The 144,179-nt window shown below is 36.7% G+C and overlaps 1 long non-coding RNA gene and 1 pseudogene across 2 annotated transcripts; both read left to right on the top strand.

Annotated features, from left to right (window-relative positions):
• Nucleotides 1-2,262: 2,262 nt before the first annotated feature.
• LOC107500319 lies at nt 2,263-83,899 on the top strand. 2 transcript variants are annotated; one of them, XR_001594503.2, is made up of 7 exons: nt 2,263-2,366; nt 12,121-12,204; nt 28,523-29,607; nt 31,093-31,150; nt 39,686-39,795; nt 76,095-76,139; nt 83,492-83,899. It is a non-coding gene; the product is annotated as an uncharacterized LOC107500319 (long non-coding RNA). The 2 variants fall into 2 exon arrangements; XR_001594504.2 differs by lacking the exons at nt 2,263-2,366; nt 12,121-12,204 and adding an exon at nt 27,636-27,773.
• Nucleotides 83,900-91,236: 7,337 nt separating this feature from the next.
• LOC118612345 lies at nt 91,237-91,355 on the top strand (annotated as a pseudogene).
• The last annotated feature ends 52,824 nt before the right edge of the window (nt 91,356-144,179 follow it).

Here is a 144,179-nt window from a genome sequence, read left to right on the forward strand (position 1 = left end):
ATGCCGGAGCCTGCCAGCAGAGATCGAACAGCACCTAAAAGAGGGGAGTAAAGCCTCAGAAAAAAGAAGACAGGAAAGCGCTTCGGGAGGTCATACAGTCAATGCTGCAGCCTCGAGTTTATTTAGCACAGCCTTTATATAAGTTTTTGGATACAATAGCAAAGCACAGTGTACAATGCCATAGGAATGCTGGCATTTACATAAGTTCCTAAATATTCTTCCCTCAGGGTACAAACATTCTTCTTTTCTGGACTGTAAAACATTCCACTGTCTTAAAAGGATTTCTTTAGGAGGCAAACCTCCCCTCCAGGGTCAGTAATGTTTAACTCCTCACCCTGCTTCCTAGAACCATTGTTTAAGCAGTCTCAGCAGTTGCTTCATGGCTATCAGCTTTGTGACTTCTTCAGTGTCTCTTAATGGCTCCAGACAAGGTTAGGGAAATTTTCTGTCATTATTTCTTCAAATATATCCTTAATCCCTTGCTCTCTCTCCTATGATCCGGATATTGTTATGCTTAATGTTGTCCCAGAGGTCTCTTCAACTATTCTCATTTTTTAAAAAATCTTTTTCTTTTTGTCATTCTGATTGGGTGTATTCTGCTACCTTGTCTTCCAGTTTGCTGATTCAATCTTCTGTTTTGTCTAATCTACTATTGAATCCTTCTAGTGTATTTTTCATTCCATTATTGTATTCTTCACTTCTGTTGGGTTGGTTCTTTTTTATGGGCTCTATGTCCTTCTTTATGCTTACTATTTCTCTGTTGAAGTTCTTATTGTGTTCATCCATTCTCCCCCTAAGTTCATTGAGAATCTTTATAAGCATTATTTTGAACTTTGTCTCAAATAGAGGTTGCTTGTCTCCATTTCATTTAGCTTATTTTCTGGAGTTTTCTCTTTTGTTTTATTTGTGGCATGTTTATTTGTTTTCTCATTTTATTAGCGTGAGTCCCAGGCCTGGCACATCATAGGTCTGGCTATGATCCAGGCTCGTGCCTAGGAATAGGACACTGGATTTAGATTGTTACATTAGTGTACTAGGGCGCCTGTGCCTAAAATATGTAAGCATAATTCAGCTTATTGTATCACGCATGTGTGGCTGAATGCCACTATTGTACTCCGATATGTGTGGAGCCATGCAGTCCCCTGGGGAGCAGAAGAGGAGCACAAGAAGGGGAGCAGAAGAAGAGCAGAAGTAGAAGCACACTCCCTGCAATAGAACTGCACTCCCTGCATTAGAACTGCACTCCCCACAATAAAGTTGGTGCTTGTGATTTCATTTTCATGTTGGCCTCTTGTGCATTCTTCCAACTGGGTGTCTCCCTGATCCCCTATGCCGGAGGCTCTGGATGTGAACTTTGTATGGGTTGCATGTGATCTTCTGTCACCAAGACTTTATTGTTATTAGTACATCAGTGGATGGTATTAATGCTCAGGCTGACTAATTGTGGGAACTGACTGCACCCACAGGGTAAGTATTGCTGTGTGGAGACTGATCTCACTGAGTGGGATTTGCCCTAGCAGGCTTGTGTACTTGTTGCAACCACCCTTTTTGTGTACTGCTAGTGGGAATAGTCAGGAGTTGCTCTACTGTGGTCTGGCGCCAGACCCCTGTGAAGGACTCCCCAGTAGGCCAAAGTCAGTCGCTGCCTTTGATTGCTCAGGGCTATCAAGTGGGAGCTACAAAGTGATCTGCAGATGGTTGTAGTCTATGCTAGATCTACAAGTAAGTAGAAGAGACAACACTGTAGGCAGCAGGCTGGTTATCCCCTGTCTCTGACCTAGGGCAGTTTAGCAGAGTGACTAGTGCTCCTCCAGGTCTGACACTGCCTATCAGATGCCTATAAGTCTCTGAAACTGGAAAAACTTCTGAGTGATATGTTTGTTGGGTGGCGCAGAGACTCCAGGAGACTTCTGGGTCTATTGAGTAAATTTCCCTGCCACTGCAGTGTCAGTTTACATGCCAACACTGTCTCTGTGGCTCTCTATAAAAGTTCCCAATTGTAACAAGGTCAGTTGCTACGCGCCTCAGGACTGTAGACCTCTAAGATTTGATCAAGAAATACTGAAGCCTGGGCTGGAATTTGTTGCCTGCCATCAGAAGTGTATCCTGAGTTTCAAGAGCAGAGACCTGTTGTTTGCTGTTGAAAAAGCACCCTGTTGAGAAGGGTGAGGCTGGTTTCCCAGCAATGAAATTTCCACTGGCAATTTGTGAGTTGGATGGGGTGGAGTCTCAGCCAGTCACTAGGGTGAAGCCAGCAGATCTCACCAGGCCAGTGCAGATTCAGAATTGGCTGCAAAAGATCAACACATGCAAGATGGCACCCACCTGTGGGCTGCATACAAGAAAAGCGCAATAAAAGGACAAAGGTGATTGTCTCTCAAGTCTTCACCCTGAAGCCGCATAACTCAGTCTTTCCCTGTATGTCTCTGGTGCCTCTCTAGCTGCTGTCCTTCTGCCAGAGCCCAGGGTGAGTGCCTGTGAGTGAGCGAGTTTGTGCATGGGTTGTTTAAGGGATTATCTGGGTTTCTTGCAGCCTTTTATCTCATCTGAATGGTTGAAATCCCCACTGATATTCACAGCCAGATTTTTGAGGGGACTTTTCTTCTCAGCACTGGAAACCTGAGGGGAAGTCCCTGTGCAGGGCTAGGGCACCTTGCTCCTCCAGGGGGACCTCCACAGCCTAGATATCCCTCCCAATGCTCAACCACCACACACAGGTCCAGGCAAGATTATTTTGTGTCTTTGCCCCTCCTATTAGCTTCAATGTGGCCTCTTCTTTATTCTTCATCATAGGAGTTATATTCAGCTAGTCTTTCGGTAGTTTTCCAGCATGATTGTTCTATAATTTAGTTATAATTTTAATATAGTCATAGGAAGAGGCAAGCACAGCATTTACCTACTCTGTGATCTTGACTGGGCCACAATATTGTATATTGTAGCACCTAGACCTGGCTTCACAGTTCTCATCACACTTTCTAGGCAGCGACTATGAAATAAAAACACTTGGCATACAGAAGGATACTTATTTGCCCTAGCAGATATAGTTGAAATCCTTCATTTTTCAGAGATCCTTTGCTCAGTAAAGAAAGAAATTGGTTTTTCTGACATGTAGCTGGTGATAAACTTGGGAAAGTGAGCAACATACTGTCTGCCACATACAAGGCACATTAAAAGTTAGCTTTCTTCTTTAAAACCCACATCTCTATACTATTTGTTATGTAAACCTGCATTTAATAAAATCAAGTTTATTAACTCCTTTCTCTTTTGATTTCTTTAGAAAAAGAGAATGCTATTACACATAAAGATAAAAAACTGTTTTACATATTCAAGCATTTCTCACTTTCTGTGCAGTTCCATTGAGATTTCTCTCTTTATTATGTCCCAAGTCTCTCTGAAGACTGTGAAGTGAGCTAACTTGTATAAACTAGATTGGTGAATGTTCTTTGTGAATAAACTCAGTCTGGGAGAAAGTACAGCAATCACTTCTTGGACGAATATTAATCTGCCAAAAAAATTTCTTTACTGCCTAATATGTCTAATGTTTAAATGTGGGAACACCAGTGCATAAATCATAGTTCATAAATTGCTTTTCCTATTATCTATTCCAAAAAGTTTTACGAATTTTGAAATTAATGACAAAGACTTTTCAAGTGTAAGACCTGAATGTGTAACTTTCATTTTGTTCATTGGAACCTTTAATGGACGATGAAGAGTTTGTGGATGACACCTTTCCCATGGAACAGGTATTTCTCCACTCATTCTGTAGAACACTAACAAAAACACTCTAAAAAAAAACTATTCAGATCACAGAGCAGAGATGCAATGACCTGTGTGTAAGGTTTGGGGTCAAAAAACTTGTAAATACATTTGCATAAGCTGGTCCCAAACTATTACTATATTTTGAGCTAACTTGTTTAACTAGAATGACGTAGACAGTTACAAAGCAATAGAAACTGAGTTCTATCCTGCTTGCTGAAAAACACATCCAGGCCCAGCTCTACCCTATATCTAATATCAGAAAGGAGTATGCATCATATTGTTATTAAATTTCTGAACACCTCTTGAAGTCATATAATAGGCACACAAGAACTCTCTGTTTCACAATGCAAGTTCCTGTTAGACCTTCACTAAGAAACTATGTCATAATCCTCATGATTTGTAACAATATTTTTAGTCAGAAAATAAAGCAGATAGATAACATCATCAAAAGAGGAGGGGCAAATGAAGCACTAAAGAGTAAATGAACACTTACACTTTGAACTTGGAAAATGACAGGTACAAGATCCTAGATTTTTAATCTAGTGCCTGAGACTTGCTGCTCAATGAATGAAATATATCAACCATGTCTTACAATAATAATGGCTATGAATTGTTTTCAGTAATTGCTTTTAAAAAGTACCAAAGTTATCATTATTTGACATAAGATAATTTAGGGACAAGCCAACCATCCATCCACTTTCAATTTAGACAACACTTATTTTTGTAATTTCTCATTCTTGTTTCTCTGTACATAAGGAGTTTTTTCCCAGCTCTGGTTGCCTTTAAGATTTCCTCTTCGTCTTTGGTTTTTAGCAGTTTATCTAAGTGTGTCTATGTGCATATGTGTTTGGTATTTATTCTGCTTTGTGTTCTCTGAGTTTCTTGGATATGTTGTTCGGTAGTTCTTACTAATTTCAGAAAATTTTGAGCCATTCTTCCAATAGTTCTCTTCTGTTCTTTTCTTCCTTTTGCTATCTTAGTTATGCATATGTTACACCATTTGATTTAGATTCACTGTTCCTGGATATTCTATTCTGTTTTTTTTTTTTTAATTCTTTATTTTCTTGGAATTTCAGCTTAGGTGATTTCTATTGACCTATTTTTAAGTTCACTGATCCTTTCCTTGGCCAAACTGAGTATACTGATGAGCCCATCAAATACATTTTTTTTTTATTTTTGTTACATGCATACCTCATTTTATTGCATTTCACTTTGTTGTAATTCTTAGACATGTTTTTTAAAAAAATTGAAAGCAAAACCTTCAACAAGTAAAAACATTATGATTTACTTTATTGTGATACTTGCTTTATTGTGGTGGCGTGAAACCAAACTTACAATACCTCCAGGGTATGCCTATACTTACAGATTTCTAGCATTTCCTTTTGATTCTTTCTTATAGTTTCCCTATCTCTGCTGACATTACCAGTATGGTCTTGCATGTTGCCTATTTCTTCCATTGGAGCTTTTAACGTATGTTTTTTAATTAAGTTTACTGTGGCAATATTGGTTAATACAATTATATAATTTTCAGTTGTACATTATAATTTGATATCTGTATATTCTATTGTGTGTTTACCACCCAAAGTCTAGTTTCCTTCAGCTACCATATATTTGATCCCCAGTACTCACTTCACCCTCCCCCTATCCCACTATATTTGACCTCCTTTAACTGTCTACCTCCCCCCTCCTCTCCAGCCCCTACCCTCTAGTAACCACTAGTCTATAGTCCATGTCCATGAGTCTCTTTGTCCTGTTTATTTGTTGCTTTTAGGTTTATATCTTATATATAAGTGATATTGTGTGATTTTCAACTTTTTCTGTCTGGCTTATTTCGCTTAGCATGATTATCTCAAGGTCCATCCATGTTGCTGCAAATGGCAATATTTCATCTCTTCTTATGGCTGAGTAAGATTCCATTGTATATATGTACCACAGCTTCTTTAGCCAATCATCTATCATAGGACACTTCAGTTGCTTCTATGTCCTGGCCACTGTGAATAATGCTGCTATGAACATCGGTGTGCAAGTATCTTTTTGGATATGGGTTTTCAAGTCTTTGGGGTAAATACCCAGTAGAGGGATTGCTGGATCATATGGTAGATCAATTCTTAGTTTTTTGAGGAAACTCCATACTGTTTTCCATAGTGGTTGTACCAATTTACAGTCCCATCAGCAGTGTATGAGGGTCCCTTTTTCTCTGCAACCTCTCCAACACTTATTATTACTTGTCCTGTTGATTATAACTATTCTAACCAGTGTGAGATGGTATCTCACTGTGGTTTTGATTTGCACTTCCCTAATAGCTAGTGATGTTGAGCATCGTTTCAAATATTTGTTGGCTATTTGTATCTCCTCTAGGGAGAAGTGTCCGTTCAGGTCCTCTGCCCATTGTTTAATTGGTTCATTTGCTTTTTTGTTGTTATTAAGTTATATGAATTCTTTGTATATTTTGGATATTGGGCCCTTATCAGAAACATTGCTTGCAAATATATTTTCCCATTCAATTGATTGTCTCTTTATCTTGTTGATGATTTCTTTTGCTAAGCAGAAGCTTTTTACTTTGATGTAGTCCCATTTATTTATTTTATCTTTTAATTCCCTTGCTTTTGAGGTTAAATTCATAAAATCCTCTTTAAGTCCAAGGTCCTTGAGTTTAGTTCCTATGTTTTCTTCTATGCATTATATTGTTTCAGGTCTTATATTTAGGTCCTTAATCCATCTCGAGTTAATTTTGGTGTATGATAATAGACAACAGTCTAGTTTCATTCTTTTGCAGGTGGCTTTCCAGTTTTCCGAGCACCATTTATTGAACAGGCTTTCTTTTCTCCGCTGTACGTTTTTGGCTTTTTTGTCAAAAATTATTTTCCCATTTAAATATGGGTTTACTTCTGGACTCTCAATTCTGTACCACTGGTCAGTTTGTGTTTTTCTGCCAATGCCATGCAATTTTAATTGCTGTCTCTTTGTAGTACAATTTGACATCAGGCAGAGTGATGCCTCCAGCCTCGTTCTTTTTCCTCAGGATGGCTTTGGCAACTTGGGGTCTTTTGCGCTTTGATACAAATCTGATTTTTTTTTCTCTTTCTTAAAAAAAAAAGGATTGGATTTTGATGGGGATTGCATTAAAGCTGTATAATGCTTTAGGTAATATGGTCATTTTAACTATGTTGATTCTTCCAATCCAAGAACCTGGAATATCTTTCCATTTTTTGTATCTTCTTCGATTTCTTTTAATAGAGACTTGTAGTTTTTATTATACATGTCCTTCACATGTTTCGTTAAATTTATTCCTAGGTTTTTAATTCTTTTTGTTGCAATTGTAAAAGGAATTATTTTTTCCACTTCTTTTACTGATGCTTCATTATTAGCATATAGGAATGCTATGGATTTTTGAATATTGATTTTGTATCCAGAAACTTTACTGTACTTGCTTATTGTTTCTAGTAGTGTTCTTGGTGAGTCTTTAGGGTTTTCCATATAGAGAATCATGTCATGCATAAATAGTAAATTTGACTTCTTTATTTTCTATTTGGATGCCTTTTATATCTTTCTCTTGTATGATTGCGCTCACTAGGAATTCCAATGTTATATTGAATAACACTGGCAATAGTGGACAGCCTTGCCTTATTCCTTATCTTAGAGGGAAGGTTTTTACTTTTTCATCATTAAGCATAATGTTGGCTGAGGATTTTTCATATATGGCCTTTATTATGTTAAGATACTTCCCTTCTATACCCAGACAGGGCTGTTCAGGGAAGTTGCCGTACCTCCTCCCCTCCCCCTTCCTCTACAGGGAGCTCCAGTTGCTGCAAGAGGCAGCTTCTTTATTTCTCTCAGTCCATCACCTGACACCCTGGGGTGTTGACCTGTGGTAGCTCTTATGCGCAGATCCCATGCTTAGATGTGCCGGTGCACAGTTTGGGTGTTTGTTGTTGAGTTTTAGATGTTCAGCTTACTGTTGTTTCAAGGAGAGAGATCCGAGGACGTCTCTCACTCTGCCATATTTCCTTTCCACACCGCTTTTAACATATTAATTATAGTTATTTTAAATTCCCTGTCTGACAATTCCAAGAACTGTGTCATATCTGAGTCTGGTTCTATTAATTGCTTTGTCTGTTTAAACCGTGTGCTCAACATGCCTTATACTTTTATTGTTGATAGTTGAACATATTGTATAGGACAATAGATCATAGGTAAAGAGGTCTTTAATGTGAGGATTTATGTTAAGCTGACCAGGATTTGAGCTGTTTGATGTTTGTGGTATGCATGGATGCCAGTGGATTCAAATTCCTTTAGAGACCTTATTTTGTTTCACTTCTTAGCTTTGGAGTTTCCATTTGTGCTCTTCCTTAGAAAGAATTTGTCTCCTGCAGCTCTCTCAGCTATAATCTACTGCTATTGTTACTAAAGGTCTATTTTTGTAGTAGGGTGTGTGTATGCATTGGGGGCATTCTCTAATCTTCTGAGTCTCCATCAGTGGAGTCCACAGTGGACCTGTGTCTCAGAGGCATGGCCTTTGCAGGTGTTTTTGTCCCTCCTCTAGGGATAAGATTTCTTTCTGTTGCCCCTAATGTCTTCCAAACAAAAACAGATATTCTCCAGTCTTTCCAATCTATGTCCTTGAAGAATTCTCTCTGTAGATTATGGATTTGTTAGCATTACTCAACCCTAGATGAGATGTAATTTTACTGCTGCCTTCTAGAAATGTCCTCCCTGGAGAGGAAGCCTAAGAAAGAAGGGTCTTGGTGGATTTCTCCATGAATACTCTTTCTCTCTCCCTGCCACGGTCCCAAGGAAATCTTTTTATGGATTCTTCCTGACCCACCCTATGAGAGCCTTGTGGGATTCCTGGAAGAAAAGGCTGCTTATGTATAAAGGCCCCCAGGAGCTTCTCACTCTGATGCTATCCTTTACTTGGCTTTCAGCAGTTCATCAACATTTCTTGTTTATATTCCAGAGGCATCTGCTTCAGATAAGCAAATTCACTGGGCCTCTGTCTCACTGGAGTTACTTATCCCTCCAGAGATTGGGAGATACTTAGCTCGGTGATCTCAGTTTTCTGATGGATCTAAAAAAAAATCACTTTTGCTCCAGCTTTTTCTTATTATAAAGTTGGGAGTGATGACTTTTAAGCTCTTTCTATATCTAAAGTTAAACTGGAAGTCTGCCTGCACTTTTATGTTTAATTTCTGTTTTGATCTAATTTTAGTGATTTCATTGGGTTTAAGTTCAGATGCAGGTGACACAAAACTCAAAATAACAATAGCTTGGAAAACATAAAAGTTAATTTCTTTTTCAATGAAAGGTCATCTATGGAAGCTCTAGTATCCATGGCTCGGGGGCTCAGACTCCCCTTGTTTGTTGCCCCACTAACTTTAATAAATGAAATATACTTTATGTTCAAAATAGCGCTAACCTCTAGTCATCACACCTGCATTCAAACCAGCAGAAAGCCAGAACAGGTCAAAGAAGGTGCTCCTTTTAAGAACACTTTCTGGATGCAAGTAATATGATTGCTCACTCCCCAATGGTTAGAACTTATTCACACAGCCATAACTAGCTACTCAGGAAACTTGGAAGTGCAGTCTTTATTCTCAGTGGCTTCTATGCCCAGATAAATAGTAGGAGTTTTCTTACTAATGAAGAAGGGGAGAATGGATATTTACAATTATCAGTTTGAGTGAATGTTTGTGTGTGCGTGCGTGCATGCGTGTGTGTGTGTGTGGATAGAGAGAGAGAGAGAGAGAGGTGGGGGGATGTTAACTTGGAACAAACTTCGATCTTGGGCATATTTCTAATAACTGAATTCTCAATTTGCTTTTTTACCTCCCATGTTTGACCAAGTTTGTCTATGCATTTCTGCCTTTTTGGAATGCAGAGGCTGGGTTTTCATATCTGAGACATGATGTTTCTGATAAATGGTGTGCAGTAGCTTATCAATTAAACTTAAAATAAGAGTTCTAGTGACAAATGCAGGTAAGCAAGGGGACAAAGCAAGTAGTTTATGGACTAGAAAGTATAAAACCATGAGCCAGGTTATGACTTCTTGGGGAACTCGGCTTATTGGTTGCTTCTACATCAACTTTTCTTAGACTCAATCAAGTCAAATGACGAATGGGAAGTTAATTGTAAATTTACTGAGTTTTCATTTAAGAGCTGGGGATAGATAAAAAAAAAAAGGCATTGTCTCAAGTAACAAAGACTAACAGATGAAATAATTTGATGAAGTAAATAGCATTTTTCTGTGTCTATGGATGATAAATATTATAGTAGTTGTGAAAATGGGGCAATCAGGGCAGGCGAGCTAGTTGGAAATGAGCGACTTGCTCCACCCCTTGGCCGGCAATGATTGATTTGTGATGTTAGAATGAATATACTTTCACTCTCTATCTGACAGGATAAAATAAAACATAATCCAAGGCATAGAATAGTTTTATAAAATGCAAAATAAAACTAAATTACCTAAAAGCCATGAAGGCCATTGATTGCTTATTCTAATTGTAGAACCAATAAGGAGTTAAGCCACATGGAAATTAATGGAATGTGTAAAAATAGTTACTCATTATAATAGGCTTTTATTGAGAAAAGAAAAAATATCAAGGCAATCAGTCACAGAAGGAAAATTATTATCTTAGTTTCCATTAAGTATTTTTCCCCCCAGAGTATACTTACGGTTGGGTCATGGGCTTCCTGCCTTTGTAGGCTCCACTTCTTTGAGCTACTTTGCTGTTTCTAATATCTCTAACTAATCATAGTCACAGAAATGGCAGGTCCAAACTAAACAGCCGTTTCTTGAAAATAAAATGTCTAAGAGCAAAAACTATTGGCCTTGCTAATGAAAAAGCAAAGGCATCTGTATTTCTCAACTAAAAGGGGCTGTTTCTTGGTTTTTCGGTTCCTTTATAGTTTTAGGCCACATTTAGATGAATCTAGTTTGCTAAAATACAAATTTTTCAGTGAAATTGGTTAGGTTTTAACCTATTGTCAGGCACAACAAAATCACAACATGTTTAAAGCTCCAAGATGCTTAGTGTAACGGTAATGTAGTTTTATTCATTTTCTTTAAATTCTGAGAGAAACAAGGTGCTGAAGCCTGATTGTTTGGAAAAACTTTGGAGCTAAAAAAGAACCTTCATTATTTCTTGTTTGTTTTCATAGTGAAGTTTGACGTGTTTCAGTAGATATGATTGTGCAAAAAAACCTCAACTGGAGTAGCCAAATACCATGGTAGAGAACACACCCATGAGCAATAAAAGGGCCACATATGTAAAGAGCAATGTGATTTCAGTTTTATAAAAGAGAAAACTTAGACTATTCTATCTTGAAATTAAGATTGGGAAACGTACAAATCTGAAAGTACTATACATCATCATCATCACAATGGACCAGTTTTTTCATTTGAGGACAAAAAATGCTGATAGCAAGAAAGAGAAAGTGGAAACAAGGTATGAAAGTTGAAGATGAAAGAAACATCACCAAAAAAACCCTATTAATGCAGGTCCAAGGAAACAAACACTTTCAGGAAGTAATTGTCCCAAGATGTGGGACAATTTTTAAAATACTCGTTGTTAAAGACTCATAACTCCATGTGTTTTTCATTACTATTATTTCAATGACAGCAGTACTATTATTCTATTTGTTTCTTCTCAAAGAAGTACTTTGAGGGCCTGATTTAAGCCATCAGAAATTCCTCATACTGGCCTGCAGTTTTTAGTACAGTCTGTCTTACAAATTGCTTCAAAGTACGTGAAATAGTGTAAAGGTTTTTGGGCTATTATAGAAATGTCTTTTTGCCCTTAAAGTCTACCAAACACATCAAAGAAACTAAAAAATAAAGCAAGCAAAACTAGATAAATGATAATAGTGTTTTAAAGGTGATGGGCTTCAATGGCATTCAAGTGCAACACTTTATACAGATGAAAACATCAGATCCCCCCAAATTGAAATTACTCATTCAAGCATCATAAAGGTAAGTGGTGGTATGAAACTCAAGTCATGGCTTTTATTTCTATTTTTCCACCTTACGTAGATATTGAAGCTATTGCTTATAGATACCTCTATAGAATTTCCCATTACATTCCACATTCTGCGCAAAAGGCACCTTAAACAACTGAAATAGATGGCAAAATTATACTTGCTTTGCCTAAAACATCTGCATTAAAGATATCAATGACACTTGGATACAGTCTCTTTTTAAATGTCTAGTAATAACTGGAATTTCTCCTCATTTTTCCAATGCAATATAAAATTGGAATTTATCTGTTCAATAAAACCTTTCAAATTCTAAATAATTGAATAAGTGAGGAAAATTAATATGTCACTGGAATAAAACTAACAACTTCTCCTTTTCCTTTTTTTCAGGACCTGTAACAATAATTTACATCTAGGCCGCCACTAGCATGAAGGAATGACTGTCAAATAGCTGAAACTCACAAGTCAACCCTGGTATGATGCCTATACCACAGCCAAATATTTTTAATCCAGTTGCAAACATTCTCTTATGGAACACTCAGAACACATAATCAAAAATGCCATTTTCCAATGAGCATTCTTCCAGTTAGCTGAAAAATCTATTTCTAAATTTGATACTGGATAGTTGTAGGACTCATAACAAAATGTTTTAGCACTGTATTATTCCTCATCAATGTTGGATATGACATGATGGTGGAACAACCAATGAATGACGAATTAAATGCTTTGGACATCTCAGTCCATGTTAAAGTAACATGCTAAATATTATTACAAATTGAGGTATGAGCCACTTTTTAGCTCATTAAATTCTAATTCCATTAAGGCCATTTAAATTGAATACTGAAGCTTCCTCTAAACTGAATCACATGTTGTCATTTATGTACAATTGATACAATATTAAAAGGTAAATTTATAAATAAATATCCTTGTACACAGTCCCATGTTATCAGTCTCAAGTAGTTAAGAGATAAAATGTCTACAAGAATTTATAAAAAATTTCCCATTTAAATTTATTATTTAATGAGTTTATTAGATTATACAAACTTTAGAAAATCAGAGGATCAAGTAAAACAACATATGAAATCACTTTAAGTTAATATTAAACATTGTGAAATGCATTTTGAAGAATGATCTGCAATATCATTGATGTGGCAGGACATTGACCATCACAGTCAGAATGCCCTTGGTCTCCATTTTGACTTTTTTTTCCAAAAAAAGAAGTTAGAATTGACCCATGAAAGGAAATATTACAAAGTATTTTCAATCTGCAGAACTATCATGGCATGGAAAATTAAAACCCTAAATTTCTAATTGTGAGCAACCCCAAAAGTTTGACAGGAACTCTTTCTGTCTAGCTTTCAACCAAAGGTATTCAAATTTGCTTATGAAGTGACATTTCTACTGCACATTTTAGACCTTTGCATTGTTTATTTAAATATGCATTAGAAATTTTTCTAGTAAGCAAAAATAAATTTAGAGTTAACAAGTATAGAGGTTAGCACAATCAATTTAGGCCAACTAGATAATTCAGTTTCCAAAGTGATGTTCTGGTTTGATTTGTAGAATTATTGACATACATGAAATAAAACTACGCTTCTTCTTCTTCCTTTTTTTTTTTTTTTTTTTGGCTTTAAGGACATAATTTTGATACATCCACCTAGGTGAAAATGTAGGACTTATTAAAGGTGCACATATCTAAAATATAAAGTCATGTTTGATTAAATTCACTTGATAATGTATCAAATTATATATTCCACCAAAACATGTTGGGATAGTAAAAGTAGAGGCTATAAGAAAGAAAAATCTGAAATTTTATTTAAGTCTACTAAATATTAAAATAGAAAGATATTTCTTTATATTTATATTCTGCCTTTAATACGGAGTGAATAAAAAACATCAACTCTAATATTATACAATGTCTCTTCAGGAATTCAATTATTATTCTCTCCATTAATTTATCTAGCCATATATTCCATACTGTATTTGAAAGATCTGCACTTGCCACATTGAAACTTGCACAAGTTCACCTCTGAGAAATTTTAATTCTTAGAGACAATATACCCTAAACAAATAGGAAGAGAAAAAGTTTTCTAAATGGTTTAAAATTTACAAGTGTGTCTGTCGGTAATGGAGATAATGTTCCATGTTATTATGAAAAACAATGCTATTTCATTTCCTTTATTCTCACACCCTCCCAATTTTAAAGTTCATTTCTACCCCTTCTTACTTTTAAATGTACTTCTGGGTCTTACACTTGTAAGCATAGTTCCCCTGCTGAGTCTGTCAACTATTGTTAGATAATTCTTTAGTTACTCAAAGATCTGAAAAGCTTTAAGATGATCAATTCTAGCGATTCTATGGAGTTTTAGCCAAGAACTGGCTCCACTCAGTTGGGGGTTGGATAGGGTTAAGGGCATAAAATGGCAAAACAAAGTAATGGTTTTATTCTTCTACTTTCTAATAGTTCATTTAATGAATATTTACTGATTGCCTAGTATGTGTCCAAAACCATTCAAGGACTCAACGGTCATCTCTACTGGCTCCTCCTCATCGACTAAGCCCTTAAAAAATGACTCTTTCCTCCAGAGTTCTGTTTTGGTTCCTTTTTCTCACTAGATGTGAATTCTCTCAACTTTCTTGCTAGTTCTAATGATATCATTTTTCTCTCTCACGATACATAATCAACTGGTTCATAATTTTTAAAGTTCAAATAAATAATTACTATTAAAAAGTTACTAGCTGAAAGAGTTTAATGCATTTCTCTCCTGGAAGCATGAGAAGTTTTAACAAAAAATATATGTATGTACGTTATATATATATATAATGGTGTAATTTCAGGTCCTAGTGTAGTGGAGGGAGAGAATTTTCTGCAGCAAGGGGCTTCTCATCCCTGCAACATAGACCACTTAGTCCATTATCTCTAGCAGGGTGAAGTGGGACCATTTCCCCAAACCAAGATTGTAATGGGGTTTACTTCTGGAGAAAGAGTACTTTGGAAAGAGATGGATTCTTTTTTACAGGAAAACAGTCCCACCAGCCTCTGAACAGAAGCTCTACTACTGTCTAGAAACATTAATAATCTATTTAAGAAAGTCACAGCAAGGATTCTTATTTATAACAATATCTTCCCATTGCTTAAGCCATTCTCCATGCCATTTCCTGGGGTAAATATGTTGTTGGGTTACATAAAAGGAATAACTTGAGAGAAACTAAGTTTTCTAGATAAGCTCGGAAAAGTCATATTCAATCTCTGAGAAGAAAATGGCTCTTTATGGCAGAGAGGAGGAAATTGGCCCAATTTGTAAAGGATCCTGGCCCATAGGGAAGGCATGCTGCCTTATTGGGGTCAGGTCAGTGCCAGTTGTCTCCTCTGGCACCTTGAAGTTCAGGCCTCCTGAGGCTGCAGGTGGATGTCAGTGGCCGACGATGTGACTCAGAAGTGGTAGCCAAGATTCCATGGATTTGTTCTCTCTGGCAGGTGGAAGAGGTATTGAAAGGGCTAGTCCCTGACAACAGGAGAACCTGGGCCAAAACTTGAGGGAATCTTAGCATGGAAAAGCTGACATTTGGCCTAGAAATCAAATTCCAGGCACATGTGGCAATGTGGTTGCTGTTTTACAAGAATGCTCAGGAAAAAGTCTCAGAAGCTGCCAGGCCCAGGTCATATGCATCCTGACCTGGCTCAGCCAAGGGTCACAGGCTGTCCCCTCCCACCCCCCAAAATAATTAGTGCCTTCCTCTGGCAGAATTCACCCTGCTTTAGTCCCTCTGCTGTCCATCCCCCCACTACCTGAGTCCCTTTAATGCTAGAGTTCATTTTGTGCCATGGACCTCCTTCTGCAGTTGCTAAAGTCCAAAGACTTCTTAAAATATTTTTAGATACAATAAATATAATATATAAAATTATAAAGGAAACCAATTTTATTGAAATTGAATTATCAAAACATTTTAAAATTTCTAAGAGATAAAAACATAGAAAATTTACAAGATAGAAATGTATGTGTGCACTTCTCTATCAATTCATTACAAAAGAGGTTTAATGAATCTTGTACCTAATAACTAATGTAATTCGAAGTAGTCATAAGTATAAAAAATTTTCAATGTATTCATGGTAAGCAAAATGTGGTATGAAAATATTTGATTTCTACTGGTGGCCAGAGGCATAGATACTCTTGATACCACTTATGTTTGTTGACTATGTTCAAAATTGAAGCACATGATAAATTTCAGTTAGTGGTTAGTAAAAACCAAGATATGATTTTCCCCCCCAAGCTTGTGGAACCCATGTTTGGAAGCCCTGTTCTAGTTTCTAGTGTTGGTTCTCTATGTTTCTCATTAGAAATCATGGGTTCACTTCATAAATTCTGAAATGTCATGCAGTTGGAATGTCTACTTCACTATGGCCTTGCTATTTGACAAAGGACAAAAAAAGAGACCAAACAATTTTGAGGGTCTTCCACATGCTGAAAGCTGTACAAACATCTTCTCATGTAATTAAATCTTCACAACTAATCAAAGTAGAGATGGCTTCCTCTGTTATATAGATGAGGAAACAGGGCCTGAGAGGTCTGGGGTTCCTTAGCTAAGGCTGTAGCTAATAAGCATCAGAATCAGGATTTGAACCATGAGTTCCACTTTATGCTTTCTCTTTAAATTTATCTGGTCTCCTTTGGTGAATTAGATGCACCTAAGGTAGATTTATGCAAGGCTTATTAGAGGTTTACTACAGAGGGGACAGTATATGCCTTATCGTATAGTGGTTAAGTATACGGTCTCTGGAGACAGATTTGCTGAATTCAAATCCCATCTTGGAAACTTACTGTATAACTTTGGGCTGGTTATTTAACCTTTGTGAATCTCAGTTCCCTTGGTACTAAGTATTTTACTAGGTTATTGTGCAAATATCATGAGTTAATTCAGGTAAATGTTAGCTATCATTATTTGAACAGTCACCTGGGAAATATTATTTTATAGCCATGCTTTTCATTTCTTTATGTTCTCCTCTTATCAATCTTGTCCCATCTGTTCATTCTTTATAATAAAATCATGGTTATTTCAAAATTAAAAATCTGACTGTGTTCTTTTCCTGCTTAAAATAGTTCAATGTTCTATGGCTCCCCATTGCCTGTAGGAAGAAGTCTAAACTCTAATATGATCTAGCCTGTTCCTGCTTTTCCACTTACCTCATTCCTGACTTTGCCCTTTGTATTCTAATTATACTAAAATATTTTAATTTTCTGAGTGTCTCAGGCTTTCAGTAGAAAACATGATAGAGCATAGTAGCCATTCTATTATTCCTTGCTAAAGAACCCTAAATGTATTTACTAGTCCTATTAAAGCTAAATATTTTGAGGATGCTGGGCCTCCCCTGTGTTCTTAGGGCTAAATCTTAATTGTTTTAAGAAATAGTAGTCAAACCAGCCTGCCAAAATCACCTGGTACACACAGTCTACACAGAGGTCACTTTTATACAAGGCCAGTTTTTCAAGATTGAGAGACATAGCTATTTCATCTAATTCATAGAAACAAACAGAGGAAGTCAAACAAAACGAGAAAGCAGAAGAAAATATTCCAAATGAAGGAACAAGAAAAATATCCCACTTCAAAACTTTAATGAAATGGAAATAGTTTGCTTGATAAATAATTTCAACTAATGCTCATAAGGATGCTCACCAAACTTGAGAAGAGAGTAGAATAGAGGAACTCAGAGAAAACTTTAGTAAAGACTTAGAAAATATAATAAAAAAAAACCATCGGAGATGAAGAATACAATAATCAAAATGAAAAACACACTAGAAAGAGTTAATAGATTAGATAATACAGAAGAATAGATTGATGGCCTAGAAGGCAAGATAGTGGAAATCATCCAATCACAACAGCAAAAAGAAGGAAACGATTTTTAAAAGAGAAGACAGTTTCATGGCTTCCTGGTACAGTATCAAGCACACTAACATTTGCATTATAGGAATCCCAAAAGGTGAAGAGAAAGAGAAAGGGGAAGAGAGTTTACATGAAAAAACAATAACTGAAAACTTTCTTAACCTGGAGAAAGAAAAGAACATCCAGGTCCACAAAGCACAGAGAGTTTCAAACAAGATGAACTCAAAGAGGCCCACACCAAGACACATTGAAATTAAAATGGCAAAATTTAAAGATAAAGCAGTAATCTTGAAAGGAATAAGAAACAAACAACTAGTTATATGCAAGGAAAACCCCGTAAAGCTATCAGCTGATTTCTCACAAGAATTTTTACAGGGCAGAAGGGTGTGGCAGAATATATTTAAAGCACTGAAAGAAAGGAACATACAACCTAGAATACTCTGCTCAGCAAGGCAATCATTCAGAGTAGAAGGAGAGATAAAGTGTCTTTCAGACAAGCAAAATTAAGGAGTTTATCACCACTAAACCGGTTTTAGAAGAAATGTTAAAAGTTCTTCTTTAAGTGGAAAAGAAAAAGATATTACCAGAAATAAGAAAATATATGAAAGAAAAATTCTCACTGGTAAAGGCGAAGATATAACAAACATAGTGAATCACACACTTAAAAAGCTAGTAGAAATGTTAAAAAGACAAAAATTTCAAAATCAACTATAATTACAATAAGTAGTCAGGTGATACACAAAACAAAAAGATCTAAAATATGAGGTCAAAAATACAAAATGCAGAAGGAGGAGTAATAATGTAGTGCTTTTATAATGCATTTGAACTTAAATACCTGTCAGTTTAAACCAAATTATTATAGATATAGAGTGATATATAAGTTTCATGGGAACCACAAAACAAAAAACCTACAAAATACACAAAAAAGAGAGATAAATGAACCCAAACAAAACATTTAGCAAAACCAGCAAATGATATGGGAAAAGATCAAGAGAAGAAAGAAACAGAGAAGAATTATGAAAACCATTGAAAAAAATGAAAAAAGCATCATAAAGTATATAAATATGAATAATAAAATGGCAATAACTAGATGTCTATAAATAATTAATTTAAGTGTAAATGGACTAAATGCTCCAATCGAATAACATAGGGAGGCTGAATAAATTAAAAAAGACTCATCTATATACTACTGACAAGAACCTCATTTCACATTGGAAGACACACACAGATTGAAAGAGAAGGGATGGAGAAAGATAATCCATGCTAACAGAAATGAAAAGAAAGCTGTGGTAACAATACTCAGACAAAATAGACTTTAAAACAAAGATTTCAAAAAGAGACAAAGAAAAGAATTAATTGTGATAAAAGGATCAATAATGAAGAAAATAAAACAACTGTAAATATTTATGGACCCAATATACTAACACTTAATATATATATAAAACAAATACTGAAAGATATAAAGAGAGAAGTTGATGGTATTACAATTATAGTAAGGGACTTTAATAGTCATTTATCAATTGATATATCATCCAGAAAGAAAATACATAAAGAAACAATGGCTTTAAACATCACATTAGACTAGATAAACTTAAAGAACATTTCATCTCCTAACTGCAGAATACACATTATTTTCAAGTGAACAAGGAACATTCTCCAAGATAGCTCACATATTAGGCCTTAAAATGAATCTTAACAAATTCAACCATATTAAAGTCACATCAAGCATCTTTTCTTGTCTTTGTAGATTAAAACTAGAAATCAATTACAAGAAAAAAACTGGGATGACACAAACACATAGAGACTAAACAACATGCTCAATGGTTTAAGATCAGGAATAAGACAAGGGTGCCCACTCTTATCATTTTCATTCAACATTATATTGGAAGGCCTAGCCACAACAATCAGAAAGAGAAAGATAGAAAAAGCATTCATATTGGTAAGGAAGAATAAAACTCTCAAAACTTGCAGATGATGTGCTACTATATGTAGAAACCCTAAAGACTCCACCAAAAAACTATTTGACTAATAAATAAATGAAGTATAGTAGCAGGATACAAAACTAATATTCAGAAATACATTGCGTTTCTACGCACTAATAATGAACCATTAGAAGAAGAATTTTTCAAAAAAACCTCATTTACAATTGCATCAAAAAGTAGAGAATACCTAGGAATATATTTAACCAAGGACATGAAAGACCTGTACTCTGGAAACTATAAGATGTGGAAGAAAGAAATTAAAGAAAACACAAATAAATGGAAGTGTATACAGTGCTCATGGATTAAAAGGATTAATATCATTAAAATGTCCATACTACACAAGGCAATCTACGAATTCAATACAATCCCTATCAAAACACCAATGGCATTCTTCTCAGAACTATATCAATTCTAAAATTTATATGGAACCACAAAAAACCCTTAATAGTCACAGTAATCTTGAGAAAGAAGAATAAATTTGGAGTTATCACACTACCTGACACTAAATGCTATAGTAATCAAAATAGCATGGTACTGGAAAAAAAAAACCCGGATACATAAATTAATGAAACAGAATAGAGAACCTAGAAATAAACTGCCACTTATATAGTCAATTAATCTATGACAAAGGATCCAAGAATATACAATGGGGAAATGACAGTCTCTTCAATAAATGGTGTTAGGAAAACTGGACAGATAACATGCAAAAAACAAAACAAAACAAAACAACTGACCTCTCTCTTACACCACATACAAAAATAAGCTCAAGTTGATTAGTGTTGAAAGTAAGACCTGAAACCATAAAATTCCTGTAAGAAAACATAGGTAATAAACTCTTTTGCATCAGTCTCAGCAACTTTTTGGATATGTCTCCTCAGGCAAGGGCAACCAAAACAAAAATAAACAAATAGGACTACATCAAAGTAAAAAAAAAAATTCTGCACAGTACAGTAAACCATGAACAAAACAACAACAAAAAACATTCTGAATGAGGGAAGATATTTGCCTATGATACATCTGACAAGGGCGTAACATTTAAAATGTATTAGAACTCATACAACTTGGCAGTAAATAAACAAATTACAATTGGGGAGGATACCTAATCGACATTTATCCAAAGAAGACATACATTTGGCCAACAGACATATGAAAAGATGCTTAACATCACTAATCATCAAGGAAATGGAAACCAAAACCAAAATGAGATATCATCTCATACCTGTCAGAATGATCATTATCAGAAAGTCAACAAATAACAAGTACTGGCAAGGATATGGAGGTAAAGAAACCCTTATCACTGTTGGTGGAATTGTAAATTTGTGCAGCCACTATGGAAAGCAGAATGGACAACACGGATGGACCAGGAGATCATTATTCTAAGTGGAATAAGTAAAACAGAAAAACATAAATACTATATGATTTCATTTATATCTGAAATTTAAACAAACAAATAAACAAAAAGATACACTCAGAGATACAGAGATAAAACTCATGGCTGTCATAGCTGAGAAGGATAAAGGAATGCGTGAAAAAGGTGAAGGAAAATAAGAAGTATAAATGTCCAGTTATAAAATAAATAAGGCATGGAAATGTAGAGTACAGCACATAAAATATATTTAATAATATCATAAGAATATTGCATGATGACAGATGGTTAACAGATTTATTGTGGTGGCCACATAGTAAAGTATATAAATGTTAAATCACTATGTTGCACACCTGAAACTGTAACAGTGTAAAAGTGCATTTCAATAATATCTTCCTTGTTCACATCCCCCCTCTTTATTCTGGCTGTGACTACTTTGGAAAATATGTTGTTATGGTTATTGGTATCGATTCCTCAGTAAGTCAGCTCCAGGGACAAGGCAGAGAGTGATATCTCCAGGCGCCAGCTGCCTAGGAGAAAATAGCTCCCAAGGCTTCCAAGAAGAACAATAAAACAATATTGCCACTGGAGTATAGATAACAAAACTAACAGCTTCTGTAATCTGCTTGCTTGCATAATCAAGGCCCACCAGGATGTGGGTTAAGGCTTTATAAGCTGCCTTCTCTGGAGGCTCGCAGCTGATAATCTAGTGCAGAGAAAAAGAAATAGTTATCAACTCATTACCTTTTTAAAAATGGTTATTTTGGAATTAACCCTGGGGCTGACTAACTGTGAGAACTGGCTATGCCCAGGGTATGAGTTGCTATGTAGCGGCTGACCCCCTGAGTGGGATTTGCCCTAGCAGGCTTTTGTACTTGAGACCACCCTTTGTACCACTTATGGGACTAGTCAGGAGTTTCTCTGTTGTAGTCTAGTGCCAGCCTCTGAGTGCATTCGTTTTGTGGTCCCATGGGAGGGGTTCCCCAGTAGGCTAAAGTCAGCCACTGCCTTTGGTTGCTCAGGGCTACCTGATGAAAGCTACAAAGTGATCCGCAGATGGTTCCTGCCTATGCTGAATCTATAGGTAAGTGGAAAAGACAACACTGTAGGCCACAGTCCAGTTACCCCCCATACTGGGCCTGGGGCAGCTGAGCAGGATTGATACAAGGCAGGGCAAATTTCTCCAAGTGATGGGGAGACCAAGCCCTGTATTGAGAGAAGAGGGTCCTTTGGCAAAGAGTAAAGAAAGAATTCAATGCACACCAAATATACCAAAGTTAGAGTCAAAAGGAAAGTTTATTAGAAAAAGGATAACACTCCACAGACAGAGAGAGTGTGGTCTCCTTTCAGAGACAGAGAGTGAAAGGGACCAAGAGGACTTGGACAGACAATGCGTAGAGACTGGCCATTTTTAGGGTATTCAGTTTATATATCATTCTTCAGTTCCTGTGAGTTATTGTTTAAAAGACTTTGTTAACCCATTTCCTTTGATATGGACATACAGCAAGGAAGCGGGAGGGAATATAGCATGAAAGGTAAGAATGTGTAGAGTGAAAGGCCTGCTGGCACTTCCCATATTTTAATCCATAGGTTCCCCATGGTTTTAGCCATAGGGAATGACTCTTGATTCCTGTTTCCCCTTCACAAGTGTAAGGAATGGGTTGTTAACAATCCCAGCAGAAATCTTTCTTTGTTCTGAAGGTGTCCTCCTGGCCTGGCTGCAGGGCTGATCAGCATTTTAATTCTCTTGCCTCCTCCCTACATTAAGATCAGAGCTCCTCAAGGCCTGAGACTGTCTCTGGGCAGTGCTCATGTTGGGTGGTGCAGGGATCCTAAGTCACCCAGATCTATTGAGCAGATTTCCCCCTGCCACTGCAATGTCGGTTTACATGCCAGTGTTGTCTTTTCGGCTCCCTGTACAAGTTTAAGATCATAACGAGGCCAGCTGATTCCATCCACTGATGTACTAACACCAATAAAGACTTAGCTACAACAGATCACACACAATCTACGCAAATATCACATCCAGTGCCCCTGGTACAGGAGATCAGGGAGGGTATGCCACTGGGCCACACCAGACACCTTCTGCATAAGGCCATCTGGCCAAGGCTGAGAAATGAAACAAATCTTCCTAACACATAGAAATGAACCCAGAGAGGCTAATAAAATGAGAAGACAAAGAAACATGCCACAAATGAAACAACAGGAGGAAACTCCAGAAAACAAGTCCAGGGTCCCAGCTGAGGGAGAAGAATATCCAAAAACTCTGACTGTAAAAACCAGAGGGGATTCCAGCCATTTGGGTGAGACCAAAGGAGACTGAAACCCTAGACACCCCTTTGAAGGGCCCACACGCAGGCTCTCTCACCTGCAGACACTCACATGGGGCAATAGCAGTGCGTCAGAGGCTCATGCAAGATTCATATGGATAAAGACTGCATTTCCTGGCACCATAATGAGGGCTGGACAGGCAGCTGCCATTGTGCCATAGTCGGGCCCCACTATTGGGCAATCTACAAACCTCCCCAGCTTGCCTCTGGAGACTCCTCCCACAGGACCATTTGGAAGTGCTGACCTGAGGAGATCAGCCTGTCCCCACTCAACCTGCAGATTGCCCAGGGTTTTTGTTGCTGGGTAGCTGCCATGCCCTGCACCGATTCAGGGCCAAATATTCACAGCTGGGAGCCAGTGATGTGAGTGCACATTTAGGAAACAGTTTCAGGCAGATCACTGCTGCCAACATGAACTTGGGTGGGACTCAGGGATCTGTGGGCCTGTCTCAGACAGCAGCTGGTCTTTCTGTGATCTGTGACTTGTGTGGGAATGTGCAAATGGTTACCAAAGTTGCAGCAAGACTCAGGCTGAATTGATCTGATAGCCATTGTCTCCCTGAGTTCCCACTCTACCCAACCCACAAATTTCTCCAAGTGGCCCATTTCAACCTCCACAGCCCTGCCCCTCCCTGATGAGTCTTCCAATCCACACAGGCAACAAACTTTGGCTAGCACAGGGCAGGCACTGCAGGGGAAATAAGTTGCAGGCAGACCTCTGCTGCCAGTAAGAGCTGCAATATCGCATTGAGAGGATACAGGAGTCTTTAGGACTGCCCAGATGACAGCCAGTCTCACTGTGATCTGTGACTACAGTGGAACATCATGGCACAGAAGTTGCAGCAAAACTGAGGCTGTATTGGCTTGACGGCCCTTGTGTCCCTGCCATCCCACTTCACCCAAGCCACAAAGTGCCTGCAGCCCATTGACAGGCAGCTTCCGTTGCCCTGGTTGGCTCTGGGGTTGTGCAGCCTGTGCAGGTAACAGACTTTGTGCAGTGAGCGGGGAAAACATTTGTGGGCACACCACTGCTGCCCGTATGAGCTGCAGTATCTCTTGATGAGATCACAGGGGTCTGTGGGATCGGCCCAGACAGCAGCTTGTCTCCCTGTAATCTTTGACTGTTGCAGCAGTGTTGCAAAACAAGACTGGTGAGAATCCAAGCACCACTCAGAGAGTTGGAGAACTCAGGTTTATTATATCAGCGGTCCCAGAAGAGTTAGCACTCTAAAGATCTGGGCCTTAAGCTCAGGAGCAATTTGGTTTTATATACCCATGGTGTTATAGTTGGCATGAGCTGATAGGTTGATTTATTCTAAGACATTTACAGATCATGAGAGTTGCTATGAGCTATAGGCAGTTACAGAGCATGAGATTTTCGAAAAGGAATTTAGGTAATACATCTGTTATTGAGAAAGAACAATCAAAGGGGAGGGTGATCTTCAGTTGATCTCAAGATAACTGCCCTTTGGCCTATGCAGCGAGCATGTCCACAAAAGCAGAACAAAGAGCAGGTTACGAGGTTAGCCATTTGAGTGAAAAATTGCTCTTCACAACTACTGTGAGAATGTGAAGACACAGAAATCGCAGAAAACTGAGGCTATTGACCTGACTGCACTTGACTCCCTGAGATCCTGCCCCATCTAATACACAAGTGTCCGCCACACATTGATAAGCAGCTGCTCTGCTCTGGGGTGGCATGTTCTTCACAGTCAACAAATCTCAGCCAGGAAAGTGAGCAAAGTTCAAGGAATACAGTGATGGGAAGACCACTGCTGCCAGCATGAGATGCAGAATTGCTTGGGCAGATCTCAGGGGTTTTGTGGGCCCATCACAGATGACTTTAGGTTGCACAGTGATATCTGACTTTGGTGGGAGCCCATAGTCCCAGAGCTGTCAGCAAATCTGGTGCCGTGTAGGCCTGATGGCCCTGTGCCATCTTGAAGTTTTTTCACATGTGTCATTTCTTGAGCTCTGGGGCTATGCAAAAAGCTATAAACTAAGCCAAAGCATTCTAAAATACAGAATAAAATCTCATATGGTCTTTCAGAGTTTAGACGATAAAGAATCTCCCTCAAGATGAGATCTACTTTAAGTATGCGCCTGGTCTTTCCTTTAGAAACTTACAAGATTTGGAGGCTTATCAAGATAAGAGGTTGAAGAGCTAGGATTGAAAACTTCGAGGGGCCATAGCTGAAACTCCTGCAGTCATCTCAATCTGAGGAAATGGACACCTAGGTTCTCAATCAAAAGCCTGGGAGGGCTACTCCATAAAACCAAAGGCAAGCCAGAGGATAATAGAATCTTACCAAAATCTCAGACCTATTTAGCTTATGCTTTTAACCTTATCTGCCTGATAGAGGAAAGGGAAACCCATTTCTTATGGAATATAATATTATCTGGATCCTCGAAAATTACACAATGTCCAGAATAAAATAAACATCACTAATCAGGGAAGAGACAAGAAAATATGATTAATAATTAAAAAATAAAAGAAACAATACGAACTATATATAGTATGTAAAATATTTTTACATATATGGTATATATGGTATATAAAATATATATAGGTATATAAGTAAATATTGACTGTAAGAAACAGTTATTTTGATGTTTTCTGAGTTTCAAATATGTATAAACAACTAAAATATGTGATAACAATAAGGACAAGGGAGGAGAGGAGAAAAATTGAGTTTAAAATGTTTAAGTATATTCAGGAAGTGACAAAGTTTACAGTTGTATTAGAATTTAATATATAAATTCAACATACAGATATTAAACATATATAAAGCAAATTAATGACAGAAATAAAGGGATCTATGGACAAGACCACAATCACAGGGTAACTGTGATGGATACAGGTGTATATTGTAAGCCCTGAAGTAGAGAGGACACAAATTTTCTATTAGCGGCCAGACAGAAATATTTTTGTTTTTGTAGGCCATATGATTTTTTTCACAACTATTAAATTCTGCTGTTATGGTGTAAAAGCAGCCATAGGCATAAATGAATGGGTGGATATGGCTGTATTTCAATAAAACTTTATTTACAGAAACAGGCAGTGGAATCTATTTGGGCTGCAGGCCTTTGTCCTAATGTAACCACTTGAACTAATTTAAAAAAATACAAGAATTTTAATAGGTAGATGGTAGACATATAATGGAAACATAAGGACTCTCAACTGATCCAAAAGAAGACAGAAAAAAAAAGAAGATAAAACACTTGTGACACAAAACAAAATAAAACAAAGTACAACTGGCTTCTCACAAATGAAAGTAATATTTTTGAGCTACATTTTCATGTCTCTTATTTCTATCCCTTAATAATTTCTGATACTTAATGAGGAAAAGAGAAGCATTATTTATTGACTTAAATAAATAAAGTGACAGGACTTATCAACCTTTAAATTGAACTCATCCTTGGGTAGTCTCTCTCTCTCTCTCTCTCTCTCTCTCTCTCTCTCTCTCTCTCTCTCTCTCTCACACACACACACACACACACACACACACACACATCCTACTCACAGAAGCCTCTGTATGTACACAAGAATTGACAGAACAATTGGATAAATAAAGAGATTTTATATCACAGCTACTCGAGAAATTCAAATTGCATATTAGACACGTTTATTCTTAAAAGTCCTCTGGCAGAGTTCTCCGTCTACCTAGGATGAACTAGGTCTTACAGGTTGCATATCTCATTGAAGAACTAGGAATATTGAATAAATTACAATGATTATAAATTTGAGGGATCAGCAAACTATAGCCTGTGGGCCAAATCTGGCCATCCTTATTTTTGAGTAGTGTTTTGTGCTATAACAGCATACTTAAATAATAGTGGCAAAGACCATATGACCTGTAAAGCCAACAATATTTATTATCTACTCCTTACAGGAAAGTTTGCTGGCTCATGATATATTTAAAATCTTCAGAAGTGTTAAAAACAAAAAAGAGAATAATTGATGAGTTAAGAAATCACAGCTGTACTTGGGGGCATCGTTGATTCTTAGTGAATGCTGGAGTCTGAGAACTTAGGTTTGACTTGGGTACAGGGCCATGGATAGGGGACCAAAAAAAGCCAACAGAGATTTTGGTGGTATTGTGAGACAGAAGTGACAAAATTGGAGATTTGAGAGGACGTTTTCATGAATTCCAAAGCTACATGGGGCAGAAGGCTAAAGACTAAGCCAAAACCTTGGCAAAGCAGTTTTCTATTGCATGGAATAAAAGACCCAACTGAGAGAGGGAACCTGCTAACAACTGGTGAAATTCTGAAGCCCTAGATTAATTAACTGTCCATTGATATGAATGATCCACAGCCCTTTTACCCTATGCTAGGAAAACTTGCTCACCAGAGACATCAAAAGTGGAGAATCCAGGCTGGAATCTAAGTGGAGGGTAGTTGCTATGGGACAGAGAAACAAGACCTTCGACAGTCAATAGCTCCCTTCATGGGGTAAATGACCAGAAGAAGACAAAATAGGGGGTAGGTGTTTATGTTTTTTTTCCATGGTCTAAGCATGTTCATTTTCTAAAACATTGAATTGCACACTTTGGATTTGCACACTTTAGTGTATGTTATTTTTCAATTGAATTTTTCAAAAAATTAAATTCTTAGGCTAACCATCTTTAGTTCTTCCTCAATTCATAAATTCTGTTTTATTTTTCCCCAAGGTAGGGCAGTTTAATCTTTTGCTTACTTGATTCCCACTAACCTAGGCCTTCAAGGTCTCACCTTCTACCTCAAGCTACTTACTAGTTGAATTGCCTAAATGCAGCTTCTTCCTTAAAAATAATTCTGATTTAGTTATTAAAATGATTTATTTTCACCCCTCTTCAGAAATAATGGCCACATTGAATTCAGTATGGGTCAGAATAGCAGAGTATTGCATTTAAAGAACACAGACAAACTAGAACATGCCAAGAGGAGGACAAATAAGATGATAACATATATGTAAATTATGTTGTATGTGGAATATTCGAAGGGACTGGAGGTTTTCAAACTGAGAAATAGCATGCTAGAGTCAGAGGGATAGTGTAATTCCTGCTTTCAAACTCATATTTTGTGGTAGAAAGATGTGTTTTATTCTAAGAATTTTGAATAAAGAACAGTAATTAAGTGTTCACCTTTAGGTAAAGTGAGATTCCTTTGAATGCTCAATTACTTATTCATGAAAAAATGGCCGTGTCTTCACTAATTCATTTAAAAAACATTTATTGCTAAATATTTTACAGGCTCTGCTGCCAAGGAGTACATAGTCAAGTGCTGAAGTAAGGTATATACAAGTATAAAATGAGATGAAGATCCAAATCATGGCATCACAAGGTAATGTTGAGGCTCAAAGTGGAGAGGTTTGGGTGAGGAGCAGGAAGTAAAGAGGTAAGTTGCAAAGCAGAACTTAGTCTTCTTACTCCAGCTCTCCATCCCATAGTCTTCATGTAAATTAACAGCACCATCACCCAATCAGTTAAAAAAGCTGGTGGCCTGAAAGCCCACCATGACCTCACCTTCTCCCTCACCCTTACACCTAACTCAGTCAGCCTCTTTATTCTATCTTATCACAAAACATATCTCAAAGAGATCTCTTCATTCTTATTACCACAGCTACGTTTAGGCTTCCATATCTCTTGCCTGCATAGTTTGGTAACATCCTAACCATTCTCTTGCCACCAGCCCTGACCCCTTCAAACCTGACATCACACAAACTTTAAGATTACTTTCCTGATATAAAAATTGGGTCATTCAAATGTCTTGTGTGAAGTCCTTCACAGGCTCTTGGCATGTAGAAAAGCCCTCATTCTGTGACACAGGATGTTATGCCCTTCCCTCTTTGGCTCACGCCCACCCAACCAGCTCATTTCAGACTAGTGTCCCATTTGTATGTACCCTACATTCTACTAGTCGCTAACTCATTTTAGTTATTCCCTCACTACACGCTGTTACACACATCTATGTTTATGTTCACCATGTTCTTTTTACCTGAAACTCTTCCTCTGCTCATTTATTTGGACATACTACTCACTCTCCAAGGATCAACTTTAACTTCAATTCTATGAAATCCTTCCTGATCTCAGCACTTAAAAGATAGATAACTTCTTCCTCTATGCATTTGCTTTCTGAAGATCTCTAAGATAATCTGGTTTTGCCTCTTTTCTTGCCAGGCTGGGAGATCCTAAGGAGCATGAACAAGGTTGTGCAACATAACAGACTCCAGAGTCAAGCTGCCTGGGTTTAAATTCTGGCTCCATTTCTTTATGAGCTCCTTATCTTTAGTTTCTTCACCTCTTTAAGCCTCAGTTTCTTCATCTGCAAAGGGAAGGTAATGATACCTACCGCATAGGGTTGTTGTGAAAATCAAATGAGATATTTCTTATAAAGTGTTAGAGAAGAGCCTGAAATATAGTAATTCCTTAGTAAATGTGATCTATTATTATTGTTACTACTGTTATCGCTGCATGGGAAGTGCATAGCTCAAAAGATGGTATATAGCAGATCCTAGTACTTTTTCCAGCTCTTCACATTGCAAGAAAACTTAACATTGGAATACACATACACGCGCGCACGCGCGCGCACACACACACACACACACACACACACACTGCTCTAAGAACTAAAACCTGAGAAATTTACATGTCATAAGTATTACTTATAGTGGTCCATTTCTGGTCCTCAAAGGGGAAATTTTTCCTCCCTGTTCATTCTCCTAGATCTACAATCTTCTTGTTGCCCAGCACAGGGCATTTTTGAAGGAATTCAGTTTTTTAAACTAAAGAGGTAGTTATAGAGCTCCTTCAGTAAAATTCATCCATAAAATAATAGCAGTAAGAGGAAATTTGGAGATGAAAATCTTAACCCATGAACAGCCATTTGACTGCTAAATGAAGTGAGTTTTTGTATAATTTATACTAAATCATTTTTATGCTCCAATTCAAATTATAAACACTGTCTTTCAAGCAAAAGTCAGTACTCAGGAGCTTCCATAATACTAGAATTTGATACAAAAAGTCATATAATATAGTCTTTCTAATGACATTATTTCTTGCTGGTTGTTGTCACCTTACCACAATAAGACCTTCTAAGACTAATTAACTAGTAAGATGTTTTGTTTTGTTTTTTAATCCTGGATTCTGAAAATTTTAGTTTGAGGTGAAGAATGCTTCTTTCTTTATATTTGTAAGAAAGCTTTTATAACATGATGGCCAAATTATTTGAAAAATGTTTCCCCATGGTGATGTCATTTTGAAGGAAAAACATGCTTGGAATATGAAGTATTCCCATCAGAAATCTCTGAGATCTTACATCTGTACTCTTAGCCCCAAGAGGTTATCAAATGATAATAGATGATTGTAAAGGGATAACTTCTAATGGGGTGTTGGCAGGCAGACCGACCAACAGTCATAGATCACTGAACAGATATTTATAGAGGAAGCGAAGGCTTTATTTTTGCTTTCACTATCAGACTGCTTTCACAAACATACAAAGAAAGTCTAACATTAATGATTAAGATATCCTTGTACATTAGAAAATTTCAGAAACCGATAGCCCTTTGGCAGTTCTTACATAGTGTGAAATGCCAAATACAATGTGGGCTGCCTAAAGGATTTCCGCAATAAAAAGGAAAATATCTCAGGTAAATAAGCAAAGCTAGACCAAGAGGTTTAAAGAAAAATGTATCATCTGCCCAAATAGAACATGAAGAAGCCTTTTAGAATGTGTTTCATTAACTACAAGCTGTGTAGAAATATTTATTCATTGATGATTTTAAGATGGTTGTCAATATAGAGAAACTTTCTTTTCCTTCCAGGCCAAAGGTATACTATGGCAAGTCTTCTGATCAGCTATGCATTCACAGAGCAATGACCGTAAGTACAGTTAGCTGACAAAAATGGGAATGAAAAACTAGATATTTGGTTTTGGGTGGTCCTTTAATTAGCTCATTGGGGAAGCAACATGGAGTCTTATAGGAGAAAGAGCTATTAAGTCCAGGAATGATCAACAGCAAAGGCTGAATTTGAATTACCAAATAGTTTATGTTGATTCTTTGATTCATTGCTGTGGGTGATGACTTCTGCAAGACCACAGTGATGGCAGCAAAAATGAGAATTCTGGGATGAGTCACAGAATAATCATGCCAGACAGCTGAATTATTTCATTGTACAGATTGAAAGAGTATATATGAGGATTTATTTATCTACTTCCAGGTATCAAAAAAGAACACAATCCATAAATGGTAAGGCAGCCCATGAATCTCTGGGTTTTGTGGTACTAGAAGAATCACAAAATACAAATTTCATGCAGCAAATTCTTTTACACTCATCCATGGGAAGGAATTACAATTTCTTTGTATAACTCACAATTAGCTGTCAATAACAAAATTAAAATGTTAACTGGGTACTCTTTAAGTTGAGAAAAATTAAAATCTTTTATATCATCAACCTTGTCCTAATTAGCAATTCTGCTTACTAATTTTATTTTGAATTAGGTATTTTTACAAAGAAACATTACAACTTAGATATATGCTGTATATTAATAGTGCATTATATGCTTCAAATCCCATAAATACATACTGCACCCACATAATTGAATATCTAAAGTTTTCAAAATAGTAGACCCAAACCAGGTTCTGTTCTTTACATTATATGAATAAAATTTGTTACCTTCACCTAGTCATGATACAAGTATGCAGCAAACTCAGATAAGCCTTCATCTTGGGGTACTCTTTTTTTAAATTAAAATTTAAATTTATTAGGAGGTGACACTGGTTAATAAAATTATGTATGTTTCAAGTATAACATTCTATAATATATTATCTGTATATTGTATTGTATATCTGTATATTGTGTGTTTACCACCCAAAGTCAGGTCTTCTTCCATCACCATATATGTGACCCCTTTACCCTCTTCCACCCACCCACTCCCTTTCCCTCTGGTAACCACTAAACTGTTGTCTGTTTCTATGAGTTTTTATCTGTTTGTCTTGTTAGTTCATTCTGTTCCACTGAGCTATGTGTCTGTTTTTATGCCAGTAGTGTGGTTTTTGTCTACTATTGTTTTGTAGTATAGTTTGATATCGGATAACATGATACTTCCAACTTTGTTCTTCTTTTTCAATATTGCTTTGACTGTTTTGGGTCTTCCGTAGTTTCATATAAATTTTATTTGTTCTAATTCTGTGAAAAATGTCATTGGTATTTTAATAATGATTAATATGGACCTTTTAACAATGTTAATCTTCCTATCATTAGCATAGTATAGACTTCCATTTATTTATATATTTTTGAATTTTTTTCTTCAACGTCTTATAGTTTTCCATGTAAGATCTTTTACCTCCTTGATTAAGTTTAATCATTGGTATTTTATTCTTTCAGATGAAATTATAAATGGTATTGTTTTCTTAATTTCTCTTTCTGATATTTTGTTACTGGTGCATAAAAATGCAACAAATTTCTGAATATTAAATTTGGATTCTGCTACTTTACTGAATTTATTTATCAGTTTTAGTAGGGTTTTTTTTTTGGTAAAATTTTTAGGGTTTTCTGTATATAGTATCAAGTCATCTGTAAATAATGGGCAGTTTTACTTCTTCTGTTTCCAATTTGGATGACTTTTATTTCCTTGTTCGATTGCTGTAGCTATGACTTTGAATAGTATGTTAAATAAAAGTAGTGAAAGTAAACATCCTTCTCTTATTGCTAATTTTAAGAAAAATGCTTTTAGCCTTTCTTCATTGAATATGATGCTAGCTTTGGGTTTGTCATTTATAGCCTTTGTTATGTTGAGGTATGTTCCCTCTATTCCCACTTTGCTGAGAATTATTATCACAAATGGATGCTGGATTACTTCAAGAGCTTTTTCTACATCTTTTAATATGATCATATGTTTTTTATCCTTCATTTTGTATATGTGGTGTACCACATTAGTTGATTTGCAGATATTGAACCAGCCTTACATCCCAGGAATAAATTCCACTTGATCATGGTGTAAAATTTTTTCAATGCATTGGTGAAATAGGTTTGCTAATATTTTGTTGAGGATATGTGTTCATCAAAGATAATAATAACCTATACTTCTCTATCTTTTTTTTTCTATTTCTTTGTCTAGTTTGGGTATCAGGGCTTTGTTTGCTGTTTTTTTCTACTTCTTTTAGGTGTAATCTTAGATTATTTATTTCAGCTCTTTGTTGTTTCCTAAGGTAGGCCTGTGTTGCTTTGAATTTCTCTCTCAGGACTGCTTTTACTCTGTCCCATAAATTTTAAAATGTTGTGTTTTCATTTTCATTTGTTTCTGGGTATCTTTTGATTTTCCTTGACCTTATTGTTAACTTATTTATTGTTTAGTAGCATGTTATTTAACTTTCATGTGTTGTATTTTCCAGTTTTTTTTCTTATAACTGATTTCCAGTTTCATACCATTGTGGTTGGAGAGATGCTTAATATAATTTTAGTCTTCTTAAGTTTATTGAGACTTGTTTTGTGTCCTAACATGAGTGCGATCTTGGAAAATGTTCCCTGTGCACTTGAGAAGAATATATATTTTGCTACTTAGAGGTAAAAAGCACTAAAATTATTAATTAAATCCATTTGGTCTAATATGTCATATAACATGGCTGGTTCTTTGTCGGCGTTGTCTGAAAGATCTATCCATTTATGTCACTGGGGTGTTAAAGTTATCTATTATGACTGTATTACTGTTGATCTCTTCCTTTATATATGTCAATACTTGTTTTATATATTTAGGTGCTCCTATGTTGGGTGCATAAATGTTTACAATGGCTATAATCTGTTGTTGGATTGATTACAACCATTGTCCTCATGAAATCCTTTGTTTTAAAGTCTATTTTGTCTGATATAAGTATTGTTATCCCAGCATTTTTGTATTTCCATTTGCATGAAATATCTTTTCCCTTCCCTTTACTTTTAGTCTGTCTATGTCTTTTGATCTGAAGAGGGTCTCTTGTAGACAGTATATGTATGGGTCTTTTTTTTTAACCATTCAGCTACCTATGTCTTTTAATTGTAGCATTTAATACATTAACATTTAAAATGAGTATTAGTAAGCATGTAATTATTGCCTTTTTATTATTTATATTTATGTACTTCTTTATTTTTCTTCTTAAAGAAGTTCCTTTAAGATTTCTAATGCTGCTTTTCTGGCAATGAATTCCTTTAACTTTTCCCTGTCTGAGAAAAACTTCACCTCTCCTTGATTCTAAATGATAGCCTTGCTAGGTAAAGTAATCTTGGCTGTAAATTTTACCTTTCATTTCTTTGACTGTTTGGTTTTAATCCCTTCTGTCCTACAGTTTCTGTGAAGAAATCAGCTGACAGTCTTATGGGAGCTCTCTTGTATGTAACTAATTTTCTTTTGCTATTTTTAAGATTTTCTTTTTGTCTTTAACTTCTGTCATTTTAATTATATGTCTTCCTGTAGGCCTCTTTGGATTCATCTTGTGTGGTGCTCTCTGCTCTTCCTGGGCTTTTCTGTCTATTTCCTTCACTAGGTTAGGGAAGTTTCCAGTCATTATTTCCTCAAATAGGTTTCAATCACTTTTTCTCTCTCTTCTTCTTCTGGTACCCTGTGATGCAAGTGTTGGTACATTTCATGTTGTCCCAAAGGTTCCTTAAACTACCCTCATTTTTAAAATTCTTTTTTCTTTTTGCTGTTTTGATTGGGCATTTTCAGCTACTTTGCTTTGCAGATCACTGTTTTAATTCTTTGCTTCACCTAATCTGCTATTGATTTCCTCTAGTGTATTCTTCCTTTCAGTTATTATATTCTTCAGTTCTGACTGTTTTCTAAAATGTTCTATCTCCTTTTTTTTGTTTCCTATCTCTTTGTTGAAGTCTTCACTGAGTTTACGTATTCCTTCCTTAAGTTCACTGAGTATCCTTAATACCAATTTTGTACTCTGTATCTGGTAGATTACTTGCCTCCATTTCATTTAGTTCTCTTTACGGAGGTATGTTCTGTTGATTTATTTGGGAAATATTTTTTGTTTCCTCATTTTTGCTTATTTCTTGTGTTTGATTCTATGTATTAATAGATCCACTACATTTCCCAGTGTGGTCTTATGTAGAAGTTGTCCTGTGAGGATCAGTGGTGCACTCTCCCTAGTCACCTGACTCTGGTGTCCCAGTGGTGTCCCTGTATGGGTTATGGGTGCCCTCCTATTATAGTTGAACCTCAATTGCTATTGGAATTTCACAGAGTGGGGTCAATCCTCAGCCTGACTGGCTCTGAGGGCTGGCCCTAACTACAGCTGAAAAGCTGTTGTAGAGGGGCTAACTTCACAGACTAGGAGTCACTTTTGTTGGGCTATGGTGCCAACAGAGTCTGCCCTTCAAGTGTGTCATCTGTGGAGTTATTTGGATAGTGCTCTAGTGTTATCTGAAGTTGGCTGCCTGGTATGTTAGTTTTAAAGCTTCTTGTGAGGGGCTTTGGTTCAGGCCATGTTCAGCTGCTGCCTATGCCAGGTTTGTGGCTGTTTAGCTAAACTTCATTCTAGGGCAAGACTGGTGGCCACTTACACCAAGTTTGGGGCCACTTGCTGGGTGTTACAATGCAAGATGAGACTGGATGCCATTTGTATTGCACTTGGGGTTCCTTAGCAAAAGCTACAAGGCATGCTGAGGCCAGCCACTGCTTGCTTGGGGTTCCTGGACCTTTGAGAGATTTTCGTAAAATCTGCAGTGTGAGCCAAATCAACGACTGTGTTGAGGAGTCACTGGAAGAGTCTTGAGCTGGATAGGCAAATTGGGTGGGGCAGGATCTCAAAGAATCCCCACAGTAGGGTGAAAAGTTTTAGCTCTATTAATGGAAACTCAGATTTGGAGCCGTTCTGTGCCAGGTCTGCTGAATGGGTGGAGAGTTCAACAAAGAAACAGTGGCACCTGCCAGTGCCTCCATTCCTAGAGATAGTTGTCCTGACCCCTGTCCCTCTGGCTCTTGCCCTGCAGCTAGTCAATTTAGTTTTTCCCCATATGTCCCTCATAATTTTTGAGCTTTTACCTCTACACTGGAGCTTAGAGCAAGTGAGTTTGTGAATGAATGAGTCTGGTGCTGGCCCTTTAAGACCTATAGTACCTTGCTGTTTAGCAGCCCTTTGTCTTTTTCAAATGCAATCCCCACTTGTTTCAATAGCCAGATGTTATGGGAATTCTTCTTCCTAGCACTGATGCCTTGTGTTTGGTAGCCTGGTGTGCAACTGGGACCCCTCACTCCTCAAGGGAATCTCTGCAGCTGAGATATCCTTCCTGATTTTTAATCATCACATCATGGGTTTGAGACTTGTCCATTCCACATTTTCACTCCACTACCAGTCCTAATGTGGCTTCTTTTTTATATCCTTGGATATAGGAATTCTGTTCATCTGGTCTTCAGATTGTTCTCAGTGACAATTGTTCTATAACTTAGTTGTAAGTTTGATATAATCATGGGAGGAGGTGAGCTCAGAGTTTACCTATTCAATCATCTTGTCTGGAAGTATCTTTAGTGAGTGATTTTAGAATAAATCCATTATAAGACTCAGCAGAGGGCCATCACAAATATTGGCCTGATTTCCCTTTTTATGTTGACTACCCAGGAGTTTTAGATAATTCAGAGGGCCACTTCAATTGTTTTGAAAGTCGCGATAAAAATGCTCGTATTGACCTTACTCCTGCTTTCATTTTGTGACCCTGGTTGTGTTTATTACTTCTCTTTTCCATGATTTTAATTTATGCAGTCTTTGCCAGAGCCCCGGGCGTCAACTCAAAACCTTTTTTGGAAAAAGGCAGAGTATAATATCCTATATGCTTGTTAAGGGCTGAATTGCATGCCCCCCCCCCACCAAAAAAAATTTTATATTTTGAAGACTTGATCCCCAATACATCAGAATGTAACCATTTTTGGACGTAAGCCCTTTAAAGAGATAATTAAGTTAAAATGTACTTATTAGGGTGAGGCCTAACTCAGTACAATTGGTGTCATTATAAGAAATGGGGATCAAAACATAGAGGGATAACCTTGTGAGGATACAATGAGGAGATAATCATTGGCAAACTGAGGAGACAGACCTTGGAAGAAACTGAACCTGCCAACACCTTGTTCTTGGATGTCCATCCTTCAGAACTGTGAGAAAATATTTTTCTGTTGTTTAAGCTACCTAGTCTGTAATATTTGTTATAGCAGCCCTAGCAAACTAATACAATGATTAAATATAAGGCAAGTTTTTTTTTTCTTAAAATTAGTACTCAAAAAGGAAGCATTTGTTTTACAGTCAAGCTGCTAGACTATTACAGGGCACCCTATCAAGAATTTTATATTAGATAATGAGGTATATCTGTGGGGAAAAAAACATTATCCTAAAATGACTATAATTAATGCTGTTTTGGATGTTTTATAAAAGTTACCTGACAAAACTGGTAAAGAGAATGACAAAAATACAATGATATGAATTATTTTGCCATTATATCTTAGTGTATAACCTTATAATTGCAGATATTAAAAGTTATTTTAAACAATATTTTAAAAAGAACACTTTAAAACAAACACATTAAGTGGTTGTGTTGTAGAGAGCAGAATTAATAGGATGAATATTTATTATAATATTATATGAATGGGTTGGGAGGTTTATAGTTTGGGATAAAATTTCTAGTGATAATACTGTATAAAATCTAAAAATGTGCCGGTGCCCTATCTCAAGTAACCTAGTAAAAATAGCAATTCTACTTTGGAAATATGTTAAATGATCTCCAAAGTGGCCGTTCTTTGTTGTAGTTGTACTTGATGGAGTAATAGTAAGTGCTCTAACACACTTATAGTGGCCAGCCTCTAAGATGCCCCAAATGATCCATGTCTTCTGGTACTCTGGGATAGTTTTCTCTCACACTGAATAGAGCTGACTTGGGTGACATATCAAGTATTGTGGGAATGATAGAGAGTGTCTTCTAAGGCTAGGTTGTAAAAGAAATTAAAGCTTTCACTTTGCTCTCTCTTCAATGACTCCTTCTGAAAGAAGCCATCATCTATGTCATGAGAACACTAAATTAGTTCAATGGAGAGGTCTTTGTGATGAAAAAGTAAAGTCTCTTGCCATGGTCTTACACCAATGTGCCAGGTATGTAAAAGAGTCAAGTTGGAAGTAGATCCTTCAGCCCCAGGCAAACTTTCAGATGACTGCAACTCTAACTGACATCTTGTTTGCAACCTCATGTGCTACAATGAGCTAGAACCACCTAGCTAAGCACCTTCCAATTCCTTACATACAGACACAGTCTGAAAAAAATGTTTTGTTTTAAGCTATTAAGTTTGGAATAAACTGTTATGTAGCTGTAAAGCATGTCATAGAAATTTATTCATTACAGTTTTGATGAGCAGTGTCAGGTTCTAGTAAGAGGTGACTTCCTGATTTACCACCTTCTTGCTGTGTCTTCACATGGTGGAGAGAAGGAGGGGAGGAGGAACAAGTTCTCTCTGGTCTCTTCTTATAAAGGCACTGATCTCATCATGAAGGCTTCATTTTTATGACATAATTACCTCCCAAAAGTCCACCTACTAATACCATTGCATTGAGGATTAAGATTTCAATTTATGAATTTGGGGAGGGATACAAACATTCACTCATAGCAAATGGCTAATGCAGATCTTCGTATCTGGAAATGAGGTGTTACCATAAATAAACAAAAATAAAAAAATAACTAAGAATGGGAGAGAGTAGCTTTGGAACCAAGCAATGGGTGTAAACTTTTTAAGGACTTAGAGAATAGTGTTAGTAAAAGCTTAATGTTTTTTTGAAAAGACTGTTATTAGAAGTTTTTCATAATATCCTTCTTTTATTTTTAAATTTCTGTAGTGTCAATAGTGATGTCCCCTACTTTTATCCCTGATATTGCGATTTATGTTCTCATTCTCTCAGTCTCTCTATCATCTATCTATCCCTATCTATCTATCTATCTATCTATCTATCTATCTATCTATCTATCTATCATCTATCTATCATCTATCATCTATCTATCATCTATCTGACTATGTCTATCAATCAATCATCTATCATCATCTATCATCATCTATCAATCATTTATCTAGATTATTCTTAGTAGAGATTTATCAACTCATTCACCTTTTCTAGAAAGTAACTTTAGCCTCCAGATTTTCTCTATATTTTGGAAGGGTGGGGCTGTTTTCTAATTCATTGATTGCCAATCTCATCTTTATTATTCCCTTTCTTATACTTAGTCTGAGTTTAGTTTGCTCTCTTCCCCATTTTCATAAGTTATAACTTACTTTTTTTCTAATGCGTGTATTAAAGCTAAAAATTTCTCCAAGCGTTGTTTTATGGCATGTCACAAATTGCAATTGTGCTTTCATTATCCTTCAGTTTAAACTATTTTCTAATTTTTCTTTTGACTTTTTCTTAGACAGGTGGTAAGAGGTGACTTCTTGATTTGCGCTCTTCTTACTGTGCCTTCACATGGTGGAGAGAGGGAGGAGAGGAGGAGCAAGTTCTCTCTGGTCTCTACTTATAAAGGTACTAATCTCATCATGAAGGTTACCTGATAAAATTTTAATTTCTAAATATTGGGGAACTTCCTGGATATTCTATTGTTATTGATTCCTAAATTAATTCCAATGTAGTTAGAGGAAGTATTCTTATTTTAAAGCCCAATATATAACCTTTTTGATAAACATTCAATGCTTACTTGAGAAGTATATATATATTCTATTATTATTGGGTATATATTTTATAATTTACTAATAGGTAAAGTTGCCTTATAGCATTTATGCAAATATTATATATCATCACTAAATACTTTCTACTTATTCTATCAACTATTGAGAAATGGGTGTTAAAATCTGCAGTGATGATCATAAATTTGTCTATCGTATATATAGTTCTGTCAGTTTTTGCATTATGTATATTGAAGCTTTTTTATTAGGTATATACCCACTTGAGATTATAATGTTTGCCTGTAGAATAGATGCTTTTATTATTATCATATGCCTATATTTATTAATTATTAATATGGTTGGGTTTAGTTCCACTATCTTGCTATTTATTTTCTTTTTAAATTAAATTTCTTGGGGTGACATTGCTTAAGAAAATTATACAGGTTTTGAGGGTACGATTTTATAATAAATTATCTGTATATTACATTGTGTGTTCACCATTCAAAGTTAAATTTCTTTTCATCACCCCTTAGCTACTTCCCCCTTCCCTTCTTTCTCTCCGGTAACCATTAAACTGTTGTCCATTTCCATGAGTCTCTTTTCATTTGTAATGTTTGTCATGTTTGTTTGTTGCTTTCAGTTTTATGTTCCATGTGTAAGTGAAATCATATGGTTTTCAACTTTTTATGTCTGACTTTTTTTCACTTAGCATGATAATCTCCATATCCATCCACATTATCACAAATGGCAGTATTTCATTTTTTCTTATGGCTGAGTAATAGTCCATTGTACATATTTACCACATCTTCTTTATCTGATCACCTATTAAAGGACGCTTTAGTGTTTCCATGTTTTGGCCACTGTGAATAATGCTGCTATGAACATTGGGGTGCAAATATATTTATGAATAAATGTTTTTAATTTTGTGGGGTAAATACCAACAAAAAGGTTTGTTGAGTCATATGGTAATTCTATTCTTAATTCTTTGAGCAACCTCTGTACTGTTTTCAACAGTAGCTATACCAATTTACATTTCCACCAGGAGTATATGAGGCTTCCTTTTTCCCTACAACCTCTCCAACGCTTGTTATTATTACCTGTTATTCTAACAGGTATGAGCTGGTATCTCATTGTGGTTTCGATTTGCATTTCCGTAATAGCTAGTGAAGTTGAGCATCTATTTATGCATCTGTTGGCCATTTGTATGTTTTTTTGGGGGGGAGAAGTATCTGTTCAGATCCTTTGCCCATTTCTAATTAAATTTTTTTAAAAATTTGGATTGTATGTTTTTTATTGTTGAGTTGTATGTGCTCTTTGTATATTTTGAAATTAGCTCCTTATTGGAGGTGTTGTTTGCAAATACCTTCTTCCAAATGGTTGCCTCTTTGTTTCGTTGATGGTTTCTTTTGCTGTTCAGAAGGTTTTTAGTTTGGTATAGTCCTATTTGTTTATTTTTGCTTTTACTTCCCTTGACTTTTTTTAATGGTTGATCTAGAGATTAAAATATGAATCCTTAACTAACCAGTCTACCTTATGTTAATATTGAGCCAATTCATTTATAGTATGAGAACCTTAAAACAACATAATTTTATTTACCATTCTTCTCATCCTTTGTGCTATTGTTGTCCTATAATACCCAGAATACACTTATATTATTTTTTGCTTTAAATAATCAACTGTCTTTTTAAAATACCAATAAGAAAGAAAAACTCTTATACTTACATATTTGCTATTCTCAATGGTTTTCATTTTTCCTTATAAATCCCAATTTTCTTCTGGTATCTTTCCCTTCTACTACAGACTGGAAATTAATTTTCCTAGTTTCCTTTGATTGGAAATTGTCGTTATTTTAATTTTTGAAAGATATTTTTGCTTGTTTTAGATTTTAGATTAATAGCTTTTTTTTTTCGTTCAGCATTCTAAAGATACTGTCTTCTGGCCTCTGTGATTTCTGATGAGAAGTTGGTCATTATTCTCATCATTGTTCCTTTATGTAATTTATCCTTTTTTTGGCTGCTTTTAAGATTTTTCTCTGTATCTCAGATTTTAGGCCATTTTATCAAAATTTGCTTAGTTTTATTTTTCTCTGTGCTTAGTATGCTTGGAATTTACTTAACTTTCTGGGTCAGTGGATTTTGTTCTCAAATATTTCTGCTCCATTTTCTCTCTGCCTTCTTTGATATTTTAATTACACAAAAGTTCATTTATTTTTGTCTCACAAATCATGGAGGCTTTTTTACTTTATTTTTCAATCGTTTTCCTCTCTGTGCTTTGCTTTGAACATCTTTTTGTCTGACTTCAAGTTCACTGCTTCTTTATAATGTAGTTTTTGATCTAATACTAGATTCATTAATAAAGTTTTATTTTCAGATATCTTATTTTTCAGTCCTAAGATTTCTAAATGATCATATTCAGAGTTTTTATATTTCTCCAGAAATTTTCTGTCTCCTAATTCTTCCATCTGTTCTTATAAATTTCTACACATTATCATAATTATTTTAAACTTCTTTTCTGTTATTTTCAACATCCATATCCATAGGTCTCCTTCTCTTTTCCCTTGAATTATAGGTTACATTTTCCTTCTTCCTTGCTTGTCTAATAATTTATTTCAAATTTGACAATATGTTTTATTATTGAAGATATACCAGAGATTTTGAATATTATCATTTTCCTTTAAAGAGTGTTAAATTTTATTTTAGCAAATACAAAATTATTAACAGAATATCTCATTTCTGCAGAGGCTTGGCTTTAGGGCTTTATAAGGAAGGGCTTATTTTGGTTCTGTCTTTAGTTATAAAGCCATAACTCTTAGTCCTAGGGTAGGATCCTTACTTCTAAGGCATGGCCTTTCTGAAGTTTTAATCTTGAGGTGTTTACTAATTCCTTCTAACCTGGTAGGATTTGAACTTCAAACTGTCTTTCCAGTACTTCATCTATTGACATCTCTGCTTATCTATTTTACTTCTGTTTGTGACTTCTACTGATTTCTTCTTGGAGTCTAGCCCATCACATGTATAGTTTTAGAGTCAGCCAAATATTCAAGAGGAAATATTATGCTGCTATGTCTTCCTTTCACCACGACTACCTCCATTCCAGGGTATCCCTGCTTAATTCTCAGCTGTGCTGGCAGAAGATCCAAACTCTAACTCCTCTGTCCAGTTAGACTAATTTTTTTGTTGTTCTGTTTGAGCTCTATCCCTTATTTTCAGAAAAAAATTAGTGAGTTCCCTTAGGAGAAAAGTCGAATAAATATTTACATCCCATCTTTCAAAGGCCATATCTGCTTCAGTGTCTTTCTGCTTTTAGTTTATTTCTAGTGCCTTCCAAGAGACTTTTCTTTTCTTCTTCTTCTTCTTCTTCTTCTTCTTCTTCTTCTTCTTCTTCTTCTTCTTCTTCTTCTTCTTCTTCTTCTTCTTCTTCTCCTCCTCCTCCTCCTCCTCCTCCTCCTCCTCCTCCTCCTCCTCCTCCTTCTTCTTCTTTTTTCTTTCTTTCTTTTTTTTGGTTCAAAATTTTATAGTTGTCATCAACATGAGGGTTAGTCCAATATGATCTACTCTGTATTACCAGAACTGAAACTCCTCTAATTGCTTGGTAGTTATTCAAAACATACTTTATAAATAAATAAATGAGAAGGCTGATTCAGGAGTTACCTCTAACACTACAATTGTGGTTCTTGGTTTATTTTTTAGCACATGTCTCCATAAACATTACTCAACTTCCTCTGAGTCATTTCAAATCATTAAAAATCTCACAATGAAGTGTAAACACAAAATCGCTTTTGAAGAAGTGCAGAACCTTATTCAATATGTCAGCCCTGGCTGCCCTGAGTCTAGTTTATGTATTAGAGGAAACAAGAACAATTCTCCCAGTGACTGGGAAAGCTCCACCACCATATCCCTAAGCAATATCATGTAGATCATGGAAGCCTCTTAGACACATACACATGCCCATAATTTATTCTATACTTACCTTACTCATTAAGGTTTCCACAGACATCCAAGAGGCCATGTTATCTATTCTTTTCCAGTAAGTTCCGTCTTCTGTATAACTTTTCTTTTAAGCCAAAAAATGAACTCACCTTTAAAATTTAGTTGTCCCACAGTTTGAGTGCATGCCATTCCAAACAAACAAGCAGAGAAAATATTACTTGAGAGTGAGATTGTTGAACTTTGTGCCTCAGTTGGATTCTGCTTCTCACATTGGCCCCTTTGGATTTTAAAATTTTACTAGTGCAGTGAGTTATGAATTTGTGCACCACCATCTCAGGAACTATTGTAAGTATGTACACCTATTAATGTATTTCATCCTTACGACAGACACATTTTACAATTGAGAAAGTGGGCACAAATATTCATTTATTTACCTAAGATCACACCAAAGTGTGATCATGCCCAAGTGCAATATTTCACTTGAGATCAAGAGCCCAAGCTGTAATTTGAATCAATGGTATGTTCTTCTTATCTGTTGGACTCTGCTGCTTCTCAAGTCTTTGTTAATGCCCTTACTCCATTTGTAATCTGTAGAGTGGACAAACGGCTCATGCTAAAGCCTATCACCTTTGAGTTACACTTTTCCTCAGTGTTTGCATGGTCATTTTGTCAGACTTCAGTCATGCCTAAATGTTTCTTTCAGCATCATTCCTTTAATCATAAGAGCTGATGTAGCAAAAAGCCATATTCTTTGGGATGGTCAGAGTCTAAACACTTCTCAATGTAGTTCATGTAACATATCTCTATTGTTTCCTCCATACCAGGCATTACCTAGCACAAAATAAGATAGAATAAGATTGCTTCTGTCTTTGAGAACCTCAAGGTCGAGCGGGGAAAAAAATATATGTAAACATACATGAACAGATGATAAAGCCCTATGGTAGACACATGAAATCATGGAAGAGGAGGCAACTAAATCTGCAATAACAATAATATTTTATAAACTAAGTTTTGGGGCATGCATAGAAATTGGCTGGGTAGATAAGTCTAGGAAAGGCATTTCACACAGAGGGAACAGCGTGTTCAAAAATGTAAGGCAGGAATAAGCATGATTTTCAGGAGGGCACTGAGAAGATCAGCATACTGGATGGGAAGGAAAATAGATGATAAGCTGTGTTAACAAGCAGGAAACAGGTTGTAAAGGGGTTTGAATGTTATCCTAAAAGAAATAGTAATATAATTATCCTTAATTACAGCTTGATTTCATTCCAGTCTCTTGAGCAAACTTTACCTACTTTTCATATATCAAACACACACACATAGAATTCTTTCAATCCTCTCCTTCCCCCTAGAACGAATGTACAATGTGATGAAAGAGTATGTATTCCTTTAGTCCTGTTGGGCTTAAGAATCAAGCTTACTTTGAAAATGCTACTTCATAATTTTTCTATTGCCCCTCCAAAATGAATTTGCCAAGGATCTCAGGGAAAGATCAAAATAGATAGAAAATTTAAAGCTCATAGAGCTATAGTTCATTATTTTTCTTTCTCCCTTTTCACCTTATTTCTCTCATTTTCAAGACAACAACAAAACAAAAGAATTTTTTTAGAATGTACGATTAGGTTTGTGCTAAATAACCTGTGGCTCATGTTCATTCACTCTGGGCATGATTTATCTCTGTATTTTATTTAATCTGTTGAAAAATGAAGTGTCAGTTTTAACTAGATATTGTCTTTTTGCATTGTGCTATTTATAAAGCCATCTGACCTTCCCCACAACTGAAAGGCTGAATTGGGCCTTCCCAGATATGTAGCTTCAGATTAGACTGAGGTCCAGAATAAATGTTGTTATAGGCTCTCTCTTCAAATCTCATTCTTTTTTTTCCCAGAAGCTAATAAATTCTGAAGATGTTGTCATAGCTGCTACTGAAGTTGGTTTCTGAAAAAAGACCTGGTGTGCATGACTTCTCATTTGACCACTGTAATCATAGAGAAGAGAAATAAAAAGAAGACAGAAAGGGAAATTTCTGACTCATCCCATCTTTTTTCTTATTTTCTAATATTTCCTTCATTCTTTCATTCTTTTCTTGCCCTCTTACTTCCTCTTTCTCTTCCTCCTTCCCTCCTTCCTTCCTTTCCTTCCTTCTTTCCTTCCCTCCCTCCCGTCCTTCCTTTACTTTTCTTTCTCTTTCCCTATTTCTTTTCTTTTGCTATGATATCTTCTATTCCTCATTTTAAATTTCTTTTTTACATTTCAAATGATGATTCATTAATTTAAAAATAAGATGAATGTTCATAGTGTGCCAGTCTCTGTAATTAGCACTGAAGTTAAAAAAAATGGAATAAAAGGAGAAAAATAGGATTCCTGCCTTCAAGGAGCTTCCAATTTAATTCAGGGTAATAATAAGCCAATTAATAAGAATATCAGTTTGAAAAGAGATTGATGCTCTGTACTTGTCTAAATTTAACACATTTTCTGCATTTTAGTTTTTAGATTCGTTTTCTATGTTTTCTCTGTTATAGATGTTTCATAATTTATTTATAAAATCCTCATCATTAAACAGGTTATTTCCAGTCTTCCCATTAGTAAATAAAATTTATACAGCCATAAATATTTATGTACAAATTATTATATCAACATATGAATATTCTTATACTAAAATAGTGAAAATCGAAATTTTTGTTCAAAAGAATACATATACTTTTTAGACATGTTGTCAAATCATTCTTCTCAAAACAACAGTCTGTGAGAATTCATATTGTCAAATTACCCTTTTTAAAACAACAATCCTTGAGAATTTCTAATTAAGTTTTAAACATTATGTGTTTATTTAGAATGTGACAATTGGTATTAATTAGATAATATATGTAAAATACACATCACTTAATAAATGTTATCTGTCATTATTGTTATTATTATTGCAATTATTATATGATTATGTCATTATTATTACAGCATATCGAAAGCTGCTTTTTCCCTTACATTTATTATATTCCAGAAGCTGGGGAGCCAAACTCCAATTTAAGTTTGAATTATAACTCTTAGGGTCATTTCTATTGTCTATTATCAATCTTCCTATTTTAAATATTTCAAAAGGTCAGATTTTAAACCAGAGTGCTCATAAACCATATTCCTATAGAGGGTTGTTTGCTCATTTACAGTCAGCAAAATGATTGGGCCATGTGTGGATTAACCTGGAATTGTGAATTCTGTCCTTTTTAAAACTGTGAAGCTTTCTGTCTCTCTTTGGGGTCTCTCTGACCATACTCAGCCTCTGGGTTTCACTCCATTCTTATTTCAACCTAAAGGATATTTTATAGCTCCCACTTGAAATAAGTCTTTGGATTGTAGTAACAGAAGCAATGAAACTTTCCGTGTAAAGCTAATAAACATTCCCTACATCTGCAAAACAAAGGAATCATCACCTGTTTACTCATTCCATGATCACTATTGTGTAAGCTACATAAACTACCAGGAGAAATCAGGTCTGGAAATTCTTTTACAACATGCATATAACCTAGTTTGTTATTACCACCTGAAGGCCTCTCAAACAATATTCATTTCTTTGAAATGATTGAGAAATATAAGTTAATTTCCTGCTTGGCCTTTAAATTTAATTAATATATTTTTAAAATTTAAAATGAATAATTTATTTAAATTGAAAAAAATCAATCTTTTGTTGAGGCTCTGGACTTGATGTTAATCTTTTGAACTTCAGATCTCTCTTTTATGAAAGATGATAATAAGATCACAATTCCCCTGCTGTACAAAAAGGCAAGAGGATAGCTTTGGAACTATATAGATCTACCTTAGTGAAGAAATGTTTGTTCTCTAGAAAGACAAGAAAAATCTTGATGCTTACAGCCAAAAGGAGAGAGTGCAGTGAAAAGGAACCTGTCTAAACACTTGGGGTATTTTTTTGTTGTCATTAATGACCGTCTATGACCTTCCCCTCTCCATCCTCTTATGGTCTCAAACTCAGTGACTTGACTGTTTTACTTCTCAACAAGTTATGTTGGTGTTATGTAGACAGGCTTAATTAAAGTTTGCATGTGGTGAGTGAGAAAGAGAAGGGCACTTAAAACTCACTGAGTCAGGCCCTGTTACCAAAAAAAAAAAAACAGAAAAGAAAAAAAGAGTGTCAGAATGACACAAGGAAAAGAAGGGAGGTGCAAAAAGCCATTTGGTTTGAGCTCTATTAATTCAGGCCAGGGAAGGAAGAAGTAATGCCGAGGCCCGAGGGGGTGAGTTAAGGACAGGCTTTCTGCCTTTGCTCTCAACGTGCTCAGTTTTATTAGTTTAGGCCAGGCGGTTGCTAACATTATTTTAGTATCTATTTTGTGAGTGATTATGTTGTATGCACGGGCAGAAGGTCAGGCGGGTCAAATCTTTCTGCTCCAGACCATCTCTGCATGAGCCTTTCGCCTTTAGATCTCGTTGAAACTTGCCACCTGTAAAAGCAGACAACCTAATGAGAAAAAGAGCAGCACTTAAAATACCGTTTTTTCTCCACCACTCTCTAGTGTAAAGAACGTTATAAAAATATTTCAAGCTGAATTTTCTGTTTTGGTTGTGTTAACTCTTTGTTTGACCATCATCACTATTTTCCCACAAAATTTACTTTCAGTAACCAGAGATGTTTTGGAGAAACTGAATATTATGTCTGCAAACAGAGAGAAGCAGTCAGAGAAACCCAAAGGGAGAATTGCTAATGCTCTGATCACTTAAACCCATCTGTCGTATCACACACAATGACCACAACTTTGGAAAATTAACAAACCAGTCTATTTTTTAGGGGCTCTCTTTCATTTATGTTTGAACAGAACATCTATGAAACTTGGACTAACTCCAAACACAATGTTTTTGATAGCCAACACCCAGAAGAAGAAGGGAACTAATCTAGGTTTTAATCCTAATTTCTTAACCAACTGCCTATATGGCGTTGGGTTCATCATCATGCCTTGGTAACTAAAATGTTTTTAAAAGAGCCTACTTACTTCACTGTTTGAGAGATTGAACTCACTTATTCACTATTAATAACTGGTTATTAGGCAGGAATCATGGGCCCACAATGGGGCAAAGGGGCAGTGGTATAGATGGACCCATACATTTCTACTCTCCAAACCTTAGTTTTGCCAGCAAAGATTTCATTATAACCAGCAGGTGTCTAAACCTGGTGTGGAACAGCAGGGCGGGAATGTACATTTCTTAGGAAGAGCCACTGGCCTCACTCTTTCTAGTTTTGATCTGGGTCCTGATGCTCTGAAACTACCCCAGTCTTCAGTCGAACCTCTCTGGAAAGCTATCTGGACTTTCGTTTTTTACTCACTCAACAAATACTTGTCAAACAGCAATCTGCTCCAGGCATTTTGCCTAGGTATTTTAGTACCCAACACAAAATACTCACTCTTATGAAACTTCTCTCAATGAAGAGATAATATATGTTAAATAAATGAATAAATATGCAATGTGTAAGTTGACAATAAGTGCTGTAAGAGAAAATTTAGCAAAATGAGGAAATGTGAAAGTATGTCACCTTAAATGAAGGAACAATGACCAGAGACTTGGATGAAGTGAAAGACTGAGCTATGCAGATATCTGGGGAAAAGCATTCCAGGGAGTGGGAAGAATGAGCACAAAAGTAGGGGGTGTGGTTAGTGAGGGAAACAGGAGCCAGTTCATATGAGGTCTATGGGACAAGTTAAGCACTTTGGATTTTATTTTGAGTGAGATGAGGGAAACCAATGGACTGTTCTGATCAGAAAGGTGTTATGATCTGACTTTTTCTGAAAAAGGATCACTTGGCTACTTTCTAGAGAATAGATTAAAGAGACCAATAGTGGAAGCTGTGGAACTAGTTAGGAGTCTATGTCAGTGGAAAAGGTGAATGATAACGATAATGAAGTTAGGGCAAAAATACTAAATGTGGTGATAAGTGGTCTGATTTGGCATGCATTTCAAATGTGAAGTGAAAAAATTGATGATGGTTTGGATAGGGGCTATAAGAGAGAGAAGTTAAGAATGATACCTGAGCAAGTAGGTGAATGGTGCTGCCATTATGGAAAAAGAACATCATGGAGGAAAGAACATGGAGGGGCAGCTAGCTTGGGGACTTTAGAAGCTAATAGGAAAATCCAAAACTATAGTTCAGGTGTGACCTACAGGAATCTGTCTGAAAAGCAGAGTGCCTACTTTTTAAGGCAAAGCTAATTCATAGCAGATGAAGGGTTAAGGATTATCTTATGTAAGTCAGGTGAAATGGCTTGCTTTATAGGAAGAAGCCACACCTAGGTTGGTGACTTGAACAGAACAATGCCACAATGAGGCAGAAAGCTCTCTTTGACCAATGTAGCCAATACTGACCACTGAACCCAAAAGGTTATTGGGTCCAGATAGAGGTGGGCTTCTGATTAAGTTGTTTAGTGTCCAGAGTTCCAGGAATTGTTTTAATAGGAGCTTGTTTAGGGGTGAAACAGATCAGCTTGACAGATGCCAGAACCTGGAGGCCCTGTCTCCTACTATTTGCCTCGACACCAGCATCCCTATTGCTCCCACCCTAGAAAAGTGGAAATGAACAATCAAAGGTCTTAGCTGAACAGAAGGGGCAGAAAAGCCCAGAGTAGACAACACTCAGGAGTTTGGCAGTCCATAAGATAGAGGTTCAAGCAGGTAAATTTTCAAGTTGAATGATTGATCCCACCATAGAATAAGACTAAGGCAGAGTTTTAAAGACATTAATTTATTTCTTTATTCTTCTATTTTTCTCCTCCTTTTTTTTCCTTGCTTTTCTTTCCCCACCCTTCTCTTTCTTCTTTTCCTCTTTTCCTTCCCTCTTCCATCCCTTACATTAAGAATACTTGCCTTCAGCAAACATTTATTCAATGCCTGCTGTGCACCAGTCACTGTGCTAGGTCTTGAGGACATCTAGAAAAACATAGGTTCAGCTTTCTGAAACTAACAATTTAGTGAGGGGGATTCTCCAAATTCTTTTCTGAGTCGGTGGAACACACTGGAGTTGAGAGAAGGGACCATGGAGGTTACCTGACCATGCAATATTTGTAGTCTCTTTCCAAGTAAAATATGAAACCACCCTGCTCTATACTTTCTCTGTTCTCTTTCACATGAATGATAAGCCTTCCTTTCCTAAAAGTTTCTTCAGTCTTATCATGCACACTATTTTGATACTCCATTTTCATAGCAGGATAAGTTGATATTATAAAAAATGGCATTATTGGTTTGATGCCTTACAAGAAAATCTTCAATTTGTTTTCATTGAAGTAAGTATATTTATTAACAAGAGGGTTTTCCTCCTGTGTTTACTTGTGCCTCTGCACCGCTTACATCTCCATATGTTGATTTAATGTCAGTTGCTCAATAAACTCATCATAGGTGCCCAGATGATCTTGTCTCGCCTCACAGAACAATCATTCAAGGGAAAATGATGCAAGATCAAACTTGAAAACCACTATTAATATGGGATTAGCAGTCAAGTATACATAGATCTCAGTTTCAGGAACAGATCAAAAATAGCAATTTGAGGAACACTGTTCATTGTCTACCCTTAGCAGAGAAACTAAGGGAAAACATCCAAAAGGCATTAAAAATAAGAGTTAGATTGTGGTAAACAGAGTCACTTAAAAACAGAAGTCCTCAAAAATTCCAGTGGGAGCTTTAAAAAAAATTTTTTTGCATCACATGTTTTGGTATTGTTGAAGCAAAAATACTTTATTAGACATGCAATAAGAAATGAATTTCTTGAGATGGGCCAATTTCAAATAATTGGTAGTTTATCAGAGCGCTGTGATGACATTTCAGACTGGATACCTGACAAAGCATGCCGTGACCTACTAGCAACATCTTACATGGGCACTGGTATGGGAAACATGGGTATGAGTGATCAGTAGTTATTGTTTTTTTGTTGATATTAAATAAAAGATTAATATGGATGATTTTGTTATGCCCAGATCACATTGAAGTAAAGAAGTGAATATTCCTATTACACTATTGATCAATATGTGCAAAAAAAATTTCATGTTCCCCTTCCATACAAAAGATTCAGTGCTGCTAACTACTAACTTCCCAGACTCCTCTTGCATCCAAGAACCATATGTTCAATTCTCACTAGTGGATATGAGCAGATATGATGTTTGTCACTTTCACAATGGAGTTTTTAAAAAATAAATGTTAATCCTCCACTGTCTCTTTTTTACCTTCTGCTAACCTGGAACGGTTCTAGTTTTAGTGAGGCTCAAAATGAAACAAAAGTATCTACTTATCTTAAACTCTTGTTAGGTTTTATTTTCTTGGGTTGCTTTTGTCTTGTTTTGCCCAGACTTATCCCTTTAATAGAAAATACTCTGGAATCTATATTATATTGTAATCTAGAATTAATTCAATTCAGAAAAACATAAAAGTACATTTGTAAGTTCATTTAAGATGTGTACAGATGGGACAAAGCAGGAATTAAAAATGGTTACTCGATGTGAACTGGCAATCCAATGGAGAGAAACCTGAAGTGGAAAAGAGGAAAGGTTTAAATAATTCAAAAGAACATATTAGATGCAGAGGACCAAACAACAGAGCTCAGCTCAGAGTTACAGGTGTTTTAGGTAAGTAATTGAAACAATTGGAGAGAAGTCATAGTCAAAACTCTCACAACAGGAAAACAGGTTGATAAGAAAAGAATTTGAATCTCTAGGTCAAAGTATATTGCTTTGGGAAAGCAATTACTAATCTTAATGTCTGTTAAGTGCAAAATCACAATCCTCTTTATATTTTTATATGGGTTAGCTGATACATTAACAAATGTTCCATTATATAATCAGTCGAAGTGGAATTATCAAAGCATTTGAGCAAATATGTGAATCTCCAAAAATAAGTAAGTAAATGAATAAATATTCTTTACAAAAAGAAAGAATGCATTGAAAATGTCAAATAAAAACTAAAAAATATAATTTAGAAAACTTACATAAACATTTCTCATTTGCTTGTTTTATTTTTAATTTTTCCATTTACAATTTACCATAAACTGGATACTCATTTAATTGGGATATTATTGAATGGACTACTAAGGTCAAAAATCCCTACCATTCCTGAGAATTTAAAGTAATGATACTGGGCTACCATGCATTGAGCACTTCTTTATACCAATTTCTGTACTAATGAGTCTCCACATTTAGCTCATCTGTCCTTTACAATAAGCCAGACACATTGCAGTGTTATAATATCTATTTTAAAATAAAAGCAGGAAAGTTTGGAGAGAGTAAGTACAAGAGTCAGGGTTCAGACTTCCATTTGACTCTGAAGCCTGTGCAGTTTTAATCCAATAATGCTACACACTACAACTGGAGTTCCTAAAGCTAGGAAGAATGACCCCTGGTGGCAGGAACCATAGGAAAACTAGGGTGATTGATTACCCTTTAGAACCATATTACATCCTGAGGGCTCTCACTGAAATCAACCACTTCTGCCAGCACTGAGCTAACAAACTAGCATGACCAGTGGGCATGCTGGAGAAAAAAAAGATTATCTTAATGGTTTGGCTCTTGGAAAAATAAGCACTCTTTGTTAGCAATTTTTTGAAGATATTGATTGCTATGCCTCCCCTGTCTCTGGGTTCTCTCATTCGGAGTATGAGGGAATTGCCTTCAAAACTCTCATGAGCACAGAACTCTCCATTCACCTTGAAGCCATCTATTTAACCACTCATTTAGAAATTTTTTTTTTCTGCTATATCCACCTTTTCTCTGTCATGGAAGAATTGAGTCAACTCTCAGCTTTATTGGCATTTTATCTCTTCAGCTTGTGCTGGATCTGCAGATTTACAGAATTGCTGTATGCTATCTCTGTTTAACCCTGTGACTTACACATTTATATATACTTTTGTCTTCAGCACCAGACACAACAATCCTTTAATTTGTTAGAACATGTAGCTCAATAAAATACAATGACATCTCTTATGGAGAATTGTTTAAAAATTGTGTTGACTGTAGGAGGAAAAGGGACTGGTAAATGCTTTTATTTATAATTTTAATAAAATTCAGCTTTCTGTAAATCACCCCTCCCCCACCTTGATTTCACAGTGGCTTTGGGAAGAATTTAAATCTGATACCAAATCACAGTATTAGATTTCCAAAGTCCCCAAATTCACCTTTAAATTCCTTTCATCCTTCTCCATTGGATTATGACTTTTCTCTAAGAGTTCCACCACAGCTTCATGGTCCCAGAATCAGGAAAATTCCTCTTTACATTGCACTAATCTTTTGGTCAGTAAAATAAAATTTGCCTGGTTATTCTTCTCCAATCATACTATTATGAATAGTTTGAAATGAAAAGGACCATCTTTCATTTGGACTACAAGAAAAACATTCTCCCTTTAAAAAAAATGATGAAAACAAACAGAATGTAAGGAAAGAAGGGGGTATCCTACCCCGGGCCATTGTTTATAGAACACAAAGACAAACACTGAAAATTGGGGCTGAAGGTTGGTTGGGGAACAAATAGTCCATCAGTTTTGCTTAAGTATTGCCAAATAATTGGTTTGAATAAATTTTTTTAATGTAGTTTTGGCTTTGTATAGACATAGTTCTGATGATATTTTCTGAGTACATGACGCATTTACTCAGAGCCAATTGATTATTATATCAGCAGTCTACACAAATCATCCATTCAATAAATATTTATTGAACTGCTATGCATCAGAGGGATATTATGCTAGGTCTTGGTGAATATCTTGATAAAGATAGACCCATTCTGTATTATTATGGGTACATGGTGTTTCTAAATAACTTACTGTTATGCTTTGTAGAAAAAAAGTGTTTAGTAAATAATATAGTTTTAAATACACTTCTTTATAACAAGAAGATGGCTAGTATCTTGATGGGCTGTGATGCTAAAATACCAAACTTCTGAATAAAAATGAGTTTTTAAGAAACATCTCATTTCCAAAATACTAGCAACTCCTACTGATTTGCACAAAAGGAGTAAAATTGAGATGTGGCTAAGGATATATCAAATAACAACAATGACAACAACAAAACCAAAATCACATTTTCTGCTTTTGAGCTTGCGTTTATATATAGCTGTTTTTTAGTGCTGAGGAATGCATTTCAAATGGAATTCCATGGTCACACTGTGAAGATGTGACTCTGGGAAGTCTGGAAGTTTTCCAGTTTCCTACTTCTTCCCCTGATCAGTAGCACCTCCAACCACATTCACCTCAGGACAAGTTCATCCCCTCTCTGATTAAGACCAAGTGCCCTTGTACAAATCTTTCCTGGAGTAGGAAGTCACTTAGAAGTCTTATTTTCAAAGGCTTGCTGAGCAAGCAAAGTAAACCAGGAAGTTTATTGAATTAGTAAGGTTGAAATTAAGCTAATTATTTCCCAACTCTGAATAGTAGCTACCCAAGATGTCAAAGTAAATGTCAATAATATTAAAGCAAGCCCAGCAGTGTTCACTACATCATGTACAATCAGTAACACAAAGTAAATTGCTTCTAAGCTCCTGGATTCTAAAGGTCTCCAGGAAAGGCAATGGTTTAGTTTGTTTCTTTATTTTTAACTTTTTTTCTCTGCATATTTCAGATTGGGAACTGAAAAAAGCATTACTATTAAATAATATTAAAATGAATGTTGATAATAATGTTGGTGGTAATTATTTCTCTGTCCGATCCAGTGATGAGTAGAGAAACACACTGAGTGTTTGCTTTGCTTACTTCACCACTACCATGTGTTTCCTTTCACTCATATTTTTGCTGTTAGCTAACAGGAATTCTATACAAGAAATCTTACTAACGCAGTGTGTAATTCCATCCAGAAAGAAGCTCAGGTCCCATGGTTGAGATGTACTGATGACGCCTCAGATTGTATCCTCTCTCTTGATTGAAAGCAGAAGGACCTCCCCTCCTGCCTGGCCTTCTTACTTATGAACAGTGTCGAACCATTTCCTGTTCCCCTCTGTTAATTCATACCAGGACAGACACAAGATCAGAATGACGGACCTTGCATTTCGGCACCTCCTTAGAGCAGTGTTGATGGGAATAAGTGCTTGCAGACTGCAGATTCCTATTCAGGCTACCAGAGAGTGACTTTTCAATTCTTGGTTAACCAGTTCCAGCCCAGAAAATGGCCAATGTACACCAGCACTGTTCAATATTGTTGTTGTTTTATTTTCCCCCTTGAAGTAATGACCACCCTACCATTATCACTCCCAATTTAGAATGAAATAGGAGCACCTCATCTGGGTTTCAAATGAGATGCAATTGTCCCTTTGCTCTGCTGAAATCAATCAGAATCTTGCCCAAATGGGGGGTTTCAGGTTACCACAAAGAATGTGTTTCTAGGGGTGTTAGTTCTGAAATAAAAAATGTGATAATCATTACATGGAAAGCCAATAATTATAAGCATTTCCTCTTGGAATCACAGAGAAAAAATACAGGGAACATATCAACCTCAGGAAAAAAAAAGTATTATTGAATTTCTGTCTAGTATATTAAGGCACCTGGTTGGGGCCTATAGCCATACTTCCTTTGAACGCTGCTGCATTTTAACATCATTGTAACTCTGATTGAATCTGCCACACTGTTTTGCTAAAAGTGGTGGTGAATTTGTCAAGACATTTTTTTCTTAAAGTGAAACACTCTTTAGCAGAAACATAGCTGAAATTATTTATCGAAAGTGCAACATTACATTTCATTTGTCAAATACATTCTAATCTGTAAATAACCATTGATTCTAGTGTTAAGGAAAAGTCAAGATTCAACAGAAAAGTGAGCTCCTTGTGGGCGATTATAGGCGTAACCTATGGATGATTGTACATATCATATAATCCGTACTTTAAAGCACCTCATGGTTGGTTCTTCAGAGACACATATTTCAAACTTAGTAAGTTATTTTCCACTGCACAATCTTATCTTTTTCACTAGATCCAAGCAAGTGGCCCCAAAGGACAGGCAAATTCAATCTGCTCAATTCAAAAATAATTTAACTTCTTAGTTTTAATTCAGCTGCTTTATGCCTACAACATATGTATATCAAAGATCAAGAAAGTTTCCTAAATAAAGGTTATTTGCCTGCCATAGAGGGAATACTGTCCCCACTTCGAACCCAAAGCGATTCATCAGGAAAAATGGATCAGAGTGGTAGTCCAGAGTTACTCTGGCTGAGAGGGTGGCAGAGCACAAAGGCTACTTGTAGAGCAATTGACTTCCACAGCTATCTATTGGTTGTTTCACCAAAGGCTCAAATATCTGACTTAAACCTTTAAAACTCACCAGGATTCTAGAGAAACTCAGGACATTGTTCTGTGCCCTCAGATAAAAAGTCATACCTACTTTTTTCTATTTACTTTAGCCCTCACCTTTTACTATGCAGAGATGACTCCTGCATGGTGTAACTGGTAGGCCCAGCTGGAACATCCAGATGGGTGAAAACCAAGCTTAGAAACTGTAATGGGAGGAAGGGAAGAGAACTAAAACATTTCCTAGGTGTATTTGGCCCTTCGTGGGCTATCTCATGACATCCTCAGTAAAACTCAAAATTAAGTTTTTATCCTCCATCTGAAAGTGTAAAAAACAAGATTATAGAAGGGAAGCAACTTTTCCCAGGCTGAATGTTAGTGGCAAAGTAGGGATTCACACTTTTCTCTTCCACTTCAGAGTCACACCATTCCTCTTATCCAGACAGTCACTCAACTCATGGTGTCCAGAGAAGCTCACAGAGAAAGAGGCTCAGATAACATTTAGTAGATCCCATGTTTTGGATCTGAGGAATCTGAGGCTTAAGTGACTCATCTAAGGCTAATAGACTTAAGACCAGTTGTAGTTTACTTTGACATTGACCACTAAGTAGACAAATGCGGTTTTAAGAAATGTGTCTTGCTTACCCCATATGTGCTCATACTACAGTTTTCTAAAACTTTCTGTCAAAATTTCCAAACTGCTTTATGTATATGGATTTATTTTTTCTTTATGAATGAACTTGAGAGCTTATGATCAATGACAATTTCCATACACTCTATAGTTAGGACCTGAGCTTTTGAAAGGGAACAATGTACCTATAATACTATTCCCTTAAAAATATGGTTATGATGATGATGATTTATGTGACATTTATGTAGCAATGCACTTGGTTTCATAAACAGTCTTTACTTGTCTTATCCCAAAGCTTCTTTACTTGTCTTATCCTAAATATCTCTTACTCACATTATCTCATTTTATTTCCCAAAAGAACCTATGAGAAAAAAATTGCAACATGATGAACCTTGGTATTTCATGCCATTTTTGTGGGTCTTACATTTCTCTTCTAATTTGATAATGTAAAGTGGAATGTGCTAAAAATAAGAGAGCAGATGAAAATATGCTTAGGGTAAAGGGAAGAAATCTAAGCATTTATTTGAATGAGAATTTGCTTATAGGTGAACTGGATCCCAGATTAATTTCTGGTAAATATCAGAATTTAGTAAATTTATGGAAGGAGAACACAGGGCCAAATGGAGGATATTAAATATGGCTCAGTATGATAGAGACAGGCAGGTGGGACAGATAGAACCTTTATAGTAACATAGCATGAAAACTTCAGCTCCAGAAAAACTATATGCAGTGGTAGCTCACACCAGGGTCTCTGGGGACCCTTTACATGCACATATGCCAAGAGTGCCCTCTGTTGTCTACCAGAAATACTAGGGAGCTTCAGGAAACTCATGTCTGCCATAGCTTTTACTTTTTTGCCCACAAAGTTTTTTTCCCCACACCTGGCAAAGGGCCTGATATATGGGTTATGCCCTAAAATGAGGGTTTATTGACCATTGCAGAATATTAGGTTTGAAAAATCCTTAATGATTTTTATAATAATTCTCTGTATACAGTCAGAAAGAGAAAGGCTCAAACTGGAAAGTAACTCATTTAAGAGCATATTGAGTTAGTGATAGACCTTGATCTTGAACCCAGGACTCTAGGTATAGTGCCACCTCTTACCTAGCCTCCAAATCCTTACTTTTTCCTCCTTAGCTTCTTTAAGAAGGGCTGATAACCCTGTAAAACAGAATGATAGACTCATGAAATGTTTGAATAGAAGAAATATCAGAGACAGTATTTCAAATATCCATATTTTACTAAGAGGAAATTAGACCCAAGATTATTTCCTGACAAATGTTAGAATTTAGCAAATTTATGGAAGGAGAACTCAGCATCAAATGGAAGCTTGCCCACTTACCAAGGACTCTTAAGGAGGAGAGTAGACCTAGGACTCGAGGTTCAATCATCTACCTGCAAAACTATTAGGAGAAATAAGGAGAGGAGTGCAGGATGTTCCCCTTTCTCACTTAAAGATGGGGGTCTCCCATCCATTTTGCTGTTTACACTCTCACCCCGCCCCTTTATTCTTGCTTCTTAGTCTCATGTACTCAGTCCATGCCATTGGAAAGTCAAATGAAAATTCAGGCCGAAACCAAGAGATGATGGCCTGGAACACTGGGGTGAAGATTGGTGGGGTGAGGAGTGGGGGTAGAGGCTATTGCTCATGATGGGGTATGGCTTCTGTGTTTAAGGTTGGAGCCCAGGCAGATTGAGGCCTGTCCTGCTTGAAATGAATATCAGATTACTTTCTGCTGTTGTACAAAGTGGTGGCAGAGAAGCAAAATGATCTATCCTGGTTGCCCTAAATATATTCTCAAACAACAATGTCCCATGCTTTGCAAGAACAGGAGGTGGAGAGTTTCTCAAGTGGCTGCTCAGAGTTGCCTCCATTGTGGGCTGCATCACACCTTGTACCTGAATTCCTCAGCTCAACCAATTGCTACTTATTTTTTAATACTAGGCTGTAGAGCCAATGCCACTGTAAAACTGGGTCTCCCTAAAGAGGAGGGAAAGAAAAATGTATTTGAGGAAGATTTATGAGAGCTTACTGTCTTCCAGGCACTGGAGTGTGTTTCCTATGCACCATCCTTTTTAAACTTCATTTTTCTTCCATCAGGGAGAGCCATTATCTTTAACACACAGGTGATGAATCTAGTACTCAGTGGGATAAATTACCTTGCCCTATGTCACACAGCTACATTGGAGGCAGAGCTCTTATTCAAATCCAGTCCTTTCAAAATATAAGTCATCTTGTTCCCTTACTGTAAAGTCAAATGGAGGCTGGATAGCAAACTGACATGGTAAATCTATGTGACCCTAGCACACAGAGCATCTGTCTTTACCTTTCTCTTCACCCCTAGCTTCTGATCACACACAAAGTTAGTGGACTCTCTTACCATGTGAACAGAGATTATAGAGCTCATCCGCTTCTGAATTGTGTTTCTGGGCTTTTGTCGATGCTTTTTCACACCATGCAGCTTAGATTGACCTCTTTCTCCAGTCCTTCCTTACCTGGATGACACCTTGAGCCAGCTTGTTTCACTAAGTGGCAAAAAGCTCAGAGGTTTCTCTGCCACCAAGTATCAACCCAACCACTGAGAAATAGGTCACTGGAGTGATAGATGTCTAGTCCTGGACTATAAAGTTAAGGGAGAAACCAGTCACTCTGGTGGACAGGTCTGATGCACAGTGTGTCCAAATGCCACTGCTGACAGTAGCTAAAAATTTGGAATAAAAACACTTGCTTTCTATGCCTTCTATGAGCTTTGTAAGGTGGGTGAAATGATATCTGCCTTTCAGTGTTTAAACAAGAGAAAACACTGTTATTAAACAAGATAATGGTTGCAAAGTGCAAAGCACACACGGTAGGGATGCAGTAGGGACTCAGGTGTTGGCTTTTCCCTCTTCGTGCTCCCTGGGAGGCTGAGCCAAGACCTAAATTAACTGATGAAGATATTTGTTTTTCCTAAGTTATAAAGATGATCCAAATCTATTTTCTTCATTTTCTACTTTTTTCATGAATCTCTCTGAAGATATCTATAACAGAGAGATTAGATGCACAACTCTTTTTTTCTTCCAGAGAGACTTTGCAAACAGTTTACTGTTGAAGCAGATCCCAGACCCTGGGTTTCTCATATGATCTTCAGAGTACCCGCATTATAATAGAAAATCCACTTGAGAAATTGGAGCTGCCCAAGTCTCAAGCTGGTTCCCTTACTATTTTCCATCTCTGTGCCATTTACTAAAAGTGATATAAGCGAGTGGAAATCAGGCGAGGCCTGCCTCTCAGAAGTAACTAAAGATGCCCACACAATTCTGTGGATCACTCGGCCTATTCTTCCTGGGGATGCCAAATGCAGTCAGGTGTGAGGCCTGGGCTCGTAGGAATACCAAAATATTTTCTTGGAAAGTAATCTCAGTTTATTAGAGTTCCTTGTCTCAATTGAGAGTATAGATTTTTGAATGAGTTTGCTGACAGATTGACCTAGACTATGTTTTCCCTTTATTCAGGGAGCAATGGATCTTTATCAAAAGGATTTGTTGACTGACGGGCTTTCACGGTTCTAATGTGCTGTTTGATACTTTTTAGAGACATATGCCCCTTTGTATAATGAAATTATCTGATAAAAGAGAGAATGAAGCTCAAGTTTTCAGAAGCATCTCAGCTCTTGGCTCCCTTGGTGACTGCCAGGGAATTTTGTTTTTATTTGCCTGTGAAGGAAACCTTACAACCCTCGGTGAAAATGTTTTCGAATATTCAAGTTTCTAGACCATATACTGTGTTTCTAGGCCTAAGGGCCTGAACTAAACCAAGATTGTGTTTCCCTCAGGTAAGTACTTCCAGACATTCTATCCTCTGTCTTTCCAACCCTCTTCTCCTCGTTACTGTACTATGTAACAGGAGACATTCATTATATTCCACATAAAAAGCCATTTCTGTAGCATCTTGTCATCGTTTCATCAACGCCGCTTTGAAGCCGTGTTGAGTTCTGAACTCAGAGCCTAACAGCAATAGCTCAAGTGCACTGCGCCGTATTATTTACCCAGATGGGGTTAATTGTTGAATAAAAGAATGGTCCCTTTCAGTTTACCTTTTCTCAATCTCTCTCATACTGGTTATGGAAGACAGGAAAGTCTATGATAAATATCAAACTTTCTAATCAGAAACGAGTCCAGTTGTATTTGAAATCTTGAACTTAATCCAGAATCAGGAATTGTAGCCACTGTTGCTGAAAGAAAATGACCTTTTTATTGTAGCCAACATTCACTATTGTGCTTGGGAACTACAGAAAGAGGAGCAAGTAAATGTAAAGTCTTAAGTAGGATTTTCCTTCTAACAAGAGTACAGCTTAATGTGCTGGAACTGTCCTCTCTTTATATTTTCAAGAGTTTTTTTTTATTTTGTTTGTTTGTTGTTGTTGTTTAATTTTTTTGCCCAGCCTGCAATGGCCTAAAAAAATCTTTACCTAAAACATTATATCAAATCCCTTCAGGCTTCTGATTTCATTTCAGCTAAATGGCTACTACTACTGGCTTTATTGATTGATTGGTTGATTGAGCTATAACTTGCAAAGAGCAGCTTTCAAAAAATCTTGAATGTATAGGTTAACACATACTTATGAATGTATCTACCCATATAACCACTGTCTGGATCAAGAGCACTTCCACTACTCAGTCTTCTCTTAGTCAACTCCTTCATGGTAACCGCCACTCTTCTAACTTCTATCACCATGAATCAGACTTGACCATTTTTAAACTTAATGTCAATACAGTCACATAATATAATTATATGACTTTCTGTTTTGTTTGGGGTTTTTTTACTCATTTTTATTCAGTTTCAACCCTGTTGCAGTGTTGCATGTGTCATACCACTAGCAGCTTTTCTGCACCTTATTATTTTGGAGCATAATTATTGAAATGCAATAGATTTTCTGAAGAGGGTTTTTAAGGCATCATCAATTAAAGTATGAGGATTTTACTTCTTATACTACTATCTGTTGAAGTTGTTGGTCTCGCTGTGGTAATATTATAATGAGATTCAGGGAGAATTTTATGTATGTGCATGTAGATGTCTAAAATCTAAATCTCTCTATTTCTGTAAATATAAATCTGTGTGTGTGTGTGTGTGTGAGAGAGAGAGAGAGAGAGAGAGAGACCATTTTCTCACAGAGCTTACATTCTAGTTAGAAGAAATAGATGATAAAAAAGTAAAGATAAATGAGCAAATAAATTAGTGAATAAAATTCATTTCAGAGAGTGATCAGTGCTAAGAAACATATGAAAAAAAGGTAATGGGGGAAAGGGCGATGGCGAATTGGGACTATTTTAGATGAGATGCTCAAAGGAGACCACTCTGAGGAAGGTTTATCTTAGCAGAGAATAGGGAGAAGATGCTGGTTGTGCAAAGTTCTGGGGGCAAATGTGTTCTATGCTGAGGCATAGCAAGTGCATGGGCCTGAAGCAGAAGCAAGCTAGTCTGGTTCGAGGGACAGAAAACCACTGTGGCCAGAGATTAACGAAAAAAGGAGATAGTGGTGGCAAACTCATCCCTACTGGCTGCATTACCACTAGCTTTATCTTCATTATCATTATCATGAAGATCATCATGATCACCATCACATTCATTGAGCGCCAAACATTCTGGGCACAATTTGTGCTAAGCAAAAGAGAAATATAAGAAAAAGAAAAAGGAATCTCTGCTTTAAGAAGGAAATGAGAGATGATGAAAAGTTGGAATAATAAATGTTATTATAGAGGTTAGCTCAGGGGATAACAGAAGTAACAGACTGAGATGCAGACAGATTTTGAAGAGAAGGTGATGTCTGAATATTTGAACTGACTGTATGGATCCAAAGTAGTATGATCCCTGGAAAAATACATTTCCAGGTAAAGAACAGCATTTACAAAAGCAAGAGACACAAAAGGGCAGGGAATGATCAGAAGCTGAAAGCAGTTCTGAATAAATGTCATGTAGAGAGTGGACTTGGCAGGAAATGAAGTTGGGGTGTAGCAGTAGCAGGGTCATCGAGGCCCATGTTCACCATGCTGAGAAGGTTGAAATTCCATCTTGAAGGAATGGGAGAGGGGCAAGATGTGGGACAAGAAAGATTTTAAAATAGAATAGGACCTAAAGCTAGCAAGAATGTAATTCAAATCCTGCCTCCACAATATACTTGCTTGGTGACACTGGAGATACTTCTTAGCTTCTCTAAGCCTCAGTTTTCACATCTGTAAAGTGGGTTAAACAATAAATGCATGGCAGGGTTGTTATGAGAATTGAAGATAATAGGTATAGAGCATGTGCACCCAATAGGGAAAATAAGTAGTAGTGATTATTTTTGTTACTACTGTCACTATTAACAGGCCTATAATTTCAAAGAAGTTTCTTTTATATTGGAAAGATTAAAGAATGTCAGAAATTATTATATTGATGTGGATAAAAATGATGAGCATTTGGTCGTGGGGAGAAAGTGACAGAAGTGAGAGGACCAAGGGAGGAAATGTGAGAAAGGAGCGGGAGGGTTCTAAAATGACTCGGGTTTTGAACTGGGCAGTTAGATATGGAGTGGTATAACTTTTCGAAAATGGGAATATTGAAAAATGAGCACATTTTGTGGGGAAGATTATGTGTTCACTTGTAGATATTATTTTGAGATGCCTGTAAAAGCTACTTTGTAGTCAGGAGCTCAACAGAAAAAACTGGGCTGTAAATAACAGATTTGTGTGGATAAGATGGACAGGGAAGAGTGTGTTGAGTAAGAAGTAAAAAGTGTTGATGATAGAACCATGGGGGAACACTGAAATGTAGAAAATGTAGCAGAAATATTCAGGGATGTAGGTTAGGAGGAAGCAGGCAGAGAGGTAGAGGGGGAGCTCAGAAAGGCAGCTTTGAGGTGTGTTCCTCATCTCGCTGACCCAGTGGTGACACTTATGCACCTTCAAGCACTTGTCATTTCTTAAAGGAAGAGATATCTGCCCCTTCTTCCCTCCTTCGAGCACGATTAATTTGGGTTCAGAGTGGGAAAGGCTGAACTCTGGCAAAAATTATAAAGGGATTTGGCCTCTTCCAACCTCTCCTTCAGTACCACTTTATTTCTGGCCTCCATATCCCAATTACTGGGTCTCCAGGATTGTAGATCTCAGAACTGATAGTGATTTTATGAATCAGTTAATTAAATTCCCACCTTCCTTATATGAAAGGTTAGGAAACTGAGCCTCAGAGAAGGAAAGACATTCAATCAATTAACATTTTAACTGAACATAATTAAAGCTTTTTCCCAAAGATGTCTGCTCAGCAATGCTGCTGCTCCAACTTATTCAGTGATTATGGCTTAAGATGGAGGTTCTTTCTGGAGTGTTCATATCTAACTTGTACTCAAACCCTTCCAAGCCCAAATCTAATGAGAAAGCAGTGGGAGAAATGAGGTCTGACTCCAAACAAATACAGTGTTAAAATAAAAATTAGGGGCTATTTTGAGAATAGGAAGTACAAGGAACATAATTGAGATTTCCTAAGATCCTCCTCAGAGAAAAATGATCCTGCAAAGGCCTTTAATGAGATGTTGAAGAAGGAAAAAAGAAAGCAATATGTTATTCTGTTGCTTTTGACATCCACAGAATTAGAGATCATGTCATGTACTGAACACCTTCCTATTGATTTATCTGGAAAACTCAGGCCGTTGGAAATGATTCAGAAAAGGGGCCATGGCCTAAATTACCTAGCAGATTAGCAGAGTTGTAGACTATTCTAGACATTAGCTCTTATGGCAGAAATGGCTAGAACCTACCTCAAATCTATTCTTTTCTTCTGCCTTAGAAACAATACTTCGGTTTCTATTTACTTACATAACAAAAAGACTTCATTTGCCAGGTTTCAAGTGGTATAATGGGTACACATAAAAGCAAAGTCTTCTTAATGAGAAAGACGTCCATGATTCTTTTCTGCTTTCTCCATCCAACTGTTTTCAACATACACACAATGGCCCTAATTTAAGTAGCTATCTTAACCCATGAAAATGAGAGCCACAGAGGAAGGCACCAACCCTGGACTTCTCATTTCAGGACTTCTCTTACATGAGAGTGAAATGAGCTCCTATTAAGGTTAAGCCAAATTATTTGTTCTATTAATGCAACCTAACTTAATCCTTACTGATGAACTGTTTTCTTTTATTGCGTTTTGAGCACTTACAAGAGTAAAAGCATCAGTGGGCCTAACTTAGATAACATGATCACAATTAGTTATGAGTTGGATACATAAAAAAAAGTATCTTAAATTTGTAGGGTGATTTACATTTCATAAAGTGCTCTTTTTACTTTATTCTTAAAACAATGCTTCACATTCAAGCCTTTTTGCTTAAAATTGGACTTTTTAAAATAGCTAAAATTTAATTAATGTTGTTATGATGATTTCCAGTTTAGTCACTTACTTGCATACTAGACAAAGATTTTAAATCTCTAAGAGTCTTGTTTTTCTCATTGGTTGATTTGGATCATAATTTCTGATTTATAGATTTGAAGTAAATGAAGAGGTAATACAGCATTGTGGTTAAAAGTATACTCCCAATTGATTCCCATATATCTGTATGACCTTGAACAAATTACTTCTCTGTGCCTTGATTTTCTAGTCTATAAAGTAGGATTAATAAAGCATATGCTACTTAAGAATATTGTGCAGAGTAAATGAAACAATGAGCCTGAAGCAGAGTCCTGGACACATCATAAGGGCTCAAGAAGGTTAGTTAATTTTTCCAAACTGCCTAGAACAGAATCTTGATATGTCAGGGCCACTCAACAAATTGTGTTGCTGTTGCTGTGCATCCTTTGCAACTCTAAGAACTTAATCTCAGAAAACTCCTTGTATCATGGTGAGTACTGAGTTCTTGAAGAAAGTGGAGATTCTGGATCAGTGAAATGGCTCATGAAAAAAGTAGAGGAGACCCAAGGTTGGAATCAGCAGAGGATACCTGTCAGCCTGGCACATCCTTCTGGCCACGGAGGAAGTCTTAGGTCTTGAGCAGGCATGAAAGCTTACACGACAGTAGATGAAACCCATTTTGCTGTGTATCCTTTATGACTCCTGGGACAAGCAAGAGTCACAGACTCATACTACCATTTAGGATTGAGTCAGCATTCAAGTTCATTCAAAGAATGATAAGGATTTTGTGGGAGTCTCCAGGTAAAATGCTCCAGCTTAAATAGATGACTATGGCAGATAAGGAAGCCAAGCACAATCCCATGAGGACAAGAATGACTGTGACAGCAGAATATGGACTCCAGCAGAGGCAAGAGACCCTTAAAGATGTGCATGCATATAACCAATGGAGGCAAACAGCCTGAGGCATCTAGAAACTCCAAGAGTGAAACTAATCAAAGAGATGCCAGAGATATGGATTGCATGATTAGCACCAAAAATAAGGCTTGTTATAAAGATTCTGCTGTGAGGCTATAACAGATATCCTTGAATTCTCAAGCTTGCCTGTGTCCAGGAGCCCCACACCATCACAACCAGTGGCATGACCTTAGATTAGTCACTGAGGATACAGAACAGAGCTGTAGTTAAGAGCAAGGCTTCTGAAACTGGATTCAGACCTGGATTTAATGCACAAGCTCTGTTACTTTTATTCAGCAAGTTACATAACTAGTAGAAGTCTCCATTATCTCATCCATAGTTGGTGTCACAGTACCTGTATCTACCTGTAGTATTGTTCTAGGGCAGTGCAGTTCAATAGAACTTCAACAATGATGGTGACATCCTACACTTGCAAATCTAAGACAGTGGCCACTAGCCACATGTAGCTGTTGAACACTCAAAATGTGGCTAATGTGACTGAGGAACTAAATTTCAAATTTTATTTTTTAAATCGATTTGAATGTAAATAGCCACACATGACTAATTGTTACCTTATTGGACAGTGCAGCTGGTCTAGGGAGTAAACAAGATGATGTCTTTTATCACTGTACCTGGCATCAGGTTGTTATTAAATGTCTCAGTTTCCTCATCTATGAAATGGGGTTAAAGTTAGTATTTAAATCATGAAATTATTGAGAATATTAAATAAAATATCGTGGATGAGGCAATGAGCACAGCACTTGACACAATGCAGTTGCTTAGCAAATATGAATCCCTTTTTTCTTTCATTTAAAGTTCTTTGGTACTACTGAAATAACTGCAAAGATGTACACATTGAGAACCTGTATTGAGATTCTTGGCAAGTAATCGAATTGTTCAGTAGTCACTTGCTCATCTCTAATGCTGGCTTTGGCTAGAAAAAAAGCCTGCTTGAAGAAGAAAGAAAAAAATATTAGCAGTGATGTGTGCACTACGAGAGTTCCACAAATATGCATTTGGCAGAAGCCTTACTGTCCAGACAGATCACAAACCACTAGGCAATGCACCTGATAGACAACAGGGAATGTTATTGCTGTTATAAAAATATGATTTATTACTAATCTATATCCCAGGCAAAGACTCGCTTATAGCAGACCTATTGTTCAGACTAGTCATCGACCCTCCAACTAGGGAAATGACAGCACTGATTGAAGAGACAGCAGGGTAGGCCATGGAATTAAGGACAAACACTTGACCCTGTGGTCAGTGGGAGGCTGAGACTAGAGACAGGAAAAGATGCTGTATTGTAGCTACTTATCCAGATGTTGCAAGATGGCTGGTGTGACAGAAGAAAGCAGAAGATTTGCAGGTGGCTCATCTGCAAAGAAGTGGCTACTTCGACCTTCTGACAGCAATGGTGGGCGAGGGGGAGTAGTAAGCAATGTGTTGTGTATAAGAGATCAGAAAAAAGAAAAGATATAATCAGAAGTAGTCTCGGGAGAAGCAGCTTTGTTCATGCCCCTAAACTATCCTCAGTATCTGCTCACTGTTTCTTGGAATTGTGGCTAGAGACCGGTTTCTCTCACTTGAGGATGCCCTCTAGGCTGATATTAGGTTTAATTTCAATCACAATTTCTAATTTGGGGGCTGTGGTACCTTCAAATAGCATGTTATTTGCTAAGATTTTTAGATTCTTTCTAAAAATAGGGGGAAGTGGAGCAATAGCCTAAGTGCATGGAATCATTGAAGAGATTTGAATCATGGAGATGATAGAATCACATTGAAAAGGGGAGGTTTCCTAAAGATTTTAATATTAAATGAACAGGAAAAAAATTTTTAAGCAGAGGTTTCCTACCATGATTGTATACATTTATTTCACAGGAGTAAACGACATGCTATAATAGCCACACCAGAAGCTTTTTGAGGAAAGAATTTGAAAACCCTTCTCCTTCTCCAACTCATCCATCATTACCATCATCACCTGCTGTACAGCAGACAATCTGCTAGGAGGCTTACAAACTTGTAATTTATAATCCTCAAACCTCATAGCAATTGTACACTGTAAGTATTGTTTACCCCATTTCACAGATGAAGAAACTGAGGCTCAGAGGGTAAAACTTAGCCAATAAGTGACAGAGTCAGGATTGAAATACTGATATCTCTCACATATGCCCATGGTCTCTAGTACCTAGCCCTCTGCTTATAGTAGGTGCCTAATGTGGCTAATGTGAGTAAGGAACTGAATTTTTGAAGTTATTTAAAGTTTAAATTTAAGTAGCCATGTGTGGACAGTGTCTACCTTATCTAGTGCAGCTCTAAAGACCAAATGAGATAATGTCCTTTATTACCATGTCTGGCACCTAGTCAGTGCTTTACTAGATTGAAGCTGCTGAGCCTTCATTATTATCTGAGCTCTGGATTTGTTGAATACAATTATGGACAATTTTATCCCATCCAAACTGCATTTTAATAACAATAAAAACCAGGTATAATGAATAACAAGGTACCTTCACTCTGGTTTTTCATCTTCTCACAGTTGGCTTACCTGTCCTCTTCCCTTATTTAAATTAGTAACCTATTTCAGTTAACTGCTTGCAGCAGCAATAAACTCTGTAGTGTTAAAGCCAAAGTTATTCTCTAAAATTAAAAAGAAAATGGCACTAGGCAAGATGTGAAAATGATATTACACACTAATCAAAATTTAAAATTATAGATATTTATAAATAACAGTATTGGCATAGTGATTTTTAACTTTGATGCTCTCTGATACTTTAAAACTGTTTAGGACCATTCGTTGTATTCTCTACCCATCCACATATTCACCAATGTTTTTATAACCTTTATTTCAATGGTCTCTTCCTGCCATAGATTGAATATTTGTGTCCTTCCTAATTTGTATGTTAAATCCTAACATCTAATGTGATGGTAGTTGGAGGTGGATGATTAGGTCATGAGGGTGGTGGCTTCATGAAAGGCCCTTATAAAAGAGATTCCAAAGAGGATAAAGTGAGAAGATGGCCATCTGTGAACTAAGTAGGCTCTCACCAAACACCTAAACTTCCCTCGCTTTCATCTTGGGCTTTCCAGTCTCCAAAACTGTGAAAAGTGACTTTCTATTGTTTATAAGCCACCCAGTCTATTGTATTTTGCTATAATAGCCTGAGCTGACTCTGACACATTCTTTATGTGTCTTCTTAAAGCCCACTTCATATACTTAAGGAAAAAGTCAACTCCAACCACACTACACCAATTAAAATAAGTAAAGAAACACAAATCAAAAGATTAACAGCCTTGCCAGCAAAAAGGAGAAATATTAAAATGGGCTATTGTATTAATAATTCCCATTCGACTATACTTTTTTTTTTAGAAACAAAGGACAGTGTATTACTTGCAGCAGTAACAGTAGCCCAAATATCAGCATTTTCACCAGTTTCCTGGGTCCCAGTTCCCACAGTGGCACATGAAGAACACCAGATGATAGTGGCACTCACAGTGGAGTGCATTACAGAAAAGGCACCCCAGACTTCAGGAACCTAAATCTTCATTTTACTAGATAGTAAGCAAACCTGCCCTCTTCTCTGCAGGGAAAGACACTATTTGTCTCTTCACTAGACAAATACACTTGAAAAAATAGTCCATGACAAAGGCAGTCAATGGCTCTATTCACAAGACATTCAGAAATGTGAGAGACCCCAGACCCATGGAGAATTGTTTTTCAATGGCCTGTCTGTCTCCTGGTAAGAAATTATTAGCACTTTGGTTCAATGTGTGAAATTAGCAATTATATATGTGTTATGGACTGAATATTTGTGTCCTTTCAAAATTCACATGTTGAAATCCTAAACCCTATATGTGATAGTATTAGGAGATAGGGCCTTTGGGAGGTAATTACACATTTGATCACACTTTTGTAAGCAGCATTAAAATAATATTTACAGTAAAGAACAAATTATATAGACAGTCTGTCTGTCCCAATAGACAAACCAATACGGACAGAGAGATAATTCTGGGTCAGCCACACCTGAAAGTGACAATTTCTACTGAGCCAGTTGCCCAAGCACTTGGATGGATTAGCGCCAGTGTTCTGGATTCCCTGGAAGCTTCTCTGCCAGGAGGATGAAACTGTGACTCCCAGCCCACAGATAACCCCATTGTTCGTTGTTAACCGCCAGGCTCCCCTCTGTGTTGACTACACCATAAATTTGTTGTCAATGCTGTTTTTCAATCTACAAAGAGGTAGAAGTGCTCCTTCCTCTTAACTACTCCTCAAATTTGGGGTTTGTCCTTTTTCTTACATATCCATTCTATTTACTATTATGAATATTATGAGCGATAAGTATTCCTGCATGAATTATCTTATTTGGTCTCAAAAACCTGTCAAAGATGTATAATTATCATACATTATTCAGATGAGGAAACTGAGATAAGAGGCAAAATAACTACATTCATTTATTTAACTGAATACTATTCTGTGCTTATCATATACCAGGCAGTTTATTTACTTCATGCCCCATGATATCTTATTTGATCTTCAGAACCATCCCAGGAAACAGGTTTTATACTCTTTATTTTAGAAGCTGATGCAAAGAAATTTCTATAGCATCTCCTACTATCATCCATAATAAGCTAGAATTCTAGAATTCATGGAATACCTATCTGTCTAACTCCAAAGACCACATTTGTTGTTGTTGTTGTTGTTGTTGTTGTTGTTGTTGTTGTTGTTATTGCCAGATATGAGGTGGAAGAAATATAGTTGTATTTTTTTACCCATTCCTTTTCTTAAGTAAAACTCCTGCAGTAGAAGAATGAGATTTCTTTGCCACTATCTAACAAAGTTCTTATTTTATTCTATGATAATTCTGATATAACCAATTATTTCTTTATAATTAATTCAGTTCGAAATTTCAATAAACATTGGACACCTATTTCCGGTGTGGAAATTGTGAATTAAACTGGGGCTAAGCCTGGGCTTAGAGTCCATTATTTGAGACTGCATAGCTCAAATCACATTAAATTAAGATAAAGGCCAAACTGCACCATCCAGATGCTAAGAAGGGCATCAGCTGAGTGATAAAGACCAGAAGTTCCTACAAATCTCCGAGAGCAACTAGATACAGATAACAAATTTGGCTATCAGCCTGTCCTTCAAAGGAGCCAGCAGCTTTATCCTTTCCCTGGCCTTTCCTCTGTCAGAGTGAGCCTTCATACATGCCCTTTTGGGCCATTTCAGGAGCCCTGAAGATTACTCTGTCTCCAATATGGGCCCATAGGAGCTCTGACCTTGCCAGCCTCCGGTGAAACATTCTTTTTAACCTTTGCTCTTCAGATCAAGAACGTCCGAAAAAACCCTCTGAGTTACACAACTGTGATGGGGGGTGCCACCACCATTTAGAGAAGAGGATGGAGTGTTCCATGGCCTTTAGCTTTGCTTATACCAGAACAATGTTTTTTCTACCTGCTTTGTGGATCGATGTTACCTGTGACATTTATTTTGCAAAAAGAAAGGTTTGAAGGCCCCCAGTCTCCTACATCACATGTGGACATTTTCATTTGACTTTCAAAGCCCTCCCTTATCAAGACCTTTTCCTATAGTCATCAGTTAGACAAACAGTAATAAAACTAATATTCTTTTATAGCTCATAGGAATTGTTTCTCATATTTTGGGTGATACCTAACCACCTCATAACCTACTACCCTTAGCCCAGGGGCCATCTCCCTGGCCACCAAGCAGGTCATTAATAGTTCATAAGCTACCATCATCAGTCCCGTGTCAGAGCTTTGCTTCTGCAATTCCCAAACTTGTGTGTTTGCCAAAGCGCCAACTCCAGCCTTTCTCTTAAAGACCTACCTGTACTGTGTCTCTTGCTTAAATTCCCTGTAAGAATTAAGTGGTGGTTTAAATCCATCGACTTAGTAAAACATAGGTTTTTATTCACTCTGGTCCAATTATCTGTGATTGGCAAGCAGTTATGTGCTATAAATATGGCACCTAGGCTTGTCCCTTTATAAGAGCAATGGGAAAGGGGAGTTCCTGGGATGGGACTTCATTTGCAACCTGAACACCAAAAACATGTCTACAAGGAAAATCTATTAAGCCTAATTCCCTTTATATTTGTTTGTCCACCCACTATTCTAAAACTGTTTTTATTTTAGGGTTTGTATCTTGCTTATGGTTGCATCCCCAGTACCTAGCATGAGCCTTGTGTATAGGTATTTAATAAATGTATGTAGAACAAGTGAATAGATGGAATGATGGACAGAAGAATGGATAGAGAGGTGGACAGAGTTTGACAAATAGATGGATGGAGACAATACAGCGTAGTGGTAAAGAATGTGAGCTCTAGAGCCAGAATCCTGGCTCCATGCTCACTAGCTGTGTGCCTTGGCAAAAAACTTTTCTTGGCTCAGTTATCACATCTTAAAACATGAATAATAATAATATCAAACTCATAAAGCTTCTGTGATAATTAAAATGAGCTAATCCATAGAAAGTGCATAGAACAGCACATGCACCTGGCATATGGTAACTACTCAAACATTTTTGTTGTCATTATCATCATTATTATTACTATTATTATTTATGGGTGAGGTCTTAAGGCAGCAGGCAAACTTAAAGCCCAAGGGCAAAGAAAGACTGATGAAATGGCTTATGAAAATCAAAAACAACCTCAAACTAATGACAAAATAAGATAAAACAGAAAATTATCCCCAGTTTCAGGAAAAATATAAATTTAAACCTGCACCCCATTCAGGTAGAAATAAAATGTTGGAAAACATGTTATGGGGGAGAGTGCCTAGGCAAAAATTTGTATCCAAAGATCCAGTCAGTCATTACTTCACCGAAGAGGACAGCCCGACTGAAATCAATGTTATTATCTGTTTGTTCATCGGTTCTACTTTGATGCTCATCAATATTTCTGGGGATATTCTGAGCACTCAGTGTTTGTTAAAAGCAGAGGATTAAGAATGCAGGAAAATCAAGAAGAGGACTTGGTTAGAAGAACGTGTATTCCAACTATGGAGACCAGTTAGTGTCTATTTTGTGAGCCACAGAAGAGATTTTGTAGCCATGGCACAGTGAGGTCCAGCTGGAAGAACACAGAGGGTGGGAGAACTGAAATCTAGCTTGTGCTCCAACTGCTAAACCCTAAGTCCTGTCACAGGCCTAAGACAGCCTAGAAGAAGGTGTGCATTTACTAATTGGTCTGCTGGAAGGAGGCATCTTTCTGCAATTCTCCCACCTAGAGAGGATGTCTTTTTCTAATTAGCACAAAGGCACTTTATTGCTAGCAGCAGCCCTATTTGCAGCCCTGGGAGATTTTTAAGCCAATTGCAAGATAAGTTGGTTTTCAGGAAGAGGAGAGATTGATGTGGCTACAGAAAGATGGATGTGAGTTTGGCGTAGTCTCTGCCTCCCTCCACACACACTGTGGCTAGCAGTGAGGTCAACAGGAATGACCCTGAGTAGAGTTACATATTTTTCACACCTCCTACTAAAACTCAGCAAATGCTTGACTTGCTGTTCCTAGCACAATTTTTCTTCCTGCAAAACGTGTTGGGATTATCGCTTTTAGCCACATATGGGCTGGAAGTACTTTGTAGGAGCCCCTGTTCAAATCCCCATCCTTGGGAGGGAGCTTGGGGAATCAGGGGCCCAAAGTGCTTGTCCAAGAGCTCCCACATAAAGGGCTGGTTCCTGCTAATTAAGTCCAGTTTCCAAGATTCCATCAAAGCTGCCATCCCAATGATTTTGAAAGTCAGGAGGTAAAATACAAGTTTCAACCCCACCACCTTCTCCTTATCCATCTTCTTGAACCATTTCAGGACATTGGGTAACATATGACTTTTCTTTCAGTCAATCCTAGATATTATCTGCTAAAATAGCTCTACTGGTATGGGATAAGGGTTTCAAAATATGGAACAGATGCACAGCTGCCACCTGAGATGATGCATTATGAATTCAGAACTGTCATCACCTCCCCCACCACTCCTACCCTCACCCCTAAGCATATATTTGTTCATGTGGTTTACACCTGTGGGATTGGGGGATGCAAGACAGGAATCTGATTACTGTTTGGGAGACAACCCAGTCTCCAAAACAGATCCATGTATCTTTGTTTCCCTGGAGGAGCTTGAAATCTCTTGCCAATTCTTCATGTGGCTCAGCTAGGTTAAAACTCCAGTCCAATTTTTCTGGAATTTGGTACCAGTGACTAACTCTGAGGCCTTCATACAGTAAGCCTAATAATATCTGTCTGTCTCCCATTTGTATGCTACCATGAGTGCAGAGTAATTTTCAGTGCCTTTGTTCATATATGCTGCTATGTACTCTGATTAAAAGGAGAAAGAGGACTCCCAGACCATGATCACCTGAAGAGAAAGACTTTGTTTCACTATATTTAGGGAAAGAGAGGGTCCTTGCCATTTTATGATAAGAAATATTCTCTAAGTAAATGCCAGGAGGGAAAAAAATAACTCCAAAGAAGAGAAAGAAGCAGCAAAAGATTCTTCCAAGAGGTTGGTGTGGGCAAAGAGGAGAGAAATATTGAATGTCTGATTAGAGAAGGCCCTCTGCACGAGTACAAATAGAAAGAATTTCTGTTCACTGAGAACTTCACTCAGTTTTTAATTATATGTTAATGATACATTGGTTATCCACTAAGTTACAAATTCCACAAGAGCAAGGATATGTTTTGCTCATCGTTGTATTGCTCATGCTTAGAATAGTACCCAACGCATAGTAGGTGCTTAATAAATATTTGTTGAATGATGGAATACTCCCTGAATATAAGCTGCACATCTAAAGTTATCTCTAGAATAAACCTCCCATCTGATTATAGATGTGAATGTGGAACAAACTTGGTATGTTTACCTGTTGAGCGCACCGAGAGTCCCAAGGCATAAAGTCATATTCCTGGACTCCCCGAAGCATCTTGATTATGCATGTAGTCTGAGCCTTTGTCAACAGTTCATAAACCTAGAATTTGTTCCATATCTATTTGATCCTGACACAATCTCACATCTTCTTTTCTGTTTCTCTACATTAGGAAACGAGAGGCTGGTGGCAGGTCCACCTCTGTGGAACTCAGAAGGTAAGCACAAGAGCATTTTCATTTAGACCTCTTCCTTCTCCAACGAGGGAAATCAAAATAGGTGTTTGGCTTGGAATGTCCGTAGTGGAAAGGCCAGCAGTTGGACAAGGGGTTTGGCTTGAATGCTCAATTATTAAAGCAATCAAAATGAATGTTTCATCATTACAATGTAGTGAAACCCATATGCCTACCAGAAGGGGATTCCACCTAGCCATTTTCCAGGACAGGAATTCCAAAGAAGATAGTGAGACATAAGTGTTTTTCCCATAGCCTTGGACAGAATGAGCTTTTAATTGATCTTCTGTCCTTCAGTTTGTTTTAAACTTTAGGTCTCTGTTATGACTTCCTGGTGATGAAGTATTCTTAGTTTGGTCTGTTGAAGACAGTGTCTCCCTACGACAGTAATCATCAGGTCTCAAGGCATGTAGAGTGCTCAGAGTAGCACCTTGGACCACATTCCTCAGATGTGGTGGCTTTTAGTTGATCAGCCCTCTGCATTCCTCATGCTGCACACACACCTTAGCATAGCGCACTGCAGATGACTGAACAAACTCTCAATCCGTACTTATATAAATAAGACATGACCTTAAGGAGGATCTAAACTCTCAAGACTTCTCCTATTTCTGCTTTCATACAATGGAAAGAATATGAGGTTAGGTGCAATTGGAAGAACTACACTGGACTATAATCTAGGTTTGCAAGAAACAATTTATTCATTTTTATTCATTTTTAGACTTAATAGCTGGTATTAGTATGTATTGCCATAGAATCCTCTATTATTTATTACCTATGCACACTGAAAAAATAGGCTCTCCCTGAATTTAATAAACTAAAAGAAAAATAATAGCAAATATTTTTCCTTCTGCTGTCACAGGACTCCAAGAATTTTTTTTTAATTCAAAACACATCTATTTATTAAAAGAACAAAATGTAACTACTAATGTTTTTGTTTTGTTTCTTAATTAAGATGAAGCGCAATTTTAGGCAAGACCTAAAGAAATTCAAACACCAAGACATAAACAAATTCCTTACTCACTGGTTATCATCTGGTATTAATTGCCCTGGTCTTTCCTGAACTTGAGTACAACATTATCTATCTCAATTAGACTCTAAACTTAGAGCAACTAGTTACTACACCATATAGATAAACATGAGAGACTAGAGAGCAATTCGATGCAAAAAACCTTTGCTGAAAGTTTCTCTCAAAATTTTCATTGCTTTCCTTCCCTCACCAGAATATGAATAAGTCACTTGTATGATTGGTATAGGCAGTTAAAAACTTCATGTTTCCCCTGGATCCTCCACTCTTAGCCTTTGCTTATTTCCCCTTTCATACCAGCTGGTGTGTGTGCAAGATTAGGCATCCAGAGGGCAGGTCAACTAAAAGTCCCACATTTAAAGAATGTGATCCAAGCTGCTACTCTGAGCACTCCACATGCCTTGGGACCTGATAATTACTGTCTAAGGGAGACACTGTCCTCGATAGACCAAACTAAGTGCCTTCCACTAACATCATTAAATGGCCTAGTTACCTTCTCTCCACATGTAAGTGGCTCCTCCTCACTTACTGTGGAAACTTCCCTCTTGCTCTCCAACATCTGGTATAAGCAAGTGGTCTCCATAGCAGTGAATTCTAGTGCACATTTGAGATATAAAGCTGTCTTTTTGTTTTGACGGGATCAAATCACTTTCCTAGAGCCATTTCAAATTTATCGGAACATGATTGTTTTAATTCTTATTTTTTCAATTATAGTTGATTTCAATTTTACTTTATATTAGTTTCAGGTGTACAGCATAGTGGTTAGACATTTATATAATTTAAAAGCAATCTGCCTGATTAGTCTAGTACCCACCTGGCACTCTACATAGTTATTACAAGATTATTGACTATATTCCATATGCTGTACTTTATATCTCCATGACTATTTCGTAACTATTAATTTGTACTTCTTAATCCCCTCAACTTTTTCACCCAAGCTCCTAACCCCTCTCCTATCTGGCAACCATCAGTTTGTTTGTATCTTTGAGTCTGTTTCTGTTTTGTTTGTTTATTTTGTTCTTTAGGTTCCACATATAAGTGAGATCATGATTTTCAATCTGAACATGATAGGGTTGCTGTGTCACCAACCCAGGTGTCTGACAAAACTGATCTAACTCATGCTATTTATACATATACTCTAAAAATTTTTAGCCTCTAGCCATATTTCTCACCAGATAACATTGTTAATGTATGATACTAATTAATTAAGTACTGGATTTCAGTTCCCTCATTCATCAAATAAGGGGTTTGGGATTAAATAAGTGATTTTCGAACAGTGTTTCTAGAACTACAAGATTTCTGAAGCATATCCATAGTGGCCATAGAGTGGGTTAGGTGAATTTGAGGACCTGAAAGGGCAGGTATCACAGTTCTACACTCCTACTTCATTCAGAGGAAATCTGCTTTTTATCTGTTTTATAGATAGGGCTTCTGTGTAGCATTTAGTAAAACCAAGTGCTTCATAGCTTAATTATTTTTTTTTGAAAACCACTGGCCTATATTATCTCTATATTTTGCCCTCTTGCCTTAAAATTTCAAGAGACTGATTAAAATTATGGTCCTCATTGTTCCTCATTGGTATAGGCACTGTAAGGTCAGGGTGAATTGGAGTGATAGAGAATTGATCCACATCAAAGAATTGGATTTTAAGCAGCAAAGTTTTCGATTCCTAAACTAAATTTGGTCCATAAAATACTGATATTTACCTACTAAATATTTTTAGTTGTGAGAAAAAGAAATCTCGCTGCTGCTCCCCCCAAAACCTCCTGAATGAATATTTTTATTGTTATTGTTGTTAAATCTGGAAACCAAACATTTTGGGAACACCTAAGTGGGAATGCTTCAATTTGTTCTGGAGCTTGAAGCATTCTTCTGCCTAATAGAAATAAAGTGAAATGTCAGTTATGTGTTAGACAAAATGCCCCTGCCAATTAAAAGTAAGTAAGTAAGTAAGTAAGTAAATAAATAAATAAATAGAATTTGTGATGTTTGAGGTCAATTTTCCCTGTGGTAATGTGACAACCTGTTTGATTAGATAGTTCAGCCTTTTAATGCTTAGTTTCAACCTGAGCACACAATTTCTGCATCGCCAGTCCCTGTCCCCTCCCCCATCATCCTTCTTAGTGCTAATTGGCCCTTCACACTTGTTCAGTCCTCTGTAGCACTAACTGAACCCTGACCTCTAGTGGCAGGAAAGAATTAACAAGAACGATGGGGTAGTGTTAGTGAAATCCTTACCAATGGAGGTTCCAGTGGTCCATCATAGGTTCCTGTGTGGTCCAATTAGTTGCAAAGGCAACTAATTTGGGAAACTAGTAACACACAAGTGGATAACTTGTGATAGCCTCATTCTAAAAGGGATCTTGGATGTTACAATTCCATCAAGATAGTGATGGTATAATCCAAGCATAGAAATTACATTAATCCACATGGGACTAGGGGATGGGAGTTGGGGACAAGTGGGGAGAGAACAAATTCATCATAAATCAACCTTATGTACCAGAAAACAAATTTGGTTAATAATTTTAGAAAGAGAAAAGTTATTCCTTCTTAGAGACGTAAGACTTAAAAAAAAAAAATACCTTCTACACAAAACAGCATAGATGAATCCCACAATGTTAGATAGACATAGAACAAAAAGAGTTAGATACAAAAGAATACATGCATGATTCTAATCATATGAATTCAAACTAATCTCTGCTAATAGAGATCAGAAGAGTGAATAGCGTTGGAGGGGTTGTTGACTGGGAGGGGGCATGAGAAATCCTACAGGGAGACTAGAAATGTCCTTTGTCTTGATCTAGTGGTAATTACACAGGTCTGTACATATGTGAAAATTCTTTAAGCTTTACACTTCAGATCTGTGCACTTTGATTTAGGCAAATTATGCTTTAATGACAAAGCATAACAGTAGAACTGTGCCTAGCACATAGTTTTGGCTCCCTAAATATTCATTAAATGATTTAACTAATATTTCAGTTCCATTTTATCACCAAAAGTAAAAAGACTTGATTAAAGGAGGAATAAGAAGAGAAAGAGAAGAAAAAGAGGGGGAGAACGAGTCTTTAAAACTGAACATAGGAGAAAGTCATGGGGAAAGGATAAATAAAGAGGAAGAAGAAGGAAAGAGAAAGGAGAAAGCTGGAGCAGATCAGAGAGGAAGAGTGATATGAGAGTTGGGGATCTTTTCTTTCCTTTGTGTCTGCCCTTGAAAATTATTCTCCCTTTTTTTTAATTTTAGAAATAGCTCTTTAAGCCCTGTAAAAAAAAATCTTCTCTTATGTTTAATTTCAAATTTTCTTTTGAAAATATTATTTCATGAAATTCTCAAGTTCTACATTTTAAGAAATAATTAAAGTTGTAGATTTACATCTGAACCTAAAATAGTCTCAATTGTCTGTAAAATGTATGAGTCATTCTCTGAGAGACCACCCCTTGAAAACATATTTATTGAACCCCCAGTACATGTCAGAAATGCCACTTGCTGCCAGGTATGACAGTGAACAAAGCAGGCACAAACACTGCCTGCCTGGAGTGACACTCTTCATTCCCTCTCTTTACTCTTTAGGAATTTAGAAATGTCTAATTTCACAATATTTAACAGTTGCCTTAGAAGTAATCATATCTCTCTTGTTTTGTTATTTGCTTTAATTAATGTCAGGTATTGTTATTTGTTCTTTCCATGACTAGGTATATAGGAAATTAAAATAAATAAAAAGTAAGAGCCCTTCTGGAATTTTTTTTAAATCAGCTTTTACGCTGCCCTTATGAGCACTCTGGCTCTTTTTACCTCTGGCTGATGTGGCCCGGGTGTCCCACTAGGGCTAAAGTTATGACTCTAGCTCTGTGGCCTGACCAATACCTTTTATACTGAATAGGATGACATGAAGCAATAAGCTAGATAGTGGGTGTAGGCTCAAAACACTCTACGCCTGTTCTGAAATGTAAACAATGAATAACCATCTAGAGCTTTCTTGAAAGTCTTCAGTGAAAATTTCCTCCCTATTATAATGCAAGTCACAACTATAACAGTAGCAAATACTTATTTACCATATGCTAAGCATTTATTTTAAGCACTATACATATACTGACTCATTTAACTTATAACCACCACCCTTTGAAGTGGATATGGATGAGGAAATTGAGACACAGAAAGTTGAGTAAGTAGCAGAGCCATAATTTGGATTAAGTAGTATGGATGCAGAGTCATCTTTCTTTGTAATTCCTTGTTTTTCAAAATAGTTTTCATATTTTTTTAAAATCAGTGAGAACAGGAAAGAGGACATGGATTGCCTTGGTTTTAGATTTACTCCACTGCTGCATGCTAACTCTATAGCCTTAACCATTTTCTTTCTTTCGATCTCAGTTTTCACATTTTAAAATTGAAGATGTTGGTCATTTTCAGACTTTATTCTTCTGGAGTTTATAGGTCTTAAATTTGAAAGATGCCATAAACATCATTTAACACAATAAATATTTTACTTGGATAATGGTCAGAACCATCTGAAGGGTTTCTGAAAATAGGTAGAATCCTAATCATTGTCCCCTATTGGAGTCAAAATTTCCAGGACCAAGGCCTCGAATTATTGTTTAAATCTACTTCAAGGAGTCTAATATATTTGAAAACTATTGATTTAGTTCATTTTTCCTCAGTGCTGGAGTTCTCTTCATATCACTTTTTATTTTCTTTATTAGGGAAGATGTTAAATGCATCAAAAAGTAGAGAATAAGATAATAAACCCATCATTCAGCTTCACAAACTATCAACTTATAACCAATCCCATTTTAACTTCATTCCCATCCACTTCATAGAATCCTTGGCAGGTGATAATAGTGCTCTTTCTCTTTAAACACCTCCACTGATGGAGATCTCACTATCTCTTCAGACTGATAGTATTGGTTAAAAATCCTTTGAATTGACAGTGACAAAAACCCAACTCTAATTTAACTGAGAGGCCAGCCTTTAAATGATACTAAGCTAGATCACAAAATCCAAGAAAGAGTTGAGTGATCAAGTTGTGGGAGGATAAGGGTATAGTGAGCCTCAGGAATATCTGGAATTCAGGACTCAAGCACTTGTCTATTTTCCCAATCTATCTCTTTTTTTCTCTCTTTTCCTCTCCTCTTCATCTCTCCCTTCCTATCCCTTTCTTTTCCTCTTCTTTTTCCCCCTCCTTTCCCTCTCACTTCTCTGAGTGCTAGTTTTATATTTTCTTTCTTTTGCTTTTAAAGAAAAAATTGTTTAATACACAATATTTGTCTGGTAACAGAAGCTCTATTATAATGGTGACTGAATAAGTGGACTCATTCTGTGGGTGGTTCAGAGAAAGGTACAATAATGCTATTTGACTTTTGCATATATTTTCTTGCTTGCTTTATATTGGTCTTCTCTTTTTGGTGGGAAACTCTTCTCTAGTTATTCCTCTTAGAGTTTCTGACAGATGCAGCCTGACTCTTCCTCATTTCTAAGTTCCCAAATTCCAGGGAAATAACTCATAGGCCTAAATTTGGTCAGGTGGAACTTTCAGTGTATCCCAATGATAATGATGAGGAAATGGGAAGCAATTCTTTAAAAGTGACAGTAGTGTCCTAAGGTGCTAAAACAACTTTTTCTGCCACCTACAATATGTGTAACTCATAGATTTTTCAGACCTCAATGACAAATGAAAATGTTTCCCTTGCAGAAAGCTGACCTCTCCCTTCTTCTAGCTTCTATCCTGAGTCTTTTCTCTGCTCTGGAAGTACACAGAGCAAATCTACTTCTCTTTTCATGTGATGTGGTTTGAAAACAACTTTCAAACCTCCCACTTAATCTTTTCTCTCCCAGGCTGAACAGTCCTGGTTCCTTCAACACTCCCTGGCTGGACATGATTTTGAGCCCTTTCATTATCCTGGTCACTTTCCTCTGGATGGGCCCCAGTTTGTCACGTAAAAATTGGCACCCAGAACTGAAGCCAAAAATGTTCCAGATGTGGATTGCCTGCAGAGCTAAGAGCAGGACTAAGCAAGCCCCAGACACCATACACACATGCACACGTACTCTGTGGGCAGGACACTGACAGCATAACCCCAGCTTGCAATTCTTTTTTGGAGTCTTAAAATTCTCAATTCGTGTAATATTTGAAGTCATCTAAATCCTAGCTCTCTTCAGGAGAATGGCTATTAATCCAGCAAATCCCCTCCATCATCTCCAATCCTTTTTATTGAAGCCAAAATATTGATCCAAGATTTTTAACGTATTTTGTTAGTTTGGCCAGATATTCTAGGCTGTCAGAATCTTTTGGAATATTTATTTTGTTCTTTCAAATATTAGATTTTCCTCTCAGCTCTCTCAGTGATGAATGTGATAAATGAGTCTTCTTCATCTTCAAGTTTCTTTATCTTCAAAATGTTGAAGAGAGCCAGTCAGAACCCTGGGGTACAGGAGCACACCGTTGGAGATCTCTTTCACTCTTATGTGGCTCCATTGATTAGCTTCCTTTGCATCAACTGTTTAGTCACCTTACTGAGCTACAAATCCACAGTTCTTTACGTTCAGTTCTAAAATAAAAAAAAATTAATAAAATTAAATTGAAAACTTTCTCTTCAACAAAATACTAGCAAACCAAATATAACTGCATATGTAAAGAATAACACATCGTGACCAAACAGATTTATTTCAGGAAGCAAGAGTGGTTCAACATGAAAAAATAAGTCAGTGTAATATATCACATTAATAGAACAAAATAAAAAGACTCACGTGATCATCTCAATTGATGTAAAAACTCATTTGACAAAATTTAACATCCTTCCACGATAAGAACTCTCAGAAAACTAGGAATAGAAGAGAACTTTCTAAACATTATAGAGGGTATTTATTAGGAAGAAGAAAAAAACAGCTAACATTATACTCAATGGTGATAGTCTAAAAGCTTTCCCTTTAGAATCAGGATGTCTTCTTTCACCACTACTTTTCAACATGTACTAGAAGTTTTAGCAAGAGTGATTAGATAAGAAAAAGAAATAAAAGACATTCAAAATGGAAGGAAAGAATTACAATTATCTTTATTTGCAGATGACATTTTCCTATATATTAAAAAGCCCAAAGAATCCATAAGAAAGATACTAGAGCTAATAAATGAATTCAATTAAGTTTCATGGTACAAAGTTATTAAAAAAATAAACTGTGTTCTATATATCAACAATGAGCAATCTGAAAAGAACGTGATGAAAACAAATTCCATTTACAATAGTGTTGAACAGAATATAATATCTAGGAATAAATTTAACCAAGGAAGTGAAAGTATAAAATATTGGAAATAAAAAATATTGATAAAAAAAGTAAAAATGACCTAGATAAATGCAAAGACAGCCTGTGTTTGTTGATTGAAATGTTTAATATCAATAAGATAGTACTACTATCCAAAGTGCTCTAAATCTTCAACATAATTCTTATCAAAATTCCAATAAGTTTTTGATTTATTTATTTATAGAATAGAAATTGAAAAGTTGAACTTTAAATTCATATAGACTTGCAAGGGGTTCTAAATAGCCAAACCAATCTTTAAAAAGAAGAAAACAAATAGAAGATTCACATTTCTGAATTTCAAATCTTACCTCAAAGTTATAGCAAAAAAAAAAATGTAGTACCAGCAGAAAGGTAGATATGTTTAACAATGGAATATAATTAAGAATTCAGAAATAAACCCATGCATTTATGGCCAATTTAATTTGACAAGAATGTCAAGTCCACTCAATGGGAAAAGAAAAATCTCTTTAAGAGATGGTGCTGTGTGACGGCTGAATTTTCATATACAAAAGAATAAAATTGAATCCCCTACCTTACACCACGTACAAAATTGACTAAAAATGAATCGGCAACATAAATATAAAAGCTGAAGCCATAGATTTCTTAAGAAAAAAATTAGTGGTAAATCTTCATGACATTGGATTTGGTAATAGATTCTTTGATATGATACCAAAAGCATGAGCAACAAGAAAAAATAAGTAAATTTGACTTCGGCAAAATTTAAAACTTTTGTGCATTAATGGGCATAATCAAGAAAGTGAAAATACAACCTATGGAATGGGAGAGAACATTTGCAAATCACATATATGATAAGGGTTATTGATAATATATAAAAACTCTTACATCTCAACAACAAAAAGACAAACCACGATCAAAAAGCATCGGTCATTAGAAAAATGCAAATCAAAACCACAATCAGATTCCACTTCATTCCTATTAGGATGTCAGTAATAATAATAATGATAATAATGTAACAAATATTGATGAAGATGTAGAGAAATCAAAACCTTTGTATATTTCTTCTAGAAAATGTACAATGGTTCAGTCACTATAGAAAACAGATTGGTGTTTCCTCAAAAGAAACAGAATTACATAAAAACATAGACAATTTTAGAAGTTAAACAGAATTACTATATGATCTTGCAATTCCACTCCTAGGTATTTGCCTCATAGAGTTGAAAAAGATTTTAAAACAAATACTTGAACATGAATATTCATAACAGCATCCTCCACAGTAGCTAAATAGTGAAAAATCCAAATGTCCATCAATGAATGAACGGATAAACAAAATGCGGCATATACATAATGAAATTCTGATATATCCGACAACATGGAAGAACAATAAAAATATTAGGCTGAGTGAAGTAAGTCAGATACAAAAGGATGAGTATTGCATGATCTCATTTATAAAAATTCCCTAGGATAAGCAAATTTATAGATAGGAAGTAGAATAGAAGTTAACCAGGGATGTGGAATGGAGAATGGGGCTTTATTGCTTGACGGTTTAGTATTTCTGTTTGAAATGATGAAAAAGTTTTGGAAATAGATAGTGGTGATGGTTTTACAACATCATGAATGTATATTTAATGCCACTGAACTGTACATTTAAAATGATTCAAGTGGTTAAAATTTTATATTATACCACAATACTATATTATAATTTTATAACCTGTAATTTTTATATTTACATATTATTGTTATATTATACTATAATTTCAAAAAATCAATACTATACAATGACCATTGAATTGTATGCCTTTAATGAGTAAATTGTATGGTGAATTATATCTCAATAAAGTTGTTTTAAAAAACTCTTTGAATAAATATAAAGGTATATAAGGCATTTAAATGTTAAATCACTATGCTACACACCTGAAACTGATATAATACTGAATGTCAAATATAATTAAGAATAAATTTTTTAAAACCCTTTGAAAAACAATTTTTGTTTTCATTTGTAGCAAACTCGTTTGGTGGCAAAATCTGACATAAAATTATTTATAGCTTTTATTTATCTCACTTGGCATGAAGAATATATTTTTTTCATAGAAATACTGATGTGTTTGATTCAGAGTGCTGCTCCAGACCCTGCTTGGAAGTGTTATGCAATGTATTATTTTAATATATACATATTATGTATGTGTTTATATATCTTTTTTCTTTAAAAATCTGAAAAAATTCTGATTTTTCAAAAGGTCTAGCTCCAGAGTTTTCATAAGAGATTTTGGACCTGTTCTAGCTAGCATCCCATCCTCAGGGGCTACAAGGATGAAAGGAGAGTCCTTTGGCAAATTCTTGCAGGAGACATTGGGGAAGCTTTAGAGCACAGGGGATAATTAGAGCTGTAATTCCATTGCTAGATATTTACACAAATTAAATAAAAACAGATATCCACAGAAAGATGTGTACAAGAAACTTTTGATCAACTTTATTCCTTAAAGCCCCAAACTGGAACCAACTCAAATGTTCAACAAGATCATGGTAATAAATTGTGGTGTATCCATACAATAGAATACTATTCAGCAGTCAAAATGAATGAACTATTGACATAAGCAACAACACTGATGAATCCCAAAAGCTGAATGAAAGAAGCCAGATACAAAAGAATACATACTGTATAATTCCACTTCTATGAAGTCCAAGAATAGGCAATACTAAGCAATGGCATAAAAAATCTGGAAAATGATTGTCTCTGGGATAGGGAGGAAAATAGACTGGTAGGGACAGGAGGAATTTTCTAGGGTCAAGGCAGTGCTCTCTATTTTGGTTGAATGTTGGATTTTTAGGTCTAAACATTTATCTAAAGTCAGTAAACTGTACACCTAGGATCTATTCATTTTTGTGTATGCATTAATATTTCAACACACACACATACACATACTCATAAGAAACACACGAATGAGACAGACAAAAAAAAAGACTGACTTCACAGGATTGTTAAAAATAATGGAAAACACATATGTAAAAGCTTTAGTAAGTATCTAGCACACATAAAGTGTTCAAAAACGGTTGGTTGTTAATATTAGACTGAGGACATCTCCCGGTTTCCAGTTCAGTTATCCAGGCAAAAAATTTTTTCAGACATTTACTTTTAATAATGCACATTCTTCTTTGATTTTATCTTTTGCCCCATTTTAATCTCTCACACATTAACTGAATGTATAAATTTTAATGTAACAACGTAAAGACCTAGGAAGGACACCAGTAACTGACATTATGGTCACACACAATTGGTTGACAGAAAAAAAAAAGATTTTTTTTAGCTTTATTTAAGAGCGCTTAATGATAGAAAGAGAAAAAGACCAACATTTTGGAGAACTCAGTAAAATTCACATTTCCTATAAATTATAAGAAATATTGCAAATATTTATAAATCATTTTATGGTTTACAATGCTAAAAGGAAACTATTTTAGCATTGTAATTTTCAGAGAAGTTAAGTAATCTGTCTAAGACCACATAGGTAGAAATGAGGGGAAAATGAGACTTCATATCCCATATTGTTTTCATTATCTTGTGAGCTCTTGACCATGACTCCATTAACCCCAGGTGAACTCACTGAAATTTGGATTTCTGAGGAGGAGGAGGTCTATTCTTTCAAGAGATTTTCAAACATCTTCATAATCAAAATAATAATAATTTAGATTTTAAAGTAATTAAAATCTAAATATGCAACAATTTTAATTAACAAGAAATTTTGGTCTTCAGTTTTAGAAGAAATGGCAAATACCAGGCAAATAAACTCATAACAAATTTTATTCCAAAGAGTAACTCTGGTTGTTGCACTTTGCATGCCAATATCAACAGCAGGGACTATAACAAAACTTACTCCATCATCAACTGGGACATTCCAGGCTCCCTTCTCGAGCTTTCAGATAACTGAGGTTTTACTGTCTAAGTAATATTTAAGATAATTACACTTTAAAAAAGAATACATGAAACCAATATGAATGCTGGTTGTTAAGTCTCCTCTGCAAGAAGTAATTGGATATTTATCAATTTCGTACTTCTGGGAATCATGGGGGACAGGAGCTGAGGAAACTATACTCAAAGGAATGTAGACCTCCATTTTCAAGGGATTTACATGGCTTTTGGCTCCAAACATTTCCATCTTAATGTATTTAAATGTGGAATATTCCCAAGTTGCACTGATGAAATGAGCATACTAGCAGCCTGTTGTATATTCATTGCTTGTCATGAGTGATTACATGTCTGGACCTACTAGATATCTGTGCAGCGAAAGAAAGACTTAAGGGATTTCACTTGATTAGTCTCAAGCTCTGTAATGATATTCCTTTCAAAAAGTCTTCTTGTGCATAGCTGAGTACATAAAATAGCTTTTTTTTTTAATCCTACTGACTATAATCTGGAGGCTTTATGCATTCTGCTTTTACAACATGAAGAGAATAGTTACAGCTTAGACAAGGGCAAAATAGAAATAAAGACTCAAGTTAAACTTTAATGTCATAACTGATAATAATTAAAACATCTCCCTACCCTCTTGCTCCCAAGAAAAAACAATCAAACTAATTGTGGTATCTTTACTAAAGTGTGACTAACACTGAAAGAAGTAAGGCAATTTGTTCTCCATGGAATCTTGTCTAAACTGTACTAAGATATAACCATGATTATGACATGGTCCAACAAATTTTAAGAACTTATTTTTACTCACATGAAATCATTTTCATCTTGCTCATGACCTTTCATATGGCATAATTACAAATGGTCAGAGAACAAAAGGTCATTATTCTTCATAATCCAAACATGCAGTTTTACTGCTAAGATGCCGGTAAGTAAAATGAAAAGTTTTCCTTGAAACTGTAAACTCGTTCTTCACCAGTGACTGTTGACAGTGCCCTCTTGCTTCTTGTAGGTATATTGAGATCTCATCAGCAGACAGAACCACTGGGCATTGATTAGCCAATGATTATTCAGTATCTAACATAGGCACATTTATTAGGGATTATCAGAAACTAGAATCATAACCACACCAAAATCCAAACCATCTAGCCTATAATAAAGTATATCCTTCTATAGGTTATATTTTACTTTTATAGTAATAAATTATTCTATCACATTCTCACTAAAGAACTGGGGAGGGCGATGAGGTGACCCTGATGTCTTTGATTTAATTTCACATTTGGTCTCTGCAGTTTTATATTCTATTACCATTGCCAAAGGAGAAAAGAATTTTTTCCCTTTGCCATTAACCTGACAGCTAGGCATGCTACCGGCTTAGTATTAGGAACAGTGGGAGCATTAGTCAAGGCCTGTTCATATATGCAGGTAGCAGGAAGAAGAAAAGGGATGTATATAATCTAGGAGAGTGGTTCTCAAGCCTGGTGGATTATCAGAAACACATGGAATCTTGCCTAAACTATACTAAGATATAACCATGATTATGAGATGATCCAACAAATTTTAAGGAATTTTTTTTACTCACATGAAATGGTTTTCATCTTGCCCATGACCTTTCTTTCATATGGCATAATTTTTTAAAGACACAAATTTCTGAGCCTCAGAGGAGACTTCAATGAGCTCGAAGTGAATCCTGGTGTACTGGTCAGTTTTCACTACAGTAATGAACCACCTCAACATGTCAGTAGCTCACACAAACATTTGTGCTCATGTTTCATGAGGACTGTGCATCTGCTGCAGCTCTGTTGGCCATGCCTGGCCTTAACCTAGAGGCATGTGTATTCTCATTCCAGAACTCAGGCTGAAGGAGCACCCATGAACCAGGGCAAGCCAGTCTTCTTACTGAGGTCAGAAACTTGTGGTGCCCGGCCAACCACACCGACATATCTAAGGTTTCTACATTAGTGTGGCATGCATCGTGTCCACTTATAGTTTATCGACTAAGACACGTTTATATCCATGTCCAATGTTCATGGGATTGATGGCTAAACATCACCTACAGGAAAGCATGGCATGTATGGTAAGCTAAGAGTGGTGAGGAAGACATATTAATTGTGAACAAGGAACACAGCTTACCACACCTAAGAATATATAATTTTTAAAAGCTCCTCAGACAATAGTATTAAGCCCCAATGCCTGGTATTTCTTGAGAAAGATATCTCTCTTTGTGCATCTTCTATGACAACCGAGCATCCATTAGGAGTCTTTTCAGCAGAATGGTTGAATTAAGTAACAGGTTAGTGCAACCCAGTCACTTATTCAATCATTGGAATACATAATGAAACACATAATGAAATCTAATGCATCTGTAAGTCTTAGCTGCTTTTAAAAAGTACATTTTATCTTATCTCATGTGATCTTTCTTATTTGCTCATTAAATGGGTATTGTTATTCCCCTTTTTGCAAGTTTCAAAACCAAGCAACACATTTAGAAAAGATTGGGTCTGGATTGATCCATGCCAAAATCTGGATCTCCTTCTACAATGGATGTCCTAGGTGCCAAGCTTTGTTATCCTCACTTTCTCTCCAAGGCATATTTGTACATATATTGAGATTTGTGATGTACATTTTAATTAAGTCATTCATTTCATAAATATTTATTAAGCACTTACCACATTGAGGCACTATTTTAGGCACTGGGGAAACAGCATGAATAAAACTGACAAAGATCCCTGCTTATAATTTAGCCAGGAGAGATGGATGTTAAACAATTAAACATATAAACTCATGCCCAAACAACAAATGAACATAAGCCAGTTGGGGGCAAGTGCTGGGAGGAAAAGTAACTGTTTTTTGTTGTTGTTGTTGTTGTTGTTGTTGTTGTTGTTGTTGTTGTTGTTGTTTTAAGAAATGAACCTACAGCCATGCTACCCTGAACAAGCCCAATCTTGTCTGATTTCAGAAGTTAAGCAGGGTCAGTTCTGATTAGTACCTGGATGGGAGACCACCTAGGTAGACCAGGTGCTGTAGGCATAAAAAAGAAAAAAGAAAAATAAGGGATTGTAAGCTGTGCAATTTGTGAGGTCAATCAAGGGTTGCCTAAAAAAAATGAAAAATGAAAAAAAGATTATTAAACAGTTTTGATCCTCAGTCTTCATTAGAGGACAAAATATTCTTTCTCCCCGTATCATTCCTATCCTTCAAAACACAAACAATAAACTTGCACTGAATTTTATGATCTAAATCATGTTTCTTTTGACAGATCAATTACTAAAATTCAGTTGTTATGAAAGTGATTCATGTGGCTATTCCAAAACCTTTCTTTAGTGAGTAGGAATAGTAAAGTAAATACAAGTGAGCACATTTTTCTTCTTGGAAGCTGGAAGAGCCATCAAATTTACCTCATTTCAGCTACACTTCAGAATAAAGAACACTTATTATAATATTTCATGTTTTAATAAAGCAAATTCTCATAGCATATTCATTACTTGGTTATTTCTATTAGGACCTTTTTTTATTTGAGGAAAACTAAGGAAAGACATCATTGTTGTATTTTTTTTTATTCATCCAATTAATTATAAATTGAGCATCTCGCATACCAAGCATACATATGAACTAGACATACAGCAGTAAATGAAACAGACCAAATGTCTTGCCCTTTATGAGCTTATATTCTAGCTACATGGAGACAATTAACAAAATGATTTGCTTGTTTGATGGAGGCCCATGGTGTCTTTGGAAGAAAACTCCAGACATGCAATAGCTCTAAAGCCCTGAGGTCGTTCCCAGGCAGGAAGCAGCAGAATGTTTCAGCACTTGGGCCTTGTAACAGCTGACACAGTTGTTAGGTGTGGAGCCCGAGCAGTCCCACACTGGAGAGTGGGTTGGGAGTTGTTGTGCTCCAAAACTCCTGGCCTCAACGTGGATCATCTGTCAGGCAGTATTTCTGACTAACTCTCAAATATGGTTATGACCACCTAAAGGGAGTGGAATATGATCAATTGGTGCAGAATAATTTGTTTGAAGAGGCATCATGGGGCCACAGCTGGAAACAAGCACATTAAGAGTGACAAGATCTTGGCAGTCACAGAGGCTTTTCAACCAAACCAAGTGGGATGTCTGGGCATTCATTAGAAAGAAACAGCCTTCCTCAATCTGTGTCTCTTACATTGCGTCACTCCCTCACCATCCCTAAGAGGGCAGCCCCATAGTTCCAGTTCATCAATGTATCAAAAGTATGGTTGGTCAGCTTTCATTATAGATGTAGAAGTTATTTTGAAAGTCTTAATATTATGTGATAAAAATATTGGCAACTTTTGAGCATTTACTTTGTTATGAGTAGCTTCAATCATTCAATAAAGAATGAATAAACAGAAGAGAATTCCTATAGATAGCTGGTGTTAAAAACAACAAACTTTAACCAAGAGCTTATTCTGTAAACTATATTCCTGAAATCTAACAATTCATTCAGTGAAAAAAGAAGATACCTGTTAGGGAATTGCCTCAGCAGCTGGTAATTTTACTTTGAAGGCAGAAGGATCGTAATACCTGAAATATCTGTGATATTCAATTGGATGCAATTTTTATATGTCTGTTTTGTGCCATTCACCTTGCTGAAAGCTTTACATACATAACATTTAAGCCTCTCTAAGCTTTATGAATTAATTAATTAAGTTATTATCACCTATTCGACATCTGGGAAGGTAAGATTTAGAGAATTTAAGTAACTTACCAGAGGTTGAAGATGAGATTTGTCTGTTTAGCCAAAACTGATGAGTTTTGTTTTTTTTTTTACTATTTCGAACTGACCAAAATCCTGTGTTTATCTTGCAGTGGCAGAGATCAAGGGCCTAATTACACTTCTAATTCTTTATTAAAGATCAAGGGCTAATGGCAATTCCTTTAATGTGGAACTTAAGGGCATTTCACTTTCTTCATCATATGCTATACATCTTTCTTTTTAAAATAAGGGCCATAAGTTGTACTTCAGAGCCATACAACATGACTCAATGCCTTGAAATCTACTTGGTGTGTCTGCTGTCCTTTGACTGTCCCCTTCCTGATTCTATCTGAGCCAGAGAAGTCATGTACTACTTTGCAAAGGACTTGCCGTTTAGTCAATAAGGAATCAAAGGCCTAAAGAAGATGTGGATTATAAATGGAAATTTATGTCCAAGATCTTCAGAGGATTACTGCTGAAATGGGCCAGAATGAGGGGTCATGGGGCTTTTCTACCTACCTGCGGGCTTTAGAATAAAGAAGAGGCATCAATCCTGGTAACTCAAGAATTCATGCAAGGGCTAAACCAAATGATCCCTTATCTGTAAAATGAAGAAAACATCCCATCCTTAGAATTATAATGAGGATTAAATGAATTAAGATATTTAGAATAATTAAAAATGTAATACCTGGCATATATTTAGTAGAAGCTTAACTAATGTTACTTCTGTCCTATCATTGACCAATGGATTGACCAATGTACAAGAAGTCATTTCTAAGAAGAGAGATCTGTTTGACGCAAACCTCTTCATTCTTACATACTTGCGTGGCTCAAAACTACATCAAACTGAATTTTATTTTAAACATAACCCTAGTGAATTACAAGCTCATATAAATGAAAAGAGACAAAAGAGGAAGCAAAGCAGAAACACTTTTATGTCCTTCTCTCTGTCCTGTGGATAGGCCCCACAATTGCTTGGTTTCGATCCCCCTTTTTGTTTTCCAAGACTTTGTCGCTTACTAAAATCTCAGAAGTTCCACTGGAGCAGGATTATTTTGTGTGTGGAAACCTTCAAAGCAAAGATAATTCATATTTTTGTATAGAGACCCCACTATTAGTCAAAAGAACACTTTGGTCCATTGCAATTATTTACTTAAAGTTCCATATCTTCTATCTATAACTATAGATAGTCTCTGGGGAGTATGACTTGTTTTTTCCTATGGCTGTTATTATATTAAGTTACCCAAGTTAACGTACTGCATCAGGAATGTTCTACTTGCTAAAATTTTTGAGGATTTCTTCAATTCACTAACATATTCATCAGCTAAATGCAAAGTCCGCCAAACAGCTTTTGTCATTCATTCCTTTTAGTGTTTCTCCCCTCGCCCTAATGTGGAAGTATCATTATAAGTTTCTTTGGGGGCATCTACAACTCTGTCACAGAAGTGCTTTCTGAGGGCTCGTGTAGTTCAGCTTGAATTCTTCTAAATGTCCAAAAAACTGACAAAGCTGCCATTCTGATTCAGCTTGCCCAACGGCATGCATTTTCTCTTTAGAAAATAAAAGAGAAGGTCAAGAAAATACAGGAAAGGGGTTGGGGGAGGGAATTAAGAGATGATAAAGAAAGCTCATAGGAGAGAAAGGATGAGATGGGGAGACAGGACAGAACAATGATCACAGCATCTAATGCCCCTGAGAACCATCCTGATGTGATGTTGAATGGAATCGCTTCTTACTTGGCAAACCATGTCTTACCTGAGCCCCATGACTAAGTTACTAAAGATCAAAATTGCCTATGACTATCATAGTTCCAAAATTACTCACACAGCATTCAGACATGGGGGAAAAAGTTACTTTTTTCTTTATACCTGATCTTATTTTCTTCATGAGTACTTTATTTACTTGAGTAGCAATAAAAACAAGACAACTACATTTATTTTAATTTAGCTTATAGTTAATTCTGTCCAATCCTTTCTGCAGAATCTTTAGATTCACTAGTTTTGCTGCTTAGTTCTTCAGAGCTCTCTTCTCCCTTTCTTGCTCCTCTCTTCAGGTCCCATGGCCCATCGATTGGGGGAAGGGAATCCCTGGATTTGCACTCGTACTTCGGTGTGAGGTGCCCGGTGTCTGTTGAAGAATGCTTGGCACCACCTGATGGCTGGCAGCCACAGCTGGCACCTGCAACTGACATCTGTGACTGATGTACTTGTGTATATTTCTGCGTGGCTTGCTCAGAGTCCAGGGGCCCCTTCCTGAAGACTTACCTTACTGCCTATCTGGCACTTGATGATCAAGACCCCTTTGAGTCTTTGCCATATCTTCAGTTTCTGGCCCCAACTGTTAACCCTGGTACTGAGACTGCAGATTCATCTTAGGTTCACTTCAGGAGGCTGTGGCAGATTTGTGGCTTCAGAAATGAACAACCATACCACATGAGAATAGGGAAAGCTCAGGCTCACCAACTTATTGTTTTCTCAACCTAAACGTCCCACTCTACACTCTGAATTATGTAGGGTTCCCATATGGTTTCAGGGTCAGTTTTCTCCATCCAAAACAAAGGGTAAGTCAAAAATTTTTATGTGCTCCCACTGTCCCTCCTCACTCATGAAGCTTTCAAAACTCAGAGAGGAGAGGTTTGGTAAGCTGTATTCTTCCCTTCTTCTCTCATCTCATTTCTCCATCATCCTCTCTCCACAATCCCTTAGGCCTGGAAGGGAAAAACTTTTCTTTGAGGTCCCCTTCTTCTATATGTTACATAAAACTATGTAATGTGTTCCACCAGGACTAGCCTTAATATGTTAAATGGGTGCCAGAGTAATTTAGAAAATTCTAGTTCTCTGCTTTCAAGACTATTGTCTTGTTGCAAAATCTTATTTGAATATCAAAAAAGCAATAGTAAATTTTTCTTTATTTTTTCATTACTTTGCAATAATCTTACTTTATACTGACTAGGAAGATGATCAAGAATACATAGAAAAGAAAGAATATTAAGATCATTCAAAATATTTTACTCATTACATATATTCTGAGGATGAGACTGAAGCACTGGGAAAAGTGGGGTAGCTTCAGGGAGTTGAGAGGTCTTTCTAGGGCTCTTTCTTCAGTGTTTTAGAATGGCTAATTCCTCTAATTAGCATTGGGGATATTAGAGTAGCAGCTCTCATTCTATCTCCTAGAAATTGTGTTGCTGTTTGTCCCTGTCTATCCAGGCTCTAGATTATTGGGACCACCTTCCCATGGGATGACACCAAGATCTTGCAGCTGAAAATAAAATCTCTTGTATCTTCCATCCATTCATCAAACACTTCTTAAGCACAAAGTATGTGATATATACTGATTCAAATTCTGTAAGACACATAAATAAGATGCAATAAAATAAGTCTACCAAGTAGTACTGTACCTAGAATTTGAGCCTCTCTCTCATCTAAAGTAATCAAAGTGCTAAAATTATTTGATTTCAGTTTTCTCTTCCTGCCTTTCTGAAGACCAAGAGATATTTAAACCTCATTTAGTCATTCATGCATCCTTTCCACAAATACTATTGATTATTTATTATATGTCTAAGGTCCTGAGAAACTGAGATGATTAAGATATATTGTGTTCCTCAAAGTGTTCTAGTTCATTAGGAATCTAAACATTTCAGTGACAAGAGTAACACAGTATTGCAGGTATTCCATTACCCACTGTCTGTGAATTCTACACAGGATTCTCTAAACCATCTGCAGTGAATTCCAGGAAAGGTATGGTCAAATTGACATTTGGTTGAGGGAGAAGGTGATCGGGAAGGAGACATGAAGAGGTAATGGCTTAATTGAGACTTCAAATGTTCAGTTTTATGGTTTGTCTGTTTGTTTGTTTGTTTTTTACAAGCAAGAAAAAGGTTCCTAGACAGAGGGAACTATAAGAACAAAGGCCTGAAGGTGGTCAGCAGCATGAAGTGAACAGGGAGCTACAAGCAGGTGGAATGGTATAGGAGGAGCCTGTGGAGCAAGAAGAGGCAGAAGCTGGCTCCTTATGCATATGACAATCAGTGGGAGGTGGGGCCATTTTGGGCTGGAAACTTTCCTGCTTCTTTTTATGTCATGCCCTGTAGACAACTATCAACTCGTAAAGTCAATTGTAAGTGCTTCAAAGGAAGGCCATGTATAAAGGCCAAAGAGAAGGGAGAACAGGTATTCTCATCATGGTCACTCAGGGATCCCCTGGAAATATCTAACTGTGGTATCTATTCCTTTTGTCATGTCACTTATTATATATCTCCAATCCCCAGGAACTTCAACAAAACCATCTCCCTAGAAGGAAAGGCAAAAGTTTTTAGTACTATGAAAATTCCCCCAATCATTTTTAATATCATCTTGAATCATAGTGACTTGTATATTACTTACCTAATTTTGATTTTTACTTTAAATCTTTTTTATATCAGATCTTCATAAGCTGTTAGTACCTGTACATAGTAGGTCCTCTATAACTGCCTAATTTCTTCATAATAACTGAACAAGAGAAATGCAGCATGTATACATTTTCTTGTTTTTACAGATAGAACATGAGAAATCAGAGGCAAAGATGAGTTAAGAGAGAGTAATAACTAATGAATATTGATCACTTATGTATGGCAGATGATATTATCAGCAATTATGTGGATTAACTCTTCAAATCCTCACGACAATTTTGTAATACAGGTACTATTATACCTACCTATTTAAAGATGAGTCACAGTAAGTTTAAATAACTCTTCCAAGGTCACATGGTCAGGTATATATATGTATAAAATGACTTTAGAAAAGTTACTGCATTGAATTATCTCAACAGTCTGAGTTGGCTTGAGGAGGTAAAGTCACTGATCAAGGCCATGTGCCGGAAGTCATGACTTAAGTATCCACCTCAAGTGTTCTCACCCCACACCTTTTCCATTCCTACCACTACCTTCCACCTGCACACAGCATGGAGTTCAGAGAGATTTCACTGTCAAGTTTTAGGTAAACAGGATAAAAATAAAAAGAAAGATTCTCTCTGAAATAATTTTAGTTTATAATGAATGGGATCCAACCAGATGCCAAGTCCTAGCTCTGTATTTCTTTATTTTTTGTGAAGTTGAATAACCCATAGGCATCCTGCCAGGTCCTTGTCCTCTTTGAGCTCAATTTGCTTCAGAGGAAATGCCACACATGGAAGAACGGTCTGTGGAGTGCAAGGGAATTACAATTTATATATGCCTGGAGTACAATATAAAGTAACCATTGAAAGATGTGATTTGGGTAAGCCAACCCTCTCACCCTGCCTCACTCTCACTGTGACAGTTCTGGTGAATTGAGAAAGGCAGAAACCGTTTTTGAAGCTAATTTTCACAGAGCCCAGACACCCTTAACTGTCTGTTTACTTCTGTCACTCAAACGTGACCTACATCTGTACAAGCAAGAGGAAACAACTTGATTTCTACCCTCTTTGACCTCATTATACAAAACAGGCATGGATAGTGGGGTGTTAACCAATAAACAGAATCAACTCTCAATAGTTTCTCTGATCTTAGGCATATCACCTACAAGTGCCCAGCAGTTTCTTTCTCTGTAAGTGGGAAGTAAATGAGATCAATCCTCGAGTGTTTTGACAAATTAGTGATTCTAGGTCAATAAGAGGAGACAAAAGAGTCAAATTTTTAAGTTACAAATAGAACTTTCTCATGTTCTATCTAAAAATGAGAAAACTTGTATTTGCTGCATTTCTCTTGTTCAGTTGTTGTGAAAGAAGTAGGCAGTTATAGAGGACCTACCAGTTGCAGGTGCTAATCAGACCTATTTGAATCTCAGCATTCCATTTACAATTGCTAAAACCACTAAGTCTCCAACTTCTTATCTCTAGTGTGTACATGGTGATTGCTCACCTTATTGAGATGTTGTCAAGCTCTAATGAGCTATTAGTATACAAAAGCCTCAGCCCAGTTCCATGCTAGAATGGAAGGATCAGTTATATTCACTTTTTTTGATTGAATAAGTCATTTTCATTCTCCATATCAGCAAAGAAATTTTAAGTAGGAAGCGCTAAGGAAAATACACCAGTCAGATTATTAGAATACATCAAACAGAACACTTGGCACTAATAACACACACACACACACACACACACACACACACACTCAAACCTGATAACAAAACAAAACACTTTTTTATTTTTTAAAGATTTTTTATTAAAATATAACTAACATACAATATTACACCAGGTTCGGGTATACGTCATAATTATCCAACATTCAAATACCTAAAGAAGTGATCACTATAAGTTTAGAAACTATCTAACACCATACAATACTATCACAATATTATTGAATATATTATCTATGCTGTATACTAAATCTCTGTGACATTTGTTTTATACCTGAAAATTTGAAACTCATTTCTCTTTACCTATATCTTTTTGATTTGTTAATTACAGTTGACATTCAATATTATTTTATTTAGTTTTAGGTGTACAGCATATTGGTTAGACATTTATATAATTTTCAAAGTGATCCCCTAACTAGTCTAGTACCGAACTAACACTATGCATAGTGTAATTGCAACATTATTGACTATATTCTCTATGCTATAGCTGCTTTTAAGATTCTCTCTTTGTATTTAACATTTGGCATTTTAATTATGATGTGTCTTGGTATGGGCCTCTTTGGGTACTTCTTTCTTGGGACTCTCTGAGCTTCCCGAGGTTGTATGTGTATTTCCTTCACCAGATTGGGGAAGTTTTCCATCATTATTTCTTCAAATAGCTTTTCTACTTCTTGTTTTACCTCTCCTCCTCAGGTACCCCTATTACATGAATGTTTTCACACTATGTTTTTACACTTAATTCTGTCTCAGAGACTCCTTAGGTTATTATTATATTCTTGGCTTCTTTTTTCTTGCCATTTTGATTGTGTGACCTTGGCTTCCCCATCATCTTCATCCTTCTTGTTATTCCCTCTAATAAACTCTTCATCTCAGATGATGTATTGTTCATTTCTGACTGATTCCCTTTTATAATTACCATTTCTATTTTTATGGTATTTTTAAATCTCTTTGTTAAAGTTCTCACTGAATTCATCTACCCTTCACTAAGTTCATCGAGCATCTTTATAACCAGTGTTTTGAACTCTGCATCTGCTTGACTCCGTTATGCCTGGATGTCTGTTCTCTTCTCTCATATAGTTTTTACTTCTTTGTCTTCCCATTATGGCTGCCTTTCTATGTCTGTTTCTATGTACTAATCAAAGCTCCTAAGTCTCTTGGGCTTATTAGCGTGGCTTTGTGTAGCAGGTGTCCAGTGCCAGTCCTGAGAGGGGTTCAGCTCAGGCCAAGTTTAGCCTCAGCCTGTTAAGATTCAGCAAGCAATCCACAGATGCTATGTTTATAGTTGCTTCAAGAAGCCACACCAGAAACTAAGGTCAGCTGCCATCAGTGTGGGTCATGGACTTTGCTCAACAGTTGCACAGTACTTGCTGAAGGCACAACTGGATGTGGCTTAGGTGGGATCACAATTTGGGGGAGGCAGAATTTCAGGAAATCTTGTATTCAGTTTATGATGTCTTAGGTATGGCAGCACCTGCTCTGTACACTGGAAGGGTGAGGGCTCAAAAGAGGAACAACGGATACCACCAGCACTTCTGCCCAGGAGAAAGCCTCACTTCTGGTCCTTGCTCCAACAACTCAGTGTTCCTCTGTAAGTCCCTGGTCCCCCTGCTCCCTTCATCCTCAGCAGCCAACCCAACACTGGTGCTCAGAGTGAGCGAGTCTGTCACCATGAAAATCTGGTTGCTGACATGGCCCCTTTAAGAGGAATCTGCAGCTGCTGGCTGGCACTGCCGTAGCCTCTGTCCCACTTAGCCACTTAGGACCAGGCAGCATCATGTCTTTGCCCCCTCCTACCTCTTACTGTTGCAGGGTGATTTTTTATTTCTCTCTTTAGTCATAAGACTTCTGTTCATCTAGACCTCAGGTAACTCTGCTTTCTGTTTACTCCGTGTTTCTGTCACAACTTCAATGTGGTCACAAGAGCAGATGAACAAAGCCACTATTATCTACTCCATTTTGCCTGGTCTCTTGCAAAACACTTTTATTGGCATTGAAAATGACATTATTTTTTTTTAAATCCACAAATTTGGTGATCCACAAAAGGAAATGTGTAAAATTGTATAATGGGAAAGGAAATAAAAAGCATGGTGTGCACAGGGTGTTGAAGAAGGTACACAAAAGCCTTTCATTTGCATTTGGTTTACCAGACAGCCCTAAACTTTTACCATGTGCTTTCTGTTTTCAACTGAAAAAGCATTTACTTGAAATCTATATGTGCACCCCCATCAAATTTCCTCAAGTTTATATGAAATTTTCACACAACTATTTCAACAATAAGTGATGCCGTGACAATCCTTTGTTAAAAACATATCCAGACACCATTGGAGCACAGCAAAGAGAGTAGGTTTGGGTACTGACAATGAAAAAGGACAACAGACAAGTCTCTAGCCTCCAATGCTTACAATCCGGTTATCAGGTGTCTGCAACTCCTGGGCTGTGTACTGGTTCCAGTCTATGGACTGCTAGGAACTGGCACGGCAGGATGTAAGTGGCAGATGAGTGAGAGAAGTTTCATCTGTATTTGCAGCCACTCCCCAGGGCTAGCATCACTGCCTTAAATCCACGTCAGATTATCAGGCATTAGATTCTCATAGGAACACTGGTTCCTGGTGCCAAAAAGGTTGGGGACCACTGAGTTAGAGAGACAAGATAAAAGAGTTAGAAAGAATTTGTCAACTTAAATGCAGGTTATAACTAAAAAAGTCTGAACTCTCTCTAAGTACATATGTACCCCTCTTTTCTGTTATTCTTTACTTTTTATTGCCAATATATTTGTGCATACAGTTTTGTGTTGATTATAAAGGCTATTTCATGCATGAGTTATTGGATAAGAAGAAAATCTCATTTTGCTTACACAAAGTACTATTGAACCCATATTTCCTAGACTTGGGGAAACTTTCTTTTTAGTTAGCAAATATGTATTGAGAACTAACTATGAGTGTTCTGTCTTACTATTTTAGACCTTCTATTAAAAATAAAGTTGGATCAGGACACAACTAACCTATAATGTGGAGGTGGCAAGTCTTCACATTGAAGAGACTGCTGTGTGCTGGTTATAGGCATGAGCTCTGGAGTGAGGCTTCCTGAATGTAAACCTGATGCTCCTACTCACTAATTCTATAAATTTGAGCAATCATTTAACTTCCCTGGGCCTCATTTTCATCTTCAGTAAAATAAAAATAATAATGGAACTTGCTTTATAAAATCATGGTGAAGATTAAATAAAGCAATGTATTTAAAGCTTTTAGTAGTGCCTTGAACATAACAAGTATTCAATAAATGTATAAATAATATTATAATCATAGCATAATATTATAATGCTCATATTCTGTTTTTCTTTTATTCACACACAGCACACACATAAAACATTGATAATTTTTGTACTCTTACAGAACCAATGGAACTGTGGTTGCTTATAACATCCCGGCCACTTGCCCTCCATCTTCGAAGACCCCTTCAAAACCAGGTCAAGCAGCTTCTTTGTGTGTCCCTATGGCACCATATACCTAATCTTGCGGTATGAGTTCTGGAATGTGTTATGGAATGTGATTTTTCCATCTGTTAGTCTCTGTCTCACTCACTACCATCCCCCTCACACACACATATACACACCAAGAGCAGCAATTTCTTAAAGGAAAAGACTACATCTTGTTTTCCATTATTTCTCCAAGAGCTCTCAGGGTGCCTGACATAATATTGAATACATATGTGTAAATGGAAGGAAGGAAGGAAGGAAGGAAGGAAGGAAGGAAGGAAGGAAGGAAGGAAGAAGGGAGAGAAAGAGGGATAAAGGGAAGGAGGGTTAGAGAGAGGGACAGGGGAAGAAAGAAGGAGAAAGAAGACAGAAAAAGAGGTACAGGTGCTCCGGTTCTGGTTGCGTGACATTTGTTTGAGTCTGCACACCCTCTTTCCTCTCCTTCCTCCATCCCTCCTGACCTATAAAGTGGAGGGAAGTTTGAGCAATGAGAATGTTTTACTTACCCCAAATCACAACTGGAGAAATCTACTGCATTACTGAGCACTGGTAATGGATTGGCCCCATTTCAAAATATAGTGTTTTGCTGCCCCTGCCAAGTAGGCTTATCCACGTGGAGCTTAGATGATGCCTTTGCCCACACCTGTCTGGCTCAGGGAGCTTGCTGGGCTGTCAAGGGGAGAGCTGGGCAATGAGAAAGGCTGATGGGCTTTGATGAAAAAGAGAACCGGGCACACAGGTCTCATTTATAATCCTTTCCAGCTGCTCCTCTGCTGGGAGAAACTGGCATTCTGTTTTGTTGGACCCTTTTCCATCAAGACAGCTGTGAAACCCTACTCAGTGAAGTAATCGCAATAACAACCACCACTTTGCATGTTGATGCCTTTCTTCCAAGGAACTCAAAGTTCTTTGGAGACATAACCTCATTAATCCATCTTGCATGAAGTGGTGGCTGATGGGGAGGGGTAAGAATTCTTACTCATATTTCCAGGGCTGGGGACTAAAGAAGGGAGAGTAAAAAGGGAAGAGAAAGTGGTTTCAGAGTTAGGAAAGATAAGGAATGGTATCTTTACCCCCCTGACTCCACTCTAGCACAAAGATAACACATCATAGAACAAAAATCAGTAAATGTGTGAGTAAAAAGACACACACTGTATGCTCATCATCCCTCTAAAGGAAGATAATTCTGGATAGGAAGTTAGAAATTTTGATTTCTTGCCCTGATATTGACACTAAATAGCAGTAGTTTCATATTCTAGTATGTGACTCATGGTAATGTTGAAAGAGCACTGAACCAGTCAGGATATTGATGTCTGCCTTTACAGCAGTCTGGTTTTAGGTGTATTACTTCAGCTTCTGAGTCTCAATTTTCTTATCAGTGAAGTAAATCAGACTGAATTATCTCTAAAGTTCTTTCCAATCCAATAAAAGCAATTATTCTAGAACTGGTGGGCTGGAAAATATCAGACATGATTGGGGCTTAGACTTTAGAAAAACCAATAACTCTCTGTATCAGTTTTCTATTATTGTCACCCAAAAACTTGGTAACTTCTATAAAACAAGAATTTATGATTTTTCACCACTTTGTGACTTGTTCTGTGACTTTATCTGGCTTTATTCAGATGACTGAATTCAGCTTGAGGGTTGGCTGGGCATGGCTGGTACATCTGCAGTACCTAACTTCCCCTTGCCTTGTGGTCCTTTCATTCTCAAGGAGATTGCACCAGGTTTTCTCGCAGAGTGGTAGCAGTGCCATAAGAGGGCCAGCCTCAGTGCTCAGATTTTCACATAACTTCTATGTCATTTATTGCTATCCTATGGGCCAAAGGAAGTCACATGGCCCAGAATCAATGAGAGAGGGGAGTACACAAAGGTATTGTTATGGGCTGAATGGTGTTCCCCAAAAGATAAGTTGAATTCTTAACACCCAGTACCACAGAATGTAGCTTTACTTGGAAACAGAATTTTTGCATGTATAATCAAATCGAGATGAAGTAGTACTGAAGAAGGGTGTGCCCCTAAACCAACATGACAAGTGTCCTTATAAGAAGAGGAAAAATCACACAGACACAGAAGGAAGATAGCTATGTGAAGACAGAGACAGAAATTGGAGTGGTGCTGCCACAAGCCAAAGAACACCTGGGGCTATCAGAAGCTGGAAGAGGAAAAGGATCCTCCCCTAGAACCTTCAGAAGGAGCATGTCCTGATAAAACTTTGATTGCAGACTTCTGGTCTTCAGAACTGCCAGAACAGTGAGAGAATAAATTTTTGTTTTAAGCCAGTTTTGGTACTTCGTTGCAAGAGCCCTAGGAAATTAACCCAGTTGTGGTAATGGTAGTGCCTCAGGGATTTTTATTTGGCACATTAATTTAAAATAGCTCAGATATAAGTGAATTCAAACACTGTAAGTCAACAGGCTCAGAGAGATGGAAATATGGGACAGAAATGCCAAATGAGACCTGATCTGAGAAACAGTAAAATAGTACATCAGGGAAGAAAATTATCCCAACAACATGATATTAAATAAGAGAGAAATACAGTACTCAAAAAACTATACCAAGAGTAGCCAAATTAGATATAGGCTTACAGAGTAAAGAGGAACAAGATCAGCTGAGGCTAATGATTTACACATGGGGTGGTTTCTGCCACATTGGTCTGAAACCCATCTGGTTGGTCTATATGCTGCAAATTGTGGACAGTTCCATTAGTTTAACATCTCCATGTTATCTACAATGGGTGGTGGTTCTAAGAAACAGAAGAGATTACTCTATCCAGGATGTCAGCATGAATTAAAAGAATAACATTTATCTGTCACTCTTGTTCACTGCTGATAAGACTAAATTGGTTTAATCTCTCTAGAAGTTGCTATATATACATACATATGTATATATATGATTTATATCAAAGGTCTTAAAAATGTATATGCCATGTGACCCACAATCCCACCTCTAGGAATTCATTCTAATGAAATAATTTAGCATACACCCAATCATTTAACTACAAAAATGTTTTTGAAACACTGTTTATAAATAAATTATGGGAAAATCTATATACTGAAACCATTTAAAATGATGGTACTATAGAACTATATTTTCCGATATGGTTGGATGATCATAATATATTATATTTTTAAAAACAGACTATAGAGTACTATTAAATTTTGTGTGTGTGTGTGTGAACAGTCTATGGAGGTTCCAGTAACAACTACCAATAATGCCTAGCTCTTTAATTCTCTTTTTAATAGCTCTCTAATTCTCTCTCTCTCTCTCTCTCTCACCAAGGCAACCCTTGGTTGACTTCACGGATCACAAGAACTTTGTCAGTTTACAATTCCTTATTTTTTTATTTTTTATGCTTACAGTACCTGGTCTTCCTATCCATTACTAACCAAGCCCAACCCTACTTAGCTTCCGAGATCAGATGGGATCAGACTTGTTCAGGGTAGTATGGCCGTAGACTAATTCCATTTTTATGCTTACTTAAAGGAGTCCTACTATAGGGTTGTTTGGAATTGTAAATTTTAATTAAGCTTTTATTTTTGCTTACACAGTGTCTTCTTCTCCAGAGTGCACTAACCTGGGGCATTGGGAGTTGGGTGGATGGGGATTGAAATTATAGCTATACTTGCAACCAGGATCATGACTTTCTTCTTCAGTTCATTTTTCTGAGATTGACCCAATGAACTTGATATTTGGAATGAATTCTTTCTCAGGTATCCCATAGATCTTCTTTGATATTTGTCTCCTAATCGGGGGAACAGCACTGCAAACACACATATAGTTTGCTAGACATAACTATATGTGTCTGGACCCCAAATTTGGATGTATCTTGAATTCTACTCTCATAAAGCTCTTCAGTCTTCATGTGATCCATGTAGAAGGAAACAGGTATTTGGAAAGAGCAAAAGGTGAATAGGAGTGACACCTAAGAGCATATACCAAATATATCTAAATCTTAGTTCTGGCTTACACAAGATATATTATCATGAGTATTTGCATATATAACTGTGAAATATGTAAATATGAATTCCTAAAGGATATACATCAAAATACCAACAGTCTGGTGATGATATTATGGGTAATTTTTATTGTCTTCTTAGATCTTAATGTATGTATTCCAATTCTCCTGCAATGATCATGTGTTTCTGTGAACCATGAAAGAACAGAAGTAATTTTTAAAGGTTCCCTTACAAAGAATATGATGTTGGACAACCACTCAGAAATGTCTATTGGGTTCAACGCCAGTTACTCTAGTGTGAAAGCTATCACATTTGTTCTTAATTACGAAACCATTAACTCAAGTGCTTTTGCATTTATAGTAATTTTTAGGCTTTTTTTTCTGATCCCACCTATTATTTCACAGCAAGACTACAGATGTTCATTGTGGGGAAGGGGGGATTGATCATTATGATGAGTAATGTGGAGAGAATAAGTAGGTATTTAGGTTTGAAAATACAAGAGAAAGTTTTCCAGGGAAGTTTGATGAAGTATTTTGGAAAGCAATTGAATGTTATTGTAGAGTTATAAGGGGGGCTTTACAAGCTGGAAGGTTTGCAGTGTGAAGGAAGTGACCAGATTTATGGTCAAGACACTGGCTTAAAGTCTCTGAGATGGAATGTAATACAGTTACATGCCGAGAACAAATATATACTCCAGTAAAAATTTGGAGGTGGGGTCAAAGAGATAAGAGCAGATTCCAAATTACAGTGAAAAGAAGAGGAGGAGAAACTTGCCAGCAACCATGGGTTGACTCCTTCAATTTCTGTTTAATTTTTCCCCAACATTACAGTCCCTCCCACTTTATGTGGTGCACAGGGGTTGCCCCACCCTTTATATCCATCCAGCCTTGATCTCAAGAGTAACCACCATGTTCACAGAGGCATCCTGCCACTATTTGGTCCAGTCTCAATCCCATTAGTCTCCTCAGAGACAGAGTATGCCAAAGCTCTTTTGCAAGCATGTAGTGAGAGTCTGAGTCACCCTCTTGCTTAAGATATTCTATGCATTTTCAGACATATGACTAACTGGGCAAAAGTTTTAAAAAATATAATTCAGAATAACACAGTGTTTAGCAGAAGAGTTGTTCTTTGCTTTTCATATTGTTGGGGTAGGGATGGTGGATTGGGAGGGGAAATAGGATTGGTCTGAAATATGGTACACCATAAAGAGACAGATAGACAGAATCAAAGTCCCTGAATGGCATTTAATTCCATGTTGCTGTTTTTCCTGGTCTGGTTTCAGAAATCCTTTGACAGTTAGACTATTTGCTATTTAGTCATTCTACTGTACTCATTTTACTGACAATCATCAGGCATTGCCTAACTTCACACTCAAATTAATAAAAAAGAAGACTAAAATAGACTACATTGTCAAACATTTTTTTAAATCTTTAATTTGATGAGATTTTTTTGAACATTTTCAAAATAACACATAAGTAGTAAAAGCAGCAAACATACAGGGTTTGAAGGCATTTAAGTATGTTCAGGTTTTAGCCAAAATAGCTTGCAATAACTAGATTTTTTTTTTAAAAAAAGCTAATTGGAAGCTTTCACATTAGGTTCTGAAACACATATTTTTGGTCCCCTTGTGCCTTGTTTCCAAGATGGTAGCACCTGGAAAAACATGCAGCTTGATTTTTGTAATAGATATGAGCTCAGATAGTAAGGACTGCATTACACCAGTTCCTTTGAAATGATGGCAGTTATTGCTGGAGTCCAAGAGGGTGAATTGCATGCTTGGAAATGGGAGTTATATTCATCTGTTTGTGAAAATCACCAGGCATAGACTGTTTCTACCCAACACAACATAGAAACTCGCAGCCTCCTGTTACCAGCAAGAATTGAAGCCAAAACTCAGCGAGAGCAAAGCCAGACTATAGCTGCTGTTTTCCTTAGGCCTTTATTTTGAATACTGGACCTTACATTACTTACTATACATTCTTTCTAAGGGATAAACTTCAGCCAGACCAACAGTGTCCTCCATGAGGCAATGGCAGTTTCCACCATATCCCTGACCAAAAAAATTGTCCAGTGTGTGTTCGCTTTTCATCACAACTTGATTAATTACCCCAGGAAACTTCATTTTCTTTTACTTGTTAAAATGAGAGCAATTAGAGAAGCCTTTGACCCTTTTTTCTCTACCCCTGCTAGTTTACAGTGAGCTGTGAAATGTGATAAGTTAATTCTTAAATATATGCTTTTATGCCAAGAACAAGTATCTCCTATTTGACTTGCAGCTCTCCCACAGGAACTTGGTATTAGTTATTTAAGAATTTGACATCCAAAGTTTTTGTCAGATGAAACTAAGAAGAAATGTCATCCAGATGACACAACTGCCCTATCAATAGAGGGTTCAGAACTTGTCCTTTATCTTAATATCTATGGCAATAACTAGACCCTTTTGCTCCATATGGAAGGTACAGTTTTCATTCCCAGTTTGAACTTAAACTGCAACAGAGCTAGAGACATGGTCAGGGTCCATTATAACAAAATACACATGTATACAAAGGATGTCATTTGGAAGTCAAGTACTAAATCGAAACATGATACATTTTGGGGTGCATTTTGGGCTAAATGGAAGCCATCTTAAATTAACCCAAAAGTATGAATTTTAAGACTTTTATTAATTTATCTTTTATTCCAGATTATAGGGGTAGTTTATGTGTACTATAAAATATAGGAAATAAATAAATTTATAAAGATAAAATTAAAATATTTTAAGCCCATCTATAGAGATAACCGCTTCTAAAGTTCTAGTATATTTCTTTCCAGTCTACTTTTATGCAATTATATAAATACATAATTTACAAAAAAAAAACCCTGAATCTTGTTTCTTAATGTTTTTTTTTTACTTGACTTATCATGAACATTTTTCCATGTCATTAAACACGTGTCAGAAACATGATTTTTCATGACTGCAGAGATTTCTAACACAGGAACGCTTTCCTAAGGCATCCAGTGTTGCCTGAATTCTTGCTGAAATGCAGCGACCCAACAGCATCATGCAGTTGACAGGACCCCTCAGTTGCAGGAGATACAAACACAAATACCATGTCAATTCATTGGCTTCTATAACTAAGAACTCCCTTTAGGCATCTCTGTCTTTAGAGCATCAGCTATTGCTTTCAGGTCTCAATTTCTTTTTTTTCTCTCTTTCTCCCATTCTCCCTTTCTCTCTCTCACACTCTCTCCCTCTCCCTCTTTCTCTCCTCCCTGCTCTACCTCTAATGTCCCTTCCTCTCCCTCTCTCCTGCCCTCCCCTACTTTTTCTCCCTTCCTCTCTTCCTACCGTCAACCCTTTCTCTCTTCCTCCCTCTCTCTCTCCTCCTTCTTTCTCTTTCGCCTTCTCTCCCTTCCTCTCTCACTCTAACCATTTTTCCTTCTCTCTATTTTCTCTCCTTTTTAACTCTACTTGCTTCTTCTAGGCTTCTACCTAAGCAGGCAAGCAAGCTTTTTCTAGGTAGAAACAAGATACCACTAACAACCCTAAGCTTATAGCTGCTCAGACTAAGATCAGAAAGAGAAAGTACCTTTCTTAATGGTCGCACAAGGTCCATGGAGACCTCTAATTGGTCTCAAAGGGGTCGCGTACTTATTTCTAAATTGAGCTGTAGCCTGGAGGATGGGATGCTCTCATTGGCTAACTCTAGACCACATCAGAGTAGTTCAAAAGGTCAGCTCCATGGCATGGGATCCCTGGCGGGAGTGTTAGAAGAGCCTACATCCTCTCTCCACTGCTCTTCTTTCCTTTTCTTAACATTTGTTCTGAATATGCATCAGCACTAGTCAAGCGGTGCAATTCAAATCTTGCCTCTCATATGCTATCTTCAAGTAAATAAACAGTATACTTGTGAAAACTGCATTAAAACCAGAAAAATTATTTTTCCCTGACCTCAGAAGAAAAATTACTACCAGTCATTTCATAATAAAATAATTTATCTTCATATTTTCAAAACTTGGGATTATCATTAAGATTATTAATCAATTTAATAGATTTCTAGGATGTTGAATAGAAGGTGATGATACAATAACTTTGAAGGAGAGACAACATCTAGAATTATAGTCACACTTCATTAGCGCTGCTACCATCACTTCTTATTCACTAGAAGAATAGTGCTATTCTTTTTAGAAAGAGAAGTTAATATGTAATTTTCCCACAGCTTTTCAATCAGAACAAGAGAGAGTACACATCTTAGGTTCTTAGCTAATGTAGTGAGAGTCTGAGTCACCTTGATGGAAATGGTCATGGACATAAGGACTTATGCTTGGCAGGGTTTGAGTGAAGTCTTTTGATCTTATAAAGGTCATTTTCATAATGCAACCTGGAAAGATTGGTCAGTTATTATAAAAATGCCAGCTAAACGACAATACTGTTGGTAGTATGTCATGGTTTCAGGAACTTCAAAGAAAACAGACAAAGAATTACCAATGTATCATGTGAAGTACACTTCACAGAGACAACTGACCCTACTGTTTAAATCCTGAATAGCTCTAATCCATTTAGCACTTCCATTGCCAGGAGTGAATGTCTGTACTAAACTCTATACATTTAGATGACTGAAAAGCTAAGCTAATTATTAACCAGTGAGAATAAAAGAACCCATGGGCAGTTGATTACGCTCTGGATCAATTTCCTCAAGTATTCTAGGCAGGAAGGGTGTCTTCTAAAGCCACCCAAGTAGAACATATTTACAGTCATCTAGACAGGTGAAAGTAACCTCAATTGTGTTAGTTTTTAATGAAGTCCAGTATGTACAGCTATTATAGCATTTATTACCCTCAGCTGAAATGGTCTGTTTATTTCTCTTTTTCCTCACTGGACTGTGAGTCTTTCAAGCTGGGGTGGAGCTTTCCCAGTCCATGAATTCCTGTGATCCAGGGGAGCATCCTATAGGTAATGTTTAATAAATATTTGTTGAGTGAATAAATGCATAAGATGGAAATCTGGGAGTCATCCTTGATTCCCCCTGCTTCCTCATCCTCATCTCTAGCTACAACCACATTCTCTTGAAGGAAAAATAGCTCTTTAATCTGTCCACTTTTCTCCTTCTCACTGCCCCTGCCTAGTGTAAGCCACCAAACTTCTTCCCCAAACTACTGCAAATACATCATAAAAGCTTCCCTGCTTCTCCTGTTGCATACAAATTATAGAAAATTTTCAAAAATTTTAAAATACCTTTACTGGCTTTTTATCCCACCAAGAGTAAAAGCTAGAACCCAAATGGCTACCTCTCTGGGTGTATCTCACATGCCTCTTCCACTTCCTCTCTCTGCTGAGTCATTTGGGATTTCTTTACATTTCTATTACTTATTAGGAACTACTCTGCCTCCTGTTGTATAAAGGCACTTTTCTCTGCATGCCCTTCCCCATTCTCTCTGACTTAGCCATCTCATGTCCACAGCTCATTCTTCAGGTCTCAGCCTAAATGTCACTTCCACAGAGAAGTTGCCCTCACCATACTAATTTAAGATAGGCTGGCCTGTTAGTCTCTTTCTTGGCACCTATCATTTTCCTTCATAGTGGTTATCAAAATTCAGAATTATGTAGTGTGTTAACTTATTTAATACACATCTCTTTTACTAAACTGTAGACTTTTCCTTGAAACTCTCAGCTTCAGACTTCAGCAAATTCCTCTGCTTCCTGCCTGGGAGCTTCCTTCATTTCTCTGAGTGGGGCACCTGAAGGAGCCTGCTTGATATTCATGCATGTGGAAACCAGAAGTATAAAAAAGTTAATGCTTTGTAGGGTAACTCCCAAACAAAGAAGGCCAAAAAACAATAGATAAATGTTTTTTCCTCTGATCCCTCATACATTCCCCATAAAGTGCCAACAGGACTAGGTACAAGTCATCTGCACTGGTAGCCAGCTCTCTAATGTATCTTTATATTGGCTTTCCTCCCTCTCTGTTTCATTTTTCTTGGTCCCTCACTTCTGCTCTCTAAGATCACTTCCCAAATAACCATATGTATACAAGTCTTAGACTCCACCTCAGTTTTAGAAGAAACCCAGACTAAGACAACCACTGTGCACAAACTGTATAGCACAGTACCTGGCTAGATCAGTTATTCAATAAATATTTCTAAGTCAACCAATAAGCCAACTATAACTAAATGAAAAATTATTGAAAAACTAAGAGGTAAGAGAAGAAGCAGGAAAAAAAGATGCCAGTAATACAATTCAGCAGAATAAAATTCAGCATTGCTTAAACTTATCAACTTACAACTCAGCAGAGACCCCCACCATGCTGGTCAACTTGAAAATGTGCTTTCTTTTTAAATAGGTGAATTCCCACCAAGACTCTTCTATTTAATCATCCCTCCTCAGCTTAATGTACCTTGGGATAGTGGAACAAGAATGAAATTTGAAACTAGACCTAACTGGGCCTAAGAGGTGAGTGCGTGAACATGGGTGTCCTGTGAACCTGCAGCTTGCCACTCATCTCCTGTCATTTGTGCCTTTTGTCTGCTTGTACTCTCAGAGGTCATACCCTTGTGAAAAATATTTGCTCTATTAATCATCTTGGAAGACTGCTCCAGACAGTTTCAGAAGGGATGCAGTAAGTTTTGTCTGCATAGTGCACCCTGGGAAAAGAGTTTCCTTCCTGAACAGCAGCCTTGCTTTCAGCCAAGTCTTGTCTTTTCTGTTTTTCCTTACTTTTTTTTTTAAGCAGTGAAATTATTGCATTTTCTGAAGGTGTTGGGATGCATGGCCACCTCTTTGGCATAGGCATGTTTGTGTACTCAAGAGTTATGTGCCCAATTAGTGAGTTTCACATGACTGCTGGTGTTGGCAAATGATCTACACCCAGCTGGTGCTCAGTCTTTGGGGGAACATTGGGAGGTTTAGCCATTATTTGACAGAGACTCATTCAGTCAGAGACAGAGTAATATAATGGAGAGCTATATGTCCAAAACCAATGAAAGATGATCCACTGGTGAGATTGACTCACAATTAGGCTAATAATTTTTATACTCTTGATTAGTCCACAGAAATCAAACACAGTGGGGCTGATTCTCCCACTGTATTATAAATGGGGTGGGGACAAAATATGTGATGCTTTCTCCCCCTTCTTCATCTGGACTTAGAACTTTTAGATCTTTGAACATGATAGAGGCACTTTCTCCTGTCATTTGAATGTAAGCCAGTCTCACATGCCTGCAGTGCCATTCAGTTGGGATAAGTTCTTGTGTGCAATGGTGAAGCAAGCAAAAGAGATAGAAACTCCAAGGCTTGTTCTGTCTCACACAGAATTTTCATCTTTTGCCTTTTCCACTTGAGTCTTCCTAATCTTCATATAATCTGATATCTTATTCCTTATAGCCAACTCTTGACAGTAATGAGGAAGAAGTGTTAACAGATGTGTCATTCATTCATTAAGATTCCTATCTTGTAATTTTAAGACCTTTTAAAAAATTATGGTAATGTTTATAATATTTTATGTGTTGCTTTAACAAATCTCTGTCTTGAATGAAAGCAGGATTTATTTCTATAGTAATTCTCATTGGAATGAGAAATAAGTGATAAACAACATCCTACTGGGTCATGCCAAAGGATAGCTATGTTCAGTGAAAATATGTAATATTCTGGACTGTTTGCCAATAAGATCAGATCAGACGAGAAGAACAATGCAGGCTGTTTAGGAGACTGGGTATCTTCACAAATGGCATCGGTAATAGATAGATATTTCTTCCCCCTCAGATTCCTGTCCCTCTGTATGTGCAAGGCTTATGGCTGAGTCATATTTTTCAAGAATAAATGTGGGTATCATAGTCAGTGATCTGTGGTATATACCTTCTTAATTAGTTTGTTCCAAAAGTACTCTAGGCACAGCTGAGCCCAGATGGTCCCCAGAATGGCTTAGCTCCAAACCCATTTCAATATGCCTCCTTCTATTGTCCACTCTCGTTTCTAGTACCACTACCTCACATAATCCCCGCAATAAGCTAAAAGATCTTTCAGTAAAGAACCATCTTTGAAGTAAAGGAATAAGGACTAGGAAGTAGAAGCCAACGTGTAACTGAGGTATTCTGAAAATAATTTTAATACAGTGTTTCCCAGATCTCGACATACATGGTAATTTGGGAAGTCAACAACTAACTTATATAATAGATGGTGAGCATCTGCTAAGGGCCAGGTGCTATATTAGATTTTAGGCAACAGAAATACAAAAGAGAATGTCTTCACTCAGCCCCAGAGAACATCTTCACTGGGCCCCAGAGGAGATCTCCGGGATAGAAAGGTCAACAATTTTTCTCAATACAGTGACACTTGAGTAGCTTGCTCAAGTGAGAACTGGAGAAGGTGTCACTCCTGGTCTTCTAATAAGAAAAATAGAGAGAACATAGCCATTCTAAGAACAGCTCTGATGGGTAAAAGCATAGAAGTGTGGAAAATTATGACATGTACAGAGACCTATGCAGGGTTATATGCCTGGAGAGTGAGTCATGGATGATCCAGGGCACAAAATGAATTTCTTTGTCAGGCAGCTGCAAAAACCTGATATTTTCTGAACTAGATAAATTAAGTTAGATTTATTATAAAGAGGTAGGAATATTTCATTGAATTCCAAGGCAAGAGACACAAACAGACTTAGAAAGGGGAACACTATCAGGAATTAAAGCTGGAGCTATCCTGTCTACCTTTTTTTTCTTTCTAGGTTATGAAGTTATTTATTTCTGAAGTTCGGATTATTGATAGACAGTTCTGAATTGATTATTCATTCATTTGTTCAAGAGGAATTTATGTGCTCATCCTCCATGCTCAGTGTGGTCCAATATAGTAGAATGCATGCCAGGACTGGCTTCATGAATACAGACCCATGCAATCAAATGACCTCACATTTGGTTTAACGTACTGCTGTGGGCACCTTGAAATTCTGAATACTTTTTACTGAACTTATGTTTTGTTAAATGAAGTCTGATGGGACACTGGAACATTCACACGAGTAAGAGATACCCATAGTTCATGTACAGCATTTGAGAGATCCCATGAGCACAGAATTTTGTGGCCCACAAATCCTGGGTATTCAAGGAGACTTAAAAACAAGTTTAGGGAAAACATGTTACTGCTGCTAGTCACTAAAGTGGGGAAGAGAGAGGTGTTTTTTGTTTCTCCTTTGAATAAGAACAAGGACCAAGAAAGCCTTTTACATCCTTTCTTATGAGTCAACCACTTAATGCTGAAATGATGACATGAAGGAAAGGGAAAGATAGGGCAATGTATACAATTGACTCTTGAGCAACACAGGTTTGAACTGTGTGGGTCCATTTATACATAGATTTTTTTCAATAAATATATAATTGGAACGCTATGCCTCAGGTTTCACAGCAAATTCAACCAACCTCAGATCAGAAACAGTATTTTTAAAAAAAATTTTAATTAAGTTTATTGAGATAACATTGGTTAATACAATTATATAATTTTCAAATGTAAATTATCATTTGACATCTGTGTATTTTATTGTGTGTTTACCACCCAAAGTGCAGTTTCCTTCAGCTATCACATATTTGATCTCCTTTATCCACTTCATCCTCTCCCTAAACCTTGTATTTGACCCCATTTACCTCGTCTACCTCCCCTTTCCCCCACAACCCCACTAGCGACCACTAATCTAAAGTCCTCTGGTAACCACTAGTCTATATTCCATGTCCATGTGTCTCTGAAAAACAGTATTTTTAATCCAAGGTTGGGAACCTGCAGATAAGGAGTCTGACTGTACATGTCGTTTCATGTCATTTTATACTAGAGAATTGAGTATCCATGGATTTTGGTATCATTGGGATGGATGGACCTGGAAACAAACCCTCGAGGATACCAAGAGACTGTAGTTAAGATTTTAGGGAGTCAAAATTTATCCTTAGATTTTCAGCTGTACCTGTGGGGTGGCTGTTGGCATCCATAACCCTTGCATTCTTCAAGGGTCAATTGTACTTCCTTTTCCTTTAAGTCCTTTCTTACTTATTAGTAAGCTGAAAGTAAAGAGTGTTAGTAGAATGCATCGAGAAGTGAAATCAAAACTGTTGAGTTAGTTTTGTGCAGTGTTTCTAATGTTCTAGTAAGAATGAAATACATATGCATATACAAGTTAAGAAATACAAATAGTCTAATTTGGGTGATTTTGCATATGAATTAAATCCTCATATTTGCATTTAAAACGGGCACTGTATGATATAAAAAAAGGTAATATCCATGCTAATGATTTACAGTTTCAATTTTTCTTTACTGAGAATGTTATTAAGTAGCAAATAAAAAAACACAATGGTGAGTTGAGAGAATGCCCACTCAAAAAGAAGAATATACCATAGTACCTTTAGCATAATTCATTTTCTCCTTTTTGAACTAAGCACTATACATATTTATTTTGCACCGGGCTCAACAATTTGTGTAGCCAGCCCTGTTCTGGAGATGGGTGGGCGAACAAAACAGAAAGAATGCCTGGGGGATAAACAAACAAGAAGGCTTCATCATCTCATAACTGTTTTGAGGCTATAAGCAGGGTGACATGATTATCAAGGCACGGTGATCTACTATAACTTGAGTGGCAGAGAAAACCACTCCAAGTACATGTTGCTTCAGCTGAGACCTGAAATAGAAACAGTAAATGACTTTGTTGAAGTAAGATCTTCCTCTTTGCACCTAGACTATTCCATATTCTGAAGTTAGCCAGAACAAGCCCAGTTCCCTTGCACAGTTTTGCAGATGACACTGGCTCTTCCCTAGGCTTCTCCACTTTTCTCCACTGTGGCTCTGCCCCTGGGGTGACCTTCCTCTGGATTTCCTGTCAAAGTAACTTCCAGAGACTTTTCTCATCAAAGCTACTCGTATATCAGGACAGGTTGAGGGGAATAACAGGAGATGCCCCTATTTTTGCCCAACACTCTGGAAAAGTCTAGTAACACAGTTCCTAGAGGAATAATTCCCTTTTTCAAGTAATTCCTAGGAAAAGCCACCTGGCCAAACCTCTTGCCTTTGTTAGTCATGCAAAGAAAGTCACATAAGAAGAAAATGTGATTTGAATGAGTTCAGATGTTTCACTTAAAACCACAACCAGGCATAACATTTGAACAACTTTTTTTTTGGAATCATTTCTCTTCATGTCATGCAAATGCTCAAAAATGGTCTAGGGAGACATGTATTAAAAGATGACAATTGCAAATGGCAGCAAATAGCAAACATGACAATAACTTGTCATATTTAACACAATGTTACTGCAAAGGCAAGCTATTTAGGAGTAAACAGATGTCCACATCTGTTTGATAGATCACAAAAAGCTGAATGTAGGCAAGTCACAAAGCATTTTGACATAGCATTATAAAAATACTACCTGAAGTAGACAATATACAATAAACATAATATTTCAAGAAGGATTTAGAAATATGCAAGGTTTACTCTGTGAGAGCTTTTTTTAAAAAGGCAATTGATGTCCCAATCGAAGGAGCAAAGAGTTTTGCCAAGTGAAGCAGAATATGATTATGTAGAGAATTTTAAACTAGGATTTATTTTTTTCCAAAACAGAATGCTGCACTTGGCAGCAATCTCAATTCCAGCGCACAGAAGTTAGTAAACTGTTGAAATTGTAGGGGATCATTCTAGAGAGGCTAATTGCTATGTCAATTTCTGTCAAGACAGTTTGAAAATAAATCCCTCTGTCCTATTTGTACTGTCACTGGAAAGAGATTAAGGTTGACAATTAAAAGATAGCAAGTAAAAGTTAAATTTAGGCTTTTAGGCATAGTATGTCCTCACTAAATATTTGTTGAATGAAGGAAAGAATAAAGTCTAGAAGTTTAGGTTCTAAGACTGGATGGGGCTATAGGAACTTTAAATGTTTTACAAGGGAATGGGTGTAGATTCTCACACAAGCATGTACAAACACTTGTGTGATTATCTGACATACATGAGTTATTAGGTCCTAACTCTACACCCATAGTGAATTTGAAAAGTGCAGTCTACACATGGAAAAGATGAGTTTACTTCCCAAATGGGGAACCTGCAGTGAAAAGGGAGAAGAGGCAACCTGACACTTCATTGCAGTCAGTAGCCCAGGCTGGTGTGCCAGACTGCCATTGCCTCATCCTGCGAAGGCCGTAAGCATGACCTCTCTGGGTGTGATGCAGCAAGTGATTCCAACTGTGACTGTTCTCTAAGCCAATCTTCACAGACATGGCCAGTTTTTGAGATATTTGGAAGCAGTTAAAGTAGCATGAGCAGATGATGTTTATTTTCTTGCTTTCAGAAGGGGGAAACTTGATGATGAGATTTACTGAGCTATTCCCACAGATCAAGGACTTTCAGAATTGAAAGACTGAAGAAGCAACTTGTCAAACTGCTTGTTTATCACACTGTGATGTTTTCTTAAGGTTATGACAAAACATGGAAATACACTGAACTTGAAATTTCAAGAGAAAAAGAGTAAGTCAGGAAGCATCATCATACTTCAGAGGTGTTGTTATTTATGGTAAAACTAGACAGATAATATTTGAAGAAAGCAATCATCTTACAATTAAATAGATAGATAGATAGATAGATAGATCGATCGATAGATAGATAGATAGATAGATAAATGGATAAAAATATAAATAAATTGAAGCATTCTAAAACTACTGATAAAAACAGAGTTGCGATTGCAGAACTAGATTGTTAGTTTTGTTGGATTAGAATCACAATTCTAAGGAACGAATGAGGATTTACTCTAAAAGGGTAGCAGTATTTAAGAGCCCCTGTACACCTACAAGCAAAGGAGATCTCACTCATAATTTTGTTAACAAGTACATGAATCCAAGAACTGATATCTCCATTATTTTTCAGATCCTCACAAATGTTGAATTTCCCTGGCTCTGTTAAAATGCACAGTGTTTCCTCATGCTTCTGAAAACCCAAGCAGAGAGTCATCATGAGTGTCACAAACCTGGAGTTTGAATTAAGATGTGTGTCCTGACTAAATATTAGAAATGATTCATCATGTTAAAGATCGACATTCTTAGCAACATCTTCAAAATGGACCAATGATATAATTGGGTATGCAGAAAAGAAACAGATTGAACTGTTTTTATTTGGAGGGATTTTAAAAATTATTACTGTCTTAAATCTCCCATAATTTAGAATAGCTGATGAGCTATACCAGTGTTCTTACCTTCACCCATTGGGATTTCTAATTATGTGGCCGACTACAAAAAAAAAGAAAAAGAAGGAAAGAAGAAAGAAAGAAAGAAAGAAAGAAAGAAAGAAAGAAAGAAAGAAAGAAAGAAAGAAAGAACGAAAGAAAGAAAGAACGAAAGAGAGAAAGAGAGAAAGAGAGAGAGAGAGGGTATTATGTGCTTTGGGTTCTGTCTTTATCGTCTTGCTCTCTCTCTATCTATATATGCTCTCGCTCTCATCTCCTCCCTACATCCCACCGCACCCTCCACCAAATCCCCATAACTAGCAACACTAAAGAAAGAAGAAAGAAAGATTTTCTAGCTTTAGACCATAACATTTGCTGAAAGTGATCCTTGCCTTAGAATTCACTCCTTCCTATGAGGTTATTTTGTGCTCTCTCTGGCAAGGAAGTAAGTTCCATCTGTTTATCTTTAGGCTTGCTCTCACTGACAGACCGGCTCACACACTGGCAAAGAGATGTCTGTCACCTTGCATTTCATGAAAGGCTTCACCCCGGTCTCATGAGTCCCATGACCTTCCTGACTCAGACATTTATGGTCTATTCTCTTCCATGATCTCTTGATCCAGGATACTGGGAAGTGACATAAATGGCCAGTCTTTGGCTGGTTTTGAGAAGACTTCCAAGAATAACTGCCACAAAACTTTTTAACAAAATTATTGGTTTTAAAGATCTAGAATGTTGTCTGTCAACCAAGGTCTAGAATGGAGACTACAAACTAGTGGCCAAATCATCCCACAGCCATGTTTTGCTTGGCCAGGCTAATGTTGGCCTGCTGAGTGTTTAAGAAATATTTAATTAGTTCCCAACATTTAAAAATCAGAAAATTTCACGTAAAAATCCAGATTTCTGGCATCACTTGATTTGGTAGCACAAAGTCTGCATTCTCACCTGGCAATAATCAGCTGTGGCTCTAATAGCAGTCACCGCATACATGGGGCAACTCACTCCAGTTCACTATAGTCTCTACGACTCTGTACCAGACCTGCTTTACTTGTATCTATAACATATCTGGCTTGGGTAGGCTTTCAATATCGGGATCTTTACTTTACAACTACGATGTGCCTAGCACAATGCTAAGAACTGTGGGGGTAAAACAGGAAAAGGGTTAGAATCTGTGAGCCTTCCTAGGTTATCATCTGCTTAAAGAAAACAACAACAACAACAACAATAATAATAATGTTAATTTATGGATAAATTAAGGTCTTAATTGTGAAGTATCAAGCACAGAAGTGGCCTCTGACCTAAACACACCAGTAATATGTGGTTTGACCATAGTAGTGATGGCCAAGAAGAGCTAGCCCTGTGCAGGACCAGTGGAAGAGCTCAACAATTTGTCTAGTTAGGCCATGAAGTTTCCTCTAACACGGAGTTTAGAGATTCTTCCATGCACTTATCCACTTACTCCTTTTTTCAACAAATATCTACAAACTGGTGGGAAGGCCATAATGGTTCACTACTCAGATCTCTCTTCAAGTGAACCTTTGTGAGGAGCTTCATGGACTATAGACTCAGATGCTGCTCCTTTGGATCCACTGTGAATCCACCTTCCCCAGGATTACTTTTAGCCTCTGCCTGAGTACAGTAGGGGTCCTGGAGCCAGGACACTCCTGACCAACATGGGACTTCTCTAATGGGCAATCTTTACATGGGCCACCTCCATTTCAGCCTTTGGCATATCTGAGAAAAGAAAAATGTCAGTGTGACTAAAGAATAATCGAAAAGGGAAAGAATGGAATGAGCGAGGATGTTGGAGAACAAGCAAGGACCCTGGCTGCTTTGGGTTTGTAAACCACAGTAAGGAGTTTAGAGCTGGTCCAGAAGGAAAAGATCCTTTATATCCAAGGATGGATAAAGTTCTTTCAGGTCAAGATAGAACACTGAAGGCTTGTATCTGCTGCTAAATATTGCTCTAAAAAGATAAGGGTTTTTGTTATTCAAATATAAAACTTTTGGATGCACTCGTATTGAGTAGGATTCATGGAACATCCTGAGAAACTAAGTTTCACACAAATATTACATCTATACAAAATGCAGGGGTCCAAGTTACAAATAAACATATCGTGTGTGTGTGTGTGTGTGTGTGTGTGTAAAACAGATCGTAAGTTGAGCATCACTCCTACATGATTTCAGAGTTCAGAAAAGGAAGAGAGGATTGTGAACTGGAAAAAATCCAAGAGAAGTTCTCGGAGAAGTGGCAAAACTAGCTTATCAAAATCATTTTGCCTGCTAGGAAAAGCGTAAAAAGCCAGATAATTTGTTTTGCTAATACCAGCTGACTGGATTTTTATTCTAAGAAAATAAAGAATCAACAACACCTGCTGCAAATATGCCACCATGCCATCTGATTCACTGGCCATTAACAAGGCTTGCAGCAGTACTTGAACAGATGTTAAAATACAATGAAATTTAGAGAGGGATTCTTGTGCCTAGGTATAGAGAGATGTGCAATTTGTTTGGAGAGTAGTCTTTGTATAATAGCATCAAGAGTTGTCATCTCTGGCATGTAGCTATTTCCCTTGTTGTGGAGAGTCCTAGGAATATGTTTCTTGACCATATTCCCAGAAGGTTATTGTTAACTTCAGCTCCTGCTACTGTCCAAAGCATGGTTTGGGTTTTAAGAGACTTTGCCTTTTTCCCTTGCTTTCCACCTCATTGGGGCAGAACAGTAGGAAGCAGATTTATGATAGCACACCAGGCCTTTCCTTCAGTGAGTCGCTGGGCAGCTACACATATTAGAAAAGTTTTCTGAAATAGAACTGCATTATCTGAGGACTGGAAAGGGGGCTGGAAAAATTCACTTAGCTACTGGAAAACTGATGGAAGGCCTGGATGGTTTCCCATTGTCTGAGGAGCTCAAATTCTCTAAGTAGGCCCCCAAATGTCCATCATTTAGCCCTTGTTAAGCTGAATCAACATTATGCCTGAGCATTGAAGACTCCAACTTATTATCTCATGAGAGAGTGCCAGCTATTTGAAATATAAGTTGGATTTTAAAATTTCTTTTTTTAAAATTGTATTTATTACTGGTTTCAAGTAAACAATACATTTATTGGACACATATAGTTTACAAAATGATCCCCTTAATTGCTCTTTCTCTCTGGCTCTCCTCCTAGGCACTACATTAATGCTAACTGCATTCCCTACGCTATGCTCCCCATCCCTGTGACCATCTATCAACTACTAATTTGTACTTTCAATCTAAAGACTTTTAAAATAACTTTTTGATGATATCTAATAAATATAACTTACATATAAGTTACCAGACTTGTAAATGTTCAAAAAATAAATATAACAATTTCATCACACCAGATCAAGAACTAGATATTACCAGCATCCCAGAAGTCCCCTTTCCTGCAGAGGGTAATCACTATCCTGGATTCTATCACAGATAAGTTAACTTTCCTTGTTTTGTATTTTATATAAGTTAAATCATACCATATGCATTCTTTAGCTCAAGAAAGAAGTCTCTAGTATTTCCCATTGAATATGATATATCATATAATTTATATGTCAATTTAAAGAAGTTTCTTTCTATTTCTAGTTTGCTATAAATTTTCATCATGAATAGATGTAGAATTTTGTGAAATGCTCTCTTTTATTCGGTTGAAGTGGACTGCTTTTATCCATTTAACACAGTGAATTACATTAGTTGATTTTTCTAATGTTAAATTAATCATCCAAAACTAGAATAAAATCTATTGGCCATATTGCATTATTCTTTTGGTGTATCACTGGCTTCAAATTTTCTAACTTAAAAGTTTACACTTCGTGTTTATGAGAGAGTTGAACTATAATTTTAATAAATTTTATTTTAAAAATAGATCTTATTTTAGACTGTTCAATTTCTTTAATTCTTTTGTCAGTTGTAGGAAGTAATATTTGCTTGAAGAATTTGTGCATTCTATCCAAATTACCAAACATGGTGGTGTAAAGTTTATTGTAAAGCCCTCTTAGTATCTTTTAATATCTATATGATCTGTAGTAATGTTATCCTTTTAAATTTTGATGTTAATTGTTTAGTTTTATTTTCTTATAAGTTTTGCTAGAGATTTATCAATTTTATACATCTTTTCAAGGAACTAACTTTTGAGTTTTCTCATTATTGTATATTTGTGAGGGTTTTTTAAAATTTCTTTGATTTTTCCTTTTTATTATTTATTTCCATTTATTCTTCTTAAGTTTTGTTCGATGGGCCTTTCCATCCTTTTTACTTATTTCTTAAGATGAAAGTATAAATCATTGATTTCCTGACTTCCTTTATCTTTCTCCATTTAGAGGTATCAATTATCCTTTAAGTAGTGTTATAGTTGCATGCCACAAGTTTTGATATGGCATATCTTTATCATCTTTCAGTTCAAAATACTTTAACTTTCAATTTGATTTCTTCTTCAGTACATAAAATATATACAAATCTTCTTTTTCCAGGTAGTTAAATTTTTTCTAATCATCTTTTCGTTACCTATTTTTTTTCTTGATTCCATTCTATATCATTTCAATCCTTTAAAATTTATTGAGACTTTCTTAATAACTTAGCATATAATGAATTTTGGTTAGTATTTCATGTGCAACTGAAAAAAATTATTTTGGGGTGCAATATTCTATATTTGTTAATTGGGTTCAGATTTTTTATATTATTCTGAGTTTTTTGGCTGCTCATTCTATAAGCTATTGACTTAAGTATATTAAAATCTCCCCCTATGATTATGATTATGATTTATCTATTTTTTGTTTATTATAACATTTTGTTTTGAGATTTTTCATGTTATTTTTGTCAATTAAAAATATTTTGAAGATTTTCGGGGTGCAGTCAGATTTAAGGATATGATACTCTGAAATGAATTGAACATTTTATGATTAGAAAATGCCCTTTAAAATATGTAATGGATTATTTTTTATAAATTTCAATTTCGCATATATATGCATATGTATACATACCTAGATAGATAGATAGATAGATAGATAGATAGATAGATAGATAGACAGACAGGTAATAGATAGAGCTAGAGATAAAGATCCTATTGGTTCTGTTTCTTAGGAACTCTGATATGTTAGCATTTTATGCAGTTCCAGAACTCAGCAAATATTCTGTGAGGAAATGTGGTCATGTGTTTGAAGCTCCTGATTTTCAATGTTTTATTCCAATCTTGTAAGAATACTAAAACCTTTGCTGGTTTCTCTTTTCTCCAGCAAAGATTCATTCCTATATATTTTCATGACTCTGTGGCCTTGATAGGCAATTTCCAAATTTGTAATGCCCTCTTTGCCTAGCAAATGACTAAACTTCAAAACTAAGACAACAGATCTTTTAGTGGCACCTTGTTTATAACTATTCATCAACATCTACATGTCACAAATATTTGTTGAGCCTCTGCCATGTCACAAAACTGATCTTCCTGCTGTCAAGGGGTTTTTAATTTTGATTAGAAAAATTAAACCCCAAAATGAAGACCCACGATTGGTAATAATATTTTTACCTGTACACATTGAAGTGAGATAATGATAACATAATGTACATATCAGTATAAAGGAATCAATTTCCTTTTTCTTTGGGAAGATTTTATCTATTTTGAGATTGTGTCTTTAATATTTTCCATGTCGAATATCTTTTCCTACTTCTTCCACAGAGCACATTATAGGTTAATAGCACCTTCAAAAATCAAATAAAGCCAAGTAAATTTTAAAATCATATTTTTAAAAGTATTAGAGAGCTATGGAATAATAAGGACTAGATAAACTAAACTTTAAAAGAACGGGGAACATTTCCTAGATGGCTGGGGAGTATTTGTTGATTGTGTATATGGACTCATGATTGGTTTTCACCTTGGGAGTGATTTATGAAAATTTATGGAGCATTTAGTTATTTTGAATATGTCTGTATAGTTTTAGCACAGGTTGAGGTTGAAGAGCAATAAGATGAAGCTGAAAAGGGGCTAGAGGTGATTGGGGAGGTACATGTACCAAAATCACTCATCTACTATGAAATGTTTCCCATGGAGACATTGAGGAATTTATGATAGCTAAGTGACATAATCCCATTTACACTTGTTGTGTTTGATTCATCACTCACAATCTTTACAGATGAGAATTTTAATTAAACACAAGTATACATCATAAAAGTATTAATGCACTCTTTTTTCCCAACTTTTTGGGTTGTATATCTCTTTCCAAATCCACTTACAGTCACTTCTGTTTGATAGCAATATCTACACTATAAAGATGGGCATTCACTACAAAACTTGGCTTTTTCCCCCCCTTTGGAGAGTAACTTGTAAATTTTTACCTGTAGGTACTAGAGTTGGGGACATAAAGTTTGCAGTTTTATTAGGGACCATAATAATATGCAAAGAGGACTGTGCACTCTGGAATATTATGAACCTTCCATATGAAGGTCAGCAAGTCTCCTAATTGACCGGCAATGCCTAGAGATGTTGCTTGGGACTGATTCCTTGACTCTAAACTGCGACATCTGAAAGTCTAGCCTGCAATCAGGCCAGGAAGAATACTGTGATATCTGACTATGAATGGACCTAAGCCTCAAGGCCAGAATAAGCTGAAATTATCAACTAAAATAAGAGAAAAGCTTATCAGACTAAAATGTAGATTGGAGGTAGTCATTAGGAAATAAGTAAATCAATCTCAACTTTATACCAAAGTAGTTGAGATGTTCTATAAATCAAAGAGAAATAATTCATAGCTCTGATCACCTGGAATTCAGGATCATTCAAATTAACCAGAATCTTAAAATACTGCATCAATAATTTAATAAGGACTTTCAAAGACGACTATTTGCCAAGAGGAAGTTAGATGACCCAATGAGCTAAACTGATTTCTGCAAAAGGTGTTTCCTCGCTCTCCTAGACCTATTGTATTATAATCATAAACTTCTTCAAATGCTTATTTGTATTTTTCTGGATTTCTAGCGAATACATGAAAAATAGAAAGCCATATCTTTTACTTTTCAAACATTTGGAAATGAGAATTCAGTTTATGAATTCATTCTATATCATTTGTCTCCATGTCTATATATATCTGCTGGTCAATACCAATTCCAAAGAGGAAACTTTCTAAGAGAAAAGAAAGAAAAATTAAACTTTAGCTTTGTATTTTAGCAATTTACTAGCTCTAATAAATATTTGGTGGAATAAAGAACTCAAAAGTTGAAGTTAAATTGAATTTTAAAAAGTTATCTACTGACTTTCTTCACCTGTGTAACTGTACCCTGCCTTATCATAAATCATGCACAATAGCAGAAAATTAGTGGGAGACATAATCAATTTGTATTTTGTGGACTCTATGACCCAATTATTTGTCATTTCATCAAATCTTGACAAAGACCTTGTTGAAGTAGGTGTTATTACCCCAGGTTACATTTGAGGAAACTGAGTCTCAGAATGGTAATGTGAATTGAACAAGGTCAGAGAGTAAATATCAGAAACTATTTTAATCCCAGGTGTCCCAGTTTCAAGTCCAGTGGTTTTCCCAGAGCTGTCTTGATATTGCACCATGGCTTCATATAACTTGTCCTATTGGTAATGGTAAGAATATTAATGATTATGATTACCAATGATTTAATAAGAGAACAACTTTAAAAGCATAAGTTTATTAAAAATGGCCAATTTAGTTTTATAAGGGATAGGTCATACTGAAATAAGTGACTGGATTCTTCTAGGATATAGTTTCCATAGTGACTGTGGAAAGACTGACACTATGTAGCTGGAATTCCAAAAAGGTTTTGGTAACATCTCAGAGATTATTAGCTCAGATTTTGAACTGAGGGTAAAGTATAATAATAGATAGAAACCAGGCTCAAAACAGCAACTGAAAGGATAGATTTTTCTAGCTAGAAAGAAAGCAAAAGTAGAGCAACCAATGGTCAGATTTCCTATTCTTATTTGTAATTTATAGAAATATTTAAAATTGTAAATGTGATGCTCCTGGTGTGTAGACAATATACACATTAGGAAAAGAGTCATCTAGCCAAATTCAGAAGAATGTTTTCCTTTTATCACACCCCAAATCATTATTACAATTAAACTAAATACTTTTGCAAAGAAATAATGAATCAATTGGCTAGACAAGTATCTGAATGTAGAGACCAGCTCAGAGTAATCCCCAAAGAAAGTACACAAAGCTCTCTCATGTCTACTGTGTTTTCTTTTGTTTTGGTAGTGAAAATGGTATAAATAATAAATATATAAGAAATAAAAACAAGATATAATTGAATAAGAATAGATGCAACTCAAAGTCAAAAGAAAATTAAATTATCACCATATTTTTCAATCCAGGGTTAACAATTCTCCATTGACTCTCAAAACTTTTTATTAACTAATTTACTCCAAATGAGTTATTATCTATCATCCCCACACATCTCTCTCTCTCTTTTTCCCTCTCTCTCTCATTTCATATCCTTTATTCCTATTCTCTTTATGCAAGCTTTCGTTCTTACCTTCATGTTTTTCATATAGCCATAAAATGTCTCTTTGTTCTGCCATCTGTCTCTATTTGATGCCTAAAATTAAAGTCTAATCCCATGAAGAAAAAAAAAAGGGATTAAATGAAGAAATTATCTATCTCTTTTGGTTTTCAGGGATCAACCATACTTTCATGATATTTTTATGTCCTGCATCATATATTTCTCAGCTCCATTTTTATTCTTTTAATTTCTATTCATTTGTATGTTGCTTTATGGTTATCCAACTATTAATATGAGTAATACTAGACATCCATGTAAAGCTAAAAAGTCCTAGAGAACAAGGATGATGCATCTTATTTCATTTACATTTCTACAGCATCTCGAGGGGAGGTAGGCGAACTATGACCCATGGACCAAATGTAGCCCTCAACCTATTTTTATTTTACTTTTTTAAGATGATTTTTCTTGTGATGTCTTTGTTGACCTTTGGTATCAGGACAATTTTGACCTCATGAATGAGTTAGAAAACATTCCCTATTATTCAATTTCTTAGAGGAATTTGAGAAAAATTGGAGTTAATTATTCTTTAAATTATTGGTAGAATTAATCTGTGAAGCTACCTAATCCTGGGCTTTGTCTTGTTGGGCATTTACCTATTTTTGTATTGCCTATGAGCTCATATAGTTTTTATATTTTTACCTGATTGAAAAAAAAAATCAAAAGAAAAATAACACTTTATGACATATAAACGCTATGTGAAATTCAAATTTTAGTGTCTCTAAAGTTGTACTTGACCACAGCTATGGTCATTTATTTATGTATTTATTGTCTGTGACTGTTTTCACAATACAATGACATAGCTAAATAGTTGCCACAAAGCCCAGATAACTAAAATGTGCATATTTTCCACAAGCGCCAAAGACTATACAAGGCACTTTGCATAAGGTAATATTTTTAAGAGCTCTGTAAAATATTATGTCCACAGTTTTATAGTTAAGGAAACGGTTGTAGAAGCACACTCCCTCACAGAAACATACTTGCTCCTGTTGCATAGATGGAAAACAATGGATCTGGGAGACCTACTAGTGTTGCCTGATTCAAAAACAGATATTTCTCTATATTTTATTGTCTCCCAAATGGCATTATCCAAGGACTCCATTTCTGTTTAAGCTTAATTTTTTCATCCTCGATACCTTAAAGAAGGGAAAAAATTCTAAATATGTAAAGTAGTTGATATTGAGGAAGGTAGATTAGTTGCATAAAATTAGAATCACACATTACTTTTATTCCCAGTAAGTAAGGGTGATCTACTGCTTGTCAGCCCCCTGCAGGTTCTAAATAATTACAACTTACCAAAGAAACAGAACTTTTTCCACAGGGTTTCTCAGTATAATAAAACTCCCTAAAATTCCAAAGAGCTTAAAAGTATCTTCTTATCCCTTGAGTAAAGATAAATTATACTCAGCCTAATTCTAGTGTTAGGTTTTTCTTTTTCTAATTGTGTATAATTATAATGCTAATATGTATAAAATAAATGTTATTTTTAAAAAAGCAGAGAATTTTAATTGAAACATCCCATTCCTCATCTAGCCTACACTGAGAAGAGTTAATGGGTCAGGGACTTAAGGCTAGGATATAATTTGAGGTCTTGATGCCAATATCATGTTCAACTAATAAACTATCATAATAGTACATCTTCATTTTAACACATCCCAAATTGTTAATCCTGAATTGTTACTAGTCAAGATAATACCTCAACAACAAAATTGTCATAGAGAAGAGATCATCCACTGGTGAAAGCATAACTCCAGTTCATCTTGGCTTTTGTAGATAACAATGATCCATTTTTTACCTTCATGTCCAAGAATAGAAAATCTTAATGTTATTTTTCAGTCCACTACTTTAACTGGGTTATTGTGGACACTTGGGAGTTTCATTCCCAAATGTCTATCAACATAAACCATAAAAAAGAGTCAAGGTTTATATGATATTTCAGCTTGAATATATACTTTCAGTATGGGACCATTAGAGAAAGCCATCATATCATTGGAAAGAATCCATTTTAAATCCTGGGGAAAATGACACATTAGGCTAATACTATATCTTGTTTAATAATTGATGTTGCTCAGTTATCTTTGGCTTTTCATATGAATATTTTATCTTTTACACTTTTTAAATTAAAGCCACTTTGTTTTATGTGTTAGCAATTGTTCACTATGTGATAACCATTATATTCAATGAAAGAATATTGTTAATTTAGATCTATTTGTTCTTATTCTGAATATACAGATACAAGAAAATGAATGTTGTATTAATAAGAAGACACTTAGACAACTATCCAAATGGGAAAATATATTTAAAAGCAATGACTCCAATAAGGGCCTAATATTCAAAATATACAAATAACTCATACATCTCAATAACAACAACAACAACAACAGCAACAACAAAAACAATCCAATCAAGAAATGGGCAGAGGACCTAAAAAGTCACTTCTCTGAAGAAGACATACAAATGGCCAACAAACATGTAAAGATGCTCAACAGTGCCTGCTATTAAGAAAAGGCATATAAAAACCACAATGAGATATTATCTCACACCTGTTAGAATAGCTATAATCAACAGGACAAGTAATAACAAATGTTGGAGAGGATGCAGATAAAAAGGAACCCTCATACATTGCTGGTGGGACTCCAAATTGATACAGCCACTATGGAAAACAGTGTGGAGTTTTCCTCCAAAGACTAAGAATTGATCTACCATATGACCCGGCAATCCCTCTACTCAGTATTTATCCCAAAGATTTAAAAACTCATATCTGAAAAGATATTTGCACACCGATGTTCATAGCAGCATTATTCACAGTAGCCAGGGCATGGAAGTAACTGAAGTGTCCTACAAAAGATGATTGGCTAAAGAAGCTGTGATACATATACACAATGGACTATAACTCAGCCATAAGAAGAGATGAAATACTGCCATTTCGACATAGATGGACCTCAAGATAATCATGCTAAGCGAAATAAGCCAGACAGAAAAGTTGAAAATACATGATACAGACGTACTTGTTTTGACAGTAGAAATAATTTGAGAAATAAAGTATCTATTCATGTATTTTTACATATCTACTCATAAGCTTTGATCTTATTTTCTTTAAAATAAAAACAATATGTCCCGAAACCTATTTAAATTCTCTCCTTGGAAACAACTTTTCTCTAGAATTGAAAGGTAGCTAACTAACCCAATTTCGCATTTACATTACTCAGGCTTTTTCTCTTTCTATGCTACTTACTATGCCAACATTTCATTCTTTGAGCAAAAAAAAAATATATTTCAGAAGGTTCACACTCATGGATTTCAAGTACAATTGCTGCCAATAAACAGAGGTAAAGAGCTATAGTCAAAATTTCTAACCTCTAAATTCCCATATAATTTCTAAGTTCTCCAACAGGCTTCTGAAACTATATATTCAAAGACACTCCAGGCAAATTCACACCAGATGGGAGTTTAAATTCCATATCTATCTCTTGCTTCTTTAGCTCTTGCCCTACATCAGAGGCAGACTTATTCTTGGGTGACACAGTGGCTTTGTCTGGACTTACAAGCTGAGAGCACCTCCCTGCTCTAGCATTGCCCTACCACAACTTCATCGTGAAATGGAAGAAAGAACACACAGAAGGAATAAAAATAAAAGAGAGATACTGCTTACATTCACTTTTATTTATAACCCCTTTATTCCTTCCTTAAAACTTCTATTCCTGGCTACTACATAGTGCCTACTGAGAATCCCATTTATCCTTGAATCTCTTCCTCTTTCTCTCACTATGTATATGCCAGACACTGTGCTGTGTACAGGGGTTATGATGATGAGCAATGCAGCAGAGTTTGAGCATACACAAAGTTACAAAGCTGCTCCAGGCTCCCACATTTATCTATAATCCTCCTTATTAGTTTAAAAGTATGATTATCATGTTTCCAGCTCAAAAGGTAGCTGAATAAGCTTTAATGTTAAAATAAACAATAACAGAATAATCAAGGTACAAAGCACATTCAAACATTTCTCTTCACTTGACACATTTTTATGAATATTGTTTCATGTCCCAAACACTGTCATGTGTTCTGAGAACATAGTTATAAACAAGTTTAACAAAAGTCTGCCCTGTGTCAAATAGCCTGTACTCTGGTGTGAGGCAATAGAAGATATAAAAGTTCACAAGTATCTTAATAAATATGATAAATTCAGAGAGTGATATGAACTATGAAAGAAATTAAAGTGAATCATGAGCCCAAGAGTGAATAAGATGGAGCAAGCAGGAAGATCTACATTAGCCAGGGTGGTGGATGAGAGGTATATGGACAGTAAAAATCCCACCTGAGCAAAGGTCTGGGGTAAGAATATCCTGGACAGAGGGAACAGAATCTGTAAAAGCCTTGATCCAGGAAAAAGCTAGTATGTTCTAGGAACAGAAGTGTCCTGACAAAGTAATTCATGCCTGATGAATAAAAAATGGGTTCTGGGTGCAAGAATAGGTCAGAGGGTAGCAGTGGCTGAATTGCATAGATCCTGGTAGGCCAAGATCTGGACTTTGGATTTGACCCTAAGTGAGATGGGAAGGTTTTGGAAGGTTTTAAGTGTGTGTGTGTGGGTGGGTGGAAGGGTGATGTGATTTACATATTAAAAACATCCTGCCGGCTACTGTGTTGATTTGTGGAGAATGAACAAAAGGGAGGCAAGAGCAGAAGCAAGGTCAGTAGGTACAACACAATATGTGATGCCTCTAAAGTTTAATACTGCAAAAATCTTCATAAAGTAAAAAATAACTACTGAGTTTACCGTGCCAAACACAGGTCTAGAGGTAGAGGGCCTCTGCCCACTACAGGTTGCCTGGGGACAGATCTCACTATCTTTTCCTATAGAACCCTCCTCTCTTCAAACAGTATTGTGTAAAGAGGAGGGCAGCTGGCTTTCAAATTAGACATGCTGTGTTCAAACCTCTGTTCTATCATACCACCTCCTTTGCCTCAGTTTTTTCCTCTATGAAATAAAACTGATGGGCTCTCCCCTCAGGAGAGCTGTGGGAATTAGATGAGATAGTAGAGGTGGAAGCACCTGAGAAATGTTAGTTTCCCTTTTCACTGAGAGTGGCACATCTTGTGGAGGCAGTGCAAAAAAACAATTTCTTGTTTTCTGCTTCTCAGACTAGAAGGGGCCATGTTCAGAAATGATTCTTCCATAAAGAGCAGAAATGTAATATGACTAGGGGACTAGGAAGGTCATTTTAACTTACTTTATTGAATCAACAAGAAACTAGAACTGAGTATAAAAAAAATATTAAGAAAAAGCAGTCATGAAAAAGGGTTGCCCAACTCCATGCCAAAGCAAATCTGTGTGTCACACCTTCTCTGAGACAAAGCCTGAAAACAAACATTTGCATAGTTGCAAACTGTTTCAATGTGTATTCCTTTTTATAATTTTGGGAATGTGATTTGGATGGTGAAGCAGATTTGGAGTTTGGATCTGTGTGTAAAGGGCCAAAATGAACGTTGGAATAATAACTTTCACCTGACAGCCAGTGGAGGGGTTTACTTGGGTAAATCGTTTTCTAACTGACAGTTTTAGGCCCTGGAAACTGTGGTAGAAATAGAGTCCAAATCCTTTTGAGACACTGTAACTCTAAAAGCTGTGTTAATGCGATAGATTAAATGTACCAAAGCTGAGACAGCCCAGCAGTGGACCCCTGTGCTGGGGATTGCCTTTTCCTGGTTTTACGACTGTTTGTTTTGATTGCTTTAAGTGTTGCAAAGCCCCATTGCCTTCTTTTTAAATTTCTGGCCCAACTCTACTCATAATCCTGGTTCATTTGAACTTTTTTCCAATTTTTGCTTCCTCACAAAGCCTTCCTAATCATGTGGTCCAAAATTTCGGGCAGTGAAGTTTGGTTACCCTGAACAGCCATGTTGTCCAGGATTCTCCTTTCCCAGGCATTTTCAGAACCTGTTCACACACATTACATCTGTAGTAGTTGATTTATACTGTATGACAAACAGCCTCAAAAATCTCAGGACCTCATGGGGTCAGCAGGTGGACTATGTTTGGGCTAATTTAATCTGAGCTCGGCTGGGAAAGTGGCTCTGATTTGGGGTATTGATTTGTTGGTTTGGCTTCAGGCTCTGAGTTGGGTGCAGGTCTGTCTCACATGTTCTTTTTCATACTGAGGCAAGCAGCTACCTGGGGACTGTCCTCACAGCAAATGGAAGAAGCACACATTTCGATCTTCTGTTTACATCACTTCATTTCACATTCCGCAGACGAAGGCAAGTCATATGGCCAAACCCAAAGTCAATGAACAGAGAAATATACTCCTTCTTTAGAGGGGAAAAAGGAAAGTCACATGGCAAAAAGCATGAATGTGTAATTCTAACATAGGGATGAGTAAAGAGTTGGAAAACAATGAGCTAATATACTACAATCTTCTTCAAGTCCTAGTCCTGCTTCCGGTCTTGGTCAGCAGTGGAAAGGGGAGACATGGAGAATTTAGAGCCCCCATAAAGTATTATATTCATTTCTTCACCTTCTACTCCATTTACTCTCATATTTGGATTTTTTCCTGGGTCTGACTAGCTTATGTGTACTAATAAAGTCATTTAAATAATAAAAACTCTAACTTTACTGGCCACACTCACTCCCATTGATGTAATATGTAAGAGCCACCTCAGAAACTTCCCCAATTAAATCTGGGACTCCCCAGGAGTGTCTGACATAATGTCACAAAGACTCCTTTTGTGTCTTTCCCTGGTGCTCCCTTGCTGTTGCAGATGCCTGTGAATCATCCAGGAGAGGGAGTCTCATCGGCAGCAGTATTACAAGGACCTCTGTGACAACTTCCTGGAGGTCTCAAATTCTAAACCTCAGCATTTTAAAGAGGCAATGTATTCCTCTAGTTTCTGCTATGAGGCCAGAGAAAGATAACTACATGTTCCCTTGTCACATTCTGTCACCCTTTTTGTCATATTCTGAAAAAGAGCTGCTTATCACCCGCATACCAAACTAAATGCAACAGGTACTATCAGTGTCTTATGCTGTGCCCCTTGAATCTCTCACTCTGCTCTAGCTATCTTTCAACTACCAGTATCTGCATCTCTGGCTAGGGGAATTTCTTTTTTCCAAACTCTCATGTGCTTGCTTCTGAACCCCCTCTGATCTTTTAAAGCGGATCAATTTCATTGTGGCCCCATTCAAGGACCACATTCAGGACCCCAGCCAAGCATCAGGCCCATCTTTGTTCCAGTCTCATTTGACCTTTGCGTACAAGTAATTGTTACCTGCTTTGTTTCCCTGCAGCTGAAAGTTATTAGAGGTGAAAGGGACCTTAGAGATCATCACTCCTGTCAACTTCACTGTATAGCCAAGGAAACTGAGGCCCAGAGATGGGAAAGATGAGCCTTAAAACCACACAGTCACTTTTTCTAGCAGCCAAGGCTTGCAAATCCCACACAGTTTACTAAGCTGTGCTCCCCTCCCTGCACCTCTCAAATATAAAGAAGCTCACATATTCTTCGGCTTCACATTCCACTTGACTCTTCAGGAGTCTGGAGCAATTTGAATGAGCCTCCCTGTGCCCTGTAACAGACTGGAGGAAATTAAGGGCAGGAAATTAGGCAGGGCATGTTTGTAGATCCGGTGCCGATTACTCTTCCACTCAGATTGTACATCCACCAATACGGAATGGATTTATCTCTAATTTATTAAAGGTCAGTCAGAATGGATTGATAAAGGGAAGGCCATGTCTGATAAATTCACCTAAATTGAATTCTTGGGCCACATTACCAAATCAGCAGACATAATTTATCTGGATTTCAGGAAAGCATTTAGTGCTGTACCATATAACAGATGAATTTACTAAGGCAAAGCATTGTGTGATGGTTAAGTGTCAGGTGGCAATTCTGGAAACAGGTTTAAAATGGCCAGAACCTAACACTGGGTGTACTGACAGGAGACACTTAAGAGTATAGACAGAGAGGTCAGTCTGGGGGTCATTATTTCAAAGTCCTTGACCCAGATTATAATTTAATTTTCACAATGGTCATATCTCTTGGGAGCAAAATTGGGATGAAGGGGATGGTTTAAAAAATAACAAACCGAAAACGAGTTCTGAATTTCTTTTTTTAATCAGAATGACTCAGCAAGGGATGAATGAGTTATTCTACTAAATGAACACAAATAAACAAAAGAACAAAGGAAGCCACAGACTTCTGTCCAACAAAGAAATGCAGTGAAAAACTCTGAAAAGGACAGCAATGGGAGGCAGTGTGTTTCACTAATTCTCCAAACTCAGAGTGTCTGAGTTGATTCCATGAGAGCCAACAAAATGGAATTTAGGGTTCTTGAGATATAAATAGGCTCAAATAATTACATAATTGTGAGTCACTAATATCCTTACTATGACCTCAAAAGGCATAAGCTCCTAACTCTGGTTTGAATTTACCTCTTCTTAAAGTCAAGATTTATGCACCAGCCTTATATCTTTATCCAGGCAATGTGGAATGGATTTCTCTCTAATTCATTAAAGGTCAGTCAGCATGAATTGATAAAGGGAAACCCATGTCTGATACATTCGCTTAAATTGAATATTTCCTCTGGGCTACTGCAAAGGTGACCTGAGGTGATCGTCATAAAGAATTCACCCAGTCAGTCTTAAACTGAGATCTCTGCCTAATATCCTCACCAACTCTTTGAGAATCTGACAGCAGTAGCTGATTACAGATTCATTCTCTTACTTAGGAACAATCTATGATATTCAGGCTTGACCTCAATAATTAGTTTTCAGGTCTGTCCCAGGGTTGAAGCTGAGGGTGTCCACAAATGCTGAGCACATTACAATGGCATTGAGCATATGCATACATTGTTCTGTCTCCATGCCTCCCTCTCCCACTTCACCCTGGATACCTATGGAAACAAATTGGGCACCAGAGCCATTTCTGGTTGATGCTTCTCTTTGAGGCTCTCCTCTTGCTCGAGACCATGTAGTATATGATGGTTAGTGTCAACTTGGAGGGTGGTTTTGGACAAGATTAACATTTAAATTTGTGAATTTCAAGTGAGAAAATTGTTCTCCATAATGTGGGTGGGCCTTATCCAATCTGTTAAAGACCTGAATAGAACAAAATGTCCAGCCCCCCTAACAAGAAGGAATTCTCCAGCATACACCCATAGGACTTCATCTGCTCTGTGGCTCTTCCTGGTCTGTGGGCTGCTAATTCTCACTACAGATTTGGACTTGACAGTCTTCAATCATGTGAGCCAATTGTTTAAAACAAATCTTCTATATATGTACACCCCGTTTGTTCTGTTTCTCTGGAGAACCCTGACATAGAGCAGCATCAATAATTACTCTTCCATCTAGATTTCTGGAGCTTCCAACTCAGGTGATGTCTCAACTTCTACATAATTCTATTCCTAGGAAATACTACATGAAAAGAAATGTAAGCATGGAGGAGTAATAACCCAGGCTTGCATAGCAAGAACAAGATTATACATCTATTCCAAGAATTAAGGAAACTTTGGGATCTCAGATCAGGAGATTCCATGAACTGTTAAGAACAGAACACTAAAATATCAGAAGGCAGTTTAGAAAAAAGGGTACAGTAGAATCAAAACACTGTTATTGTATCTGTTTTTGCAAACTTCCCCTATCATGTCTTTATCTAATGGAATTTGGCAACCGAAGTGAGGCACAAGAAAAAATTAAAGTAATTAACTCCAGCATATCTTTCTCTCCTTAATTTGGGCCTTTAATTGAATCAGAATGGTGCTGACACAAATTTTCATGGCTTCTCAAGAAAAATATTATTGTGTTCAAATGGAAGTTTTAACCACAGGCTCACAGACATTATGTATGAAGTTTAATTTTTTATGTATCCATTCAGTCTATTAGCATATATTAAATATCCAAAGCCCTATACTAGGTGCTGGGGGAATTAAAAGTATTTCTTACTTACTTATGCTCAAGGCACTTTACAATCTAGTTGACTATAATCAATGTGTATGAAATTTCACAAGGTATTTTTTCTCAATGTATAAAAATAGTTTAGATTATCATGAAATCTAGAGAATAATATAACAATACCCACCTATGCGTCAGTAATCCATAGCCTGCCTAGGTGCATGCAGTGTTGGCAGACCAGCCATGATCTTCATTGAGCTCATGAACTATGAAAAACAAATGGGAGAAAAGAAGCAGGTCAGCTTATAAAAGTGATACTAGGATGGAGCTGGATTTAGCACATAGAGACAAGAGTAACTGGGTTCATCGGTATTCATGACAACATCAATACGAAATATAGTATGAAGCTTAGTAGGTGCTCAATAGACATGAAAAACATGAATAAATGAATGAAATTATTGTTATGAGGAAAAACAAGTGCATACAAGATATATTATAAAGAAAAAGTACAGTACCATCTTTAAAGAGTGAAGCCAAGCAGCATGCCTTTTATCACACACCAGAGACAGTAATATTGCTAAGAGGGCTTGAACAGGACTAATAAATAGAATCAAAATTGTCAGTCTCCATTAAGCATTGGGTTGAATGAAAGAGTAAACCACAAACTGATAACTCTCTATTACATGCAATAAATAGGATTAGGTTAATCTTAGAAGACTTCCTGAAGAAAGTCAGTTTGGGAATTTTGCAAAATAAATCTTACTAATAGTGTTTCATATATATTCCATATATGTGAAACATATACATATACTATATACATATACTATATGTATACAGACTCACACACACACACATATACATATAGCACCTGAATGTCTCAAAGTATCTTCTCAAATATTAAATCAAATAATTCCATCCTTGTGTGATTCTTATTTTTCTACCAATCAACTTCAGGGGCAATTCCAAACCTCTCGGTCCTGTTCCCTTCCTGTAGGTGCTGGGCGGCTAACATGCTTTTCTGCTTCTTGGAAGCTGCATGTATTCTCTGTAATTGCTTTTCCTAGTGCAGCTTCTCTTGCTCTATTCAAGCAGCCTTGCCCTTCCTCCTAGAGTCAGAAGCCATTGCTGTTTCAGCATTGAAGTAACATAAGCTTTTTACGTCCACTTTCCAGCTTTCAAAAAAATTAGCTTTTTCTGGGAATCTGTGAAGTTTCCCAGAGAGTGCCCTGGAAGGGTTTAACAGTGTCCTTGGACCATCACCCTACCCTTCTCAGGGCACCATCACTCCATCCCTAGTCTTTTCTTTGGCCAAAAAACTTAATTCCATTGTCCCAGAGCATTTCACCATTTTTATCTTGATATCTAGTGTCAGTGGTTGCCCTGGGGAGAATGCCCTAAACCAAAGGCCAGGAGTGGACCAAATCAACTCAATTTCAAGGCAGTCATTGTGAACCAAGAAGGCATCTGCATCAGCGAAAAGGGGACAGGATACAATTTTGAATGAGTAGATGGAGTTATTATCAGTGTCAATTACACTGCCAGTTTATTCCCAAAACAAGTCAAAGAAGAGCAGAATAAACTCAGTGAGGATGAAGACAAGAGTGCCTCCTCCACCTGCCTAGCAACATCGAAACCCCAGGGACTCCTGAAGACTCTGGTGAAAGCAGAGCAGGTGGAGGTTAGTGCCCTAGCTCAAGAACATGAAGAATAGGGAAAGTCATGACATGACTATCTTTAACACTACACTTCTATGGTTTGTAGATTGAGGATTCTTACAAGGTGTAAGCCTTTCATTGGTTGAAGAAATAAAATTGAGTGCCTCAGGAAAGTGGATGCATCCTCCTGAAGCCAAATGGGGTTATAGCAGAGCCAATTCATGAGCCTTTATGAAAGTGGGATTTCTGGGCATCTGGAGTGATAATCTCAAAGTGCTACGTTTGAAAAAAAAATTAATAAATATTCTTTTCTTTCTGCCAGATCTTCAGTTATAAGTAGATTTTTTCTTTTATTTTGGTTATTTCATTTATTTATTTTTTCATTTTATAAATTTGTGAGTGAAAGATACAGAGCTCTAAAAACAGATATAAATACGAAGAATTTTTCAGCCAAATTTTTCCCATTTTTCTTTTCTTTTTTAAAAAATATTGAGTAATAACGTATTTGACTGTTTTTCTCAGACCTCCAATGATACTCTGAAATGATTCTGAGCTCTGAAAAAAGATTCGAGAATTGCTCCCCTGATTTCAAAAATCCTGTAAAGAATTGAACTATGCAGACAGAAAGAGCTTTGCCTACAAAGGTGCTCTGGTCATTCCTCATTCCTTCTCCCATTCTAATGGCCTGACTTTCTCTTTTACACCCAACATGATTGACTGTGATGACATCCAATAAGTGTTTCCTTTCAAATGCATTTGGAGTACGGAGAAACAGGTTTCTTCAGTTTTCTAATAGAGACATTACAAAAGCAAGCTTGCCAGAATGTCTCATGACAAAATTCAGGATGTAAAGACTGGAAACCATCCTATGTTCTGCTCATTCCCTCATCATAATTATATAAATTATCTCCTGGGGCAGAGAACACCAATCCTCATTTTAAAAGAACAATTTTCCAAATCCGTATGTGGACAGAGAAGAAAATATTGACAGTGGATAGCTAACTAGGAGAATCATCAACACATGTCTGCAGGGCTGTCCTGGGCCCGTGACTCATGTAGATATATGTAGCAAATCTCACTGGCACCTGCACTACACTCACACATCCCAATTAAATGGGCCATTGAATGCAATGGTGCCCACTGTACTGACAGTGAAAGTGAGGGCCAGGAAGGTGAGTTCATGTATCCAAGTTCATGTAGGCTATTTAGAAATGAAGCTGAGGATCTCAGTGTGGGCTATATCCTCATTAGTCAAGTAGACCTTGGATAAGATCACTATCTGTCCTTTTTCCATAGGAAAGCTGCCATTGAGAAATCTTGTCTACCACCCTGCACTTCATGCAGCTATTGTACAGTTGAAAAGGATAAGCATAAAGAAAAGGAATAAGTTTATATTGTTTTGTCTCCTGGTCCTTCTTGATTCAGTCACATTTCAAGCTTTATATCTGATGCTTGTTTTGACATGACTTCTTAAGCTGTTAATGAAATTACTATTGTTATTGTTATTTTGATTTTACATGGGAGGCAAGAAAGAGAGGGTATTTACTACAATGATCCAATGGACATGTTTGGGTAAGACCACATTTGTAGTACCATAAACTAACTTCCCAGTGCCATTTGAAATACTGCCAACTCACTTATCATTAACATTTTCCTTAAGAACAGACCTTCTATTTTCTCTTCTTGTCAGTTTGCCAAAAAGCATTATATTGCCACAGCCAGCTGCAAGATGGAATGGGATAGAATTGTGCATTAATTGTGTTCTGAAGTCAGCCATAAATTCACTGCAGTGAATCTGGATGGGGAGATTAAACAGCATTTAAGAACATTTTCCAAAAAAAAAAATCCTGGAGTATAAAATAATGGTTTGTGTAGAACAGAACTAAGATGACATAGAATAACTGATTTATGTATGTTTCATGTTGGGTCACCACTCCTCAAGGAAAGGGGAGGATCTTCATTCTGGACAGCTATCCACAGAAACTGCTCACAGTATGTATCCACTGGATAACACCATTGCCTGGTAGACTCTGTCATGAACTGGACTATTTTAGGGACACCCAGAGATCATAGCAATTACCAAGTTTGAAGAAAGAAGTGACAAGTAGTTGACAAAGAAGAGACTGAGAATGTAAGAGAGAAATTACAAATATTGGAGCCAAAAGTTAAACAAATTTTGGGTGACCATGCAACTTTTTGTCCAAACAGATTTTTTGAGAGATGGAGGGAACACTATAAATATTATGCCAAGACAGCAGGCATAAACTGGAACTATCCTAGCAAATTAGCAAGTGTGGTCACCCTAAGCACACAGTTCTTTGGCAAAGGAACTTAATACTGCAAAGAAAGGGTATCTATTAGTGGCATGAATTAATGACAAGGTCAGGAAGAGATACTGTATTAGTTTTCCAGAGCTGCTGTAACAAGTACCACAGACTGGGTGGCTTCAACAATAAAAACTTATTTTCTCATAGTTCTAGAGGTTAGAAGTATAAGATCAAAGCGTTAGCAGGGTTGGTTTCTTCTGTGACCTCCCTCCTTGAATTGCAGATGGCTATCTTCTCCATGTGTCTTTACAGGGTCTTCTCTTTGTACATGTATGTGTCTAAATATCTTTTTCTCACAAGTACACCAGTCTTACTGAGTAGGACCCACCCTAGTGAACTCATTTTAACTTAATTATCTCTTTAAAGACCCTATCTGCAAATATTCCACATTCTGACCAATTACAGATCAGGACTTCAACATATGAATTTTAGAGGTTTCGGAGAAGACACAATTCAGCCCATAACAGATACTAATTCCTAAAGAAAGATCTAAGTGTATAAAAGCAGTACACACATCTAAGAATGGCTGGATTCTTCAAAAGATCAAGAATGCCAGGATCTGAAATTCTTAGACTCACCAGCTTCCTGTGGTCACACACCAGCATAGCAGATGAAGCAGTTTCACAATTGGGAGCTAGACCGATGTTTGAAATATTTAATTGATGTGCTACAGGCATTGACAAATCAGCCTGAAAATCAGCCACCACCAAGCTGGAGCAAGCAGCTGTGTCCTGGAGGCTGCCTGTTGTGTCTGGGGCTAAACCTTTAGTTAAAGGATTATGAGGAAAGCTTGATGATAGCATTAGTCCCAGGGCAAAGGCCGGAGGAATTAGGGCAGTAGAGTTACTCTGGTGCTGTTCAAATAGTCCCATATTTTAACAACCAGTGCTGTTATACCTCTGTCTATATACCAGCCACTGTTAAGAGAAAGGAAATTTGAGTCTTACTACTTATGAGCTATATAGTTTTATCTAATAATGCTACCACTCTAAGCTTTAGATTGCTAATCTCTGTAAAAATTGCGTGTTCATTAGGCTCAGGTACTTGAAATTTTGAGGCATTGTCAATGTCATGTTGGTAGTTTTTCTACCAGTTTACTGGCACAAAAAAAAACCCCACCTTGCAAGGGGAAGGATGGTATAAATTTCTTTTTTTTTTTTCCTTTCCTTTCCAGTTGCTCAGAAATTATCTGGAGAGAAATAGAGTCCTCTCTTGCATAATTAGAGTCTCTACTTTTAGCCTGACATTATGAATTTAGTTTTTGAACGTAACCAGTTGACACCTTGAAAATCCATTTGAGAATAAAAATCCAGAAAGGTATTTATGGACCAGAAGTGGTATTCAATCTCATTCATGCCCACTTATATGGATGTTTAAAATCCCTTCAACAACAAATTATATACTAACAATTTTTCATGAGTCTGGCTTGAACTGTGTTCAGTTCCCTGGGTTTATTCCTTTTATAATCTGGGCATTAGATTCTCCAAATTTGTAAAGAAAAAACAGATATAGGCAAATTAGGGGGCATTGTATTAAAGGCTAACTGTATTGGTGAACTTCAGTAACTCCCAAGCTTGGAAGCAGCTCTTCTAGAAAATATTTTTATCACTACAACTTATGCCCCCCAGGAAATGATAGTTTATTCACCATTTCTACAATAACCTAAAATTTAAAAAATGGGTATAAGACATTATGAGGAAGTATTTCTGAGGAAGTATTTCTGAAGTCCTGGGTTATTTATTGAATGAAATAGCAGGATTTTGTGCTTTTATAATGTTTAAAATCAAAGCAGAGTCTTTTCTTTGGAAACGGGAAAGAACAGAAAAAGTTAAAAGGTTACATTTAGCTTTGGATGATGAAGACAGTAAATTCAAGAATTCTATGTGAACAAGGAATGGGTATCAATTTTTAAAACAAAAACAAAGAAAACCTCTCTGACTTCCTTTCCTAGATTTATTGTAAAGCCATTTGCAGGGAATTTGGGGAAGACACAAGAACAAAATGTCATTTTATGCAGTAAATAACTCCAACCATAGGCCAGACATGTACCTCACACCAGCCTGACAGAGG

The sequence above is a fragment of the Rousettus aegyptiacus genome, unplaced genomic scaffold (genome assembly GCF_014176215.1).
Source record: "Rousettus aegyptiacus isolate mRouAeg1 unplaced genomic scaffold, mRouAeg1.p scaffold_m13_p_15, whole genome shotgun sequence".
In the NCBI taxonomy this organism is placed as follows: Eukaryota; Metazoa; Chordata; class Mammalia; order Chiroptera; family Pteropodidae; genus Rousettus; species Rousettus aegyptiacus.